General features: G+C 38.1%; 1 protein-coding gene across 1 annotated transcript; it reads left to right on the plus strand.

Moving 5' to 3' along the window:
* The first annotated feature begins 1,946 nt into the window (after window positions 1-1,946).
* Window positions 1,947-97,914, plus strand: INSC (INSC spindle orientation adaptor protein). Its single transcript, XM_026104544.2, is given in 14 exon segments — window positions 1,947-1,986; window positions 4,704-4,732; window positions 4,734-4,798; window positions 32,160-32,505; window positions 33,009-33,061; window positions 34,712-34,835; window positions 37,535-37,648; window positions 47,208-47,333; window positions 75,731-75,902; window positions 77,793-77,971; window positions 91,227-91,293; window positions 94,498-94,653; window positions 95,306-95,382; window positions 96,423-97,914. Coding segments are annotated over 14 exon segments (1,677 nt in total). The 3' UTR covers window positions 96,552-97,914.
* Window positions 97,915-144,179: the final 46,265 nt, after the last annotated feature.

Here is a 144,179-nt window from a genome sequence, read left to right on the forward strand (position 1 = left end):
TTGTTAGCTGTTAGAAATGGCAAAAGTTCAGTGATTAGCCTTCTGACTTAAGCCTTTACAAGGGTGGATATGCTAGCAGTGAGTGAGTTCAAAAATGTGAATTTAATTGTGAGAGTTTTGGAACTTAATTGTTCAGGACATCATTTTTTGATGGAGAACTTCCTTAGGCCATCAGTAACAGGAGTAAATGAGTTGCACCTATTTCACTTTGAAGAGTATGTGCTGTAGCTGTGATACTCTAGGACATGGATGCATTTCTAATAGAATTCTGTCTGCTAAAATCCTCCTAATTTCCTGTTGGTTGGATATGAGTTAACATGTTGAATGGTGGGAAAGAAATTTAAATTGGGAGGCTTGTCAAGGTGCGATTGCTTGTCCTAGCAGAAATAACATCTTTTCCAGGATGCTAAAAGCAATGTGGCACTTCAGAAGCTGCTGTCCAAAGCTAAAACAGACTTAAGCAAGAGGAGGTTTCTGTAATGCAGGTGGAATCTGCTCTTGTGGAACCAGCAGTTCGAGGGCTCCCAGCCACTCCACTGTGCTAACGAGGCATCACACAGGTTTCACAGGTGAACCTGTGTGCTATGGTGTGTAGTGTAAATTAGGATGAGAACCCTCCTTCTTTAACTTATGGAAGGGCTAGTTTGTTAGATTTTTTTCAAGCTGTTTTTAGTTTTCTATATCAGTTGCCAGCATCAGGTCCTGATGTTTGTATGTGAGAAAGTTACATATTTCTGGTATGTGTGTGTATATATGTATGTTTGTCTCTCTCCCCCTCCTCCCCCTGCCATGGTGATCATGTCCTCTGCTGACATCATTGTTTCTGTGAGGAATGCTTATAGGCTACTTCAGGTGTGCTGTTTTATTTTCTTGTGTAGTGGTTCTCTCTGAAAGAAGCTTTTGGCTGACTGTCATCCCTGGAAATGAAATATAGTTTGCGGTCTGCTTATCTACATCTGTCTAGTAAACATGAGGAAATAACATCTTAAAATCTAATTCAGTTTTGACATGACAAAGAGGATGATGCAGGACACAAGGAGAGACTGCTGCCTTGAATGCATCTAGTTCTACATGCACATTACCTACCAAAAGAATTAAGCTGATTGTAAGTCATTATTTATGATTGTGATTCAGTCCATGTGTAGACATTTACTTGTGTAAAATTCTGTTTAAGGTATTAAATTGGCTTTGGAAAAGTCCAAGAATGTAGATTCTATTATTTCAGCACAGAAGTGTCACTCAGGCTTGTACCAAAATGAATGGTATTGCAAATTACAAGTAGTGTTACTGTTTTTGTGCAAAATTGTCTAGACAGCATCTGTGAGCAGCTGTGGGCCTGATCTGGTGGCCACTGAAGCCAGTGGAAAGAACATAATTAGCATCAGCTCCACAACTCTGCTAATATATTTAATAAATGTTTTGATAAAATTATGTACACATGAATTCAGAGGGGCATCTTCCAAACAGTCTTTGGGAGAAAGGCCTTTCACTTCAGGCACTGTTTCAGATCTGTAGTTCTGCTTGCTGCAATGCTGTCTGTGCCAGCTGTCAGGAAACAGCTATGGGGAGTTGCATATAACTATTGTGAAAGCTATTGAGCTTCTCAATGTCTGCCTCAGAGGCTCAGATAGCAGTGACAGCAGAGAGTACACACAGTGCCCTACATGTGTTTCAGTCCTTCAAGGGAAAAGCACTGGAGAGTTTTTCATGACAGGTTGCTAGCATATGTTTCTGCTGGTAACAGTGTGTCCGTGCCCTTCTGTGCATGTTGTCCTGCATTTACTAGAATAAAGAAGCCTTTGATGCTGAGTAGTTAACATAAAAGATGAAACATTTGATACTTTGAAGGTTTCTTGCTCTGACCTGAGATGATGCTTAGGGGTCATCTGCATGGGCAGCTATAGTATGAAGTATTATTTTAGGAAAGCTGACTAGAGCTCAACGCTATGGTGGCTTTTGACAAAAAGCAGCAACAACTGAACAGAGGTATTCCATCAGTCCTGTAATGGTCTCTACTAGGAAATACAATCTGTGTGTCTTGGCCTCACCCAGAAAGGAAAATGAGAGCACCTGAAGCTGAACGTCTCCCGCTGTGCACCATAAATAACCAGCAATGTGAAGAAACCATTCTGAGCAGGATCAGGAGACAGGGACTTGAGGCGCTGGGCAGATAACAGTATTGTGCTGTGTCATTCAGTAGGGCTTGAATCAGTCTTTTAGTCATGGGTTTAGGCAGACCGCAGTGTGAGGTGCTGTGCTGTTGGAGGTGCAGTCAGTCTTCTGGCAGATTGCTATGTGCTTGGGGCGGGCACACCTACTGTAGAGACAGAGGGTTTCCTCACTTGGTCAGCATTAATGTGGGCTTAAAGATTTGAGCTAATTGTAGTCTTGAGGCAGACTGTTTGGTTAAGGTTTTAGTGCGGTATTTTGTTATTGTTCCTGAGCAGAAGTGACTTCTAAGTAGAAGCTGATCGTGTATTTTAGAGACTCTTAGCTGTAATATAACTTTATTTTGTGGGAAGAGAGGATATAAAAAGCTGTATTTTTTGTCAGGTTTCTAATTCATAGAGAACAATGAGATGCAGTAATCTAATTTATGTCTATGTACATTATATCACTGATCACAACTAATGGAGTACATCAGATGTTCCAATTTGTGTATGTAGAGGTTTTAGTGGGCTGAGCTAATGGCGAAGCAGCTTTAGCTTGCCAGAGGGAAGTGGTTGATTTTGTGTTGGGAGCTTAGAAGGGTAAATCCTGTTCTTGATGCTGAACAGGAGCTGGCTAGTGTTCATGTTGTCTGTACTTTTATAGAGTGTTGAAATAATATTTTCTCAGTTCTTTATGTGTTAGGATTTAGGAGATGAAATGTCATCTTGGAAATTTTATGCAGATGTGTCTATCTTTGATTAAGGGTCTCATTCCCACTAGAAGATAGTGCTCATGAGCTATTTCCAGTAAATTTGATTATATGGTTACTTGTATTTGATAGTTTTAAATTTCTCTGACAAAGAGTCAACAGAAATCTAGCAAAAAGAAACGAAGAAAGCTGATTTTTTTCTTCATTATTAGTGCTGTCTGTGCAGTGTATGTTAACTGTTAAAGCAGACAAACAAACAACAACCCAAAAGCCCCCAGAAAAGCCCAGTAAGCCTCTTTTTCAAATCAGGGTGTGTCTTGGGCACTGAAGCATACATACCATATTTTAATATTTGGACATATGAGCTATTCAGGCACAGTCTGTCAAATACCAGGCACCATTACAATCTTTTTTAAATCATAGAGTTCAGCATTTTTTTAAATTCACATTCTTCTCCCATTCTCAGTATATTCGTTCATCTGTTAAATTCATTATTTCCAGGAAAATTCAGGAAAAAAAAATATCCAAGCAATTTGGTTCTGGTAGTGGGCAGAGCATGTGAATACATTACCTTGGTTGTAATACTTTTATGTATTCAGGACAAGTTTGTGGGTTCTGCTATACAGATCTTGGCCAAAAAGAAACCCAAGGAAATGCATTAGCAATGAGATAAGTTTGCTAGGAAAGATGCTGAGGGCCACTCTGTGTCAATTAAGAACAATTTGGAGAGGCAGATTTCTTAAATGCTGCCTGACTCAGCTAGCAGAATGTAGCCAATAACCAAATGGCAGAATTTCATGAGTGGTTCCATCAAAAACATTCTCCCTCAGTTGGTAACACAAGTCACTTTCATTTCCTGTGTAAAGTATTTTCTCCAAGACTGAAATCCATTGATCCCAGGTTTTTCTTCACATTTAAGAAAGCATTATTTCCCCACTGTTCCTGTCTCCTCTTCCTGCAAATTAATCCATTTCTTTCTTGTTTCTGAGTTGTGGGTCATTCTCCTCCTTCAAATATCTCACATTAATTCTTCCTCTAGCTACATGGGTGGCTGGGAATGCTTTACCTTTGCTGGTAAAATAAATCCTCTTTCTGGCTTCTGTTGACAACATGCATTGATTTGCCCTGCGTAATGCCCTGATGTAAGATGAGGCAAGTTAACAGAGGAGGGAGGGAGATAGTACCCCTTCCTTTTTTACTAAAGTGGGGAGACTGCCTCTATTTGTCCTACTCCCCTGCCTTGTCCTAGCACAATGAGTGTTCGGATGCTTCTGTTGGCCACTAGCTGAAGGGAAAAAACAGAGAAAAAGATGTGTGTGGCATTTCAAACTCATAGAAAAATGAAAAGGTTTAATTCAGAAAGATCCAATACTTCAGTACATCAGATGTCAAGGACCTTTCTCTAAATGTAGTTCTATATGGTCCTAAAATCATAGGAAAATACGCTTGCTTTCTATCTTGCAATCAGTCTTTCTGACAATAATGTGAAGAATTAGTCTTACTAAACCTGTTTCCTCTGGAGTGCAAGTTACTGCTAAATCATTTAGAAATACGGCTAAATAACAGCCCTATCTTAACCCTGTAATATGTTCAACACAGCTGTGTGACCTATGCAGTAATCCAGGAATTTCAAGAATATGTAAAACCCTATGTTGCTTATGCCATGAGGTGTACTTACTAGCCCTGAATATCTGCTAGAGGTTTGTGGTGGACTGAGGTAAAAGAAGTCTTTTCAATCTCTTTTAATGAGTTAGCCTCACAGGTTAATAGGAGATTGTCATGCCACCCTGGACTGAACAGTCCTGAGTTTCTCTAATTTTTCTAAATAACTCTTTCTCTCTAGATTCCAGCCTATGGAGAAGTGCACATAAGGAATAGGATAAATATGGCTTTTAAGGGAGAAAACCACTTAGACTGCCTTCCATTACCTGTACAGCGGTAAGTGATACACTCTATCAACAGACTCCCTTGAAGATCAAAAGATGATTTAAAAACTCATTTTAAGCTCAATTTTAAATAATGTCCATATAAAATGTTAAGAATGTGGAAGTCTGGGATGCGTTTGTGAAGGCATTTGCAAATTTGTGTATCTACAGTCTGATAAATCCTGACAATGAATATGCAGTCACCATTTAAAATTGATGAACATGTTTGCAGTAGAGATATGACTGTATTTACTGGATCAGTTATTCATAGTGATGAAAATCACTGGAATTCCTGGCACTCCATGAAGACTGCTGAAAACTATAAATTTCTTTAATCCGATTGACTTTTTCCAGGTGTAGCTGTGGTAATGATATGGAGGTTATAGCATAATCTCTCCAGTCCTTGATGCTGGAGAGCCTACTCATTAACAGATTTTTAGAATCTGGCTGCTCCTTGGCATCTAGAATATCGTCTGTAGTATAGGTTTACCTCCAGCATAATGTAGGTTCTGTGAAAAGAGACAAGTGAATACAGTTAGCTTCCACATTCTTGTTGAACTAGGGTCTTGACATGTGGCATGATTGTTTACAGGAATGAAATTGGAAACAAAAGGGATTTAAACTTCATTAAATGTCATTTTCCTATTCCTTTTTTCCTTCAGGCCAGATTGTGAATCTTTACTGTAATAATACCCTCCTGATATTCAATCTCAAAATGTGAGGCTTTTCTTCACCAGGAATTTGGTATTTTCTCTACCTTCCCTATCTGCCTCTTCAAGTAGGTATTTTGATAATGACATCAAGCTTATAGTCACAATAAAACTATTGGTGTCTATTGTCTTCTGGAAAAAAAATTACATGAGGCCTTTGGAAATTGGTACTGTTCCCTGGATTCTAGCCAAAAATTGCTGTAGTAGTCAGTGACTCCCAGAAGTCCTGGATATGATGGAAAGGACTGGTATCAACATCAGTGGTGTGTCCTGTCTCATTTGTTAGTTTAGTTTCTTTCCGGAGAATGAGTGTCACTTTAGTTCATTCTGAAACTCAGTTTCTCAACACACACAGCCATGGAATATACACAGCAATGAAGGCAGACTAATGACTTTGCTGTAGAAGTGCTCAGGCTACCTCAAAGTTCAGACAAATTGCCAGAAATCCAGGTTAATTGCTCAGTGAAAGCTAATGGCTTCCAGCAGCTGAGTCTTGGATCAAAAGTCAAAGAACTTATCAAAGCCAAGTGCTGTGCCAAGAACTGGGCTTGCAAAAAGGTCAGTGAAGTCTGTTACTGTAGTAGGAAACTAGTTGCAAACAGTGGTGTTAACTGCTTAAGGCAATAGGTCCTGTAGATGGCAAGGGCTGTTCTGGGTTGATGATAGTAAGTTTTGGTTGCAAATGCATAAATGAGGATATTAGCTGTAGACTCCATATGCTGATAACAGAAAATGCGGTGTGGGAGTAATGCATGTGACACTCAAAGGTACAGTAACACAGAACTGAAAAACAGAAGTTGCAGGCTAGGGATTTCTGAAGAAAACAACTGCCCGCAGGTTGATTCAGGCAGAGAGGACTCTGCCGTGTCATCTGAACAGAACCATACTGCCTTGCATCAACTTCACACTACCTTGCATCTTATTACAGGAAATGATCTAGACAAGTCCTGTATAGCAAGTGCTGTGTTGTAGCAAACTGCTTGGCCCAGCAGGGCATCTTTATGTAGTGCCATTAGTCCCATTAAAGTCAACAGTTATCTTGGCTGTATAGGGAATTTAGAACTGGGGCCTTAAGCTGAGCCCCTGTGCTGGCTGAATTGCTGTTTACATTGTTTTCTCCCCTCTTTGGTTTTTGTGGGAAATCACAGCTTGTATAGGAATAATCCTTAGAGTATTGAATCATTGTGCTGGTGGTTCTCAAACATACTGTCAGACCTACCTTCTCTATTTGATGTCTGAACTGTTATAGATACAGTGTTTAAACATATAAAATATCCTGAGGAAAAAAAAATTATTATTACAGAAACTTTATTTTCCACTTCACTGAGTTAGGAGCTTAAAAACGGTGATCATTATGTCTCTTAGGAGAAAAAAACATTTGGAAATTGATTTAAATTCTCTCTTTTAAAGAATTCAATTAGTCTCCAAAAGCTGTCAGTAGTCCTATGCAAAGCACTTTACATGACCATAAAAATAATCCATTTCAAGCATATGTTACCATCAGTAATGGTCAGTTCACTATAGCATATTAAGTGGGTATATATTCCTTAGAGATGCATATAGCCCCATTCTGTAGTAGTTATTTTAGTATAGCTTTTGAAAAATGCTGTGACCCTTTCCTCACATCTTTCTACTAGAATTGTTTTTCCCGTGTTTGTAGAGAGTTTTTCCAGATGGGAGAGCTAACATAAAAGAAGTTTTCTTTTTCTTCTATCCTCCCTTTGCCTCCTGTACAATAAAAACTATCAGCCTGTTTTGTTTGCTTTAAGCTAAAGTTTATGATATAGCCAGATTTTTCATGGTAGTCATGGTTTCTTGCACTTTCTGTATTGGATAATAAATGAAACTTAGTAAGGAGTACTTAATCTGAAGTCATTCAGCTAAACAAAGCGGAGTAGGCCATAACAAAGAGAGCAAAATAGGGCACTGGTTTTGTTTCTCAGATTAAACATTCAGCTTACAGTTGAAATTGTGACAAATATGATACAGACATTCTTAAAATAAGGAATAAAGGGAAAATCTTTTATGGAAATTAAGTATAAAAAAATCCTCTTGTTGAAAGATGTTGAAATTTATGCTATATTTCTTGGAGGCACTTTTGAAAATGAAGGAATGTGGGGCAGAGAGAGTTTATCTTCCTGCTCTTTGGAAATGCGATGATGCAGGACTGTTTAATACACTGTTTGAACATCCTTATGGTTTTAAAAATGAAAGGTGAAAATGGAGATTATAATTTCGACTCATGTACAAAGGGCCATGTTTATTATTTAAAGGTTTTTTTCTTTTGTTGAAAGTCAGGACTTTGAGTACTTGGAAGATAAACCCATTAGATGTCTATTTTTCTGTCTGTCTTGGTGCTAATACTATTATTATGTTGTTTGCTGGTGGAAGTTTCCATAGAATCTCAAAGCACCAAAATCATGAGTGGGTATAGATGAAAATTTTTATCACTGTGTTTCAGATGAAGAAGATGAGGCAGAGAAAGTAGACAAGCCTTTTAAATCTAAGTACTTGCAGCTAAGTCCTTTAACTGTAGCATTTCACCTCTGAAAGTTATTTCCTTGTTTTGATCCCCAAAGTTGGAAAAGTTTGCCATAAGTGACCTCTGTGGCAGAGCCAAAAATAGCATCCAGGTTTCCTGTCTCCCAATTCTGTGTCTTAAAAGACATTCCTTCCCCCTTTTGTTACTTTCTTCCTTCTTCTGTTAAACTAAAGATCTGAGCCCTATGAAAGAACAATATGGATGAGGTCACCTTGCACTGCTCTTTAGAATGTACTGTGCATCAGCAAGTTCTCTAACTTCTCTAAAGGATTTGCTTAGATGTCCTGTTATATGAATTGAGATCTGCATGCCCTCTTTTATTAGGAAAGTCAGTGTTAGGGTGGCTATCAACTTAAGAAATGTAAATTTCTTACAATGTTAGACAAATAAGCCAAAAGGAATATTTGTATGTTTGTCTGAACTGCAAGCATGCTTCTTTTGAACCTATTGTATTAGATATGGAGAACGGATGTGCAGAAGAAACTTCTTCCAGCAATTGCATGGCTGAAAACGATTGCAGAGTAAGAAACACTACAGCATGACAGAATCAACCCATATGATAACTCGATGTTTCTTGTGGCACACAAGGCAGCAAAGAGTCCAACTGTTGCACTTAAGAGTGCGAGAACTTGGAGGCCTGTGTCCCACAGAATACAAGCCTGTGGTTTGCAATCCTGTCTCGTGGTTCCTGAACAGTGCTGTGTACCTGGCAGTGATGCTGTACTTGATGATTGAGGTTGCTGTCAAACAGTTTCCTGAATGTAGGAAGCAGCGAGCTAAATGTGGTAAAGCTGGTGTTTGCAGGTTTTAAGTGCATGCTCATACCTGTCCTGTTCCACGAGTGCCTAGGTCTCTGCTCATCAACCACACCAAGAGCTTTAGTGCTGCACTGGCCATGGTTTTTGGCATGTGTCTTAGAAGTTTATTTCAGATCAGTTAGAGTTAGAAAACTTGGTCATACGCAGAAGAGTTTAAGTTTTAAAGACTCTTCAAGAAGGCAAAGTTAAGCTTAGTATCAGCCATAAACAATCTGGCCAACAAGGGAAGCAGAACCTGCATTGTGTACCCTTAGATTTGATTCCCTTCCAGGTCTTTCTAAACTTCAGCAAATTAAAGGTTGTGTCTTTGTTCTCCCATTCACTGTATGGGGCTAATGGTCATCTGCCTTGCAGGACTATTGTGAAGCCTTGACTTTCTATGCATTTTTCCAGATATCAAGCAATCTGAATTTAGTGTTCTGCTGGCAAGAAGCTTGCATTGGAATAAAGATCCATACTTTGTCTTTCATTTTAGCAGCTAAGCCATGTTATTTTTGTTAACATGTATGTAATATAAATGGGACTATTCTTGTGAGCCCTGGAAGACTACTAAGGATGAAATCCTGGCTGTTGACCTCAATATATGAGAAATACCTTTCCTCTTAATAAAAAAATAAATAATAATAATAAAAAACTATGTCAGAATGTTCCAAGGACATTCACACTCATTGAGCTAACCAGACAGGAAGAAAAGAACTGGAAAAGGACCATGTAGTCCTCCTTAAAGGACTGTGCCTCCTCACCAGACTCCAAAACAGAGATTAGACTAATGAAGGGATTTTCAAGACAGCCAATTCATTTAACCCTTTACAGTGTTATCGTGAGGAAAAAATGTCTGTCTGTTTCCAGGTGGGCAACATGATTTGGAGATGTTTTAATTTTGAATTGAGTGTTATATGTCATTCCTTCTGATTCTACCTTAATTATACTACTAATTAATCTTCTTGGCCTTAGGCAAGCCACTTTACCCTACTGTGTCTTTCCTTCCTCCACTTCACCTGGGGAGATATGATGGAAGCCCTTATTAACCTATCTCCACAAGTTGCTATTTTAATACCGTTTATGTAGCAGTCGATGTATTATGACCTCATATGTCTTGTTATGCCTGACATTATGCATGTAGCATCCTGTTGCACTGTTGCAGGTTGATAATGTTGAATGCTAACAGCTGCTTTCCATAGGTGTGAAAAGCGTTTTTGTTCACAAAAACTGACTTGTTCCTTTCACATGCCATATTTTGCCATCATTTTTACAATGTTGTTGCCTAGCGAGCTAGTTCACCGAACTTTTTTTTGACACTGGTTATAACAGAGCATGATGAATAATCACCCGTACCTTGACATTTCTAAGGTGTTTCTCACCCAGTCTGATTTTTAAAAATAACTCTCTTCACTTCAGGATATTTTAATGATCTTACTATGACTTGTCATACTTATCTTCTCAGCTATTTGTTAGAAATACTTGTACCATATTGTGTTAGATACAATATTTGTCACTTCAGTTCACATTTCCTGGGAATGTCTTCCTTACTTAATTGCCTCGTCTCTATTAATTTGGTTCATTGCTGCCTAGGGATGGTGGGAGGATCTTGTAATCAGTTGTTCACTAACCTGTAACGAGCAAATTTAAGAAAGCTGGCAGAACAATGATACAACCTCATAAATGGGTTTTTTGCTTTTTTTCCCCTTTTTGACAAATAGTATAGCAGTCTTAAGAAATATGATAGTCTGACCCCATTTCTAGTCTCATTAAATTTGCTAGTGTCTGTTAGTGGTTCAATTTCTGAGCTCATATTAACCCTGAGGGATTTGGACTGATGGGGAGAAATATATACAGGAGTTTAATATTAAGCTGAAATGTAACTGTTGGCAGTGCCAGTTGATTTTGTTTGTTCCTTATAGTATTTAGGATAGAATGTAATTATGGTATGTATGTTTTGTGTGAGGCAGTAGACCTAAAGGATTACAGATAATCTGTGATGGGTTATTTATTTATTTATTTTTTTAGAAAACCAGCTTATATTATTGGAAGTGTGGACTTTGCTTCAGCTACTTCATTACTTCATTTTCTTTCTCTCCTCTGTGGATGATTGCAGTGGAAATACAGAAAATATGTAGACTAAATACTTAATAGTCTGCACAAATTAAAGTTGATGGATTTTTTTTTTTTTTTTTTCCTTTCTCACTAGCTTAAATGGCTGCAGGACCAAGCTCGAATGGAGATTAGGCAGGTAGGAACAACCAGGTGAAAGCTGAGAAAATGTAAAGGGAAAGCCAGGAAGACTAGGAAAAAGTACCAAAGTAGATCAAGGTTATTCAATGGATGGCAAGATTGTTGAAAGACTTCTGGGAAGTGCAGGATAGCAAATTTTTTTTAGTGTCTGCTGTGCACATGCACAATATAAATGTTCGATTTTGGAGTTGGCATGCTTATACCTACTTTGCATTTTGAAATTAATTATGTAGGTTTAATTAGAAACATGTGATGCAGGTAGTAAGCTATTTTGCTACAGTGATGAAGACTGTTAGTTTTGAGATTCATTTCCTGTCTTAGAAAGATGAACTCGTTTGTTTTATTTGCAGTATAAAAATAGATAAATGAAAGGTAAAGGACTTCCCATGATTATGAACAGTTACTGGTTTCTAACTAGTCAGGAAGCAAACATTCACAGTGTGGTATTTCATCAAATTTTTGTTCTGTTTTTAATATTCTGCTGAGTTCAGATCACAAAGTGTATTGTGGCTGGGAGAACTGAAGGTAACTTTTAACCATGTCTGTTCCCGACTAACACTCAGGCCAGGAAGGGGAGTCTCTACACTGGCAATGAATGGAGTAGTCCCTGACCACCCTTTTCTTAGAGTGCTATCAGCTTAGGGCCAGCTGTTCTCATCACAATAAATTTTTATCTTGTCCTTGTAGCATAGCTGAAAAGGTTTGGAAAAGCAGACAGGATGTTACCCTTATGGTATTTTTTTTTAGTCATGTGAATATCATTGGAGCTAGATTTGTGCCATCTTCACTGAGGGGGAAAAGTTTTTTTTGTGAAGAGGAGGATCATTATTCATGGAGTACAAAATGGCTATTTCAATTACTCTGTTTAGTAAGTTGCCTTTGATATCAGAGATTTGAATAAATCATAGTATCAAGGAATAATTCAGTTTGGAAGGAATCTCATGAAATATAGTCTGATCTGCTTGCAGCAGGCCATCTTTTTTTTTTTTTTATGTTGACACCTTTCATATAATTTAGAGGATGTTTTTCCTACTTTGGTCAGTCTTGATTTTTGACATACTATATGTTAGCCAATTCTCTTCTGGGTTAAGTGTGGAAAGAAAAAGCAAAGCACAGAAAAATTAAATAGCTGGTTTTACTGCTTCCTGATTCCAGTAATGTTATCTATTCACAGATTGGTTTTTCTGATTTGTAAGGCTTCCAAAGTAACGGAGCCATATTTTTCTGCAGGCTGGTGGATGCAGCAGGCATGAATTCTGGCCCAGTTGCTTCAGTGAGAGATATAAAGAATAGAGATATCCCTAACGGTGTCTTGTGCCAGTGATGGAAAATGAAACTTTTTTCCAGTATATTATGATTAAAAAAAAAAAATACTGCTTGCAAAACAAATTCACCTAAATCCAATTACTGAGGCTAAAATTTTCAGTTAACTATAAAATCTGAAATGCCTGCCTGCCTTCAAGGTTTAAGTGATGAGACCTTGCCAGTGACTTAGTGAATATTCCAAGTATTTAGCCTGCAGAGTCAGAAGTCCCAATCTTATTCCCAATCTTGAGAATATTATTGGAGCCCTCAGACTCGCAGATTTCAAGTAAGAATACTTAACTTCTACCGTTCTGTAACGTTTTCTTATAGTCCAGTGTCCCCAGGGGGAGGTCAGAAAGGAGAAATGCAGCAAAGCAATATGCCTTAATAAACCCTGTTTTAACATTCTTATGACAGAAACTTCTTCTCATAATGGTTGAGGCACAAAGGTGATTTCCCCCCCCTCACTTAAACTTTCCTCACATCTGTCAGAAGTGCCAGTGGCACAGTCCTGATGTGGAGCTGTACCGGCTGTGCTTATGCTGTGAATCCAGAAATGATTAGAACCAGCACACTCCTGGTTTTGCTGTTCAGAGTCTAACCCTATATTGCTCTTGGCTAAAGTACCAGAAACAACCTGGAAAGAAACCAATGTGCTGCTGCCAGGGAAAATAAGAGATTTGGTCCCCAACCGTTTGTTCTGCTCCAAAGGGCTGGAATTGCACTGAATGTTCTCTGTGGTTCATTTGGCAGGTGAGAGGTTGACCTCAATAATTTTGAAAAAGTAGCTTTTTCTTGGTTTTTATGCTGTGAAGACAGAGTCCACCTGAGTGAACTGCTGCACAGCTGCGCTGCCATAAAAGAGGGGGGTGAGAAAGACTGGTATTTGTGCATTGTGTGCAGCATTGCTTTACTATACTTCAGGTTGCTACAAATAGAAGTCCCTCAGGAAAGGCTCATTCTGAGCATTTTTGAGTACTTGAACTGACATCTGGTTGTCAATTTACATACCTCTCCTATTGATCCTGCAACCCAGAAATCTGAATTTGGACTTTTAACTTAAATGACTGCTGAGACATGAGAGACAGGGATGTAATGGGCCTCATTTGTGATTTGCTCCAGCTCTCCGGTTTGGCTGGCATGAATCAGGCACCATGCCCCACTGAACACCCTCTGCACAGAGGGCCTTTGAGCCAGCAGGATGCCAGCCTGGTAGGACTGTAAGTGCAGTGCAGCAATCTCAGAGTAGATGTGCCATGAGGCTGCAAGTGGGGGAAGTTTGCAGGCATGAAGGGCCACTATTATGTATGCTATAAGGACTATAGTAATAAAGGCATAAGCTAAAGCAGACTTGCTGTTGCTCTGTCTGCAATAGGGTCAGAGCTACACTGCATTTTCATCCACTCTTAGCCTTTGCCAGTGCCAGATAGGATGAATCAGGGCCCATGTCTTCATGGGTGAGAAACTGGAGTCATAAAGCTTTATTACTGTCTTTATGGTAGACAAGAGTTCAAGCCATTTCTCCTATTATCTTTGTGAACTTTCCAGCATCTACAAATGATACTGCTCCCTGCTTACAAATGAAATTTGAGGGTGTAGGGGTGTGTGTGTGTGTGTGAAAGGCGGGGGGCGGGGGGGGGAGATCTTTGGACAGTTCTGACGTTCTTTTTAATTAAATAAAATTTAAGAGAGCGTTTTGCTCTCTACTTTTTAATTTGACACAATGTAAGGTTATATCAAGATATACGTTCGTTGCAGACTCAGTTCATAGTACTGTAGCACAGAAAACTTGTTCAGTCCATCCTTCTAGCAAATCTGTGCAGGAGTTTGTTTCCACTACTAGCTAGTCTGCGTATGCAGGAAATAAAAGGGCTCTGTGTTGTTCAGAAACTTAATTGCCAATCTGTGTCTTTTCTGCTTTTATCTTTTATGGGCTTTTTTTTCAATATAATCTTATTTTGAGTAATTCATTCTCTTAAAGAGTATCCTTTCTTTTGTGTATAACTATCTCTTCGGCTATCCCCCCCAGTCTCTCGAGGAATGTTTCTTTCCTCACTGCTCTTTCCACTTCATAGACCTGATGCTTTTGCCACTGACACCTGAACTGAGAATTTTCTCAGAAGTGCTTATAAAGACAGTCTACACAGTAAAACCAAAACTACGGGGGATGGTTATCTCTTCATTCGTATTGCCTTTGTCTGCACTTGGTGTCATGACAGAACTTCTTTTTCCTCTTACTCAGTATTTCCGCTGGACCCACTTCAATGTATGTTTGTAAATAGATGCATGCCCATGTTGTGGTAAAAGTATGCTTTGCATGGAGGTCTGTAAGAACAGGTGGAGCCACCCTTTACATTTTTCATATGCTTCTTGACTGATTACCTGTTTCACACTCTGAGGAAGTGTCTTTGGCAAAAAATGAATGCCTAGACATTAAATAAATCATGAAAGATTAAACTGATAAACTAAATCACGCATGTGACCTCTGCATTATGTTTATAAAATCCTATGTGTTTTCTACAGATATATCAAGTTTGCCTTTATTTGAACCTATATATAGCCTCCAATCATACTTTTGCTGGAGTGCAGGAGCACTCAAATTAGGTCCTGAAGTCATCTATAACCAGGAGAGGCGAGATAGTTATGCTTTATATCTCAAAGAGCTTTAACAGTGAAAACAGCCCATTATCATCAGAAGTCTGTATACATCCCTGCAGCTTGTTAGAACAAGTTTTCCTGCTTCAAGCAGATAAATGTGGTACAGATTAGCTAATTTATTATGGGTGCATCAGAGAAGATGTGTTAGGATTTCGGGCATTCTTTTATGTCAGAAATGGGCTAATTTCTTGCTAATAGGCAGCAAAGTGCTGCTGGTATTCACCATAACACTGCTGTCCAAACTCTTGCTTTTTCTGGGTGTCTGTGAAGCAGTGGTATTCAGATTGCAGTCACCATTAGGCATCTGTGCAAGGGGTAGGCAGGTGGTACACTAAGTCACATACTGGTGAATAGGCTGTCAGAGAGTATGCTGGCAATAATGGTGTGACCCAGAGATTATTTAGCGTGGCCTAGAGAATTCCTCTGGGAACCGCTGTTCTGTAGTGTTCTCAAGAAATACGATGGTAGAACAGTTGAATGAATCTTCTATGCAGGAATAAGATGATTATTTCACAACAGCTGGGCAAGAGATTTGAACAAATATTTATCCTTAGGACTGTGAATAAAATGAAGTCAAGTAACAAAGTATTGTGAGAGTGTTTACCAAATCTCTGCATTTGTTTTTCTCAAAGTTATGCAGAAAATTAACAAGACTTCTGAGTCAGTTGGCTGAGAAATGATTCTCTTGTTTGGTGAATACTTGATATTTTAAATGTATTTCTGTTTTACTTCTGTGTAAAGTTAATGCTTTTCTTGTTTTTCCACTTAAATATTTGAAAAAGGACAGGAAGATCTTCCTTTCTCCTGGAGAGTTAGTATTTCCAGCAAATATTCATTGAAGCAGGGACTTGAAGTGCAAGGTAATTGCCCTAATATCTTTTTGGATCAATAACTATATATCCATTGAGAGGCAAACATCTCCAGCAGAATCTGCTGCATGAGACTGATGTTAGAATAGCAAATAGCTAGCACTTGGAACATGGAGTTAAAATGTGTGAAACAAGGAGTCAACCTCATGGTCTGAATCAGGTATTTGGCCTGGTAACCCACAGGTGATGTTCCAGTTGCTGGATTTTTTGACTAATGTAGGTTGTATATATGTACGTTCTTCATTGAGACTGCAAATTGTGGTACACACAACCTGATCTGACCAAAAAAAACCCCAAAAGCAGCAAAAACTCAGAAAATGCCCAGCCACCACTAGGTCTGATGTGTTAAACAGCATTTTGATAGTTGGTCTCTAGCTTCATGGATCTAGCAATTGCCTTTCTTTTTTTATGAATTATCATGACATTTAACAGTTGCGTGTGTGTTTTTACAAGTGAACACCTACATGAAATATGGACAGAAGTAAAATAAAAACTTCATTGGAATGTGCCATATTTCTAAACTTTACATATACCATACCGTGCTATCTTGTAATTTCACTCATGTAATCACCAGCCTTCTTTCCAAGCAGCTTTAAATACAGGAAAGACTAGTTTCAGCTAGGTTATGCCTGATGGAAAATCCAAGCACATATTTAATGAATGGGTGGTGGAGTGAGATAAAGGTGATATTCCCTGAATACAGGAAAAGAATACTTTTCTCTCCTCATTCTTAGTAGGGCCAATGACACTCCTATCAATATTGCTCTCCAAAGCCTCACATTATCATAGTTTGGTCTGAATAGAGCAGCCTGGAGTGTCTCAAGTCTTCAGAACTTCTGAGTTCAGGCCAGATGTCTGAAGGGTCAAGGTGATGGGAAATGGTGGGGAGGCAAGAGAAAGCAAAGACAGGTGCACTACTTTTGTCAATACATGTCTGGCAAAATACAGACAGAATATATTTGATGTTGTTTTCACTGATTGAGTTAAAGCAGTAAGTTTGCAGCATGTGACATTGATTTATTGACTACTTCTCTATAAAGAATCTAGTGCAATTTAAAGGTGTGAAACCATGGTGAGCTATTACTGTCTGTCTTGCTGCTTCTATCACACTGTTTCTGATTGTTCTTTTGTGACCAGCCTTACAAATGTTCATTGACACTTCTGTCCTGTTATGCATAGCGGCAGTGAGATGCAGGAAAGCAAAGGTCTTTTTTAATCCTGTTTTATCAGTGCTAGAGAACAGAGATACTGAAATTGATATCAGTGCCTTTTGAAGAATACATCTATTCAAAAGACTGATTAATTTCTAGAGTATTTCCAAGAGAAATGTGGTGTTCTTCACACAGTGTGAATTGCATAACTGGTTCTTGTCTCCTGATTTCAGTAGGAAGGTTTAGTTGCTTTGCTTTTTAGGAATAGTCTGTCTTTATAGCGCAGTCTAGTGATGAATTTAATTAAATGAAACTTTTTTGGGGAAAGGAGGTGTTCGAAAGATTAAAAAGTCCATCTCCCTTCAAAGTTAGAGATGGGCCCCAAATGCACAGCTTTGATCCTGTTTCAAATGCTCTCAAATTCAGGATTTGGATTTGGGAGCATTGTTTGAGTCATTCCAGAAATAGGTGTCAGGATGAAAGCCGGAATCTGAATTGCTCAGCCTTTTGCTTTCAGTCAGTGATTTGCTGAATTAGCTTTGAGATGTCAGCCTGATTTTTTTATGGGTGTCAGTTATAGATAAACACATCCTACTTGAGAACTGATGGACTTTTTTGAGAAACCATTGAGCAAGTTTTGTGAGGAAAACTTCATGAAGTGATGAAAATCACTTAATAAATGATGAATTTATTCATGTGCTCAGGAAAACAGTGGAACATAGGTAATCACTCAGAAAGCTGGGTCTACTTGCATTTATTTCTCTATAAAGTCAAGTCATTTTAATTTCTGGTTATATGGTGGCAACATGAAAGGACATGTTAATCAGGCACTTCACAAATACATAGTTTTTTCCTTCTTCTGAAGACTTTACTCTCATAATAAGGAGAGATTGATAAATCGAGAGTAAAAAAGAGTATCCATTAATAAGTCATTTATATTTTTGTGCATCAGATGTTTCATTCACACTTCACGTTTATAAAGAAGTTGTGTTATCGTTTTCATAGTAGTTTAAATGAAACAAATTTCTTTAGCTGAAACCAGTTAATGGAACTTTTCCTTGCTTTCAGTTCTGATACTTTTTCGCATCTAATTTGCTTGCTGCACTGTGAGGTATCATAAAGCCTTATAGTAGGACAAAAACCTAGTTCCACTTATCCTTTTAATTGTTTTTCAATGCAAAATACTGTACTCACACAAAATACTCATTTATTTGTTTTTGGTGCCAGAGGCTAATTCACTGAACCTGGGATATATTATTGCAAAACAATGGTATTCACTACATTTTTTTGCTCCTGTTAGCTGTTTTCCATGTCCTTTCATGGTCAATAAGTTTATTAATGCTAAATAAATAATTAAGAGATAATTGACTTATTTTTGTGCAATAATACCAGAATGATTTCTTTTTTTTTCTGGAAAACATGATTGTTCTGTTTTTAATGCACTGCAGATTGTGGAGCCTGCAAATGCTTATGATTCATAGATAACTCATTTGTGCCAGAAATTCACTGAGAGTGACCCAAACCCTGCTCTCTCTAAACGAAGAGAAATAAATAGATATGCTATTTCATCCTACTCACTAAGGGGAGAAGAGGGGAAGAGATCTTTTTCTGTCTGTTGTCTTTTCTTGTCATCATTTGTACCATTCTCTGACTCTTCGTAAAAGCCACCTTGCTCCATCCTCTGTGGTACGCAATGCTTTTCACCCACTCCCTTCTGTGAAGATGGAGATTGACACCTGTGCTGTGGTGCTCTCGTCAGCAAGGTTTGCTCTCTGCTTACTCCTCTTCTACATCAGAGATTACCAGAGCTGCTGTGAACAGCAGTAAGGCGAAAAGTCTTCACTAATGAATTATATCCAAGCAATGAGCAATCGGTGGGACTCCTAACCTGTTCATCTTTAATTTCACCAGGAAACCAGACTGTAGTTGTTTCCTCACCTCAGTGGTGTCTTGTTTAGCATCCTGAAGAACTCTCCTGAACTCTCGTCTTTTTCAGGTCTTAGATTCCGATTGCTTTGGATTTTATATTTTAATGAGGCTGTTCTAGCTCAGGCATTCTTCACATATCGGCTGTTGTCCCATGTTCAATACTCACCTTCTGCAGTAAAAATAACTGCTCATTTCCTCTCTCCTATTGCCATTTAGCTTCAGAACTCCTGTCAGGATTGCTTTGAAAAACTTGCAGATTTTGCCTGTCTCCTTCGTGTGTGTTATGATACCATCCAGAAGCTGCAACCAGGATCAGAACTCTGAGCACAACACTCAGTGCAAAAGTGAGGAAATACCTTTTCCTTCATAGGCTAAACAGACAATAGAGAGTCAATCTGGCAGGAGAAAATGATGGCAGGAGGTGAAAAAGCTTGCCAGAAGATCAGCAGGAGAGCAAGGAGTAGAGCCCAGCTTTTCCAGTTCTTCCTCAAGTAGTCTAGCTACTTAATCTCTCTGCTGATCTGTGTAAAGTTATTGTGGCTGGAGAGCCACACAAGTGTTAAGTAATTCAGAAAATACAAGTGTGGCTGTGTATAGCAAATAGAATGCAAATGTGCCTGATTCGGCTTCCCTTTTTTTTTGGGGGGGGGGGGGGGGGAGGAGAGTCTCTCTTTGGCACCCGCGCAGTGGGTACATGAGGGGAAAGAAAAAAGTAGTAGTATCAGCAGAAGGAGGGAAAGGGAAGAGAAATCAGAATTTTGAAGTGCATTCAAAAGGCAGGAGTGAAACGGGCTCTTTCCAAATAAATCAGAGCTTAAAACTTATTCTGTTGTTCGGGAGGGAGGTAGGGTGTGCAGAAGGGGAAGTGACACACACAGACACACAGCTATTGGCATTATTGTACCCTCATCTGGAGCATAAGGCAGAGCCCAGGTGGGGAAATTAACACAGCAGGTTTGTGTTTATTAAATAGTCATTTAAGAGGTGATTTGACTATGTGGGAGTCTGCCAGTTATACTGTTTCCAATGAGACCTTTGTTCAGGAAAGCAATTTATTTGTTAACACTATCTGAATTCAGTAACCATACAGATTGAAAGAGAAGAAGGTAAGGAATGCTTATTTTATGTAATCAGTAAAGGGTTGATCCTAAACACAGCATAGAAATAGTGCCCCAACTGAAGAAAGACTTAATTTTCAGTAAAGACAGGAACATTAACCATCTAGCCTTGACTCCATGTCAAAACACATGGAAGTAGAATTAAACATGTCTGAGGAGGAAGCAAAACACAAAGAACTCAATCCACTAAAGGCAGAATAGTGACTATTGTAGGGTGTGAAACTTGCTAACAAAAGTTTGTAGTGACTCCAAGTGAAGATAGCAAAACCTAACACTTACATACAGGGAGGGTGGAATAAGAGCTAGCTGGAAGTAAAAAGGAAGAGAGAGAAATTCAAGAAAGAAAATTCTAGGAGAGAATAGCTAAGGATTTGGAATCAATTTGTAAAGGGTATGCCAAAACTTGAACTTGTCAAAGGTAGATTGTACCAGACTAACCTGTTATCTGATAGTGTAACTTTGGTTTTGTATTTTTCCTTTTAGCGAAGGAAATTGTGGCGATTATACGCATGGTGATTATTGGTAAAGACAGATAAAATAGTAACTGTTAGGGAAAGGGTGAAATGGGAAAGGGAGATGGCAAGGGTTATTTTTGAAAGGAGAGGGTTAGAAGTGGACTTCAAATATCAATCTAGAGACCTGTCTTGTTTAAATGTTTTATTTTATGATTGACACAGTTTGCTGTAGCTTGAATTTTGGAGCACTGCTAATGCAGAAGATGAGCCTAGATCAACCTATCATGTCAAAAAAGTAAGATGCTCTTGATGTCAAGAATAATTGAAAAAGAATGGTTAGTAGAAATCTCAAGGTTTTGTATTAGGGGCTGAGAACAAGCAAGTCTGCAACAATTTGGAACTCATTGGATGGAGGAGAAAAAAACAAAAGACCTATTTATACTGGTTGTCAATGACATGACTGTTAAACTTGATTTGCCAATAAGATATGATGAAGGCAGCTGAACTGGTCTTAGACTATATGAAGTGCAATATTTCTGGTGGAGATAGGGAGGCCTTAATAACATTGTGTAAGATACTGTGAGATTTCATTTGATATAAAACATGATATCAAGTCTTCCAGTAAAAAAAATAACTTTGTAATAGGTACAGGTAAAGCCTATCAGGATGTTCAGGGGGAAAAAAGAAGAGAGACATTGTCTTATAAACAGAGACTAAAGGATTTTACTTGTTAAGTCTCACAAAACAGAAGCTGAAAGGATGTTTGCTTTCTAGAAGTACATTGGAAGATAAATTCCTGTTTAAGAAGTAAGAGAAAAGTGGAAATGAACCCCCTATTAAAAAACTTGGATCTGAAATAAGAAATTTCTAACCACCAGAACAATGAGATTCTAGAATAGCCACTTAATAGCATACTTTTGAGCCCTCAATAATTAATTTTTAGAGGTGATTTTTAAATCATTTATGAAAGAACCTTTTGACATGGTTGCTTCTGCTATCTGAAGAGTGTATTTAATGACGGGGGGGGGGCAGGCTCATTTTTCAGTCCTCTGTTCCTACAGAAGCGTATAAGCATGTGCTTAAAATATGGGGTTTTATTGATAAGAAACTGCTTGCTTCTTCTAATGAGAAACCTTAATTAAGGTATTTCTACCAACCCAATCCAACATTTGTAACGCTTTGTGTTGCTAACTTTAATCTTTTAAACTTGTTTTTTTGAGGATTAGTGTTCTAATGTGACTCTTAGAAAAGCCAAAACAAGGCTATCCTTTTCTTACTCTTTTTTTAAAATTTTTTATTAGACAGTTTTAGTAAGAGCTGCTATGCAACAGATGTGAATGAGGCTCCCCAAATTTCTGCAGTCTCCTGGGTGATACTGATCTCATAATTCCCTGTGAAATGGTTGTTGCTTCTCTCATTAAGTAATCCAGGCTTTACTTAATCAGTAGGGTTAGGACCTTTAATGAGTAAATAGTAAAAGGTGAAAAGTTAATGGTGTTGCTCATAATGCATGTCATAACTCCTTTGAAAAAGGCACAGAGGGCTATACTGTTTGTTATTAAACCACAAATTAAGGCAGATTTAAAAAAAAAAGAAGAAAAAAAAGAAAATTGTTCAGTGAGGCACAGGCACTATTTTCATGGACCCTCATGTTCATCTCCAAACTGGTACTTGCTTGTGATTATGTCTAAGCATTCCTATGGTTTATGGCCCCAAATTATTTCCAGCATTGTTTCCCTCCCTCTCTCTCCCTCTCAATTCTATTTCTCTCTCTCTGCTAGGTGTATACAAGGATTTATCTCTTAAAGCACATTGTTCTTATTGGGCTCTGAGCAACAGTGTCCTCTGCAATTACAAGCGTAGCCTGAGTTTCCGGAAGCAGTGGACCAGGATGGACTCTTTGGTTAATATCCTGAGGATGTTCTCTTCTGCTGAGAGTCCTGTTAACGTTTCTCTCCTGTCACGCAATGTAGGACCCCCCTCCCCAGCTATTGGAGCGAGAACTCTGTGTATTCAGATAGTAAGCAGCAATTTAAATGTACACAGACAACAACATCCATCCAAGATTATCAATATTCTTCAGTCACCAAGTCCACCTCAAAGGTCTGAAAGAAGCTGTAGAAATGTTCCGAGTAGAGCTGTCTTTTGACATTCCCTCAGGCTATGCACTTCTGCTTATGTTGGGCCAAGTACAGTCCAAAGTCATGGCTTTTGTCTTTGTCTACAAGGCTAAGATGCCTCAGCTCTGCTGTCTCACGTTTTAGGAAAACTGGTTTTAGGAGGTAACTCTGGCTTTCATGTTTTTGCAAGACCCAGACTGCCATTTGCAAAGTGAACAAGAGTGATAGGATCTTGCCACTTCAGCACTGGCTTATTTGTGCAGTGGAGAAGTTCTTATTTAAGGACCTAACCTCGGGGGAAAGGCTACCTCATACGGCCCATCAAAGAGCAATTTGCCAGAGGAATGAAGGGAAGCTACTTGCTCACTGTAGAACAAATGGTTAAGCAGCAGCATTTTGAACAGAGCAGCTAATATCCTTCAAAAATCTCAGTCAGCAGGTGTTTTTATACTATGTATTAACCCTTCTGTCTGCTTCACACTGACATTCTGTAAATATCATCAGAAATGAACATGAGCTAGACTTACGATCCAAATGTGAATTTGTTGGATGGTCTTATCCTAACTTTTTATGCATGGCATATAACTACCATATGATTTGGCAGTATTTAGCTACGTGAGAAATCTTAGCCCAGAGAAAATTAGGCGAATGCATCTAGTGTACATATTGCTGCTGAAATGAACTTGCAGAGCAAAGCAGGGTTTAGATAATGTTCCCAGTGCCTTGCTGTAAATGGGTTAATTTATCCTTGACCTTCAATGATTAAGACATACTCTCTCACAAACAAGAACAAACAAGGCCAATATTTGAATAAGAAGTGCTCCATCATGGAGTTCCCTATGCAGGTTGCTTTCTTAGAGGCAAGGCACTCACCTTAATGGGTATAACCTGAGCTATTATAAAAAATTTGGTACACACCAGTAGAATTTAAGTCCACCATCACTTCCAGTCTCAGCAGTGGTCAAATGCAAATAAAAATTACAAGCATGTCTTTGGTAAACCACAGCCTCAATAACTCATGCTGACACATTTGGGTGATGGGATCCAGCAGCAATGGATCTATATGGGCAGTCCCCCCTACTTCTGCAGGAATGGATTCTCAGGCAGCAGAGCTGGTGGCAGAGCTTTTTTTTCCTGTCTATGCTGTTGTCTGTTGTCAAAATTGTAGAGTGGCTAAAACTGCCCAGTTGTAAGTCTGCTGTCTTCCTCAAGTCAGATCAAACGTGTCTGACCTGAGTCTGTAACAGCTCACTGTCTGAATATGCGAGTATGACAGAGTTCACCAAACTCCTTTGCTTTGGAAATTTGAGCTAGTTTACTAGTTTATAGTGGTCAGACATCACAAAAGCAATACTAATCATTGCAAATATAAATTAATAATGTTATACAAATTCTATTCAACAGACGTCTCTTTAGCTGGTCATCACTCTGACAATATTAGCGTGCCGATTGTTCAGCTTTGCCTGCAAGCAGGCCAATAGTAGCCTTATGCTGTCATAACTTGCTGATAGCCGGGCATATTTAGCATTTTCCCCCCATTCTGTCAGGAAATAATATCCTTTCTAATTCCTGTCTTCTTTCTGTGAACTCAGTGGCTTCTGCTCTGGTCTAGACAACTACTGCTTTAGCAATTTAATGCGCAAATAAAAATTCACAAAAAGAGGTTGAACTAGTTTGCTTGCCTTCTGACTAGACCATCAGTTGACAAACATTGAAAGATCTGGTCCTACTTAATTTTTCTTACATGGGTAGAGTTTAATAGATGATAAAATTTAACTTAAATTTTACAGAATTTAATCAGCAAGTTGAATTGGTCTGTGATTTTATATCATGCCTCCCTTATGTTCTCTACCGTGCCAGTAATTCTGAGATGTTGTAATGCTTCCAGACATTTTTAGAGGGACAACTTACAGTGAGGATTTCTCAGAAAAACATAAAGATCCGAGAAGGACATTGGTGTAGCACTTAACACTGAATGATTTATGTGGCCTTTTGGATAGGTGTGATGAAGCTGTAGTAAATTTACACACCATACCATATATATTAAAAATGTTTATAGTGTTTTTACTTTCCTTACAGATATTTCTTTTATATTTGTGAATGCAAAGGATTTCACAGCATGCAGGAGCCTGACCACAGATGTTAAGCACTAAGTTTCACAGGCTGGTCTCCCTGCAGAAGTTGGACGGATGCCTAACCGGACACATGCATGCAAACTGTTTGTGGTTTTAACATGTTTTGTCTGTAGTAGCACTGACTCTGAGGATGCTGGTGGTTTGAATAATCTCATCGTTCCAGAGTGCAGATGCCAAACTGAATCTGGGGCCTGTGAAGTCCCAGTGAATAGCAAGGGGACCGTCTCTGGTTTCAGGTCAGGTGAAGAGAGGATTGTGGGTACTGGTCTTGAGAAAAATGACGGTATTCGGGTGTTCTCAAGAAACTCACAAAACAATTTATGACCACTGTTGTAATAAATTTGTCTTTTATCTGTCACTTTTAAGTAACTCTGGTTTTGCTGCCAGTGTTTAATTATGCTTGCTCTACGGCATCCTGCTTCCTGAACTAGTGGTAAAACTTTTATTACTTCCTCTGCATTTCTTTGTGGTCTAAGCTGACTCTCAAAGTAAACATAAATGTTAAAGGGTGTAAGATACCGTTGTTGACTATCAGAGTCCCATCTTCCAGAATATACTTAATCAGAATACTTGGCTGACTGCAATGCACCAATACCTTTCATTAAGTTTTGTTGTTCTGAGAAATGTTCAATGGCTTTAGCCTGCGTTATCTTTTATAGGCTTCATTCAGGGAAATTGGTTGACTTTACTCACTCCTTACAGGTATTAATCATTGAGCAAATTAAAATACCATTTTAAGTTGCCTTCTAACTTCTCTGAAAACAAGGAGCTACCTTGTTTTTATTGGTATTTTCTAAAGGTTTAAAAAATTCATACTAAACTCATCTTTTGTCCTAGTGAAGTTGGGCTGCTGATGTTTTATTGGAGAAGGAAGTCAAATCAAAGAATACTGTGTGAATCTTTTATCTAATTTTTCCACTTGCCACATCAATTACAAACAGCAAATATTTATAGACCTCTTTGTTGCTTTGTGAGAACCTGCAAAGTGATTGTGTTCACTTAAAAATCAGTGACCTGATTCTCAGCTACCCTACTGCTATTCTGTACTTCTCTAGCTATGTAAAATTTTGCTAAAATCAGTGCAAATACAGTATCATGCATCTACAAGGCACTTTCATGCAATTAATATTGCCTAAAGCAACCTTAAGATAAATAAGAGCCCTCTCTAAGACTCTTCACTGAATCCTTCCACTGAGAGTTGAATTCTGCTGTCCATTTTACTGATGTAGAAACTGATCCTGGGTACATTGGGTGCCTATGAATAATTTTGAACAGATGAATTAGGAAAAAATTGCAGATGATTTATGTACAAAGAAGGGGCTAAATCCATTCAAGAAGTTGTTTGTTGCCAATTAATTAGCTACTGTTGATTAGAATAATAAATTTGAATGTAGTTGTAAGACCTGACTTTCACCCTAGGCTTATCTGGAAGTTGTACTAAATGTTTTCATGAGAACTGGTTATAAATCTGTCATAATGGGTGAAAATGGATAAAAAGACTAAGAAGCCTTGCAAACATAATTCTACTGAGCAGAACTCTTTACACTTTATAAATATAATGGCCACTGGAATTATTCACATGGATTGATCAGTTCAGACTTCCACACAATGTTATAAAATGTGAAATTTTTGCACTTAGTGAAATCCATTGTTAAAATGGAGGCATAACTCTTTTTCATTGTTTAACATTTGGTATTAAAAAAAAATTTGTACGAGCTGCTAGTTAAATTGAAGTGGAGAGCTCCAAGCTGGATAAGTTTTTAAAAATGATCTGCTTATCGTTATTTATTCATTTTTGTATGCGTATAGCACCAACATGAGATAGGCAAGATTGGCATCTACAGGATTACATGGTCCTATCCTAAAAAGCTTAGTGTTTCATTAGTTAACAAAATACAAAATAAGTGGAAGAAGATAGCAAGAAAAAGAGAAAAGCTTGTCACAGAGCTATGAAAACAATATGGCTCTTTAGAAAGCTAAAATGGGAATTTTTTTTTTTTTTTTAATCAGTCTTTCTCCAGGATGAAGTTTGCCTGTGATGTGTTGTATACTGCAGAAACGTCTGTATGGAACAGGATCTCAGGCATCTGTTTCTGTTGAGGCTATATACTTTTAACATGCTGTTGGTTTCAGCCAATGACAGCAAATGATTTTGTCAATATGTAACAATTTAGAAAAGACTCTGTTTTGGCAGGCAGACTAGGCAGTATTCAAATTGCTAGTTACTCAAGTTCAGTAGAATGCTGTTGAAAACTTCATTAAATATTTTACAACCTCATTTAAAATAGAATGACTTTGAAGAAATGTTGGAGACTCTCTTTTGAATTTTTATTTTGCACTGAATTATTTTTACTGCAATTTTTACATGAAATGCTGCTTTTATATTGTAAAGTCTAGATAAATTGCTTTTTTGTCAATATGCCATGAAATACTAAATTCAGAAATTCTAACTGGTGAGGAATTATTATGTATATACCTAAGGATCTTGGCCAGTTACCCTGCTACTGTTACTCCATCAAACAGAACTAAGCCAAATTGCACAATAAGGTCCCATATGGTAGTATCGGTGTTGCTCAACATACTTGTTAACTGCGTGGAAAATAATTATAATAGTAGGATAACAACACACTTACAGCTAATGCAAAATTATTCAAAATAATTCAAAATAAAACAACCACAAAAAGTCACTGAAGTGTCTCACAATACTGGGTCTCTGAAAGATAAAATACTGGGTGAAACTGATTGTCAATGAACATAAAGTAGTGCATGTGAGGAAGAGATGTGAGCTGAAGAATAGAATCTCTTTAATCATACCTATAGAATGATGGACTCTAAATTATGTATTATCACTCATAATATATTATTTGACATCTGGAAAGCAAGTAAGTAAAAGAGAAATGTAATTTGCGGAATTCTTTGAAAATAGGGACAGTACTGAAAACAAGGCAATTGCATAAATCCATAACGTGCCTGAATGTTGGATATTGTGTGCTGTTCTTGCCATCTCCTCTTAGAAGGACGCAGGGAAACTAGAAAAGGTAAAAAGAAGGGCACAGGTATGATCTGAGGTGTGAAATTGCTGCTGCATGAGGACAGACTAATGGACTTGAGTTTCTCTAACTTGAAAATGAGATAACTGAGAAGATATGATAGAGCAAATAAAATAATGAATTACACAAAAAGGGTGAACGTGTAACCATCATTTCAGTATGTCTTGGTGTACTAAGAGCCCATGTTAATATGTTCAAGCAGCAAGTTTAAAGCAAACAAATGAAACACTTTTTCATACAAAATATAATCAAACAATATGAGACAATGCCACTAGTTGTTTTAAAGGCCAAAGACATAACTGAGTTCAAAAAGGGATTAATGGCTACTTCTGTTCCATGAATTGTATAAACATCCTGCTCAGACACAACTTCTGGCTTAGGAAGTCCCTAAAGCACTAATTGCCAGAAGATGGGAAGGAGGGGTTGCTCAGCCCTTGCCATGTCTCTTATAATCTTCCCTTATGCATCTGCTAATGGCCATGTTGGGAGAAGGATAATGGGCTAGACAGATTTTTGGTTTGACCCATTATGGCTGTTTTTATTTTATATCTGTAGTATCTTTTCAGTAATGGGAGGTAAGATGGAAATTTTCAGCTTGTTTTCTGAGGTCAGTAAATGCTGTCTGGAATATAATTTTAAAAGCTAATTATGAATGCTCACATTTTTTACTTTGCTTATTTTAATATATAAGAAACTAATTTGCAGATTCATCTGCTGAATGTTCAGGAAGATTTTCCTCTTTTGAGTACAGGGAGATGTGGATGAAGGGGAATCATTTATGTATTTCTCTTGACTAATAATGATTTTTTTTTTCTGGAAAGAACAATGTCACAGAAACACTGACATAGTGAACAGGGAGAGTTTTCTGCAATTCTTTTGTCTGAAAGAGGGAGAATGATGCTATTTCTGCCACTGTTGTGAGTTACCAGTACAAAGTTTCACATAACTGAACATTCCAAATTCGCCAGTTGGACTTCTGTCAATGACTTTACTGGGAACACGGGCTAATAAGGAGAGTTTCTTTAAAATCTGTACCTTTTTTGTACAACTTGGTTATTCTTTTTTCTCATCAGAGTGAAAACTGGCTTTTTTAGATTGAAAGCAACATCGGCAGTTCTTTGTTTTATCTGACTGATCTTCAAATCTGCGTTTTTCCATGCAAATGTGTAATGTAGGAGTTTATTTGTACCTACTAAATAGAGATTTAATCAATTATCATAGAGCACTTTAGAAATGAAGAGTACATTATTCTATGTCAGATGAGTTTATCCTGTACAGCATGCAAACTGTGCATGTCATTATAAATCATGATCTCAAACTTTTAAAGTTGTTATTTTTGTCTGTTAGGGAACCTTGCTTCAGATCCAAAAAAGCTATAAAGAGACTATGCATAGCAAAAATAGAGCCACAATCGATCATGAAATGCAATTACACAGTATTCAAAGCTGAGTGGAATAAAGACCTTAAATAGCAGTAGCTTGTAAAGTTTAAAATTAAAAGTAGCTTCATCCAATGTGGTGAAAAGGGGGATTGGATCAATGAAAGTGATATCTTGTATCTTATTCACTACTGGCTTATATTAAATGGCTTTTGAGGTGAGCATCCTCTTTGTATGTACATAATAAATTTTGGTCATTTATGCAACGTTACTTCAGGAGAGGATTTCTTGAATTCAGCTGGTGCTCAGTGTATAAATGGAAGCACAAGAATTAACAAGGCCTTCTGCCTAGTAATCTTTAGCTTGGCTAGTGCAATTGCAGAGTCTGTTCTTACAGTAAGGCTTTATATAACAGCACAGAGCATTATTACTGTGGGGCTGAATGCAATAAATCAGTACCTGAATTGAAAGAAAGGGGGATATAATACAAACTTTCTGGTATAGCATCTTGAAAAACTGAATACAAACTGCTGTACCGCATAGCCAGAAGGTATATAGCAATCAACTACACTGTCAGAGTAGCTGTATGACACTGATGGAAGCTTGAATAAAGCCATAACTAAGTTCAGCTGGGTTTGCTCTCACTGAATTTCTTCTTTCCTTCTGTCTTCATTTCTTTGGACTCCTTTGGTACTAATCCATCTCTTACTAGAGAAAGAGGTACTAAAAATTTGAGGGATTCCATACTGAGAAGACTCACCAAAATATTGAAGGCTAAATCTTCAGCTGATTAAAATTGATGGAATGTTTCTTGCATTTGTTGCATCTGAGCGATCTGAAATTCCTACTAAGTTTTGCTTTTGAAAATATGTTGTGTGGGTGAACATTGTGTCAGTTAGTTACACTTGTTATAAATTCTGTGGAAACTGTTTTAGACATGCAAATCAAGAATAGCTGCAATACATTATTGACAGTGATAGGTTAAATGCTACCTGAAAATCGTGTCCTTTAGAATGTATCAGACTGCACACTGAAGATCTGTGCCATGGACACTGGCCAGCGACTCTTCAAACTCTTGACATCTTACTTTGTCTTTTTTTTAGCAGGGAGTGATCTTGTGTTGAGAGGGATATAACAGGGCTGGGGGGGGGTGGGGAACAGGTGTTGATGAAATCTCTCTTTACCATTACAAGATCAAAAATTTCCTTGTAGGCTTGGGTTATGCTATGTAATGATTCACTAATTCTAATTTCAGCAGCCATCATTAAGAATCTTTTAAGCTTTTGGAAAAAGATAAGAGAAGGAAAATTTAAACAAATCGAAAATAAGTTAAGACTTTCTTAACTCCTGTGTCTTTTTCCTTTAGCTGTTTATAACTGTCCTTAGATTTATATAAAGATCATAATAACTGATCTCTTGTGAGAGTCGGGGAGGGGGAAATGGTAGCTGAAATAATCTGGACCTACTGGTAAACCTGAACAATTTTTTTTTTTTTTTTTTTTTTTGAAGTCTGATGATTTCTGGAGAGAGACTGTGCCTGTTTGGTCCTGGGTTTGAAAGCAAGGGTCAGATGGGATCCCTTGGCAGAGATGATGCTTTTTCCTTGGGGAGTTGGGGAGCCTGCAATGGGAAGCAGAGTTTTAGTCTTGGATGTGGGAGGTGAGAGTCAAAGTATACAGCTGGGAATCTGCAGCTTTGTGCAGGGGGACAGAGTCTGCAGAAGGCAGTGATGGCCAGACAGGCTTCAGAGAGAGGGAAGAAACTTCTGCGAATCAAAGGTGTCAGTGTTGCTGCCATGGAGGAAGGCCCTGAGTTAAGTGAAGCAAAAGTGGAAGCCAGAGCCTGCCTGCAGAGACCAAGTGGGTAAGGAGGAATGCTGTTCTGCAACCTCTACTCCATGTGACTTTTAGTCATATAAAATTAGTAACACTAGTTCTGTCTGGCTGCCTGCCTGGCTCTGTAGGTGTGTATCGTGGGGGGCAAGGAATAAGAGGTTTTTGAGTCAGATCTGGGCAGCTTGCTGTAAGTGGAAGTTCTAGGTAACTCTGCCTTGAGTCTCTGGGGGACTCGGGATCCCTCACGAAGACAAGCTCAGAACAGCCTAGAGAGGATGTACGACTGCTGTCTTGGGTGCCACGTTTATTAGCTGTGTCACTGCTGGAGGGTGCAAGGGTGCAGAATGCAGGCTTATTACCCACCAACCTTGTGTTAGGGTATACTCAGTGAAGAATTTCTTTCAGCCTGACCAGTTCATAGGACCTCTGCAGTAGCGCAAAAAATGCACTTTGAAAACTGGATGTTAAAATCATACAGAGAGTGGTATGAAAAAAGGGGGAAGGTAAAGAACTTTGTCAGGAAGAGAACCCAGCTGAGGTTATGGCATTATGATATGGCAGAAATTGATATTGCTGACAGTATCATTAGCTGCCTTGGTTTGGCTGTATCAGTGTGGATGTAAGGGCTCTGAGAGGTGCTGCAAGGTGAAACTTTTTCTGTTCAGTGACTAACAGGCAAAGAGTGCTTAGGAAAAGCTGACGTTACAGTCCCACAAACAACAAGCAAACACTCCTTTGCTGTCATATTAACACTGAATTTGCAAGGAACTTTGGGGCCTGTTGCACCAGAACCTTTGTCTAAACTGTTCCAGTACTTAGCTCTAGTCCCTACTGATTTTACACAAACAATTTCATAGCAAGCTACCTGGTGTAAAGGTGACTGGAAAAATAAAACCCATCTTTGGAATAGGAAACACACTGCTGCATTACTACAGGTAAGTTATTTGTTCGATCAGTTGCCACATAGTAGGTGGATGTAGCTTAAATATTGTGTTTCTGAAGGCTAGTCTAAATTACTTAAGATTGTTTTGCTTCACCTTATTCTTCCTTCTCTTTTTCTGTCTTCTAGCATGCACTTAATTCAGGTGGACTCTGTTCAGCGATGGATGGAAGATTTGAAGTTGATGACAGATTGTGAATGTATGTGTATTCTCCAGTCCAAACCAATCAGCATTGAGAAGGATGAACAAAATGAGCTTATCCTTTCCTCACAATATAGTACATGTGATAACTTGCAATTGCTGTTAAAAAGAGCCTGGATCATAAGCACAGAGTTGACCAGGATTGCTCAAAAACTAGAGAAGAATAGATGGCAAAGAGTCCACAGCATGACAGTACGAGTCAACTGCCATGTGCGTTCAATGATAAATGAATACAATATGTTCACCAGGAATTCTTCAGAGGAAATGCACCAGGTAGGGGTGCCTTACCAGATGTCTTACTTGCCTTGTTTAACTTTTTTATTGTAATAATTGCTATTTATTTTAAGCAATTTGTAAGAAATACTTGCATACCAGTACTAATGCTCGCTTAACACTTTCTAGTCCCTTTCTTGCTGTTGAAACATTCTTATCTTTGTTTGGATCCTTTTTTATCATATAATTCTGAATGTTGAAAATGGTGACAAATTATGTTGAAAAAAACTTAGTTTTTGAGGACCACTGGACTGAGGTAATTAGACCTCCCCATCTGTGAGTTCTCTTTTCTATTAAGAAGTAGAAAATGTCACTTTTTTTGTTATCTTCAGTTTTATTTCTACTCATATTGCTTAGAAAAGAAAGTGGGAAAAGGGTGTTCATATAAAATATTAGGTTTCTGAAGGGTTTTCATCTAGTTATTATAAACAAGCATTATTTATTTTTAAGAGCAGTCATGTATATGGTATATTGCTTTAAAGCCTCTTTCTTTCTCTCTGCAGTTTGAAAAACTTTTAATAGACAAATGTTCAGAATTTACAGCATTCACAGAAAGGTAATTTAAATCTTCTGGCCAAAATATTCATTTTGCTCTTTCATTACGTTGTAGAATTTCTAATGAGAAGTACAAATCCACTAATGCTCTCAAATGTTTGAACTGGGCCCCTGCAGCTCTGAAGGACTTTCTAAATGTTAGCCCCCTGTGGGTGAAGCAAGTTGTTTTTATCTGAAGTACATCCTAATGAAAGATGGGGATCTGTTGTGGCACAGGGAGCCTCACATAGACACAAAGCTGTGTGCAAGTAGATTTTTCAGGGCTTTTGGACATCAAGGGAGAAAGTCTAGCACTAATGATATCAGTGACAAAATTCCCATTGAGTTCTTCAGAGACAAGAGTTCAGTCTGTGTGTGAAAACTTATGTTGTGAAATTGGGGTACTATGTGTTCCTGCATGTACATATCCATGTATTGGTAAATCAAACATGAATAAATATATGTTCCTTTAAATTGTGGTTGTAGGTTTGCTTAGCTCCATGTGCCCTAGAATGCTGTCTATATAAGAGACCAGAAAATAAGAATTTCCTTTACCATTCCTATCATGATGTTTTCCCCTGACTGACAGAAGTTATTCTCCAGCATAGTTCAATCAACAGTCTTTTTCTGTTTGCTTTAAACACTGTGCAAGTCATTCTGCTCCGGAGATCATCAGGGAAAAAGATACCAGCTAATTATCAGGAAAGAACATTTCTTGAGCACTGCTGGTTTTTGCCAAACCCACAGAGCTTAAAAACTTGTATATGCTCCTTTGGGACATACTGACTTTAATGAGAGCTCTGATGTGGTAGTGTCTGCCCCAGATCATCCCTCGCACTCCTTGGGTATATGACAAAAAGAAGATACAGGTCATGGGTGAGAGACGGGTACAGCTGAAAAAGGGAACTACTGTGTAGATGGAGATACTGCTCAACCAAACTAGGCGTATCTTCCAGTATGATGGCTTGCACTGGTGGAATATGTTTTGACAATTGATGAATGCATTTCTGAGATAAGTATTAGTTATTTCACTTGAATTGTATAATGTTTTCCATTTTCATCTTGCATGTTCAGTTGTAGCCAAGTATCACTGGTTACAGAACAATTATACTAACTCTGTAAAGCTATGTAATTTTTTTGCATAGAAGACTGAATTTTGCTTTGGGGTACACTGTGTAAGTTTAAAACAAATTTACTGATCTGGGAGGACACTCATTTTAGGCTCTTATCTTCCTGTCATTAAAATATGGCAAAGCAAATAAAGAAGTGAAGATTATTGAAAGATACACAGTTGAAATGCAGGAACACCAGAATGGACTGTAACTATGAGCATAGGTCAAAAATAGAAGAGTTACACTAGTATAAGTGCAGAGCATCTGCAGCAAAAATTGGCCTGCAGTCTGTGAAGTAATCCTGAGATTACAATTAATGTCCACAGTTACCATTTGCTATTATACTTACTATGTGTAGATAATGCTTTAATAAAATCTACTGTGATATTAATGACACACAGATGGTGTCCTGGTGTGAACAATTGAATCCTCATTGTATCCCTGTTATTAACATACTGATGCAACGTCAAGAGCTCATGTGTGACGATCAACTTGATAAAACAGTTGTTGCCCATTGCATCTTTTTCTCTTTGATCTTTTCCCTTTCTCCTTCTTTCCAGGTGCATACAAACTGAGGATGAACAGATACTGAAATCCATGAAATCTTGTATTAATGAAACACTCACTACTGTTGCTCAGTATTTTGGCCAGTTGATAGAGCTGGTTTTAACGCATGAGGCACAGGTCAGTTAAAAAAAAAAAAAAAAAAAAATTAAAGTATGTAGTCCTGAAGGAAATATCCATTTGGGGAGGAATATAATTACAGCTCTCAATTTTCAACAAACCTGTGGTCAGTGATTCAAATACCTTCACAGAGATATAGATGTGGGGTTTTTTTTGAGACAGCATAGTGTCAGATTCTCCAATAACTTTATTTTTGATCATGGCTTTACTGTTATTCCATATGCATTAATACAGTGTTTCCAGAACACAAGCTTTCTTCATTTTTAACACTCGTTGACCTGATTCTGGTATCCCCAACAAAATGATCCTGTGGCTCACTGTGTTAATCACTTTTCCTGTTAGGTCTCTTTCACTGCAAGGAAGCTAATCTCTGGACGGTGTCTTATTAACAAAACCTCTGGACCCATTTACTCTCACCTTATGTAGACAATGCCTTTCTTTAGAAACCTTGAAAAAAGTCCTTCCTGCTCTCAATGAGTCTCATTAAAAACTAAACCTTTTGTAACATGTATGTATAACATGTATATTATTACAGTGCACTTATTTTTTAACCAGTGCATGTTATAGACTCTGAGAAGTAGTGATAAAATATAAGTGTGCAAGCTATATGTGACTGTCAGCATTCCTTTTGCATCAAAAGAGAAAATAACCCCTTACATGGCAAACAAAAAGGATCAACTAAACCAATAACCAACCAAGAGTGTGAGGATTTGAGAGCAAAGTCCTTCATATATTTATAACCTTTCTGAAGTAATGATGCATCTTTGCAGAGATGATGTGTAAATTCCAGTGGTGATTAAAAGGTAGGTAAATACACTGAGTAGTTAGAGTAAGACTATAAATGTATTAATTTTTTTCCATTAGAGCATTTTTGAGATAATAACTTGTAAGTCTTAACCAATCTATCTTGACTTCAGTTGGTTTCTTTCTTGACATCTCATTATTAATCCCTTTGCACCCTCTCATCTTCCACAAAAAACCAAATGTAGTTATGCTCAATTCGTTTGTATATCTTTCAGAACTGATGTTATACTGAAATTTTATGCTGTACCTGTGTGGAAAAAAAAGAAAATGAGAGGCTAAGTGAAGAAGAAATTTACTACTTTGTAAAACAAAATTACTGCATGGTACTGCTTAAATTCTAATGTACCTTGGTACTTTAAGATAGCAAACCCTGTTGTTGTGTCTCTTTCATAATCATCCTTTTTAGTTTTAAGAGATTACTGCTAGGAAGTGAGAATCCCCGGAATATATTCTCAGAGTTACGGTCAAACTGCAAGCTTCTTGCTAACGCACTTTGGTTAGGATTTATGAGAACCACATGAAATGCCATATATGAGTCCAAGTATGTAAATAATCGCACATCACTGGCAGGTCCTAAATGTCAAATTCAGTGAGTAGGTTGTGATTGTTTTGATGCCTAGTCTTTTTAACCTGAAAAGTAATAGTTCTTCATTGTTAATAGCTCTGTCTTGGACACTTTGACTCTTAATGACATGTATTAAATCCTACTCTCTTTTTCTTTTAAGGAAGCAGAATTTATTGCTTTGCACTGCACTGTGTGTATTTGCATGGCTGAAGCCTTAGAGGAGAAATCATTATTAGAAACAGTTTTAGGAGCAGTTTTCTGAGCTTTTCAGTCAGCTTGTGCGCTGACTTCTGCCATACAACCATGCTGTCTGGTGTAGTCTGCTAGTCTGAAGCACTCTGTGTGTCTGTCTTAGAGGGCTCGCAGCTTAAATTGTCTACATAAGAGTTTCTTTTCCAACTAGTATATCAAGATTTTATTCAGGATAGGATTAATTTCAAAATGTAAACCATTAAGCTACGCCTTTTTCAGAACATTTTTCTAAGGAGAAATGCTAAAAGTGGGAGGAAGGAAAACACAGCCTTTTAAAGGCAAGATAACTGAATTTTGTATCAGTAACAGTGTAAAGTGTGGCCTGTTTCTTTGCACTTCTTACAAAGTTGTACTGAAAATGAAAATGTTTACCTTCTGCCTTCTGAGGATTATCATTCGTTCTTCCTGTAGTGATTGTATGCACTTACAGAGAGTAAAAATCAGTAAACTTCATATTCTTCTAACAGCTCTGGTAATCTGTGCAGCTGCAATGGCATACATGCAAAAGCTATTTAAAACTCTTCAGAAAGATAGAAGTATTTAATCTATTTCATATATTGGAGGATTAAACTATATTTTTGTGAGAATTGCCTTTATTGATTAATGAAATTTGCTGTATAGCTTGAGAATAGTGATGATCCAGCACCTTAGAATATAGTGTTAGGTTATAGCAATAACAAGGTGGAAGTTTTGTATCACCTTGTGATACAGCCTCTGCACTAGGAATTTCTGAAAATTTTAGTTTAATTCTAGGCCAAAACAAATAATTACTAAATAACTGTAGAGCTCTTTATGAGTACTTTCAAACTCATACCTGTTTTCTTACTCCATTCATATTTATTTTAAAGATCACTATTTATTCTTGGTTACATTATTCAAATATAAATAAACGTGGTAAAGTGTTATCAGAGTCAGACTCCTGCCCATATCATGTCCTTTTCCCTTTTCTTTCTCTGGGTGAGATGTAACGTGACGTTGATTTAATGGGCTAGATTTTCCACTCCATCTCAACTTTAAATACAACATGGTAATGTTTTTCACTGGAAATAACTGATGTTTATTATCTTATGTCACACAGAACCTGCTGAGACAAATAGAATTGTCAGACAATGTGTACATCACTGAGTCAGCTATTAGTAGTTTATTCAGCCTTACCCAGGAAGGTGCTCATCTGTGCCGCATCATAGCTAAGGTAAGGGTGTATATGGATTAATTCAAAGTAAAACTAGTGATACTAGTGAATTAATTATTTTACTTAGCACAGTAGTGGTTGTGAGCTTTTAAATGTACAGTATGAGCTGAAATTCTGTGTTGCAGGAGGTAGATAATCTAGGTCAAAGAAAAAGTTTAAGAAACTATTCTTTCTTTTGTGGTTTTAAAAATAAATTGAGCATGCAACAGTGAGGAGATAGACAGCAGACAATAAGGCTAGTTTCAGTTAATGATTCTTCATGATGTAGATATTTCATAGAGTAATTCAGGTTTGAAGGGACATCAGGAGTCATCTAGTCCAATGTCTGGGTCCTGATGGTGAATTTTTTTCTTTTTTTCCCCCCCCTATATCTAGTTAGAATCTTTCTTGTTTAAATTTATGTCTGTTTTTTCTTGTCCTTGTGCTGGGTGCTGCTCTAAAGGGCATGGCTCTGTCTTATTGATAACCTCCTCTTAGGCATTGGAAGGCTGTTATTTTGTTTTCCCCACCTTTGCCCCTCCTATGCGCTCCAAAATTCCTGCTTCCTGGAGATGAATTGCTTTATCTTGTATTATACAACCCAGAAGGCATCATTTATTCAGTCACCAAAACATGAGCAAAATGGGAAGAACCTCTGAATAGGTTCAGCTGGCCCACTTAATATGGATAATTCAGTATCTTGTAGATGAGAGATTTAGACTAAAGTTGCATGGGCAAGCAGAGGAACAGGAAGCTTCTGAGTCCTTGTAATTTACAGCTGTCTTAAGTCTTTCAAACATGATCAATTGCTAAGCTTAAAATCAAGTTGCGTTCCAGATTAAGATTTTCAGATGTCAGTTTGCTAACACATACAGCACATTCCTCCCAAAATGAATTTAATCTGTTGAATCTGAACTTAAAACCTATATGTTGGGGGAACACATGTTGGACCGGAAAAAGCAATGAGCCAGGAGGACTAACTTTTTAGTGGCCTTGTGCTTTATAACACAAAATTTTTTTCTATTAATATGTCAGTTCCTTGTTCGGGCTATTGCTTTGCACATAGCAGGGATAAGTAGGTGGTGATAGTAACGAAGAGACATGAAGCAAAAGATCTGGATGTAATTCCTTGGCTTGCAGCTCATCTGAGTTTAGTCCTAAAATACATCACTAGTAAAGGGTGTCTGTCTTTGGCAGTCTTTTGCTGTTTCTCTCCAAAGACTGTTCAGCAAGAATTAGGGGAATAAGTGTAAACTGACTATATTAGGTATTTTTCTAGGTCAGACTGGTTCAGAATGCTGAGATAACATTATCATATGCCTCAATAGTTCAAAATGTTATTCAGGCTGAAATAAGTATCCAAGTATTTTGTTGCTGCTGTCACCAGAGGAGCTAAATAATTATGGTTTCATCGTGAAGTAAAACACATTCCAGGCTGCTGGGCAGACCCCAAACCCAGCGGATTTGTCCAAGGAGTATTTATTTTATAATACTGTACTGCACTATGCACTGTAATGGAGAGATGACAGCTTGGTAGAATCAACAGCACAGTGACTTTCGTATTCCCATAAGAGAAAAACTTCAGCTACTTTTTGCACTATGTTTGCAGCTTGAGAATACCATCTGTCTCTTTTTTCTTCCTGATGAGTTTCAAAAATGCACAGTGCTTCTTTATGACATATTAACTGGATTTCTAGAATATTGTGAATTTCCTTGATTGTTTTTCCTACCATTTTCCACTGAAAAAGGGCAATAGACAGATAAATTATTTTAATCAATCACTCATTTTATCAGGTTTTTTAGAAATACTAGCTGCCAATGAAAAATAGACTGCAGGGCTTTTAACTTTAAAACTGAAGATGTATTGAAACTATGCCCATTAGGACACTATTTAAACCTGTGAAGAACATCAAGAGAAATCATTATTTAATGATCACAGCAGGAATGGAATCAACTTATTGTTAATTCTTCTGAGAGAGACTAAAATAGTGGCAAGGATGGATTAAGAAGCATTTTTAAAAGAATTTGTGGTTAACTGGTTAACAGTTCATACACCAGAATTTAACTGATTTCAGTATGTTATAACTCAAAGTCACTCAAACTTTAATACTGAAAGCAGTTAAAAGAGTTTGTTAATGGTGAACCTGAAAAAATGTACTGTGTGTGTGTTCCTGATGTACCCTGGATATAACTTAACTGATGTTAGTTCCCTTTATTTATGTTTTCAAGACCAATGTACAGTCTGAATGGTCTGGCAAATGATGAACAAGTAGTAAGGGGCATGATCCAAAATCCACTGGTATAAATAAGAATGTTTCTGGCGCAATGGCTGTTAATAGTTTGAACAGTTGAACAGTGTTTCCGTCTCTTATTCGCTCCCTCTCCATTCATTCCATCCCTACTCCAGTTTTGTTTCTTTAGCTTTGCTGCAATTGATTTTCCCTTTTAACTTAATATAGAGTATACTAATACTGTTGTACAGTTAAGGTCCTGAAAATGCTCAATTTCAATGCTAATGAGCCAGGTTCATAATATAAAAGGAACAAATCAACTAGTATGTTTCATGCCACATAGCAGCATCTCTACCAAAAGTGCCATGGTAGTGTTCAGAAATCAGCCAGGTAGTAGCTATGTGCAACCTAATTGAGGGCAGAAATACCTGCTTCACACAAAATGGAGCAAAAACATTTTTGTGAAGACAGGGACATTGAAATCACAGAATCAAAATAAAATCCACAACAAGCTCTGTAAAGTTGCACTGCAGAAGCAGCTGAGGATTTGCTCAGTACCAAATCTTCACCTATTTGCAGAGGCAGAATAGTTCTGAATAGATGCAGCCAGATAATTGCCATTTTGCATCCACCATTGGTGAAAATGTTTTATGTGCTGGGCAAAAGTTAGGCCTTGTTGCATTCATTTAAAAATGTAGTGAATAGCCTTCACTTTCGTTGTGGCTTTAGTACTCCCAGTTTTATCAGTTATTAATACTTTTACCAGAGTTATATGAATGACAGACAAACATTCACTTAAAAAGGAACACCATAACAAACAATTTGAGACCCATGTAAAAAAAAAAAAATGCAGTTTTCTGAAAGAGTGGGTGATCCAGTTTCCTGAAAGAATGTGGGAATTGAGTGCATAGTATTTTTACAAATACTTATATGAATTGATGGACTGAGAGGAGATGGAGAGAGATGAAGTTTCCATCATTTGATTTTGGCTTTTTTGCAGTTTGCCAGGATGCAGAGATGTTTTCACAGGAATGCCTTTCTTCCAGGCTTTCAGGCTGACACTGAAAAGGAATTTTATGAGATCTAGTATACTGCTCCACAGTGGCTACTGGCAGACCTTCCTTTTTGCAAAACTCCAAGAGACAGCTACAGTGTCTGCTGGAACTTGAAAGTCTGTTTATTTGCAGAGGCTCATGTCTGCAAGCATGTCATATGTAAGAGAACCAACCATCTTGCAGCTCTATCTAGGCCAAAAAGTAGAAAGGGTTTCATAATACACTACCAGAACCTCTACATAAAAAGGAAATGGAAAGCTTATTGCCACAGTCATCTTATTAGAATGCGGGGGGGGGGGAAGCCCCAAACCCCAAACCCCAAATCCCAAACCTTAAATTTAAATAAAGCTCAGGGGTTCTGCAAGGAACCCCAGTAGCATGATAGGCTCCAACAGGCTTCTGGACATTGCTTTGAATACAATTTTCTTTGTGCCACCTGATGTGTTACCATTTCCTTCATGTTGTTTTAGTGTCTTTCCTGACAGTACTTCTTAAGTACAAACCACTTCAAGTAGGGAGAAACTTTACAGTCAGCCATGCATATAGGCAATGAGTACACGGAGAAATAGCAACACATCTTAAGCTGTGTGTACAGAGGAGTTAGATATTAAAGATGTAATTTTAGAGATACCTTGCAACCATCATTTGCCTTTTACAGGAATTGTCAAAATGTAAGAAAAAGAGATGTGAACTATGCTTTGGAGTTTATAAGGGCAAATGATGGAGTCATGTGCTGACCCTCATGCTTCCATAAAACATAGACAAATAGCTACTGCAGATGCAGCCTCAGGTGCATAACAGACCCTTATTCTTTCAAAGAAACAACTTTTTCTTATAATAAAAAATCATCTCTTGCACTCACCCAGTCAACGTAATAATGATGTCTTTATTCATTATGATCCTAATCTTGTGTCAGCTGAAGCAAAGCTCTTATTGATTGCAGGAGGTCAGGATCAGGCCATAGGTGAAGAGGGGTATTATCACAGTATAGGTTACCTCTGACAGAGTGTGTTCTCATTCACTGAGTATCTGATGCTAATGGTGAGTGTAAACCAGTTGCTCTGCCAAGGTGAGTGATACTGGTCACCCCTTCAGAGTTTGGACCATTGAGGATACTTGAATCCTGAAAAAGTGAGAATGTTATGGCATTATGTGAGGTCAAGGGTAGGATAATCTCATCCCCAGTGTATATAGACAGAAAGAAACTTTGTTTCTTAAGCTTCTGCTTGTGGAGTGATGCTCCAATCCTGTGCCCTGCTCAAAGATGAGGTTAAGTAGCACCATTTAATCATTTTATTTCTGATCTGTACTTAGATGGATGTTTGCACCATAAAAAGTACTGTTCTGTTCCCAAGGCTGTGAATGAGGTTGACTCAGAAACGTGTAGTGGATCCTGGCAACGGCTTGAGAGGTTTAATTTTTTCTAAATTGGTATTTGAGCTCCACTCAGTGGTATCCAAAAACAATGCTAAAATGTTGAGTATTAAGGAAGTGCAGAACTAACAAATTGAGGAAAATTGGTCTTGTGCTTTTTATCATTGTGAGAGTTCCACAATAGTTTAATTTACACAAGTCTCTTAATTTATGGCTAATACTACATTGATGCGCACAGGATGCGCTAAGTGGTTTCCAAGTGAGGAAATGGATCCCCTTACAAAAAGAACCCAAAGTGCTGTTTGGTTGCCAAATTATGATGGTGTTTCCATCACCTGACTTGTGTGTCTGTTTCCTCTGCGCACTGAAGTGCTTTTGTCCTGACTCACCATCATGTTTTACCTTCTGTATTGCCTCTGTTACTTGCATCAGTGAGCAATGGGGCAGAGGAATTGTAGCAGATCAGAATTTTGAAATCAATTACTTGGGTAGTTACTTACGGCAGTGAAAAAGTGCAAGGTGATAAAAATTTGGAACTGCGTGCGGTTACTAAGAGGGTGAGAATGGATTCAATTTTTGCAAAGTTCTCAAAACCTCCCGCAGATGCTGAAGTTTCCTTGAGAGTATTCTTGTTACTACTTGTAAAAACTAGCCAGAGAAGTGAGATGATTTGTTTACAGTGAAAGGAAAACTCAACAAATTTGTCATGCAAGCTTGAAGTCTTCCTCCTCTTAAGAATGTGGGATCTTGTGGGACTCTGTTTTAGTTTTTCCTTTCTGTCTCAAGCTGTAAATAACGCATCTAAAGCACTTCAAAACCTTGGACATGAAAACCAGGAACCATGATAACATAAGGCTAGCTGGAACTGGTTTCTTGCATTACGTTTTGGTGAGGGTTTCTGCCTCTCTTCCCCCCCACAATGTTACAAAAATTTAAAAAGGCTTTGAAATGTTAAACTCCCTGCTGAAAAAATGTCTGTAATTTTATTCCAGGTGGAGGCACCCTTCAACTTACTAGAAACCATTTTGAGCTTAGCAGTGAAAATTGAAATGCAGGTGTTCATTGTTTTAGCATGTAACTTCATAATCTGCTGGGAAAGGGTCACGTTGCTGACTCATCCTGGCAGCCACCTAGTTGTTCTCACTAACTGTCAGAACTATAAAGACTAAGAAGATCTGTAACAGAAATGAGTAGCAGCACGGACAAGGTAAGAAATGAGGAAGGGAGAAATCCTAAAAGAAATCTTTAAACTCTCTGCTAAGGAAAAAAAAAAAAAAAGAAAGAAAAACAATATTGTGCTGTGAGTTTCGGACCATAATACGTACTGCTCATCTGCAGGCAGCTATGCTGGTGGCAGCATGGTGGAATCTCTACCAGTTCAGGCCTTTTAAAAGCAAAAAGAGAAAATGAGGAAAGCAAGAGTCAGGTGGAGAATTCATTCCAACAACCAGAGAGATGTGTAGGAAGTTTTTCTCCAGTTTCTGCCTGCAGATCAGTTTCCCATGTTTTGAACCAAATGTTGATAAAATACACTTCTGTCATGTTTTATGACACATACTTAACAAACACTAGGCAGGATGACTAATTTGCTGTGTCATTGTCTGGGGTTTCATCCACTGCAGGGATGTGTTCATAAAAGTCTTTTCTATTACATTATTTCTGTTGGATTTTGATCCTGGGATCTTTCATGTTAAAACCTATAGATCATAGTCTTGATTGCTAAAACTCTATCTTCATGTTTTGAGATCATAAGGAGACCTCAAACACCAGAAATTACAAACTCTGAGTGGAGGGGAGCGCTTGTAAAAAATTGACATTACTTGAAGTAGACTGTTTCTAAATCAATTCAGCTTTGTGATAACCAGAAAAATCAACAAAAGTCAGTTCCAGAGTAAAAATAAATATTTGGAGATAGAGCAATACAGGAAAAAGTCTTTGATATAAAGAAATCCATTTAACTGATGATCAATTAAAGTGTAATACTAACTGTATTGGACTAGGTGCTATAATAATAAGGTCCGAAAAAGAGAGAGAGGGAGGGAAAAGTGAAGAAAGATGTGATGAGCAGGTACAGCACATCTGTTTCAGCTTTCTTTGGATGAGCTGAGCCTGAATGCTTGACAAAAGTTTGAGTCCCATATGTGTGTACAGCAGATCACTTGCTCTCAGAAAAGCTTATATATCTTGCCCTTAACTTCCTTGTACCTCAGTTGCCTTTCTAGTAAATATTTACTATGAAGACTTCTTCAGATACCTTTTGGGCTAGTTAGAAATGTTATTGTCCTTCCTGAGGAGAGGCTTGAAGAGAATTTGCTGCACATTGCTGAGTCATTTGAGGTTGAATCTGCAAAATATTACTCCTTAGAGCTGGATGACCTTCTTCTTCCCTCTTTACTTCCTCACCTCACTGCTCAGTGGGCCTTTTTATGCTCATGACCTCCTTCACACACTTCCTGTGATTATCTTTTGAGCAATTCTGCTATCTCTTGCTAAACCTTCAGAACAGCATCTTGGGGATATCTCCAGGAAATTGAATTCATATTAATCCAATAAAGGAGAGAAGTAGGTCATCAAGCAGTAAAGCAAGTTCTCATCTCCTGTGACTGCAGAGAGTATGTGAAGCCCCTCCTGGATGCAACTTGAATTACAGCAAGAGCAGCGTATTATTTTGGCATTTCCAGTTTTGGACCGAAAGTCTACAAGGGATAAACAAAAGCATGCTTAGACCTATCAGGAGATTTTGGAAGGGTATTCTTTAAATTAATCTCCAAAGCAAGCAAAGCTCAATACTGTTAGGCTTCTTTGTCTGAATGGTACTGTTCACCCACTTAACCAACTTACGTTTATCCCTGTCAGATGGAATAGTTCTATCATCATTGATACAGGTACAGGGGACAAATTTTGGAAAAGGTGAGTAAATTCTGGGGAATACTGAAATCCCAGTAAATCTCAGGGCAGCTGAATGCTTTTGGCGTGCTGTAAAATCAAGCTCGATATTTGTTGTGTATCCCATATTTCACTACAGCTCTCTAGATTCATTACTTGTGATCAACCTCTTACAGCTTGGTAATGGCACACAGGGCACAAAATAAACAGTTTGGATCGCCTTCTGAAAAATGCAATAATAAATCACCCCCTGTCCATCAGAGGCAAAAGCAGGGCATCTATTTGTCATACAGAAAGCTTGTGGAAAATGTACCAGCATCACTGGAGATTTAGTAGTGTCATCCACAAGCTTGTACTTATGATCAAAGTAGAGAATCAGATCATCTCTGATTCTGCTAAATTATGGAGACTTTCAAACTGATAATAAAAAAAAAGCCAAAAGCAATTATGTTAAGTTTGGGGACAACTCTGTACTATACTAGCTAATTCTGTATTTTCCGTAGATGATTTAATTACTAATTGGGTGAAATACTAGTATCCTTTTGTGGAAGAAAACCATGACTGAAACACTTTTCTGTTACTCTTCCACCTTCATGTATTTTAAAGGCTCAAAAATGTCTTTCTGCAGTAGGCTATATATAGCAGTACTAGATATAAAATAATCTTGCACTGCTTAAGATTCCAGAACCAAATTTTTCTCTTAGATGTAAACCTACTGTTTCCATTAACATCATAGAAACAACACATACTTATGTGAAGACATAATATAAAACTTACATCTTGAAAATATTAAGGTGTTCTTTTTGTCCACTTCTGGCCTTTTTTTTAAGATTATCTTCTTTTAAACTGGGACTTAGACTGAAGAGATAACTTTGCTTGCAGTATTATATTTCAGTAGAACTAATACAAAAATGTAAAAGGATTCTGAAAACAAGTAAAGTCTGAATCACGTTTGCTTACAGTCCTGTGTCAGAACAACCTGTTGAGCTAAAGGTTTTCAAATAACACAAATACTTCAGGAAAAGAAAAATGATTTCTGTGAATGTGAAAAATATTTTTATGTAGAGGCCATTTAAACAGGCTTAAGATGATTTAAGGTTATATGTTACTCTTGGTTATATCTTGGTCCCTGATTCCTGTTATTTTCAATTTACCACTGTAATCTGCATTTTTTAATCTAAGCTCTTTCATCTGTAGTATTTCAAATACTTGCCTCTTTATTATGTGTCTGCTCTTATATAATATAAAGCATCTGTATTCGACCTGGTGCCATAGCATTTTGAAATGTAAGACATTTCAATAAAAAACATGAAGTGCATATATTGTCTGTATTTATTTATATCTTTCTATTTATTATGTGAACTTTGCTAACAGTTAATGTTTACAAACTATGTTGGAAATGATTAAGGCTAGTTATTGTAGGGATGTGTGTATACTCAAATCTTTACGTGATTAATTACCACATCTATAGAAAAATGTGTAGCAATACAAATTCCATGTGCTAGAGGACAAAGATGCTATGGATTTTATCTGTATAGATTTTGACACTTATTTCCATGTTATTTTCTGTTGCTCTTCAACCATATGACTTTCTCCTTCATATTTTAGCATGAAGCAAATACCTTATGGAGCTCAGAAATGTAGAGAAAAATGGGAAATATTTGCAAACAGAAATCTATTTTAAACTAATAGGTTATGGTTGAACTGTCACTCCAACTGCAGCCCATTGATAATTCTTGGTAATTTTCACATGAATGTCAAGTTTAATTTAATTTGTGCTTGTAAACGGTAAAAGTCAATAGCTTAAGCACACCTCCCACTGAGGCTATATTACTTTTTCATCACTTAGTGTATAAGCATTAATCAGCTTGACTTCTCCGTGTGAGCTTAACACTTCTTTGTTGGTGTTGTGATGATAGCTAATTGGGATTAATTACTAAGGGAGTGTTCCTTCTCCCCCCTGGCCCCAAAATCCAAATCAAGTACAAGAGAAACACTCAGTGCTGCTTTCTCGATTTTGCTTTTCCCCTGCAGGAAGGAGGTGTAGTCGCTCTCTTTAAGATCTGCCGCCAGGATTGTTTCAGGTGCCTTTACCCCCAGACGCTGAGAACCTTGGCATCCATTTGCTGTGTAGAGGAAGGGATGCACCAGCTGGAGAAGGTAGGCACTTCAGCGTTCTCTACTGACTGGATCATAAAACAGAGGAGTCCTGTCTTTAATCTTTTCTCAAATTTGGTAACTTGGTGACATTTGTACGATGCTGCATACTGTGCTTTTCGTGCTGGACAGATCTTCAGTCTTCACAGAATTAGTTGCAGCAATAACAGTATCTATTCAGTTGTTTGGAAAAAAAAAAACCCCTCTAAATGAGGATAATTTTCATAAAGCAGGTAAATATGTTAGTTGCTACATCAAGAAGCTAGTGAAATAATTTCTGAAGTCTTTAAAGTCTTTGTTTAGAAGCTCCAATATTTCAAATATCCAAACCCCTTAAAACACAGAAAGCTTTGTACCTGTTTAGATCCTTCTCCTGACACTCAGACAGGGCACCTGCTTGTGGTACTGAAGTGACCTGTTGGAGCTGTAATTGCACAAAAAGAACTGGAACAGATGTAGCCAACTGATAGCAAAATGCATCTGCTAATCAGCAACAAGTTTCATAAAAGCTGATTTTAACTGGGAAGAATAATATTAAAACATTATCCTGATAAAATTGTATCAACTGCTTAGGCTTTGTTCCTCTCTCTTGCTATATGCTGCTGTGTTTTGGAAAGTGAACGCTTTTCCTGGTCACTAAATCATGATCTCATCTTTTGAATTTCATAAAACAGTCATCTTTCACAGCTGAATAATGGCCCCTTCAAGTTAATGATAAATGATTTCACTGCTACTTTACATTGACGTACCTTGTAATTTACTGCCCAGAATTGAAGCAAACCGTGACAAAACATCTGCAGCAAAAAGCAAGTCTCTGAGCTTACAGTAAATGAAGATGACTTAAATTTTTTTTGACATAAAGCTAGTTCAGACTGACACCAGAATCAGTCTAAAAGGATCTTTCATTATGTCCATAATAATAGTGGAATTAATAGAGTTAGAGATGGACAAGATTGATTTAACTCACCTGGTCCCATTCCTGGCAGTGTCACCATACATTTAGTATGGCCCATATCAAAGCTGATGAAACGAGTCCTAGAAAAAGCGGTAACTCTCAAGCCCATATGTCTTTGATCTGCTCTAATGTTGGTCACAAGTAGAGTTGCTCAGGGTAAATTTTGTCAAAATCAGGGTTGGAGTAGGTTTTAAAGGATTTTTAACTGAAATCATTACTACTGCACTCAGTAGTTCATTTTTACCTGGACCTTCGATTCTTAAATCCATATCTTGGCAACACCTACATCTGGAACATGAGAGGCTGGAAGTTAATCCTACTCACCTGACAGAACAGGCAAAGATTTATAGGAGTATTTGGGTATCACTTTGGCAACTATTTTGCCTAAAATTGTGTTACTGAGGATCCATATGTTATGTGGTTCCATTACATTGGGGATTTTTTTGGAGGAGAGGTAAGGGAAGAGGGGAAGGAATATTTCGTACATCAAAAGAAGCAAAGAAATTTTCCCTTCTAGGAGGTTAATGTCCTTTCATGTACTAGCAGAGGTTGAACAACAGAGGCCATTACAGTGCTGTGTCATCCTGTAAATATCTTTCAGCCAGGTTTTCCAGTCTATATAGCTGACGGAAGGAGGTTAGTTCAGTGAAAGCAATACTTGCTGTGACTTTCTTCTGGAGCTATTATTGGGGGATAGTAAACAAGAAATTTTTGCTACCCTTCATACCCTCTTTTCACCCTTTCTGGTACACCTATTTAGAAGCAAAGAGATTTTCTCATGCTAGGGAATCAATGGAAAGTGCATCAGATCAGATGACCAGGATTTTGATCTGGGCACCACACCACTTTTTGATACTGTCTTCTTTAAATGAGCCCGATTTTTTTTTTTTTTTTTTTTTTTTTTTAAATTTGAAGTACTCTTGCAAAGAGCAAAACAGAGGGTTAACGATATTAGCATTCCTGTTATTGCAGAAATTATCATAGGACCTCTTGTCTGGCAGAAAGGGCTGCTTCTATTGTCCAATTAAATACTAGGGTAGTGGTGAAGCATTTAATTTGCTCTAATGTGAATATGATTATGCCACCTAGTGCATTAAAACAACAGTGCAATTTATACTGTGTTTTTAGTACAGTATTTTTACTTTATTCAAACAGATGAAGCTTGGGCCCTAAACAGTTCAGATCAGGTAATTCAAGACAAAAAAGCTCCTCTGTATTTCAATTAGATTTTGCAGCCATTAAAGTGTATAAAAGACCACTTAAAAGAGAGCAGCAAGAGATATCATTTCTAATGGAACATTTATTTGGGAAGTGAGCTAAAAGAGGGTGGTATACTTTCTGCAATGATTGCAGTGCTTAATTACTGAAGATGTTAGGAATTTTGTTAATTTATCCAATGCTTTTCAGTCTTGCTAATTCAGTAGTAAATCAAGAGCATCTGTGTTGATGCAGATGGTTTTATATAAAGCAAGCAAGTGAGTCAGTAGGATATCCATAGGAGGCAATGCAAGTAGAGAGCAGTCTAACATTTTTACTGGATTTTAAGATGCCTGGTTGTTAGGCTTTCATTATAGTTAGTGCAGATTTAACGTGAATGATGCTATACTGGGTTTAAACCATTTGTCTTGACTAAGTTTTTGGATTGTAATGTGGAAATACTCTCCTGGTTATTAGTGAGGGAAGTAGCAATTGAGATCTGATTTCTAAAGATGTAGAAAATCTCTTATTTTAAGCAGAAATATTTTCCTCAATTTTTTAAAAGAATAATTCCTGTTCTTTCTTGTCTTGTGCTTTCCCGCACACTTGGAAAAGCTCTCTTCTGTGAGCCATTATTACTTTTTCATTATCTTGATAAGCAGATTTGTCTGTGCTATAATTGCAATAAAAATGTAGTTATTACAATGATTAGTTTCTACTGTTTTAGGTGAATCTAGTTGGCTATATTTACCATAAATGCAAAATCAGATGGTTGAAATGCTGAAATAGTTATTACTTCATTTGCTGGTACTTTAAGGACTTTTGAAAAAAGTGTTGCCTCATTGTGCATTGAACTACACAGCTCCAGGAACTTAACATGAACAAATTAGTCAGACTTTTAATATACAGAGATGGAGAAGAAGTTACCTCAATTTGTGACTGAGGGCTGTGTGTAAATGAATGTTGTTCTATGTAACCTGTGCTCCGCAAGTGGTAACTGGTGCTTCGAGTTGTTCAGGATACTTTAACTTCATAATCCACATCCACACCAGCAGGCAGGGGCTTTAGATCATTTTGGTGCCTCAGCTGTCTGAGCAATCCCATTTCAGAGTGGCGTGGTGAGATCCTAGAAAAGTAATCAGAATTTTTCCCCTGTGCATTACTCCTGTAGTTGCCTGTTTCCTGTAGGTAAGCGAGAGCTATGTTGTCTATGACGTCTTGTGGCCCCTGAGCGCACACAGTTTCGGGGAGAAAGCCTGTAGAATCAGAAAGGATGGTTATTCATGTTCTCTGCATTCTGGACTATGAGCAAAGAAGTAATAAAGTAAATCCCTAAGAAGGGAAGAACTGAAAGGAGTCTGAGGGAGACGAGCCTGAGTAGAAACTGAAGAACAGTACATAGAACAATACTGTATGTAGAGATCTGTTTGTGTATCCAGCCTCTGGGATTTCTGTGTCTCTGGGATGCTTAGAACAGAAATATAATGGTGTAGTGGGAGATTAGCTCTTGACACAGACACGTGATGAGGGTTGTAGAGGGAAGAATATCTGGACCATTCCCAATGTGCTTTGAAAATTCAATTCAATTTACTTCAAGGGTTTTCATGTAGGAAGGATTGTTGAAGGCAAAGAGTTGGGCTAGACTTAACATGTGCATTTCATGAAACTTAAGGCAAAAAACCTGCAATCTATGATTGTCTGAAAATGTATATCCTCAAGTTTACATTGGGAAAAACCGTACTTAAAATATCATGTTCATCGTGAAGGCATGTAGAATCTAAACAGATTTTGTCTTCAACATGCAGTAGCCTTGCTGGAAAAGGGGTTTGCATTTCAATACACTTGTACACCTCAGCACACCGTTTGCCCATGACAGTTCTTTAGTCCCTTCACTTCCAAAGACAGCATTATGTCCTTGTTTTGCAGAGCTCTCTGCACAGTTTCCTATACATATGCTGATGTGCAGCCTTATTAAAACCTGAAGTCTGTGGCAGTTTCTCTGTTTCGGATATGTCCATATAATGCTAGTTGTCCATCAGTGCCAGAAGGCACGGCTTTCCAATTTTCTTGCCATGCTGGAGCTCACTTGTGAGATTTTTACTGAGGCAAAATTCCTGCTGCAATAAAAGAACTGCAGAGTTAGTTCAGAAATAAATAACAGATGCAATGTTGCAGTTTTTACCTGTGTCATGTAAAACGTTACTACATTAAAAAACTGCAACTCAGCTGGGACATAGAATCAAGACTCAACTGCCACAAAATAAAATGGTTTATACAGGTGTTCATTCAAGCAGCTGCCTAAATATTAACACTATGCAGTGTATATTTACTTACTATATTTAAAGTAGTCCCGAGAGCCAGGCACCTGGAATTAACTCATTTAAGAGAGTTATTCCACAGAGAGATTGGTGACGATAGTTTTTACTTTAATTAATAAAAGCTGTGCCATTTTTGAAAAAAAGGTTCTATTACTGTGCTTTAAGCAAAATTGCCTAGATAAGGATTGTAAATTGCTTTGAATCCTTCCTTTAAAGCACATTATATCGAATGACTTAAGTCCAGAAAAAGAATCTGGGGACAGGGAAAGCAGGTATGAACTGCACGATTTTTTGTTTGGGAAACAGCAAAAATTTCACAAAGACTCCTAAAACACCAGAGTGACCTAAAATCTGTTGATTATTGTGAAACCAGTCTGATTTTTAAACACAATCATGATTTTATACACAATAATAATTTCTGCCTGATTGGGATGCAGTCTGTCAAGCACAGACAAAATACAAGAGATTTCTGCAGTAACCTCTTTTTATTGGAATTAAGTAAAATATTTCTTTCAGAACCTGAAACTACAATCTGTTCATCGGTTTTGGGTGAATGTGAGCTGATACCTTGAGTTTGAAACAAGGTAATGCTCTGGTTTTAGTTGAGGTTAACACCTGAAACCAGAAGTTCAAGGCAGAGCCGACTGAAGTAATGCGTTGCATTAATTCTTGGTGGCTAAAACCAGTGAGTTTCCTGTAGCCGTAGGCTGAGATAGAAGTGAGAATCCTTGTGAGGGCTTTGGTTTCGAGGACTTGGATGACCAGGTATGAGGGTACAATCACCCATTTTTTAAATTTAAACACAAAAGTTAGCTAGTGGCCCACATATTGTAGCTTTTGCGGGATTTTATTGTTGTAGCACATGAATGCTCCACAATCTTGAATGTTTTTATTCTCACACTACCTGTTATGGTACGTAAATAATCTCATACCATGTAAGAGATCCCAGCTTCAGCTGATCTGCATGAACTGTGTAACTGTCTTTGAATACTCCAAATGTAAAATATCAAGAAAAGTCATACTTTAGAAATGATCTCTTAGAAGAGGTTAATGAGATATTCCTGGTGATTAGAAAGGACAGGCCCATAGGTCAGTACATTTTGAAGTGTGTCTGCAGGTGGTTTGCTCTTTCAAGAAGAGTGGAGTAGTGTGCAGCCCTCTCAGAAGCAGTGAAATGTTGATTTTTATCATGTCAAATAGTGACTTCCTAGTGGACTTCCAGCAAGGAGAAAATCTCAGAAAGTTCAGAGATTTGTCTCAGCCTGTTAGCCTCTCTAAGAAAAGAGCTTTCTGTTAAAATTTCTTTTCTTTTTTTTTTCTGGTTAATGTATGAAAAATTGTTATGGCCTATTTCAGCATTTTTGTACCTGGTTTGTTTCAGAACAAGAAATTAGGCATGTCTAAAAGATAACTAAAATTACGTGGATACTTGCTTTATTCTAAAATGAGTTGAATTCAAGAGCTTAAAAAATTAAGTTTTTTAAGAAAGGATTTTTAAGAAAACTATTTTAAAGAAAATTTTTGAGCTTTAAAATTTGTTCATAGAAATATAATTTCTTTCATAGAAAGTCTCTCGTGTCATGTTATCCTGTCTCCTGAGTAAGACAAGGCAAGGAAAGGGCTGTGCATTAATAGAAAAATAAAAGAATTTCAGAAATCATTTGATGGGAATAAGTTGCTGGAGATACTTCTCTTGTCTGTTTCCTGCAAAAACATGGTAACATGGAAAGTTTTAATCCTTTCCAGTTTTTCATGGCTCACTTTGACAAATGTGTTCCCAATACTGTTTTGTGAAGGGAGTATCATTCTTATTTATTCCATAAGGTAGTGCTTGTTTACAGGAAAAACTTGTAAAACTTCATGGATGGGCATAAACTTTAAACTTTCTCTGTGTGCCCATAAAACCACAGGGCAATGGCTTGTATACTAAGGGCATGTGAGATGATCTAGGTGGAAAGCCATGCATTCTTTTTAAAACCCTTTGGCTGAAAAGTTACCCCTTCTGGTTTGTACAATGCCCTTTTCTGCATCCAGCAACATTGCTTTGGCTCCCCTCCGTTGGACTGGCTAGTTGTAGTCAGGCTTTGAAGTAGTGCTTGTGAAGTTACGAATAATGAGGAACGGATGAAGAGATTCCTATTCTGAATCTTGAAAGAGGGAACTTTCAACACCCAGCTCTGAACACAGTGACACTTTGTACCATTGACACCCAGAGCTGGGAACTATGTATCGTGGTTGTCACTGAGCAATTGTGTAGATCACAGGAGGAGAATGAAGAGTTACACTGAGATGAGAAAAACAGTGAACAGTAAGGAACAGCATGGGGAACGACATATTCAGAAGCTGCTTTCTACATCGCCTTTTCAATAACCAGGCAAATCTATTTCAGTAGCTGAGATTGTGGCACAATTAGATAATGTAAAGTTCTAGGCTTGCAGCTCTTTAATTTACTCGACACTTCTTCTCAGCAAGGCTGTTTAATTAATTGGCAGTGAAAAATGTGCTGGGTTTGGCAAATTACATTTCTGTCAAAGTCCCCACAAGATTCACTAAATCATATCTGAGTGTGCGGGAACTGCCCTTCCTCAACTGCTGGCTTTATATATATTAGCTGGTGCTTCCAGTTTTACCTCCTGATTACACGGCTATATATACATAATTAGTAAATGCAGCTCCTTTCATCATGACCCCAGGCAAGTATAGCAAGACTTTGTAGGTAGTCACAGTCTGACAATTCCTGATGAACCCAGAGGGAAATCTTCAGACATTACAGGCTGCGGTTCTAGGGCAAATCACTTTGGAAGTTGTGGAAGGAACATAATTCTGAATGCTGAAAGCCAGTGTGAAAACATGATGTCTAAAATACTGGCATCTAATTTGTGCAATATCATTTGGTATGTTCAAAACCTACTGCCAGTCACACACAGCAGATTAAAATTAGCTTGCTTTATGCTAGTACCATTTTTTTCATGCAAAGAGAAAAACAAAGTTTTTTCGACAGTCTTATTCAAGAGACATGGAATCAAATAAAGGCAGACATGTTAGTGCAGGGTTATGGGGCACTGCCAGATCTCTGTAGGAAAAAGTATACACTAAACGCTTTGACTGAGGTCACTGCCGTTATTCCAATTCTGTTAAAATGACTAATTGAATTCAAGTGGTTGTGTTGTTGTAGCCCTGTTGGTCTAAGGAGATATCTGTCGGTTGCTCTAATAAAAGATATTACCTCTCCCTACAAACTTTGCTTCACTTTAATCATATTACTGATTTTAGAAGACAGAGAAAGCTAGCAAGCGTACCACTGAAGATAAACATTTTGATAATACTAGTAAAGTAGGACAATGTGAGACTTATCTAAGGAGTTTGCGAATAGCTGCCATTTAGAGAATTCAAATTCTGTTGTTTATCAGTAGATCGTCATCTAGATAACAGGCCTGGCCCAGATTCTGAAAGCATATGCATATGCACTTAGCCTAAGCCCATCAGTAATTTCATTGAAAGCAACTGAACCCCTACCTGTTATAAAGTCAACAGGGATGCACATCTGTTGGTCTGTTCTGCATTGAGGCTTTCATAGAGTAAATATTCCTTTGGCTATCACTGAGCATATCTTAGTGTGAGTCCTTTCACTCACAGAATTAGGTCTTGTTTCCCTTTGTCCTGTGCTTCAAGTGGCAGATTGCTTAAGCACAGATGTGTAATAACATGCCTACTGCAGTAAGTTGTGTGCAAAAATTTTGTAACAGTCAGATGAACTCTGCTTTATTTGGGTTTTGTCACGTTTCAGTAACACCTAATCAGAAGTCATTGCAGTGGTACTCAGGTATTATCAATGATGCACTCGGAGTAAATCTTACCCCTTCCCTGTTGTGTGTTGACACAGCCCCAGTGCAGTGTTCATGCAGGCTGTGAGCTGATAAAATAGGTGCACTCTGGCATTTGGTTCCCCCGTAGGATGCAGCTATTCCAGGAGGAGCAGCATCTACTTTCCTATCTACTGCACAGCTCTACCATTTTATACACCTACATTTTTTAACCTGAAGTGCAGAGGAGACAGTCTTAAGTGTTTTTTCTTCTTGTTTTAAAAAGTACACTTCACTGAAATAGGTTTTGAAAATAGAAAAGGAAAATCCTCATACTGCGCCAGCTTACTGAGGCGTTCACTTTACTGTGCAAGATCAAATTGGAGCAGTGCCAGTAGATTGCCATTCCCTCCAACTTCATTTTGAAGATTTGAGCTGGTGCCAGGCTCCCACTCTACACTTGTTTGGCTCCCGTATAATTTACACATGGTTTTTGCAGTCAGCTATGTTAGTATTTTATGCTATCTATTGATTTTATATTGCACTAAGTATTATATTTAAAGCACTCCAAATAGCTCTAGATTTATGTTTCAAAAGTCAGGATGTTAAGAGAATTTTATAAATGAAAAATAGTGTGGAAATCACTAGATGATGATTTTCTTGTAAGGATTTAATATAATCCTTAAAGCAGTGACAATGTTCAGGGTAACAAATGATCCATGAATGACATTTGAGGAAACAGAAGCCAACACATCTAATGACGGGTGGGTTTTTCCTACCTAATAATAATAATAATCTATCAAGCAAGTTTAATTTTAAGGTGAAAGGAAAAGCTTAGTCAGCTCCTAAACTGAAGGCAGAGATTAATGAGAATCAATGGAAGCATTTAAAAAGAGTGCAGGGAGAGAGCTATTTTGGACCTTCAAATATTCTTCCTGTCCCTGATAGAGGCAGAGAAGAAACCAGAAAGAAACGGCCTGAAGACCAGACCTATCAGAACAACATCTTTCTTAATTCTTCTTTTCTTCTCACTCAACAAGAAGTAGTTGCATCTCATATCTTCATTTGTGATAACACACCTGTAAACACACATAGTGGATATGCTTACGTTGTACACATTAAATAGCTTAGCTGTAGCCAGAATGAAGTGTGAGCAGAGATAGGAGTGAAAATACTTAGTCATGCAGACAGACACATTAGATAGCCTCTAACAGAATCTGTGCTGAAATTAGATGTACTAATCTAACTGACCCGTCCTGCTACAGACTTCATGACTCACTGTTGCTGATGTTTTTGGTGACTCATTAGAAAGGTCCAGGGAGAGTTTACTGCCCAGAGCCTCCATTTCATGTAAGGGCTGACCCTTCAGCTTGCCTAACCCCCCTACTAGACTCTGTGCAGGAAAAAAGGTTCACCTACACAATTTGGTTACAGAATGGAGGTTTAAGGATCGCTGGAGCCTGAGAATTCAGTATTGGCATTACTCTGCCTTCCAAGGCTTCTGCCACGCTTATTTTCCTGCCTGACCTTAACTATGACTTGGAGTTTTCTAGTGCTGTGTATAGTTTCTTGGTCATCTATTCTTGCTTGCATAAATGACCTTCAAAGTTTTTATACACATTTAATTTTGAAAAAACAGTTTTCACAGTTGCATACTACTGAAAAACAAAAGGAGAAATCCTTTGCTCATTCATTTAACTTCAGCTTCACTAAATGCAGCAGATTTCCTCATTAGGATAAAACTAGACTTACAGATGTACTGAGTGACCAAAATCCCTCCTTCCATCTCCTCCCCCCCATTTGAGAAGAATTTCCCCTGTTTCCAGCTGTTTTATATTTCTTTTCTATAGGGCATGCCAGCTATCTGTTTCTATCTGCTGGAGTTAACTCATCTGTAAATGAGCTAGTCCCAGTCATACATGAGGATAACATGATGGAGGCTGCCAGACAAAGCAACTGGCTTACCTTGATCTGGTAGTGAGTGTCAGGCAACAATTGGGGTGAGAGTCAGGACCTCACAAGAGCATCCAAATTCTGAGTGAGCTTCTCAACTTGACCACTTCCTGCGGCTTGTTTTTCGGTAGGAGCCCAAACCAGCAAAATGCATAAACCTCAACTTAGGTGGTTTCTTAGACCTTGGCTGTCTTCCAGAAGGACTTTTGTAATTCTTGTACTTCCAGAAGCCACTATCCCCTTTCTCAGGTTCAGGATGGGGTTAGCAAGCCTTTTACACCACAGCCCTTATCAGTGTTCACACTTGCTGGCACAGGGAGGTGGTAGGAATGCTACAAAGCAGGGTCCAGGGCAGGTGTAAACTATGGAGATTTTCCCTAATCCCTGAATTGTAGCTGCATGTAGGGAGGAACTTTTGCAAATCAGGTCCTAGAGATGGTCCCAAGAGGGAGGCCCTAGATCTTGTTACCAAGAGGGAAATTTGCAAATTTATATTTTGTGAAACCTCTTTTTTTTTTTTTTTTTCTTTTACATGTGTGTAATTGTTTGGGGTTTTTTTTGGTTGTTTGTTTTCATCCAATATTTGCCAAAATTATCATCAAAATATGTGGTTAAAAAACCTTCTCTCTTTCTCTTTCCTCCTCTCCAGTATTTATTACTAGAAAAAAGTGAATGCTTTACAAGATAGGGGAAAAGTACATGCCAGAAACTGTTACAATAACAGCTTTAACCAGTTCTACTACTGGGGGCTATTAAACTTTCTACCAGAAGATTTGCTCAGTTTACGTGATGAGTGCTTAGTAGTTTAACATTCTTATGCAAACAGAAATACATAAATGCAAAGTTATCTCAAGGTTTTCTTTTCCTGTCAGCGTCAGTATATTCTGGCTCTCTACTGTGGGCCGACTGCTAATGCTTACTACGAGATGAGTTTTCCCAGAGCTTGTTGTAAAAGTGAAACAGAAGAAATCACACCCAGTCCCAGCTAACTGACCAATTTGTTCAAACTCTATATCCTTTCTTTGTGACATGCATTTTAAGTCAGGGCTGAAAGTATTGAATTACTGCAGTAATGTATCCTGCATGTACTCTTAGCAAAACAGAAGTTAGTTGTTTAAGTTGCTTTTTTACCTCACACTTTGCAATGAGCTTAGAGTTACCATGTGGCTCAGCTGAAGCTCACCTATGATATGTATGAGTCACCTTGTGTTTCTTAAAACAGTGAAGGTTAATTAATAAATAATGGCAGGTGCTATAGAGGCCTGTTTTGTGCTTCAGTATAATGTTTTTTTGCTTAGGCTTGTTTGCAGGAAACCACTTAGATCTGGCATTCTGCCTGATTTATACTAAAACTTTCGTGTTTCATAAGGCTTTTCAAAAACCTTTAAAGAGTTATTGGAAAAACAATCCCATCTCTTTAAGATAATAATCTTGTTTTTGAAAAGCTGAATGTCTAACAGCATTGCTCGTTTATCAACTGTATCGTACTTCTCTTGCCTATCATTAAGATCCCAGTAATTGCTCTACCACTGACTGTTCCTTCTCTTGCCAGTATTGTCTATAAGTTTTCTTTTCCAGAAAGTGTGTAGGTGCTTTTGTTTAACTCTACCAGCTTTTAGCCTTCCAATAAAATTTGACCTGAGAAGGATATTCAGCTGAGATGAGGTCTTGGGGGGAAGGAATCCCCATGGGACCAGCAGGTGGAAGTAGGAAGGCAGAAGTCTTTCCAGTTTGTAAGAGCTCATCTTCTCACTTTGTTGTTACAAAGAGGATGTGGGAAAGGTTCCCCCCTCCTTACTCTTTCTTTAATATTGCTGAAGAAGGAAACAACTTTCTGCAGTAGCTGAGCTCCCCAAAGGCAGGATAAGGTACTTCTAAAAGGCAGAGTGGGAACGTTACCTACTTGTTAACCTTAGAGACTGTGAACACTGATACCTTTGTAGAGCAGAAGGTGTCTTACTAGTTTTACTAGTCCCTGGCCTGCCGTACTTGCAGCTGAGTGGTTGAGATACTACCTAAAAGCTTTGTCTATGTCCCTTAGGACTTTATAGCCTTTCCTCCCACCTCTTTATACATATGTTTTTTTATGCATCTTTTGTGTAAAATTTCACTCTCAAAGGAGCTGTTTTCTGAGACGGGTGGGTGGCTTAGGGACAGTCTTGATCTGACTGAGGGTAATGGGGAGCTGGGTGCTTAAGAGGTTGAAGTGATGTCCTGTGTCACCGGAGCACTTGTCACGTGAACAGGTGCAACTACGGCCACGAAAGTTCTGCACGTGGTGGGCCCTTTAGGTAAGTGTGATCATCCCCTGGTCAGTCTGTTGCCTACAGATCTTCATCTGTGCTGGGTGATACTGCAGTCTGTAATGTCTAGTTGAAAAAAACACTTCTAGTGTCCTTTCGTTTCTCGCCAGAGTCCCTAACTATCCCTAATTAATTATGAAAAAGTTTATGAAATAAGGTGAGGGAATGAAACAGAAAAAATTGAAAAGGATTCCCTAACAAGTAAAACGGGAGATAGCAGTGCTGCAGCTGAAGTTCTCTGGTAGCCTGACCACTGCTCTTAAGAACTCTGAAGGCAGAACAGGACCTCTTTGGAAAGTATTTTGGATGGCTGTGAATGGGCAGTTGCTCTAGCCCTTGGTGAGACAGAAGAGAATATGTATGTTCCAGACTGCTGAAGGCAGTGCTGGGTCTTTCTCCTGCTCCATTAAAAGAAGGCATTTCAGCTGTTAATGGAAAGGCAGGGATTTTCCAGTTTTATGACAATGCAAATTGATTTATAAACCCTATCTTCTTTCCATCTGTGACGTTCCCTTTACGTCCACACACATGTCTAACAGCCACGTATCAATTTAAGTAGCAAGTAAATAGTCGTTTTATCTTGTTGCTGTTTTTAATATGATTTAATGAACAGGCATAAAGGAAGTAACTACGTGGGTGATAGTCATTCCTGCACAGTTTGCCATTTCTGAAGAACAACAACCTGCATGCCGAGAAGAGAGCCTTAGTAGAGCTGTTGCAGTAATGTAACTTGGTAGTTCTGTCTCAGTTTTTTTTTGAAAATACTTTTATTTCCTACCATGGAAATCTCTTGGACTGAGCCATTTACCCTAACAAATTATTTGATGTTCCTCCTTAGCCACAAACAGCCACAGAGATGCAGGAAGATCAATTCAGATGCAAGATGAAGATCAGGTTAAGATTCAGTATATTTTTCCTTGCTGGTTGCCTCTGTTGATTTCCCTGATCTGCTGCATAGTTTCTGTCTTTCTCTCTTCCTGTTATAGCTTCTTTGCCCCAGAGTAGCCTGTATCTGCCAGACAAATCCTTATATATTCTCCTTTTCTTGCCCATCTCTGAGATCCAACAGACAGTGTTGGCAGAGTCATACATGCTTCTGTTTACAGGAAAATCTGTGTCAGAATATGGCAGAATTTCAAGTATTTTGGAGTTCTGCTAGAAGAAAGCTGAGATCCTTTCAAAGATCAATGGCTATAGGAATTTGAGTACTTACCAATGCCAAAATCTGGTTACCAGACAAGGGTGAATCATTTTGTTGAGAAGAGTGAGAGAAAAGACAAGAAATTACAAAAATAGACTTCATAACCACTTAAGACTTTGCTTCCCTTGTTTTCAGAAACTTGAAACAATTGTGGTTATATCAGTTCAATTTAATGAATAGTTTGACAAATGATTCCAGTAGGGAAGGATAGCATGAAATCACTTCATAACAGTGTTTTGCTACCTGTAAGAATTTTTCATATGCTTAAGGTAAGCTCTCAAAATCTTCCATTAGGTAAGACAGAAAACTTAATCTTGCTGTTTATTTGTCAAAGGCCTGGGAAAAGGAAATACAGTAAAAACGAAGATAATACCATGAAGAATGGACCCTCTGAAGTAGACATGACATTGTTTTGCTAAAGGTGACTACATCTTTTGCCCAGGATTTTCAAAAGTGACTCAGAACATTAAAGTCTTCAATGTTTTTGGATTCCAGCTTGACTCACCTGAGCCTTGGTAGCTAGCAAGTCATGGGTATCTACCAACCATCAAATGGAAATCACATGAATTCCATAAAACTAATACTTAATTGCCATTAAATTCAAAGGTAGGCTGTTTCTGTATTTTCAGCATTACAGCCATCTTTTATATGTGCACAATTTGAGAACGCTAACTAAGTGAGTGTTGATAGGGTCACCTGTGGGTTTGTGGCGAGGTTGTACTATTGTGATATTTAAGCTTGCATTAAAGCTCAATAGAAGAGGAGATGTAATTATCTCTTCAGAGGTTAGAGGAGATAGCTCAAAAGAAGTAGTAAGTTGATCATCAGTCAGCATGAAGGAGCAGTTCCACTCAAGGGGCTAGAAGGCCTATCCAGTACCAAACTGGGGGAGAATCTGAGTGCTTCTGGGCCTGCAGTGCTCTAGGAGAAATTAAATCCCCCTTATATTTCTGTCTCTTAAAGAATTATCCTGTGGCATTTTAAGGGCACAGGAAGTGAGTGATAACTCTCTGAGTACAGTTTGAAAACTCCAGGAGTACAAAATGCAAGCTAAAAGTCGTTTTTACCAATTTGTTGACTCATGCACATAATGTTATACAACAGTGGCACCCAGTGGAGCCTGGAATTACAGCAAGGCTTCCACTGCCAGCTGCTTGTTAAGGCTTGTCCAAATCTACTCTGACTTTAGCCCTGCAGTTGCTGAGCACAGTGTTCTCCTAAATCAGGCACTCTTATCTTACTTGTCAACCTGGCTTTTCGTCTGAGAAGTCTAGGCTATCTGGGCATTTATCTGTTTATTCAGAACAGACTCTGAAGAGCTTTACTGAATGGAAGATTACGTTCGTTGTAAACAAGTTCCTCTTGTCTCCCAAAAGCAAAGCATTAACTTACTCGAAGTATTGTAGGTAAAGTGTATTTTGACAGGAGAAGAATCTGATTTTGTTGGTCTGTTTTCTCAGTAAAAAAATCTTTGTCTCCTTTAAAGAAGGCTATAGACTGCTAAAGTAGCTTGGCTATTGCTCCCTGATAGTTCAGTTTGCTAGAAACTGCATCCTGCTGAAACTCCAGGGCCCTGTTTACTCCTTTAAGTTGTATGAGGGAGAAGGGGAAAGGAGAGGAAGAAGGGGGGCCAGACATGTGTCACCAAAGTGGGAAGAAAGTCTCTAGGGACCAATTTTTAATGCTCTAAGTTCAGGCAATGCTAACAGTAGCACCGCCAAAAATAAATGGACAGTAATAGTAGACTGTAAGCATGTTAAGCCCCCAGTAACATGGAGTCCCACATGCATTACAGTGTGCATGGAATTTCAGATTTCCCGGGTGGGCCAGTAAATTGGCCCACGGCAAAATGAGGCTGTATGGGTATTAGATTATTGTCTTTTCAAAGTCATGTATTTTGAATAGTGGTGGTGAACAGGGATTTATCAGTAACTGACTTGTAGCTCCAAAGAGAACTGAAAATTGGAATAATGTCTCTGTGTACTTAATGCTGTTGAGCTCAGATTTCGTTTCCAGATTGCATGCTTTCACAGTATCTAATATCAGGAAAACATGATTGAGGAGGATGATGGTGCTCTGAGTTTGAAAACTCCAGGAGCACGATTTCCCTCTAGTAGAAAATTTCCATCTTTTAGTGGTACGCACACACCTTTTATTTTTCCATTTATTTTTCACATTTCATTCCAAATACTAGATGTCATGGCATTTTGGGCATACTGACGTTATTTTAGGTGTACAAGGAGAGGGTGGATGCAGGGAAGCATGTACAAATAGGTGCTGTTTTGCAGTCAAAAATGAGTTTAGGAAAGAAAGGATGACAAGTCGGACCAACTTATGGATGACACTTTGGAAATACAGTGGGTAATATGGAGCAAAAGGCATTAGAGGCTGCTTACTAAGTAGATGTTCTCCCATTGTTACTGTACTTTATTTTGCAAGTGATCCGATTAAGTCACTGGGACTTTCTGTAGCTTAAGTTACTCTTCAGTGTAAGAGAGACACTCGTGACTGCTTATTTTAATGATAATAGGTAGCATCATTACAGTGGCATTTATCCAAGCATTATGTGGAGGTAGGTAAGTAGATTTTATCTTTATCTTAGAGCGCAGGATGTGAGAGCAAGTTAAATCACTCAAGAATAAAAAGTTCCCTCAAAAGTATGACAGGAACCTCACGGCTGATCCAGCCTTTATGTTGTACTACCCTCTAGGTTGGGAAAAGTATTATAATGAAAGGGAAGGCAAGTCAGAGACTTTCAAATAGGTTTAAGATTTATTTTTGGAGCTAGACATTTGATTTGTTCTGTGCAGGATCATTTTAAGGTGTAACACAACATAAAATCTCCTTTTTTGTGGCTGTCTTAAGACTGCTCCCATCTCATCCTGTATCCTGGAAGGAGAACTGGGTTGCAAGTCAGATGATCCCACCTAGGAAGTACTCACGGATGAAGCCATATGTCTCCTCACTTCCTGCTCTTGTTAGAGGAATTTGTTACATATATTTAAAGGCTGTGACAAATTGTTTTTCTCCTTGCTCAGAAGAGGATTTTTGAAGAATTGTGCCCCTGGGAACTGGCAGTGTTTGAATTCCCCATCCTCATGTGCTGCTGCTGCAGATTAAGTTGAGAAGCACACACTACACCTTTACTCTATTGGCTTTGCCATCTAAATTGTATTGCAAGTGATGTTGAAGTTACTCTGAGTAAAATTCTGAGTGCTGTTCCCCTTCAGTACCTCTACCTTCACTGCAATGAAGTGTCAAGCTCCTTTAAATGTGAAATAACCCATTTCCATCTCATTTTGGCATAGTTTTACCACTTCTTTTTTAGAAGGATTTCTCTCTAGTGCAAGCTAGTCAAACTAAAGGAGTTAGCACAAAATGTTGTGTGGAAAAGGTAAGACACCCAGGGCATTGGAGAGGACATTAAGATGGAAAAGTCCAATTAGTTAGATGAAGATTTCATCCCGAAAAAGATCAGATAATTGAGACATATAATGACAATTGATTTTTATCACAGGAAAAAAAAAAGACAACAGACTATGGCAGTTCCTGAAGCTGCTAATAGAAAAAGAAGTAATTTTACATAGAGATGACACTGCTTTTTTTCCTCCATTTTCCCTCTTTTTAAAGAAAATTTTGAGTGGCGACTTCTAATCCTGAAAAAAAGCCAGTCAGGATAAGCGTATACCAGTAAGGGTTATGTCAGAAATGCAGGAAAGAAGATGGAAAGGGAGACAGGGAAAGGTGTAACAATCAAAGACCTTTTCAGTAAAATGGATTAAGATTTAAAATTAAATTAAGAAAGATTAGTTGTTCAAGCTCATTAAAAGATGACTGATTAGGCTTCCCCCCCCCCCCCCCCCCCCGAATGGTTTGTGGCCATCCATTCTGAACAGGAGCATGATTGCACTTTTATGTGTGATTAAGATAATGTCTTTCCCTCTTTTTCACTTTCTCTTTCCATTAAAATCCCTCAGGCTTTGGAGTAGATAGTGCCTTATGTTTGTGTGGGCCATTCAGCTTGCCTTGTAATCACTTCTGTATTTTACCTCTGATGAATGTTTTCCAGCAAGACAGCCAGGGGTCTGGGCCATAGCTGTCAATAAAACGTCAGTCAGTATCTCCTCTGTTGCATCTGGGCAACTAGCCCATAATGGCCAGCAATGGAGATGAGAAAAAGACACCTTGCAGGTTTTGTGCATAAGGAGTGGGAAGCCTTAGGTTTTTGCAGTGGCAAGAACCATCTAGTACAAGTTAGTGTGGATCTACTTTGCTGAAATAGTACCATTGCTGAGTGATGTGTGTGACTGATGAGTCACCAGAGTTCATGGTGAATGGATTTTGGTCCTGAGTAGATCTGAATGGAAATCAACAGTTAATTGGAAGCAAATGTGTTGCTTCTGTGACTCCCTGAATGCATGGTAAAAGGTGCATTCCAAAGGAGTTTAAAAGGTGTTTTAAAACAAGATTGCAAAACACCCCTCTCCGTTGCTCTGTTGAAATCTGAATGCTGCTGTAAAAATACTCATTCTCTTTGGGGCCTGAATGTTAAATGTAAAAGCTTTACTCTCTAAAATTGTCAACTATCTGAGGCTTCCAAGAATTACATAACAGTGCCAGGGAGGAAGAGCAGGGTGTAAACCCATTTAAACCTTGTATATATTCAAGGGCAATATCTTGCATGTATGAATGGGAACGTAACTGTGTTGGGGCTGTGAAGACATCTCTAGCAAACTTACTGACACTTAATAGATCTCACTTGCAGTTAGCAAAATTCCACATTATTGTGGCAGGAACTTTTGTTCATCGTTTTTTTGGAAGAACTGCTAGAATGCAATGAGCGACAGTATTTAATTAGAGTACTTCAACTGCCAGTGCTGCTGCTATCTTTGCTCTTTGTGATATGGGAATTATTTTGATATGGAACAGTGTGGAAATTATGCTATTGGTGCTTTGTTTTGGTATTATGGGAAGCCCTGTCACACACCAAGAAAACGTGTTAAACTACCTGTGCAGAGTTATCACCCACATGTGTGCGTGTGCACACATGCACATGTGGATGCAAAGAACTGACAATTCTATAAATATATTTTGAAGACAACATAATTGTTACTGATAGGTTAGTTAACAGAACTTTATAGCAGGCACTGTGAGCAGAACAACTCCAGATGTACAGCTGGTCTGGCATTACTCATGATTGTTAAGACCTGGACTGAAATTTTGGACAATACGATGTGTGGAATAATTTTTAGCTCAACTAGGTCTTGATCTCGTGGAAGAAGTTTTATTGTTGACTTCTAACTTCACTGGGGGAAGATTAGACTTCTGTTCATTATATGATTAATGTGCCTGAAATGCATGCTATTTTGCATGAGATGAAGCCTGTAGTGTTCTTTTTGGTCATGGAAAATGAGAGAGCCGGTGATTCTTAACACACCAGAGATGTGGAGCAGCAGAAAGTTTTGAATGACATACAACCATAACATCTTTTGTTCTGAAGTAAATTATATGTAGAGATTGAAAGAAAATGTGCAGGAGACATTGGCCTTGACTTTAATTTGTTTGGAGGCTCCTAATCTAATGATAAAACATAATAAAATGTGCAAGTTTAAATTTTTTCTATGAGATTTAAAAAAAAAATATTTGCACTGAAATTTTTTTCCCAGGATCCTTGTTGGCTTTGGGTTTGGCCTAATACGTTTATGTAGGTCTTGTTTTGTGTAGCTTACTGTCTTCCTCAGACATCAATTGAAGAGCATATGCTGAATTAATCTCTGCTAAAAGTGGAATCGATATAACAAATACTGCTGGGTTTCCCTTAGTCCCGATTGCCCTTCACAGTGCTAGCTCAGCCTTGTTGCAGCATTTTTTCCAGGAGTGAGAGGGATGTGACCAGGGTCCTGCCTCTACCTGCTGCCTGATGAAGAACAGAGCTGTATTGTGAGAGGTGGCTAAAGGTCTGCCAACCCCAATGGAAATAGAAGCATTTTCACAGTTACTTCTTCCTTTTGTCCTTCACCAGCTCTATAGCTGAATTGTAAAAAATAATCTTTTAAAACATTTATTTATTATCTGAAATATTCATAGGTAGATTCCTAAGAAAAGGAGGTTTATACTGTTTTTTAGCCCTACTGGAGAGGGAGTCTGCACTGCCAGTAAGTCTCAGCAGAGAATCCAGTGAGCCACCATTTCACTCCTGTACCAGTTGTTCTGGTGTCTAACAAGGCACCATCCTTCAAAATAGCATCTTCTTCCTCCCAGACTCTTTGATCTTTAATAGGATTTGAACTTGTGCTGGAATTTTAGTGTACTTTGATCAAAAAAATTTTTTTTTTTGGACTCAAGGATTCAGTAATTCTGATTAGTGTTGCATGTTTATATCCCTGTTTTTCAGTTGTTACACTTTTCTAGTATCTCCCCTACACGCCTCTTGATGTTATCTGTGCTTGCCTCTGAAACAGAAGTGAAATGTCCTGATCCTGACAGCTTATCCTGGAACCAGGGAAGACAGCTGCAGTAGCTGTTCTTGTTTTACTTAGAGCCTTGCAGATGGCTGAAGTGCAGGATGCTTACAATCTGATCCTGTGAACTTTCTAGCGCAGATCTGGGCTTTACAGATTTGGAGGATGAGGCTGGTTTGGGTATGGAACTAGAGTTTTTGCTGCCTATTTCAACTGAAGCTTGGCTGTTACCAGTGAACTGTACTGTATAGTACGTGCTAGTTATTAGATTTGTTCTATCATAACACCTTTGTGAGCATTATCTAAGAATGAGCAAACTGGCTTATAACTTAGGGACGTTCAGGCAGTGAGTGGACAACAGAATCAGAGTACCTGCAGCTTTCCTCAACAATGTGCTTAGTTACCTAGATCTGTGCAGTGTCTTAGCTAAAACATGACAAGCTAAGGTTTTGGCATTGCCATGAACGTAATGCTTACACATTTTTCCATCTGAAATAACCAGAGAAGACCCTGGGCTGTCCGCTCACTAGGGAAATTCAATTTGTGTGACTTCTGGTGTGGTGTTCTGATGTGGGATCAGCTTACCAAAATAAGCTCAACTTGTAAATATGATTTTGAATGTTGATTGTAACTGTACCAAGTGCTATGATGTAGTTTTCTTTGCTTCCTGAAATAATAACCTCTATTGGAAGTGCAGCTGTATTTGTGCTTTTGTTCCTCCTTCAATGCAACATTCAAACACTTGCTTAACTTTAAATATCTGTATTTAACTGTTATCCTCAATAAGGATGCTTATTTGTGTTGGGATCTGGTAAGGCAACAAACAATATTAAGAACAACAACAACTGACATTGAGCTGGTAAACATTCCATTTTGTCAGCCTCTTAGCATTGTCCTTATTTCTTCTGATACAGAATCTGTAGAGCTGCTATATTCCACCAAAGAGCAGTACTGGGAGGTGTTGAAGTAAGAGAAAAATCTCTAAAATATTTTTTTCTGATGGCTCATATTAGATCTCTGACTGCTTATAAAGATTGCATGCAAACAGCTGAGTTTAAACTTGAATTTCTTATGCATAAAGCAATTACAAAACTATTTTACTGCCACTGCAGTCATATAACCCAAGGAATTATTCCTAACTATGAGGAGAAGAATCTTAAGACCAAATAGTTTGTTTCTGATAAAGCCTATCAAGTTGCATCAATTTTCACAAGATGAAAACTGCTACTATTTTACTTTTTGAAATTGTTGTTGGAATAGGGCTAGCCATTTCCTTTCTTGTTATTACAGCATGGAGACTCTTATTAAGCAAATTAATAATAGTACTGTAAGTATTTCCATTATAAACTGTTGTCTTAAAGCTTTATAACTTAGCTGCAAGATTTCCCTGCCAATGGAAGTCTGGCACATACAAGGTTTGTTCTGGAGCTAACTTAATTAAATTAATTTACTAAAATAATTGCACAGCTGTTGTGAAGTAATGAATGTAGCAAACAATTTTATTAATACTTGGTGCCTCCTAGTGCTTTTTTCTTAACAAAAACAACAAAATTCTGAAAAGAGGAGCACTGGTGAAGCACCGAGTGCTTTTTGTCAATTATGTGTATTTCAGACATTAAAACTTTTAATTTTGAACAAGCTGCTCTATATATTTAGTTCTGTTACTTAAGTTTTCTATTGTTTTGGTGCATTTACGTAAGTGTGCATGTGATTCAAAAACTGTAGAGGCCTTGCATTTTGTAGAATGTAGAATCTTTTAGGCTAAACTGAACGAAACCCTTGAAATGTGAAATATTTGCAAGAAACATTTAGGAAATACAGTTACTGAGTTTACTGCCAAAAATCAGTAAAAAAACAGTTTTTAAAAAAAAAAAAAAAGAAAGCATGCATCCTATGCTATTTCCATTGCCCACTGTCCCTCTCTACCTATTCTAATGTATCACTGTACCTTCTGCCGTGGTATTTTCTTTGTCATACTCTGAGCAAAGGGTGGATTTATGTTTATTTCTAACTTCATGGTGTAATGTTCTACTGACCTGTGCAAGAACCTTGATCTGATGTGAGGAGAAGTTGTATATGAAGTTACGGTAATTATAATAAGCACTTTTATTAACTCTCCAGTGTAGCATCTTAAAATTTTATAATATTAACTTAAACATGTCTGGATTTCTGGCAAGAACATTGTAAGATACTTTTGTTGAGGGAAGACAGACACTATGGAGAGTTAGATTAGCTGATAATGACTGCTTCTCTGGCTGTGACCTACATGCTGCTCATTTTGGATAGAGGCACTTTCTCATTATTCTAACAGATGAAGAGGGTTCTCTACAAATGTGGCCTGCATGCGATTTTTTTTTTTTCCTCATGAAGAGGTGCACTAACAGACACTTCTTGAAAATAAAATCCATGGTGTCACACCAAAAAAAACAAATGATACAAAGTAATCAAGCATGTTGAAAGACAGCACCAGACACCAGGTGTTTGAAAATATGCCCCCATGCAGTGAAGTGTCTGTGACATTATTTATTTAAAACTAGATGTTCGGAACATGTTTTTTCAGTGAGCACATCTCATTTTCAGTAGTGCCCTGCTATGCATAACCCTGGAGCCCCTGTTTGTTTATAGGAGTAGGGCTTTATTTTATTTTTTTTTTCCTCAGACTATGATGCCCCAGGGCAAATAAAAATGAGGGCTGTGTGAAAACCACTAATGTATGGTCCTTCCCTAATTCAGGCTTCAAGTCCCAGTATCTTGTTCAGCATTATTATATAACACATGACAGTTCCTCTCATCTTGTTGCTCAATCCTTTTTGTATCTGTGTGGCTTCATTCTAATGGAATTCAGACCCCAAAGTATAATATATAAATCCTTATGCATTATTTAGAAGAAACAAGCCTATACTTTCTGGAATTTGTAATGCAGATATCAAGAGATTCTTACAAATAGGAATAGACTCCTGCAACTTAAAAACGAGCCAGTATGTCCAGCCCTCTTAAATGTAGGGCAAAAGAATCAGCAAAACTTTTGCCTTCTGTCATGTGTCACATAACTTTAAAAATTTAATTTCCAACTTGATCATATGTAAACATAAATAGTTCTCTGGTATTCTTACAGGTTCCTGAGATTTCAGCTAACACGCAGTATTGCAATTGTCATTGTTGTCTTTCAGCTGTCGGGGTGAATAGGAGAAAGAGAGTGTAACAAATGTTGACTGCAAAGAGCATTAAAAATGTCTCTCTTTTTTTCTCAAGCCACTGTACTCAGTCATTCTCTGTAGATTTCCTTCTGTTTTATAGATGCACCCCACTTCTACAAACAATTAATACCAGCAGTGGTTGAGCAGAAGGAGCTGTACTACAGATTAATTTTGCATAACTGCAAGTGAGATGCATTGCATTCTCTTCTCCTTCTGCCTTTCTGGCCACTCGGTGACTCCTGTAAAACTGGAGGCATGGGAGCAGTAGACCAAGACAGACAGATGTATCCTTGGGTGGCTTGTGTATGTTTGTGGAGGGTAGTTCTAAGCAGTGTAAGGTATGAGGTAGGGGATTGGGCAGATGTGAGCTGCTTGGCTAATAGCAGCGCAGTCCTGGTTTCTTTTATCATCTACTACAGAAATACTACTTCAAAAGACTGTCTTCCCCTTCACATCAGTCCTCAGGATCAGGGGAGTTCAAAGCCAGCTATTCCCTTATCCTTGAAGGGAAGAAAAGAAAGAAGTTTGCATGTCAGTCTTATAACGGTTTATAAATTAGGGCCCATGGCCCCTGTTATATAGCAGTAGGTATAAAAATCATTGCAGTTTTGTTCACTGGTCAGTGCTGCTGCCATAGAATTGCTGCAGGGCTTTGATTACTTGGAATAGTATTTTTGGATATTTTAATGGCATCACTCTATTAATATATCATCTCACTTTAAAAATAGCTGATCAAATCTTCAGCCGGTGTAAATCAGCACAGTTCTTAGTCAGTGGCACTGAGAGAGTTTTTATCTGTGGAGCACTTGGCAGGGTAACTATTGAAACATGACAAAGCATTGTGGGCGAGGTGGAATCCTTTTTGTGCTTTTCCCTTCCTTAGTTTCAGTGTAGAAATTGGACAAAAATTGTAGGCCTTTTTCTTCAGAATAAGTCTAAAAGTTGATATGGGATATAGTTGAGCCTTGATGATGAAGAATTCATTTCATGATTAACAAGTCATCAAAAATAAAGGTATATGTATGCCGCTGGATGCCATTTTAAATGGAGTTGCAGAAGAGTGAAGTGCATTTTGTTCAAAGAATGTAGAGCCAGGGATTCAAGCATTTTCTGAATATGATCCTTTTTTTCTCCCTCCTTCCCTCCTTCCCATTTTAGTGTGTTTGTGTTTGGATTGTTATCCAGCTATGCAGTTTCCATCTATTCTGCTTTGATACTGAATTCATTGCTCTTTAGTTGCTCAAGTATCATTAATGTTCCTTTCATCACCCACAGCCCCTAGCTACCCTGTTCTGGCTTCAATTTGGAGGTATTAATACATAGCCTGTTAGAAAAGATAAAAACAAACCTGCTTTGTAACCTGCTGGTGCTAGCTGTAGGCTGACAGTGTTATCCATGGATTCGGTAGTGGGAAAGCAGCTGATAGCTAGCAAGGCTTTCCAATCTCAGGAAGATGACTTGGGAGGTCAAATCAGAGAATGTGAAGAAACCATTGAGAAAGCTTACCTGTTTCTGGAGATCATTTGAGGGTTAAGAGAGCACAAATAGGAATGTGGGAGGAGACCATCCTATGAGGAAAGGCCTTCAGCAGCATTTTGTATGGGTGAAGACATAAATTATTTAAAAAAATAAAAATGAAGTCTTGGTTCCAAGAGTGGGCTGGAAAGCCTGCGTTAAACTGCTTGGTGGAAAGGAAGGAGTTAAAATTTTCATTGCATGTGATATTTCAAACCAGGAAGTCATTAACACAGTTCATCACAAATTCTGTATTGGTTGCTTTATTAACTGCCAGGATTTGACTCCAGCAGGCTGAACTGCTTTAACAGAAGCCTAGTTTTATTTAATGTTTTTAGGAAAAGGACAGGTTTACTGAAGAAAGAAGAGGGCCTCCCTAGAACTGATCCATTTCTGTCAAAAAAAAAAAAAAAAAAAACCTTCCAGAAGACTTGATCTGTACAGCAGTCTTGTCGCATTTCTATTTTGTCGCTTGAAGTTTATATAACAGGGCTATGCTCATAAGGAGGTAAGCTCCTGGCATTCTTCCAGTTATCAATATTGAAATATTGGTGATCAAGCATTTACTGAATGCCATTCCTCAAATGCAGGGTCTCCACGGCATCTCGTTGCATTCATGAAATTCGTTTGTTTGCATTATCCTGCTCACTGGTTCTTTTGTATTGCCAAGGTGATGAACAGATTTGACATTTAGCTGATTACTTCACCAAAATTAAACAGAAAACAGGGCAGCCATCCAAAGTTCCTTTCAGTGTGAAAGCTAATTATAAAAATGCTTTGAGAAGCAATTTCTTTTTGGATGTTAAAGTGCTTTTATTAGATTGTTCCCCTGTCATTTTAAAATTTATTGCTGGGCGCTTATAAATGGGGTGGCCTGCTGGAGCAGAATTATTTTATTTTCTATATTTAAGATGGGAGTCAAAAGAGTATAGAGCAAATTTTAGGCTGAATTTGTTTGTATTTTAAAGGATCCTGAATAGAAAGGAGGAAAAGAAACTAGTACTGATTTTCATGGCATTCAGAAATATGAATTTTTCCTTTATGATGAACAGAAATAGATATCTACTGTTTACAATTCAGTGACTCCCCATTTCCAAAACCAATTACTTAGCAAATAAAAAAAATCAGATATGTCATTTAAAAGTTGGGGACAGCCCTTATATTGTTACTAGCTTGCATTTTTTTAGTGTAGACTTGCACAATCTGGACACATCACAATCTGGTGATGGAAAAATCTAACCATGTGCAAGTACTTGTCTTTCATAGGCTGTTACTTGTTCTGACATAGCATGAAACACTACTCTGAAGTTATTCTGCGTAGGTCACTGAATAAGAGTTGGCCAAGTGAATTTATAGCAGTAACTTTAGAGCTGCTGAGCTGAAGAGTGGTATATCCTGTTACCAGATCTTTGAATGAGTTTCTCTTGAAATATTTTTCTAATGCCTTGGAAAACATTGAAGTTGCTGTGCTGACTGTTGTTATTAGCATCCTTTGGGCCCCAGACAAGGTGTGATCTAGCAACATTTCAAGGTGACAAACTGGGGATTTTTGCATATGATAGTGTCTAGCACACACTGGCTACTAAATCAGCTTGTGAGGACATATATTAATTCTTGACACTGAGATCTATTAATATACCTTGAAGCCAAATGAATTATGTGAATCTGCTGTTTCAAACTGTAGAATTCTGCCATAACTAGGAGGAAATATTTTTCTATAGGTAGATTAATGTTGAAAGCTAGTCAAAAAAAAGTTTAATGTTGAAGATTTATTCTTCCTCTTCTTGTCAGCGCTTGAGCTTCTATACTAAATCCCATTTGTAATCTGCAAGAAAAACAGAGAAATAATTCCTTTTGTATTTCTTTGCGTTATTAGAGTTCCAGTGGTTTAGTCTACTACCTATTAAAATGTGCATCCCAGTGAATGATCTTCCTGAGGGTGATTTTTGCTCTCATCAATCTGAGAGCTTTTCTTGTAAAAAAAAGAGTAACTGCCAGTGCTTATCAAACAATTTATTTCATGCCCTTTGCCGAATAACTAATTAAGATAACTTAGCATTTTGTGTTAATAAATAACAAAAATGTGAATAAGAGAACTGCTAAATAAACTTTTTGGAGAAAATTGGCAGGACTTAAGCATGCATCTTCTAAGGAGGCTTTAAATAGACAGAGAATGCAGTTTAAACAGGCTTAAGAAAGACTCTAGATAAGTTTATAAGACAAATATGGGTTGGCTTCTTACTTGACTATGAAAATGTATTTCAGTGGTAAGCATTCATAACTCCTCTTTGTACCTATAAAATGTCCACCCACCATATAGGGTAATTGATCCCATGTTATTTCAGGACTTCAAATTAAAAAAAAACATGAAAAAGGATCAGTTTTTAAAACAGCTACTCAGTGCAGTTTGTAAAAGCTCTTTATCACTTGTAAATTGGTGGGTCAAGGTCTGTCCCTGCAGTTATATTAGCTTCATCCATATGAAGATGCTGATGAATTTATGTGGATTTGACATAAACACATTGTTAATTTATTACGTACGTTTTCATGCTGTACCTGCCCCTTCTAAGCACACCTACCTACCTTCTTGACAATATGATGAATTGTTCAGGAATATGTAAACAGTGGGAGAAATACAGTTAACTTGAAAGTTGATAGGTTTATGTCCTTGTGCACAGAGGACCTTCATTTGCTGGTTTTGGTTGTTAACAGATGTCACTTTCCCGCAGTTTAAGCTATCACATTGACTAAAGCCCATTGCAGCCTTTCGTTGTGTCAGTGGGTCTACCGCAGTCCAGAGCAAGGTGTGTACATATGTGATGTGCCTGCCTAAGTTGTGTAAGGATGAGTTTAGAAGACTTCAGTTGCTCTAAAAGCAGACCTATGTAAATTTCACTTATTTTTCTGTTCATTTTTCAAATAAGCAAGGGATATACAGACATAGCCCGAATTTGAATGGGAGTGTGTTGTGCAAGCTCATCAGGAGCAGTTTGGCCAGGATCTCTCCTTGATGGTACTTCTTGATCTTGTGTTGGCTTTATGACAAGTTTGGAGTGGGAAAAAAAAATCTCTGCCTGTGAAGATGTTAGCATGTACTGAGACCCGAGTCTAGCAATGGGACACCTTCAGACAAGAGTTTGAATGAGGCTGCGACATAGCAGTGTTAGCATTTGATTGTTAGAGCTTGTTTACATGGGAAATCTGTACCTGGGACTTCTGTCAGAAAAGACTTTTGGTTTTTTTGAACAAAATCAATTCAGCAGAAGCATTAAGGGAGAAGAAAATGCAAGGCTTTTTGCTGATCAACAACCTTTTATATTGAACTCATTTTTACTCACTAAATTGAAGCTTTTACGTTAGAAATGCCACCAGGTTTAACCCAATTTTGAAAATAAACGACTCAGTTTAGCCCCACCCAAGCAGAGAGAACAGTGAACCTTACTTTGGTTGCAAAAGTATTTCCTGGAGCTTAACCTGTACCTGTTGGTTTTCCATAGGTTGATGGAATACTGTGCTTGGCTGACATCCTTACTGATAGTACCCATTCTGAAGCCACTCATGCAGAAGCAGCGGCAGTAATTGCACAGATCACATCTCCACATCTCACGTTCACTCAGCATCTCAGCAGCTTTCTGGAAAATATGGAGGAAATCGTAACAGCACTTGTCAGTAAGTTCTTTATGGGATTTCTAAATGTTTCTATTAGGCTGATAGTTTGGGGCAGGGCTTTCATTAGCAATATTCCCTAAAGAACATTTGCCGTATCTGTACCAGATGAAAAGACTCAGTTATTTAAGACCCTGAATCGACCCTGCAATTACATATTTTTTACTGTAGTCCAAATTTGAATAGAGTTTATGCACATTTGTCAAAATAATATCCACGTGAAATTCTAACCTCAGAGCCAGAGAAAGCACTCAACAAAATACCCTCCTGTCCCTGAAGAAAAGTATAGCATAATCTATGGGCATTAATGCAAGGAAATAAAGTCTGGCTTTCTCGCCTAGGCCTCTGACCCATGGTGAAATGAGGCAGAGGTAACAGCAGGCTTTTCCTTAACCTGGCTCAGTGAGAATATTTAAGAAAAAATAAGACGATACTTCTCATGACTTGCTACAGAGATGAATATCATATTTCTAGCACTGTAATCTACCCCTTTCAGAGATCAGAAGCTTTCATAAAAATATTCTTTCTGAGCAGGACTTTCCCTGAGCTTCATGTCAGAAAGTAGTTTGGGTCATCTAGTTTGATTTCTTGTGTGCAGTAGATCAATACATTTTACCTGGATATCTCTACTGAGCCCAGTGCCTACAGTTAAACTAGAGCAGTTCAATTTTCATGCATGTTTGTGTTCTTGTAAATAGAACGAGTGTGCTACTGCCAGTGTTTGAGGATTCTGCAGTGACCGTAGAATTAATTATCTGAGATGTGCTCAGGCAGTCTTAGATATGCCCAACATAACTCGTGCTGCAGTCAGGGAAACAGTTTGATTTCCAGTGGCCAGCAGCAAATATTAATGGTCCTGTTCTGATTCCAGTGGGTAGAATTATAACCCATGCTGAGATTGGTTCTGCTGCAGGTAAACTGCTAGAGGCATTTGACCTGACCTGTTCGGGCTGTTGTTGTGTACTGGTCGTTACAGCGCACCACAGTCTGCTTCAAGGGACAATCTGAACAGTTCCCCCAGGGAAGATTAGCAAACGGAGCATTTTGCCAACTGTCACTGCCTGAGTTCCACATGAATTTTAGTAACACATACTCTGCCCAAGAAATGTGCACATTAAAAAAAGAATGTGTATAACTTTGGGAAAGCCCTTTCAGTAGTGACACACTGGTTTCCTTATAATATTTATAACTCAGTAATTGAATTACTGTAATATGTTTAATTTTTAAAACATGCTGAAATCCAACTCTTAGGTAATTTGGATCTTAGTTAAAATACATGTGTGCAAGGAATTAAAAGGTAGCTGTGTCTTCAGCACTTCTTACGGAACCTGGGAAACATGCAGAACAGTCTTTGACTTTAGAGAAATAGATTGAGACATGCAATGTATATATGTCTTGCTCTAAAGAGCAAGGTGCATAGCAGAATTACTGTCTTATGGATCAGTTACTGTTAGCCATCTGCCTCCTGTATCTCATTTTATTTAGATGTATAAAGTTTTATGTTGAGCAACGTTCAGTGGCACATTCACTGTAGAATGGTATACTGAGACAATTATCTCATTAATTAGATGAACACTTAGAAGGATTTGGTGTTCTAGGTTCGTATTTACTGTCTTGCCTGCTTGTGGTACGAACTTCAGAAGCACAAATGAAAGTGCCTAATATTAATAATGCTTATGAAGCCCCCTAAAATGTCAAGTATTATATAACTGCCAAGAATTAAAGTGATTTTGCTTTGTTTTTTTTTTTGTCTTGAGTATTACAAACTTGGTCATAGATACTAAGATTAATAATCAAAGTTGCAGATGGATAAATATTGCTTTGAAACACACAACCTTGTTTTTTGCAGAGAAGAAATGACCATTTTACTCAACTTACTTTCTGCATTCCTAGAACTGTGCCAAGAAGCCTCATCTGGTGAAGTTTTCCTGCTAGCTTCAGCAGCTCTTGCCAATATTACTTTCTTTGATACTGTGGCTTGTGAAATGTTGCTCCAATTAAATGCAATGAAGATTCTTCTAGCAGCATGTTCGGACAAACAGATAGTGGATACTCCATATTCCCGAGATCAGGTGAGTGATTTCCCAGCAAGATGCTATGTCTGAGCACAGTTTTGTCAACCAGTTGATGTCGCTGTCAAAGTACATGGGTTTCAGTTCTGTGTCTGTTACGATATAGTCAAACCTGATTTGTTTTCATGCCTTCTGTTCTTAGTTCTTTCCAATATGTGACTCTGTCTGTTAGCATTCCTTTTTATTGCGAGCATTAGGAAATATGGCAGCCTTGAACGTGAGTTTGCAAGAAAAAAAATAGTCAAGTCCTATATTTCCAAGATACTAGGAATTTATTTTTTCACTGTGAGGATGATCAAACACTGGCACAGGGACCCAGAGTGGCTGGGGATTCTTCGTCTTTGGAGATACTCAAAACTCAACAGACAAGGCTCCGAGACAAACAAGATAAACGTGTATGTGTTTGGAGATTGGTGCCTATATATACAATTGTCAGTTCCAGGGTGAATTAGCTCCAAAAGTTGAACAGGGATCTGATCCTCAGCCCCTTGACGTCGGTGGACTTTGGATCATGTCCTAAGTGACAGCTGGTTTGCAAGTTCTGCTGGCAAATACTGCTGATGTAGTTTTGCATTTCCCTTTTACTCTTTCCAACTGTTTCAGTAAAGAGCTGCAGAAAATCTAATGTATGTGTTAATGCACAGATGAAGTCAGAATTACTTTTTCCTGTCAGGCACCGTCATGGAGTGGGGTTTTGCAGAAAAGCACTGCATTTATCGCTTCTCTGGCTTCTCAGTGATGTACTCAGCAGAATAACATCCCTCTCTGAGGCTCAAGGATTTCAGTAACTACCACGCTTGCTAACAGGTGGAGTTTGCTAGTCAGTGCTGTTAACCTAGTCTGGTTTATGAGAGACTGCGAATATAACTAAAAGCCCAGAGTTCAGTCCTGATAAGCCTATCCCCTCCCCACTTCAGAATTAGCCCAGGGATGTTTTATAGTAGGCTGGAGATGTGTACTACCATAGAAAACTCTGTGTACCCTTCAACAAGAGCCAGGCCATGGAAATCAAGGCACAAGAGACCTTAGAGACTGATTATTGGAGTGGTTGCGCAGTTACTAGGGCTGTTTTAGCTTGTATTAAGAGCATGCAGTATGTTTCCAGCTCAGGAATGTTGATGAAAAGATGGCACAAGCCATAATCACCATATTGCACTTTGAGTGCTACCAGGAACCTCAGCCGCGGTGTCCAACATGGCTGTATATTACTATTTCATATGTACAATTCTTCATGTTCTTCTATTCCTCCTATACCCTCTCATAATTTTGATTTCCAGATATATTTATGCCCTGGATGTAGTTCTGCTGCCTTTGAAATCAGTTTTGAGTTTGCAGTTGGGTCTGTGATGAGCATAGCAAACTCCTTCATATGAGGAAGGCAGTCATTTGGAGAAATATATATCACTTATTAAGTAATAGACTGCTTCCTCGTCTGCTGCAGCTTTGCAGCGTGCAGGACATCTCATTAGCTAGAGTAACAGGAAACTTCTAAATGGCATCCATCCAAGAAGTATGGCATTTTAATCCCCAGCACCCTTTTATATCCCTTCCTTTAAAAGAAGAACTAGATCTGAACGGAGTGATGGTTTCCATCGTGTGCAGGAGGGAAGCAGTAAGTTTCTGAGTTGACTCCTTGTTATTTTTGCAACGGGGCGGGGGGGAGGAACTGCAAAACTTTACCTGTCTCTTGCTCTGTTGTTGAGCACGTGGTACTCAGTAAGTGAATGCTGTTCATCTTGCCTTTGAGAGCTGTTAGGGTTGCTAGTCAAGCAGTTTGGGGAATGTGACAGTCTTCTTAATGTTAATAACTCTTGGAGTGAGACTTGCTGCTGCAGTTCCTTTATACTGCTGTGCAGATATTCAGTATTTGCTAGCAGAACATCATTAGTGTGGCACAGCTCACAAGTTTAGGACTAGTTCACACTTCCTTTATGGAAAACTTGGGTGAGTGGGATAGAGTAGAGGATATCTTGGTAATACTCTCATTGGAAAACTCTCACGTCAGTTGTTTTGTGTGGTGGGAATGGAGCTAATCTCTTCCTTCTACCTCCTGCTAGCAACAATCCCTTTCCCTGAGACCATGCTAATCTCCGGAGGGTAATGACTTGGGTCTCAAGGGAAGACCAAGGTCTTGTACACGATTACTGTTTGCTGCTGAATTGGATTTTTCTCCACAGCAAGCCCTTTCTGTATACAGCTCTGAAGTGTTCCTTTGAAGCCCTAAAAAAGTATGTGTTTGCGTAAATTGTTTCACACAAGGGTATTTGTTTTAGTGTTATATTAAGTGGGGGATAGGAGGTGTTTTCCAGTTATGGCAGCTGTATGGAATATTCTGCTTTTTAATTCACTGTGTGTCTAGCTGTTGTGCTGAGGAAAACCTAGATTCGTCTAGTGAGAAAAACAGCACTCCAATATTATATCTTCTGGGATATTCTAAATTACTATTTTGGCTTTTGCTATATATACTTTAATTCCTTTTATGTACGCAGTAGAGTTAGTAACTTTTCCCATTTATTTATGTTATTATGTCCCAGCATGCGGACACTCCCCTAAGGACAAGTTCATTAGAGTTAAGTAGGTTTGGAAATCTTTTGATTCAAAATTTTATTTTGCAATATGCAGCCACTATGCAATATGTTTTTATTGACTAATGTCCATTTTGAATGATCAAATAATCCTCGCCAATAAAATAGATGGATTAGAAATGAGCTATACTAAATGTTGAAATAATTAAATAAAGAACAAAGTAAGAATGCCATTCATATCAAGCGCTGCAAAATAGAGTCTAATTATGGTAAAATGTTGTAAAAGAGCCCCTCAAACTTAAACTCCCCAGTTTTCAGTAAAAAGTTTTAAGTGGCACAATTATCCTGCAGAAATCTACCCACTATTTCTAAATGCATCACTACTTTGGCATTACTGTTGATTTAAAAAAAAAAAATTGTAATTTGCTAAAATAGCCTCGAGCACAGTCACCTCTAAGCCAAAAATAGGAGAAAGATGGCTGAAATAAAGAACAGTGAGTTTTGTTTTCAACTGTGTCATTTTACCTCATCTTAAACAAGTCACACTATGCCCACCCATACAGCCTTTCTAAGGAAGCTAGAGCTCATTAGTTGTCACCTTCCATGATGGTCTAAATAGGTAACATTCTGCTCAGGAGGTGGATGTTGAATGAATTATTTGCTGCCTGGAAAAAATGTTTTCCTGCTCAAGTATCTCTGACAGTGTTGTGTCTTTTAACTTCTGAAAAGCTTTTGAGTGCAAATGATGATAAACTTTTCTGCCTTCACTATTTGAAATAGAACTTCCTTCCTCCTTCACTTTTCATGCAGTGTTAGATTAGGTCAAGTAAGAAACCAGGAGCTGAGTGCTGGTCTTAATGATAAACAAAATAATAATCTGTTTATGGCAGAATGCATTCCGTCTATGACCAGCAGTATTACTTTAGGATCACTTAGTTTTATAACAAAAATTTTTGTATAAAAGTTGTCAGGGAAAGCCGTAATTTCCAGAATGCTTAGCGTCTAATTTTAGGTCAAAATGGGTATGAACGTGCCATTTGTTCTTTTTCTTACTGCACATACTTTTTTTCTGGATAGCAGGTTTTTCACCTTAAAGGTAATGTATACAGTCAGATGCCTCAATGGAGTTTAAGCGCTGTCAGAGGAAGGGTTTAACCAAAACCTTTATCATTCAGGGACTCCTTTACCTAGACCATACCTAGAAAAACATGAAATATATATGTTTATGTGCAATATATTTATGAATAATGAAATTTTCCCCTCTGCATTCCCACTTGTCTTGTCTCCTCAGTGCTGCAAGTATTCTCACCTTACCTGTGAAATTGTGGAGGTACAGTCTAACAGCTTCTGGTCTGCTGTTATTCAGGCAGACAAAGAATTAACGTGCAGTGAACACATCAGTTATGAAGTAGCTATTCCTATTTCTAGGTTCAAAATCAGTGAATTATGTTCCAAAAAGTCTGAGATGGAGGTGGACTTTTAAAATGTAAAGAAAGAATGGAAATGGATCCATTTTCTTCTGGTAAATACTCCCCTGGTTTTTGGTATTTGGGAGATGTGCAGGCTTTGAAGCTAAGACCTACTCTCTCAATTAAGATGTGAAGCCATTAATATTGTTCTTCCTCTAGGTTTCACATCTTTTTCTTCGTTCCTCCATTTGTTCAAGACATTTATGTCTTCATGCCCCCCCCCCACACACTTTTTTCTATTACATCGGAGATTGGAGGGTCAAAAAGAGAGCAGAAACCTATGTTACTTTAGGATCAAGAGGTCTTGATTTTTAAATGTTGCCTAACTCCCAGTGAAAGATAGAGAGCAATGATTTTTTTTAGAGAGACAAGAGTATTGACAGGTTCTTTAGATTTCTCTTTGAAAATTCCAGCCTGAATTACAGGAAGTAACAGTACCGCTTCTCAGGCTGAGTTTCTTGAATACTGGGCCATTTATTCCTCCTTGCTAAGTATGCTTTGTTTCTGCTTGTGGTCATGAAGACTGTGGAATTCCTGACTCCATTTTGTTAAAGTGCCATCCAGATTTTCCCATATGTATGGAAGCTGGTATAGGCTGAGGATATTTCAGGGTATATCAAGAATATGGGATTTGTAGTAGAGTTCGAGCAGTGTGGTCCATGTTAGGTACCCTTCCTCTTTACATCTGACAAGAAGTATGAGACAAAATCACTGCTGGTCAGAGGGAAGGGAGTCTTTGAAGAGTCCTTGCTTCTGCCTTTATAGCTCTCTTCTTGGAGCCAAGAAGAGGGGGGAGAGCTTCCTTTTCCAGTTGAATCAGGAGAGAAATACCCCTTCCACTGCAGCACCATCAGCTGGTCTTTCCCAGAAAAGAAAAGCATGTGATACCCTGGGACAGAAGGATGGTGGTTCTGGCTCTGTTAGGTATCAGTAGGCCTAAGCTTCCTGTCTAATTTTTTAAAATTACTTTGAAGATCATCTGCAAGGAGGTGGGGTGTCCTTTCAAGCAATATTTAGTAATCCCAGAGGGTTCAACTGCATACTTGCACATCCTCTGTGCAGTTCAACACCCTTTTGTATATTTACATACTGTGGATAGTAATGCAACACACAGTCTTTACATATGAACATAGTCAATGTTAGGGGTTGTTACATGTCAGGGGTCCAACACTAAATCTCTTACTCACTAAATCTTATTGATTGAGACAAAATGCCTGTTTAGTTAAAGTTCTGCGCTTTGGATTAGATATGATGCAGTATAAGGCAAAGTGCTCCAACATGCAAAGCAAGAGACTCAGTTCGAAGAGTAAAATTTCGGGTCAGTTGAAGAACTCTTTGATATTCTTTCCTAGTTCTGTGTGGCTAGGATTTCATTCCTGGGATCAATTCCTAATATTGCTGCTGCCCTGATTTTGAAGTAATAATTTAACTTCTCTACATTTCTGTTTAATCATCTGTAAAGTTGGGCAGACAGTGTGCTTTCTCAGTGTAAAGTCTCTCTGGAGGAAACACGCTATGTCAGCACGATTCATTGCAGTTTTTATTTTCTATCCTGCCTGCCAGATTCACGGTACAAGCAGGCTGTGCTTAAGAAGGGCTGTTAACTGCAAAAACTAGAAACGAGAATTTGCTGCAGGCTGTAGCAATCATAAAGCAGTAGGTCAGAGACGGTTGTGTATGCATTTTGGTGCTTTTTTCTTCTTTTTGTCTTCAGTCCATCGGGAAATGAAATAGCAGGATTTGAACATTCTGAGCTTTGTCACTGTAACATTTTTTCCAGAACAGAATCACTACCTGGGAGAAGGTTGTGATTTCAGTCTCAGTTATCAGCAGGTGAGCTTATATAAACAGCATTTCTACAGATTCCACTTTCTTTCCTGATTCTTTTTCCTTCTCCAGTAAGTAACTCGAGGACAGGCAGCAGAAATTACTTCCTGACCACTCTGCTTTAGGTGGTGGCAGTTGAAGTAGATCCTTGCACTCTGCTTCCTCCAAAATGAGAGTAGTTAAGCTTACTCCTGCATACTCAGACCATGAGTCCAAGTAGTCTAGATAAACAAGCAAAGTTGTTTTCTACAACTGCATGTTGGCTTAGGCTGAATTATGCCCTGCTCTAGGGAGGCCAGGTGTCTTGGGTGAACTGAGTCAGTTCCAAAGCAAGGATGCAAGAAGGAAGTCTGATAGATAATCTTTTTTTCCTGGGTTTTCATCTGAAACATGGAAAACTGTGGCCCCAGAACTTACCAGAGCTGAGAGAGACTAGCTCTGGCTCCATCACAGGTTTTGAGTCATGTAACCTGGTTTAGGGGACATGTCCATTGACCATGTGACCCACACAGGACACATTTCCTTGTGTTTCTTTAAAAGAAAAAAATTCTGACAATCTGGTTACTCTACCTACTCCTTAACTAGATTAGTCAGTAATATCAAGTAAAGTAAATTAAAATGTAGTAAAGATTTCCTTCACACCAAAGATAAGATTCATTTAGTTTTAGTCTCTGTTGCTCCACCTCGGGGTTCCAAGACTGTAGCTCCCTGGCACAGTCTCAGAGCAGACCTAGATAGCTAGACCCAGACTTTCATCAACATGAATACACCAGCAGATCCTGTCTGTAACTGTTATTACTATTTTATGGGGATGTTTGCCTCTTACCAGTCAGGTACCAGAAAGACTGATCTGCTTATCTAGGTATGTTTTCTTCCCTATTTTTAGGAAGGAAACTGAATTCCTAGTCAAAAAGATGGCCTGCAGATCCATAGGGGTTTGAGTTTTCTTTTTTTAAGTAATATCATATATCAGAGAAAATTTCTAAAGTAGCCTAAAAGGACTTTCTACATAGAGTTGAAGAAATGCCTGTTCTTGACCATTGCTGTGAATACTCTTTTGCTGTCTCTAGGTGGGCTGATCTTGAATCACAAAGTTTAGGTATTTTTAATATTCATTCAGAAAGAAAGACCCCATCTTGCTTCTGATTAGTTGGCAGATGCCCCTTTCTCCCTGAAGGTGGGTATCTGGAACTTTGCAGACACACTCTGACTTAACCTTATGTCATTAATTTGAGTGAATTACCACATAGACTTATAATACATAGCAAAAATTAATTTTACTTAGTGATGAATCAGCCTTAAAGGAGTAATTAACTAAGAAGATTAGCAATTCTATATTGATCTGCTTTGCCACTCAATTAAATTACTTGGTAATTCTCATTTTGAGCTTGCGTCTATTTATGTTGGGACTATCAATAAGGGCTTACCAAACAGTGTGCCTTTATTATCAGTAAAAATACATTGCCGTCACACCTTTCACCTCTGTAGATCTCTCCAAGTGAGGTAAGTGACCCTTCACAGGGGTTGAGAAGTGGAAGATACTGTCTCTTTTACAGCCCAAAATGTGTACTTTCATCTTCCAAATCCTGCTGCACCTTTCTCCCTGAGTAGCTGGTTTCACACTAATCAGATGTACTTTTAGGTCATCTTAAATCTCTGCTGTTACGGATGAGTTATCTCAAGCAGTAAAGCAGCCTTTTGTTTCTTACATGTCCTTTAGGTTTAAACCTCTCTGTTACCTAAAACATTTGAGATTTACACTCTCAGTTTATATATCTTCTTAGCTTATAACAAAGCATTTTCATCTAGTTTTCACTTTTGCAACAGGCATTTGGTATCTTTGTGCGCTGGTTAATGAACATTAGCATTAATTGTTTTAAAGGAAAAATGCTATTGTGTTATTTATGATTACATTCTTTTAGCATGAGAACTTCCTTAGGCTGACTGTTCTCTTTCAAGAGGTTTTGAACAAAACTATTTTAAAGGTTCTTATTTAACCATACAGTTTCTCAAATTTGAATCAGTCTTGATACTGTAATTCCTTAGGGTTCAGTGAAAATCCAACCACAGAAATCAAAAGGAAGGTTCATCTTTCCTAGAGTCAATACATGTGAAAGACTGGGTGGATGGAGGGAAATTGTGTGGGACTAAAAATTCTTTTCAAATGATAAAAAGTAGATTGTTTATTACAGTTACCAACAGCGCCAACACTGCCAGTTATTGTAGTGGTGGGAGATGATGTCACTGTAGAGGGGTATCTGTGTTTACTGTCTGTACTTACTTTGATTATAGAAGTAGGGATCTTTAGTAGGGTTTTTAATTAATTTCCAAAGCAGCTGTGAGGCTAGCAACGTGATGCTATGCCAACATTTGAAAAAGTATGAAATATGTCTATAGAAATTTGCCATAGACTTAAAGGGGGGAAAAAAAACCCACAAAAATTCTGCATACCTAATTCACCAATGAGTGGTTAAAAGGTGAATTTTCAAAGCCTTTTGATTTGGGGAGTTTTTAAGCTCTGAAAATTAACTCCTTGGTCTCAGTTTAATCTTGTGAAAAATCAAATTAGTCCTAGTGGGGCTATCTGCATGTTAAATGTTTTGATAAGTCGGTGCCTATAGAGGAGATGCTTAACTATGAGCTAGTCTGAAAATTCTCTCTAGGCCATGTTGTATTTTACTGTGTGTCACTATTAGACAGTTTAGGTGAGTAGTGCATAGCACATATTAACAGCTAGGTGGTGACTGCACAGATAAACCCCAGAGGCCTGTTACACTGGTGGTTTTTTGTAGTGTATATCATGTGACACTGACTTGAATAATTCAGCTTTCATCTGGTGTCAAGCAAATCTATTAGGCAGTTCATTATTTGTTGATCAAGTCTATTTATCTCTGTTGTTCATTACTACAGTGTTTGAGTGCTGTAACTCCCTTGTGAGTAAGGACTGGTATTGCAAATTCTTTTGAATGCATACTCCCTTAAAATAGATATTCACTAACTAGAAAACTAGCAGTAATAAGTCTCAGAAATAACTGTGCTGGTCTGGAAAAAATGCCTGGATTTTACAGAGCTAAAGAACTCAGTTTAATTTACCAAAAAGAAGATTGAGAGGTAACTCACTAGACACCAAACTCTAGTAAATAAGCTAAGCTCTTAACTGACCAGAGAAAGAAAGAAAAAAAGCCATGAAATAAATGCCAAGACATCCCCCAATCAATGTGGGAATTAGGCACTTAAAATAAAACCAACACTGAAGGAAAATTATGAAGAGAAATACTGGATTCTGCGTTTCTCTGTCATCATATCAAGACAGAGCCTTACTGAAGGATAGTACTGAGTTAAATACAGGTTAGGGAGGTCAGCAGTTGCATAAATGAATGAAATTAAAGATCCCATGAGTATAGGAAGTCATGAAGATTATTAAATCATAAATGATTTAATGGTCCTTTCTGGGAACATTTGATTTTTGGTTGTATCCTGAGTACTGTTTTGTTTCCTAAACATTTTTTTTTTTGCTGAGCAACAAGTGTTTCAGTCCAAATCAGCAAGAGATGTAAAAAGTTTCATAAATTTAGACATTCAGAAATCTGGGAGCAGACTACTACTTATTTTGCCCTTTCCCACTGGTATCTTCATCTCTGAATTCTCTTTCTCAACATACAACATTATATTATTACTTTTCTGTTACCCCCAAATTGTAATAGATGTTTTCTTTACCTTGATGTGCGGCATATTTTTCCCTTCTGAGAGTGTGAGAATGCGAGTCAGGCCTATGATTTGAATCATAATATGGCAGACATGGTTTTAAACTAGAGACTGAAACTGAAAGGATCTGAATTCTGTGGTCAGTCATTTTAGCTTCTCTGAACAGGATCAAAATAATATGGCTGTCTATCCATATGAGAATATTTTTAAATAGTTTAGCAAAAAGCGCGTTTTCCAGCCAGGGTCCCTTCTCCTTTTTCTGTACTTGGTGTTGTCATGTTGATGGCATGTTTAACTATACAACTGAGTTTATGGATTTCTATTCCATTTATTTATAATAGTTATTCTTTATAATTCTTTTGCAGCCCACCCCCCAGCCCCCAATGAATTGGAAATCTTCCAGACTCTGCAGTGTTCCCTACCATATCCTAACTCTGCAGCTAACCCCTGCCAGTGGTTTTAGGGCATCCAGTTCCTGTAGACAAAGCTGGAGCTGCCCTAATTAACAGAATTTGCCACTGTAGGGGAGCACCTGAAGGTTTTGATGAGCCTGGGTAACAGAGACTAGAGTGTAGACTAGACTGGGTTAGACTATTGTAGACTGCTACAGTCAGAGATACTGGATATACAGGAGTGAAGATCTAGCTCCAGAACAGCTCTGCATAGTAGACGTGCAGGCACCAAGGTGGGGAATTAGTGCTGGACGGGTGTTCAAGCCATCAATTCTTGCAGCACATCGTTTCAAAGGCAGTCCACTAAGAATCCTCCCATAGATTTGGCAAATGATTGAGAGAGATTTCATTAAAAAAAATTCCAGGTATGATGAATCAACAGGTTTTTGCTGGAAAATCTCTGACATTCATTGTTTAATAGCACCTCTGCCTGTTCCATATTTCAAGATGGCACTAGGGTGCTGGAATTTGTGGATGGCTTGAGCACAGACTTTCTCCATGGTGTCATAGGACTTGGCAGGTGATCCGAGGTCGTGTGTTCTGTGTTCATGGATATCCTTTTGTGTGTATGTATGTAATTTCAGCTGACTCAAAGTTCATTGTATGGCATAGGAATCCAGAAGGATTACAAGAATTATAAATTGTCACAGGTGCCAATCCTTTATAATCTTGGAATGTAATATTGTTCAAGAAATTTCTTGTAAGAATAATTAAATTGATATTAAATATTGCAGTTGAATGCTAGAGATTGTATTTTGACTATTATGTTTACTCTAATGACTGTAAAATTCTAATTTATTTGAATTCTGAAAGAGGTTTCCCTACCTATTTTTTTTCCCCCAGTAATTTTCATCTGTTTTCTTGGTGCAAATGAGGCTTAGGCAGTCACCTTTATATTTGTGCTCCATGTCTCGTAATAATATCTATCTGTTTGTCCACTTGATAGGGCAGGTAATGGAAAGAGAGAGGTTGAGGTAAAGATTGCAGCATGAGCCTATGCATCATTAGACAAAAAGAAACTACAGTAGGAGAGATACCATTAGAAAAGTTCTGTTTATGGTTTGTGATCAAATCTATATCCAAAAGAAATCAGGCTTCATTAATACTAGTCCTCCCAGAAGTGTTGATTTTCAAAGCAAATTGAGTCTACATATAAGTTTGTGCTCTTCCCTGGAGAGTTCATCTGTAGTAATAAACTTCCTTGAACTTTGGTCTGTGTTACAGAGAGAAATTTTCATGTAAGCTGCATATATACTCAACTATAAAGTAGGCAAGTATAGGGGAAATACAATACTTAAAGTAAACTCTTGATCCAGGTTGTCTGTCATGTGTTTACATTATGCTATTTCATGTTTACGTTAGTCACATCACAGGAAAATGTGAGTTGTTTTGGGGAATAAAAATCTGTCTATATGGAGCAAGTTAATCTGTAGTTGAACTTGACAGTTATTGATAGAAAGGGCCATATATAAACCTCTCTGAACAAGGTTAAATATAAATCCTTTATGCTAGTTCATAGATACCTGACAAAGTATAGGTGGCTGCATAGTCAAAGAAAGCAAAGGTGTCTGAAGTGTAGATATAACCATCACTCAAGTAATTTTTGGTGTCAAAAGATGTACACAAAATATTTTTACATATGAAAATACTTATTAGACAAAATAACTTGAAGCAGTGGAATAATTGGCACATATTCAAATTGCGGTTAATTGCATTCTTCATCTGTGGCTTAGAGCGCCACATGGGGTACAGATTCTTCATAGAGGAAGTAATTTTCATTAGCAGGATATAATTTAGAATGAGAAACATATACACTCTCCCTGATACACTGTTAATAATTAATATGGAATAAATACATAGACATATACTGAGTTACCAGATTTCTACCTGTCACTCTTTAGTTTCAGCAACTCATTTGCATCGTAAGTAAGTATATTTATTCAGAGAGATGACACTGTAACACTGTGTCCAAAAGTGGAAGACCTTTATGTCACAGCATCAGAGATGAGTCATCCTTGTTATTAAAATGGCAAAGTGAGATCAGAATGGTGATTTGATCTCATGCCTGCTTACATCTATGTAAGAAGTTTGCTTGTTTGTGGACTAATGCTGTACAGTTAAAAAGCTAATAGGCAGTTCTCAAACTGATCATTATTTTTGAGGCAGATCAGCATTGCTCAACTAGAATAGAAAGAAAATAAAAAACATTTAAGAAAGAATATTATTTCTGTTTTGTGTTCTAATTATACATAACATTTTTTTATTTGGTCTCGCATTTACTGTTAACATTGACATGTATTGGCATGCAGGAAGAAAGTTATTTGAAGACTAAAAAATAAAAGAATATCCTGTAGGATGCCTGAGAGAAAACATATGATATCACTGAATGGAGTAGGTGATTGAAAGCCAACAGTTCCACATGATTTAGTCTCTGTCAAAGGCTTGCTGCATCACCTTAAGCAAGTTGCTTTGTGCCTGATCTTGAAAACAGTGCTATTTTGGATGGACAGATACTCTGTAGATCAGGATTTCAAAAAGTGCTTCTGTTGGTACAAAACCTAACTTTGGCCTTAGCTCAGGAAAAACATAAACAGATGCCTAAGTCCAGCTCAGTTTGGGACAGCGCTTTGACATGCACATAATACATGACTTCAGAAGAACTGAAAAGTATTCTTTAAATCCTTCCTTGAATCAGGGCTCAAAACTCAAATCTTTTGTGAGGGTTCCTCAACATTTCAGCTGAAGCAAAAGCATAGCAATAAATTACTTTTACTGGATATATGCTATGTACCAGTTCTTAGCCTTCACTATGAGCTCTGCCTGAGTTGGAATGTGACTACAGGATTTGCTCCTGAGGGAGGGCAGCTCTTGGCTGAACTTTTCGTAGGTCTCCAGCTTCGTTTGCTTGGTTGGTTGTGTTTTTTTTTTTTTTTTTTTACATGTTTACCTTCTTTCTGCTGATTTGACTGCTGAACAAATCTGCTGCATGGATATCTATATGGCAAGTCTTTATGTAAGGGTGTAGGAGTGTAAGGAAGAAGGAAGCTTTACCTTTTCTGGCTGTCTGGATTTCAGTTAGCAGCCCTATGTAAGATAAAGACCCCTGAGAAATCACAGAGGTAGAAGTAGACTGTCCACCTACAAGAATGCTTTTTAATTTTACTGTGTTTGCCATAGTTCTGCCATGCTGGTTTTGGAAACCACAGTGGTATTTAGCATTTCTGAATTACAAGGCTAGACTTCATATCTTCATATTTCCTTCTCTTTTTAATAACAGGTGGTAACAATATTGGCAAACATGTCTGTGTTGGACCAATGTGCTTCAGAAATCATTCAAGGAAATGGTATGTATTTTAGCTGAATTGCGTTCTGTATTTGTTGGCGGAGAATGTGGGTAAAGGAGAAAGGAGGAGCAATACAAATCAAAGGAGAAGGGTTGCAAAATTAAGTGTTGTTAGTGAAGCCTGTGTCAGCTGGATAATACATGTTGATGCAGGATACAAAATGAGTCCATGGGGTGGTTCTGTGCACTTTAAATAAATTATCACTGCTTTAGATAACTTTGCATGTTTGACCATATTGCTAATTTTTTTGTTTGTTTTTTTGTGTCATGTATCCACAGATACAACACAGGGTAGTATGAAGTGTTTCAGAAGCCTTTGTTCTTATAAATTACATTGTGTAAGGTGGCAGTTCTTACACATTGAAAGATATCATCTGATACTGACCTATGCATACCTGCATTTTATGTCACTTTGTTCACAAGTATTCAAAAGTACTGTAAATTTTGAGGCATTATGTTTTTATTACTATAAAGTGGTTGCTACATTTTTTTCCACACTCCTTTAAATATTATATTGTAAGAAATTCATTGTTTAGAAAAGAACTAGGCATTATAGGGCCACCAGAAGTCTGAGAAGTTAGGTTTACAATTCTGTGGGTGATAATATAGGAGGATGTAAGTGACTTAATATCACACCTTCCAGCAAATTCATGGCCAGGTGATCTACTAAGACAGCTTTTTTCTAGTAGAAGATATTCAGTAAGTGTGAAGCATCACATCTATTGCTTCTTCTGTCCTAGGAATACTCCTTCTCCCCACCTCCCTTTTTAAAATTAATGTTTGGGTAGGAATGGTTTGAATTTAGTTCCATTTGAATCTCAGAGATTGCTGATTGTAGGTGGGAGAAGGGGTCTCAAAAAGTCCCTTTGTAGAGGTAGTTCTTGAAATAGAACTGGCCAGTTCCTATATAATATTGGATTTAGCTGTTTCTTGCATTTCAGTGGAAAATGTGAGCTCTGTGTGCACAAATATGACTGGCAAGAACCATACACAACTAATTTGCTTGATGAAATCCATGTGTGCACATAGGTAGTGTGCATTGGATATTCTCACTAGGGCAGGTGGGTGTTGCGGTTTGAGACCAAATGAGTGTAGAGGCTGAACGGATTTGGATGCTAAAGCACTTTAATCACAGATTTATGCAATTTTATGAATTACACGGGTTTCCTTTCCTGTGTGGGACATGGTGCAGTGAGGAGGAGAAGCTGGTCAGGTTAGCGTTGTGGTTTCTTACATGACCTCCTTGTTCTGTGAGAGAGGTGGGGCAGTCCTGGAGAGAGGTCTGTCAGGTTGGTGGTGGCTCCCGCTGTGCGATGTGTGCTTCTGGCGCAGGATGTGGGGTGCCCTTGGGTCTCTTCTGCCTGTGTTTCCGGCAGTTGGAGAGATTGTCCCAGATCCTGGTGCAGGGTCATGGGGCATCTCTTCCCAGAGTCTTTTCAGAAACTCTTGGCAAGACCCCAGCATTCCTAGATGTCCTTAATTATAGGACAGGGTAGAGACTACATGGTTCGTGACTTGACTGTTTGATTTGAGCTGTTGTCTTCTGATTTGCTGTTGCCATTGTTGGCACTTGAAATTTGTTTGTTCTGGACATGTCCTGGACTCTTTTGTACTCCTTGATACTTAACAGGTTGTGTGTGTAATTTAGCTCTGTATTCCCTTGAGCACACCAAAAACTATTCTGTTCTTTGGGACAGGTGGTTAACTGTATTTTGTTTAGTTCTGCTGCAGCAGAAAGTCAGTTAAAGTTCATGGGCTTATGCTAACAGCTATGCTAACTAGGCATAACTGCTGCAGTAGGTGGAGATGTACATGTGGATTAGGAAGCGCAATCCAAGTCGGCCAACCAGTAAGTAATACAGTAGATAGACCAGCCTGGGTCCTTTGTCATCCAACTCAAGAGAGTGCCAAGCCCTGAAAACCCTGTTGCACATTTGCACCATTTGTGAGTTGTAAGCATGACCTGGACCCAAAGTGATTAAAAAAAACCCAAATATACAGTGCCAAATAGCCCATTCTGTTTCCCAAGAGAAAACAGAAGGTAGTGTTTGCTCTAGTCCTCCCTCAGTGAAACACATGATTAACCAAAGTGTGTACATGGCAAAGTAAACTTGTGTATATACTTCTTAAGTGCACACAGAAGCATTTGCCCTCAGGCTTATGAGGAGGGTTGACACTCATCTTGTGTATAAAAGCTGCTTGTGTCTGGCTAATACTATAATAATTAGCTGCTGATCAGAAGCTGGATTCACAAACATGCTACTGAGAAAGGTGTTTGGATGGGTTTTCTTCTCAACTTTGACTTAACATTTTTTGTGTCAATTGATTATTATTTAGTTGTATGATTCTGATGTTAGTTCCGTTAATTATTTATGCAAATGTTCTAATAGTCATGATCCTCTGATGCTAGCTAAAGTAATCTGAATGCCTGATGGCATACAGAGTCTAATAGCACATAATTGTCCTTACATTTAAAACAATTTAGAAAATATAAATCAGTACAGTCTCATCTGTTTTTGTCCTGCTGCAATAAGAATATCAGCTTCTACAGGCAACAATAAGTTAATAAAACCATTTCACCCTGAGTGAAATTATCTATCCTGAAGTCAAGAGCAGCAGCACAATAAACTTCGAGAGGCCAGAACTTCCGCTTTTCCGTCATGAAGGGTATTTAAAATGGTGAATGCTTTGTGTATTTAAACAGTTTGAGGGGGAGCTTTTAAAGGCTTGCTTAAAAATACATAAACTGAAAAAAAAAAGTTTAATTTTCCTCTAATTCAGAACAAAACTTCATATAGAGACCTGAAATTTATTACTACCAGTTTTTAAGTTAGTGGTACCTTTAGGTTGGTTTAGAATCAATGAAAGAATTGCTTTTAGGTTTCAAAAATTTGCTGAGTCAATCTAAAATGCCAACCCCTAGATTCCAGTCAGTGTGTTTCAAAGCAGGTTGAATGGAAGAGGGAAGAGAACTAGTGCATTTTCTAGTTCCAGAAGCTCTGTAGCTTCCTAGTGAAAACAAAGGTTTGCACAGGTCAAATGTACCTAAATCCTGATGGCAAAATTGCAAGCCACTGTTAGGCATTCTTCATGCATTACCTGGGTGATGATTGGTCTGTATTTACCTAGCTTTCTTTTCCCTTTTACTTTTTTGAACTGAAGTTTAGTAGGAGAGAGGCTGACAATGGCTTTCACGTCCTTGTAGGTGTTCAGCTTTTATTGGAAATGCTCTTTGAGAGATCATCTTCGGGAAATTCAGCAGAAGTTGCCGCTTGTGAGCGAGTCCAACAGAAATCTGCAGTTACGCTGGCACGACTCAGCCGAGATCCTGAGGTGGCAGATGCAGCCGTAAAACTCAGCTGTAAGGATGTATCACTTGCTTAATGGAAAAGAGGGAGGAACTGTACCTCTCTTGGTACAGTTTGTGGAAGAGGTTCCTTAAGCAGTCCATCCAGAGAGTGGGTTAGGAGGTTATGCTAAATGAAGCTCTAAGTTCCCAAAGGAACATGAGGTGCAGCTTCCTCCCAACACATAGCTGGAGCAGACTCTGACAACTGACAGTGCTGCATCCCCCATTCCTTTCCTTAAACCCTCATGGCAGGATGCATCAGCAGAAAGAAAACTTGGGCCCCTGCAATTTAAAATATAACAAATCTGGTAGGAAGCAACATGTTTTTTGGCTAGAGCTTTTCACAGGTGTGTAGAATGATTGATAGGGAAGGAATGGAGGTCATTATTTACTTTGTCAAAGAGCAGTAGAGGGTAAAAACAATGCATTTGTTTGTTTATGCTTTGCAACTATTAATCAGGACTGTTCTGAACTGCATAGCTCCTTGGACAGTCCCATAAGTATTTGCATACAATCTTTGCCTTAGAAACCATATCAAATAAGGAAGATAAATATAAAATATTGTAAAAAATAAAAAAGAAACTGGCTTCTTATCTCAAAATAAGGAGTTTGTTTTTCTAAATTTTCTAAATTATTTCTCCCCAAACTCTTTCTGTGCACTCAGGTATTCCTCGCCTAATTAAACTTTGCAGATCACCAACTGAAAGAAATAACAGCGATTCTGTTTTAGTGGCATGTCTGGTAGGTACATTTTTTATCATCCTTCCTTGCTTATCCTGCAAAATGCTGAAACCCCATCCCAAACGATTTCAAAATGTATAAGTATTGCAAGAATGTTTTAAATTTAGGCTAGAGTCTCCTGCAGCCCTTAAGCATAATTCTGCCAATTACTTCTCTTCTAATTGGAGATTTAGGCACTTATGCAGAAATGACTTCATCTTCACAGTACAGAGGAATCAAAAATTCACTGGAGTGTTTCAGAATTTAAGGTTTCCGTAATTCTTAAATTCCATTCTCTGATGATGCTGTCTTTGCTGAAATAAGCCTTGAGGCACAGAATTACCAGCCGTTTATCTGTACACATGCGAACATGCCTGCACACACACAGAGGAATGCATGGAAATATTTACGTAGAATGGCTGAAAAGAGGAAAAGAGATTTCTCTTTCATTACAATCCATTTTTCTGTCTGAAAGTCTAAGACATTATAGAGCCCAGCCAAAGAGTGGTTAACAGAAGGCTAACATATCATCAACACATTTTCTATTGTGCAGTCTCATAGTCTGAATATTTGTTCCCAGATGGTTTGAAACGTATGGTTTCTTTCTGCTACACTAGTGCCTAAAAGGACTGTTATGGGCATTACATAAAACTTCAGTAGGAGGTGTTTTTTGAGTCAGACAGCTCACAGTCTCCATAAATAAGATAAAAGCTGAGCGGGTAATTGAGGTACAAAGAGGCAGTGTGAGATGTGCAGCAGAGATGGGTTTACAACCTAAGCTCTTTGACTGTCACCTGTGTTCTTTTTTTTAAGATGCCAGTGTCCCTGCTGCTCATATCTAAGAGTAATGTGCCCAAAAAGAATTGTCCTTTAATAGCTGCATTTGAGAGAAGATTTATCTGATAAATAAACACAGTAATGAGAGAGCAGCCAGGTGAAAGAGTCCATGGACCTGCACAGGTCAATTTCAAGTCCTGGCTATTATTTAGAGATTGTTATAATGGATTCCTTCAATGAAGAGTTTGTCAGTCTGTAACTCTATTACTGTTCTGTTTTTGTAGGCAGCCTTACGAAGACTAGCAGTTATGAGCCCTGATGGACTTGAAGATTCAGATTTTCAGCAGCTAGTAAAGCCCAGACTTGTGGATTCCTTTCTGCTATGCACAAATATGGAAGAGAGCTTTGTATAAATGTGAGCCAAAAACCTCAAGCTAGCCTCTGAAAAACAATCAAGATAATATGTATACAATTTTATGTCATTTTAGGCCTATTATTTATAACTTATTTATTTTAAAACCACAGATATGTGGTTTGTAGTAGCAAAGGAACAGAATAAGCAAACCTGTTTCAGTGGTTTACAAAGGTAACTGTTTATGTTGTTTTCCTGCTATACCTGAAGACATGTCAACAGACCACATCCGTGCAATCTAACAAAAAGTTGTCGTCTTGTTTAACAGAGTTGAATCAAGGTAACGAAGCCAAGAATTTGGTGCTCTGATTTTGAACGTTTATAGTAATGTTTTGTTGCTGATATTTTACAATGATTAGAGCATTTTGCATTCTTTAGAAGAAATGTTTTAGTCTTATGCATTCATTTCATTAGAGAAAAAGAAAGGATCCTTAAAGCTTTAAGAATATACTTTAAAATGAAAGAGATGTTACAATCTGTTACTGCCACTTCTTAACTGTTGCTGTTATATTTTAATAGAATTATGAAAATGCCTACCTGTGATTAGCTAAGGTAATTTTTTAGGAAATTTTCAAATACTGGCTTTTAATTATGTTAGAGGACATTCTTAAACTGTATACACTGATCCATTAGAAGGTACATAATTGCAGACAACTCTTTTATATGCATGTAACTCAAATTTTCTCAACAAATTAAGAGACTTCTAGAAAAATCTTCATGAAAACAAACATACATCATCAGTGTGAAGGTATCGACATAAGACTTAAAATTCTCATGCATTGATAATTCCTCCCTCCTTTCCAAGCCTTAAAATAACTGGAAATGATTGTGTCCAGACATGTTTTTAATATTCAAAGTACTAATTCTGTGAAAAATTGTGCATGCATACATTAAATAATCAGAACAGATAAATTGATTATGACTTAAATTTCCAATTTTCTGTTTTTCTAACTAGTCTTGTATTTCTAAAAATGTGGAATGAGATTTTCAAGAGCTCTTGCAGTTAGTAAAAGATTTTATGTAAAAATAGGTCTATTTTTTCATAAATATTTCTCTTAAAATTTGGATTTTTCTTTTCATCAAGAAACCATATACATTTGAAATTAGTCAACCAGCAATATCTGGAGAGTGTTTTTCTGCCTCTTTTCTCAGAAAAGACACTGTAGAGTACAAAAGGGTCTGTAATTTGTTTCTTGATGGTTTGCAACTATTTCTCTGGATCACTTTATGATCAGGCATCTTTAGGGTACTAGGACATCTGCCAAAAAAGTAAGTAGGATTCTTCTTGACTTTGGTTACTATGTAGATATATTAAACAGCTTAATCAATTAATGTTTATTTAGTATTCTTTGGGGTTTAGATGAAAGGCACCAGATAATTGCTAAGGTTCTGTTGCCTTCCACATTTTGTTCTGTCTGAGAAATTTGGCCTGCATCAAGCAGTGATAAAGAGTGGCCACTTTTTTCTTGAGTATATGGATTAAGAAGTTTTTGCTTTAACATCTCTTCCTTGTAATCTCTTCATTTAACTATGAATTGTATCTTGAATGAAGTTTTAAAAACATTAGAAAACATACAACTTCTGTCATAAGCAACTGCTCAAAGATAAGCATAGACTCAGATATTTTACAGATGTGATTTTCTCATAAAAGCAGAGATGAATTCTGCTTTGTTTGCATACTTTGAGGCAGTTCCTTAAAAGTACGAGATTAAGATGTATTGCACTGTACAGGTTTCAAAATATTATACGAATGTGACTGACTTGACACTTTCCTCACTAAATAGAAATGCATGAACTCTGCATGCCTTAAGTGGGGAAGTAAACATTCTTGTTCTAAAATATTTCATCTAGAAATAAATTATAATAAGCTCAACAAGGTCCTGTTGTAGTCATCCTGATAATATGATTATCCCAAATAATATACAACACATCAAATTCTGTTGCTGAATATGCTGTACTGAACCTTGTTCTGTTAGCCGTGACTAACACCAGAAGCTAGTCAATTGTAGACAGGGATAGAATTTATCCCATAAAAACAGAAATACTACAAATTATGTGCAATTGGTCTGCTAAAAGAAAAAAAATATGTGAGAGTTGTATGTACATGCAGAAAAGAGCAGAGATCATCTCCTGATCAAGGCAATGGAGTATTTACACATACACTGAAAGTAGTTGCATATAAAAAGTAGGGGTTCCCAATATTGATTTACACTGACATTACTAGATAAAATGTCACTGGACTACAAATGTGTTATTTTGGCACAAGTGGAATCGCCTTAGTTGTGGAAGGGGAGCATGGAGTGAATCAGACTATTGTTGCATAACTGTTGCTCACAGATCAGAATGATAAGTAAATCCAGGGGAATTACAGGCCTCCCAAGGCAGAAAGATTAATTTCTGGGTCCTCAGAAGTGCAGCTCAATTGTGAGATAATAGCAGGATTAAAAAAAAAAAAAAAAAAATATATATATATATATATATATATATATATATATATATATATATATATATATATATATATATATATATATATATATATATATATATATATATATATATATATATATATATATATATATAATTTCAGAGCATAACCAAATGAAGCAGAAAAATATAATTTGGGTTCAGTGGGGAATCAGAATACTGTGCTTTTCAGTAGATTTTTCTCTCAGTGCTGTCAAACAGTCTTTAAAAACAGAAAACCAAAGATGAATGTATTTGGCATAAGCATGATACTGATTCTAATGCCAATCCATCTTGCAGTCCAACAGCCCAGATGTATGAACTCTGCAACAGGCTGGTTATGGCTTCTGTGAGACCCATATCACTATTTGCAATGGTGTCCTTACCTAGGCAGCAAATCCTTGCTCCCCTAAAAGTACAATTAGAAATCAATGAAAAGAAATAATCATATGTTTTAGAACAGTGTATTTTGTAAAATTCTTACCAAGATAAATTGCTACAAGAAAAAAATGACTTGTCTTTTTCAGTATTATAAGGCATCATGCAAGGCAGTGGTCACATGTGAAGTGAATTAAAGCAGCTGATAAAAAAAAATTATGACCCATAATATTTTTAAGCCATTTCTAACAGATCAAACAGTGAGCAGACCAGTGCAATGAATTGAGTATAATTTTCTCTCCAATACAGTTATATGAATCCAGATTAATTGATTTTACTAGATACTCTCAATCTGTATATATGTAGCCATAAGTCTGGGCCCAAACAGTCCGTTTACATGTGTTCATATTATAAATATGGTTGTTCACACTATAGAAACAAAATAAATTTAGATGGAACTCATGTTTGTAGTAGAAAAAATACATATCGAAAGAGCCAGTTCAGATTGCTATCACTTAAGTGTCACTGAAACCATTTATGCTAAGTCTGAATTTTTCACCCAAAGTTACGTACTTTATTTTTGCGTATGTTAATGCTTACAAGAAAATAAATACTCCTCTTTCCTCTTGACTCATTTACGATTAAAGAGTTGTTAGTATTGAATTGTTATTTTCTCATGACTTCTGAGTCAGTTTTGGATCAACAATGTTTGGTTTGAAACTGACTGGTTTTTAAACCAAAAAAGCAGCAGATTAAGACAGAACGAAAATGTATAATTTCAATCTGATATGAAACAAAATGTTTTATGTCCAAATATTTTCACTAAAATGGGTAATTTGGTGGATCAAAATTAGAACTCTAGTGTACATAGTAGAGTAAGGTAGAGCATGTGTGTAACATATATACGTATGAGTCCATATGTGTTGACTTACTGGTCTGTAGAGACTGCATGTAACCTAGGCAGGTACTAGCTTAGTCATTTTGGAAACTGAGTATTATGTTTGCCAGAAATGTAATAATTTCTTTTAAATTGTTCTAAAAATCCTGGATTGGGGAGTTTGGGGTTTTTTGGGGGATAGGGGGAAATGTTAGACAAACATGCAGTGACCTGCAGGATCCTTTGTAACTTTGATTTAACTCTAATGACTTTGGACAACGTGTTCAGGTTTAAGCTTTGGTTTGAACTGTTTACAAATATTTTGGCCCAGACGTTTTATTCATAGAATAAAATTTTTTGTCTCAGTTTGTTGTGTGTTTAGTACGTGAATAATTTATGCAGAGTGTTGTTTGTCTGATCTGTTCTGTTTAAAATAATAGTTTTCTCTACAAAGATGTCTGGGTAAATTGACTGCCTTACCTATTTTGAAGGTTCCCTTTTAGTGTCTGAAAGATATGATTTGATTGCCTTAGTATGATGAGACTGATTCTGGTATTTGATGTGACTTGTTCCAAATATGCATTTTGAATATCACGCTTTTAAACTATGTCCTTTTAAATATCAGTAACAAGCAGTCCAAGTAACATTGCCTTTGGTATTGTGAATAATCTTTTGTTTTCAGTCTTAATTTATGCTAAATATAATGTATTTAAAGTGACACTGTAGCCAATGTAAACTATGCGCTAGTATTCTCATTTTTAAAGGAGGCAGGGAAGATGGCATTGAGCACAAAACTACAGTATCTCTTTTTAGAGATACTAGTTTTAGAGTGATTTTGTTCATCTGAGTTGGATGTGCTTAACTGGTGGTGGGGTGGGTGAATAGTTTTAGTCCTTGACAGGCTAAAGATCCAGGAACGAGGAAAACGCAAGGTCGTGTATTTTTGAAACTCGTATGTTTTGCAGAAATCCTTATCTCTACTTTCTAGCTTGCCGTTTGGTCTGAGTTTCTCTTTCATACAGCTGGTGCTAAGTGTGACAAACTTCTGCTGCTTGGAATTCTGTTTAGAGGTTTTATTTCTTATATTGCATTATTTTTATATTTGCTCATTATCAGAGAGGAGAGTTAAGTTTTAAGGCCTCGTCCTGCTAATTATAACATTGATAAGATTTTTCTGAGAGACTAAGTAACAAGAATAGCTTGTTAAATAAGCATACTCTGGATCACTTAGAACAAAAGCAATGTGTTTATTGTTCCCACAACAGGAGGAAGAACCAGCATATTCTCCAGAAAGTTTACAAGAGAAAACAAATGTATAATAGTCTACCTCCAGGTATTGGTACTTTTATAAGCAGACTTGGTAACTAAGCATTAATGAATTGATCAGTCCTCTGCCAAGTAATCACTGAATCAAATTAATGAGGGAAAACCACTAGAAGAAATACAGACAAAGCACTGGCAAATCAAAGATTTCTTTTTCTTTTTTTTTTCCCCAAGTGTCAGTGAGTGACTTTGTTTTAATGATTCAAATGAGCTTAGAGGCCAAGGGAACCCTTGGGAATACAGTGCAAAAACAAATGTGGAGTGGGTAATACTCCTAATTTGCTTTAGAGAGAAAGTAAAATGGATCAAATGACTTGAGTGAAGAAGAAGGTGTGTCTAATGCAGTACCTTTTCTTACTCTTGCAATCACCTGTGTCACAGATGTCTAACTGAAAGATAAACCACTTGTACTCTTTTCTTTAAGCTTTTTGTATATTGCCAGTGTCTTTTAACTACATTTATCAGTGTCTTCCATAACCTTTAGACTGTATCTGGTTCTGACCTAACAATATACATATGTTTTACTCAATTTTCCATCCAAGTAACTTACTAGTTTTAGTGAACAGAACAGCTGACTCAAAGTCTGATTTTATTTATTTTTTATTTTAACCCCATCATGTAAAAATCTTCATTTTGAGTAGTTCTGTAAGGATGTATCTAACAAGATATATCCATTATGTACGCTCATTAGGTAAGGCAAAGTTTATGATAAATCAAGAAGATGCATCTAAAAGGATCCGGGAACAGCCATGTGCATTTTCACCTGCATCAAAAGAATAATTATGGAATGGACTGAATCACCTAGGGAAGCCTTCTTTGAAGCTATGGTAAGTCAATGTGCCTGCACTGCAGTAAAGAAGAACAGAGCTAAACCCCAGGTTTCAAGATTCTTGCTAGAATTAGAACTGTAGAGGTAATATACATGAATAAAACCTCACAATACTGAACTAAGAATTGATGATTTGTAGAATTCCATGATAAACATGAACATTTAAGGAGTGTGCTTTGTACACTCACCAATGTTCACACATGTTTATTTCCACTTCCAGAACAAAATGCAATGTTCTTTGGCATGGCTCTTTACTTTTGTACTGTTTAATTATTGAAAAGGGCTATGCTATTATTGAGAGTAATAATTACTACAAATTAGAGATTTCAGAAGTTCAACCTATCTTTAGAGAGGGATACAGCGGGAAGTGACTAGATACTTTGAAGCATAGCTGATCATTTACATGAATGTCTTATCCTTAAAAGGACACTGACTTTGTGGAATGAGGTAGATTAGTAAGTGTTTCCGAGTTTGGGGTAGAAGAAATCTATCACATGTGCTTTTACTCTAGGGGGATTCAGGTCTCTTTTGAAGTTGAATTCTGTAAGTATAGTTTAGACCAGTCCCTTAGGTACTTCTGTAGACCACAGAGGGAAGCTGGAAATTCTTTCTCTTTGAGCATGACTGCCCCAGATAGACAGTACGCATAATGCCGTGGAGTTGCCTGGTTTTTTGCAATGGCTATGGAAAAGGTTCTGAGGATTTGTTTAGAGGAGATGTCTGAACATCTCAACATCTAACTCTGCTCTTGTGAGGTGAATCCCAGACTTTTGTCTGGAGACAAAAGAAAGGCACTTGTTCAACTAGGATTTGACATGCTGTTTATGTATCAAATACAGTTGGCATTAAAAGAGAAAATTCTGCAACATCAGTCTCACTCTGAAATTACTGAGATACTATTTTCTTTTGTATGCACTCATCCTATTTGCTAGGGTTGTAGAAGGAGGAAAACCTGGACCAACTCTTAGAATACTGTAACAGTTTATACATTCTTAGAGAAAAGTCTCTTGTATTTAAAGAGAGGGAGAAACAAGGCAAGTCACAGGACACTAGTTCAGGAAAGTCTCCAAAGTGAGCTACCTCTGGTGAAATACCATTAAGCTAATAAAAAAACATTGCTCATGTCAAGATAGCTACTGCTCACAGGGAAAAGAAAAAAAGGAAAAACAAACGCAGTACCTGTCTTCCCAAAAAGTAAAAGTCTGAGCTTTCACAGGAAAAAAAATTCCTCTTACATTTTCTCCTTTGTTTTAGATTTATCTTGTATTTTTGTTATCCTGTCTCCATCTGCAAAGGTGTTTGCTTTGCCTTCAGTTGTGTTAAAGGTCTCATGATAATTACTGTTATCTCAATAAATATTTCTCTCTCCAACTCAGAATGTTTAGCCCTGAAGACAGTATAAGATGAGTAAAAGATGAAAAAATGAAAAAACCAGGATGCTAAACAGCTACAAAACTGAAACTATAAAGGCTTGAGGAAGGAGCTTTTCTTTGGAAATGTATTCCTGCATAAAGAAATATTCAAACACAGGTCTGATTAAACAGCTTACTGAAGGAGAAAACTGAAAAATTGTGAGATGATGATCCTCCTCAAAGTCATAAAAAGCTGTGTTATGGTTGTAGAAAAATCCTCTATTTTCAGCTTTCAGAGGTCAAGAGAACTTTGGAAATGGTGTGATTGGGAGTTTGGTACTTAGCTGTTTGAGATGATCTAGCGAGGCTTTTATAACTGAATACAAGAGCAATATAGGTGGATTTTAAAACCAGTATCCATTAATGTGCTGTTTCACAGATGTCATCACTTGAAAATAGGCCAAAGACGCAAAATTTCTTGGATGTACTTTTGCAGGACTGGAATAATCATTTCTTCACTCCATTTTTTCCATGTCTATGACTATAAGGAAAAACAGGCTGGGTAGAGCCAACAGCATTTCAATAGCTGCAGAAGGACTTTGTCAGTGTTTGTATTTTGCTTTTTTTTAACTTGGCCAGAATGCTGCCAGCTTTGGATGACAGGATAATAGTAGAAAGGGACCCTTCATTGCAAGGCAGAGTCTGAGACATAGCAGTGTCTTGGGTAATACACTGATTAGTGAGGAGTATTTCTAAGTGGTTCAGGCCATCCTATGTGAAGCCATCCTGAAATATTATAAGCATGAATGAAAGTTGCATACTATTAAGGCCATTGCTAAGTCCTTGCATGCAAATGTCTGCTACTGCATTTGCTCTGGTTTAAGCACAGAGCTAGCAAACTCTAGTAAACCATTATTGAATCAAGAACATGCTTTCCCTCAGTGTTGCAGATGTTGACATGTGTCAAAAGTTTGTTTCTAGTTTTCTATTCACCTTTCCACCTGATGTCAACAAACTGATTAATTTTGCCTTTAGAGTGAATCAGGACTGAAGGATCTGCATGGCCCAACATGAGGAAAAGCATTCTTTTCTTCCAGGACCTCAGTTCCATCATCTGTGACCTCCAAGATGATGGCATGTTGTACAGTGTATTTGCTGATACTGTCTGATCACTCTGTTACATCTGCATCTAGGCGTCTTCTTGGTCTGGCACCTTGACTAAGAAGTTTTCTGATTTCTCCTTTACACAGTTGTCACCATCTGACAAATAGTCCTCTTCAGATACTCAAGTCTTATTTTTCTCTTTTGACAGCACTTAGTTTCCATAAGGCAGGGCAGGGCACTCAAGCAGCATCCCTCGGTTCTGCTGCCAAAGGTCAGGTGAATGTGGGTGAATTCTTTCTACTCTCATTTTTTCCCATATAGAATAAAAACTGCAAGGTTCAAGTGTACCTTTCCTTGCTTTGGTATGATACTATGTCCAGAAGACCCCTCATTTCATTTGAGGCCCCGTAAAGCTAAAGTATTAAAAATAAATATTTATACAAAGACCACCTCTTTGGAGGGACCAGTATGTTATTTGTCTTTGTGACCCTGTGATATTCCATGTGTGAAAATGTCTTCATAGCTTGTTAAGCAGTTACTAATTTGACAAGGCTTTAGCTAAGATGGGTGCCTTTTATGTCCAGTACATTTTCAGCTGCAGCATTCATTCAGAAAGAATAACTGAATTCAAACATTGTTCCATGGAGAAGTCTATTAAGTGCCACTTTCATGTGACAACGCTTCTGTTGCCTCTCATATACTCTGTTCAAGTCTTATTTCCGTTGGTCAACTTGTATTATTTGTTGACTTTTCTCATATATCGTACAGATAAGAGAATGTCCCAGATTTGAGATATTTTTCTGATGACACATAGTTCTGATTTTTATTCATCGTAAAGGATATGTGTAAGGACTGACTCATTGCTAAGCATCTAGAAGATGTTATTTGCATGCTGAAATCCTATGAACTTCAGGTCTAGCTTCCACATATGTCCCACTTAAGCCTTCACAGTGAAGCTCATATGCTGGCAGTGCAGCTGTAGCCTTGTTATTTGCTGGCTTATCTCAAATAATTAATGTAAATGGGAAATGTAGGATTTTCTGTGTAATGCCCTTTAAATGTCTAATGTGTTTCTAATTGGATTAGTTCTCTTTTATTTCACCACTACTGTCTAGAGGAGATAAATTCATCTGGTTTTAGTTGAAGAGGCTCATGTACTGAACTATCTTTTTTTCCCCTTCATTAGTTTAGAACTTTAGCTTACCTGTTTGTTCTCGCAGTTGCCCATGATTAATTGTGAATGATCTGTGAAGCATTAAACTGGCTGTATACTAATGAGACATTAACTAGGCATTATACTATTAACTGGGAAACCAGAACATATGAACTGCAGTCCTGGTGAGCAGAAGAAGGGTGTTAATACACCATGAATTTCTTAATAATTGAGAAGGGAAAAATAAGGTTACTTTGTCAGACAGGTAAAATGTATCTGATGAATGATGAGTAAGTCCATTTTCCAGGATCATCTTGAAGGGAGGAATAAGAGAAGAATAATCGATCCAAACTATTCTGCGTGGAATTGCCTAGATCTCCCAAAATCTAATTTTCTTCAGAGAAGGGCACCAATTGCTTAATGCCCCACCACCAACTACTTTCACAAAAAAGGGGAAAAAGAAATGCTGTAGCTGTTTTAATTCTTAAATGGTTTAAATGGTCCTGCTGTTAGGAAAATCTTGGAGGATTTTTTTTTCAAGGTTGTAAGCTGTGGGATCAGAGGAAGAAAAATAATTGAAATGGCTTCTGAAAAATTAAGTCGTTAAAACGTTTTTGGTACAGAGATGTTACTGACATCAAGATGTCTAGCATTAAGTATTTTCAGAAATTTTTTAGATACTTTTGGGGTAGAAACCTTTCACTGGAGTATGGGGTTTTTTAATGAAAATTTTTTTTAAACAGGTTTTAATAAAGGAGAGTTGTAAAAATTTAAGCAGCTCTAATTATTACAGAAAATCCATTTTTGTTTTAGCTGTATATTCCAAATTAAAAGTTATTAAATTTCTATTAAAATAAACACCTTTAGACCCTAACTGCTATTTTAAAAAGCCAGCTAAGAAAGAAAAACTCTTTTGCTTATGGAAAAGCAACATTGCAAATTAGTTAAAAATTCTTTAATCACTATTTTGCTTTCTAGGGTCATGCTGCATATGAGTAAATATACCAGATCATTCTCTGATGAGTGTGAATAGAAAAACTATATATTATATTAAGATTCTGTGGCTACATATTCTAATGTAAGTCTGTTTTTCATGTCTCAACTGTAGCCAGTAGAATAAAATAGGGATGCTGGTAAATAAAAATTTTGGAAGGGTGAAGTTTTCCTTCGAATAAATTTCACTCTAGCAGTCGTTTTAGGGCCTAGTGATTCCCCTAGAGGAATGAACTGCTTGATAACAAATTGTCTCTAGGTCCTGAAAAGACTCTTCTCTGTCCAGTGACTCTCAGTAGTTTTAGATACTCTGTCTGCCTTCCAGAGGGAAAATGATCTTTCCTTTGTGTAGGGTTTTACCAAACGGGGCCTTGTATTTTGTTTTTTTCCAGGACACTTCACAGAGCTTACCTGTGCTTGCTTTTTTTGAGTCCAGACACCGCAGTGTCAGTGGACAAAACAAAACCTCATGTCAGTCACACAGGTGGACTTCGTCAGTCAAAGGGGCAAGTGAACGAAGTCACGTGGTTTCATTTGCAGCAATTTCTTAGTCCTACTCTGCATCCTGAAGGTCTGTTTCCTGTGGTGGCTGCCAGGAAATTCATCAAGTGCAAGCAAGAGGCTAGGTCTTGCTCACAGCACTTCGTGTTGAAGATTCAACCATGTCTGCTGCACTTAGGTTGCTCCCTGGCCCCTAGTAAGTTCAGGTGGTTCTCGCCTTCATTCCGTATCCTGTGGACTTGTTTACTGTTGCCAGAAACCTCTGGAGAGGTGCCTTCTCTCTGTTTACTTTAGAACAGCTGAGAGCTGCAGTGCTGTGGATAATTCTGATTTTGTCTGCATAGCTCTTTTATTCCGCTTTATTCTGCTTTATTCCTGCCCACTGAAGAGCCATCTTTACTGTTCGTACGCTTATGACAAGCTCTTCTGAAATCTAGAAAAGAGCAATCAAACTCACTGAAGAACTAAGATATTTATTCTTCTACATACGGAGAGCATTTTTTTAGTAACACTGAAGCATCTTCCTGGAAGTTGTAATATTAACAATCGAGAACTTTTGTCAGGGCCAGTTGCTCTGTTGTCACATACTTTTAGCCAAGTTGATAAACTGCTAGACAGTTCCAGTAACAAATCTTTTAATTTTAACTTAGTTTAAAGCAAGGGAACAATGTTAAAAACTCAGCATGTTGGTTTGATTTTTTATATATATATATATATATATATATATATATATATATATGTGTGTGTGTGTGTGTGTGTGTGTGTGTGTATATGTATACACACACACACTTTTTTTTTTTTAATAGAAAGCATTCAGAGGAATCTTGTAAAAGAGACTGTGGTTTTAACATAGGCTGCAGGGTTTTTTTATTTGTTTTGTTTTGAGGAGGAGTACAATGTTGCTATTGTTCAGTCTCATGTTAGTTCTGGCTGCTATTCTACAAATCCATTGACAATGCAGTAATCTAGAGGCTCCCTTACAGCTTGGTGGGAGATGAACTGAAATGATAATGTGTTAAATGTTTAAAAAGTGCTTGATAGTTTTTAACCCTTTCAAGTGATCCAAGCATATGAATAAAGGCATTTGTCTTAGTAGTGCACTTCAGTCCTCTTTAACTACCTGAAATATTTAAGAGACAATTTTCATTACATATGTATTGTCTTTAGTCAGGGCTTGACTGTTTTAGTCTGGATGAAATCTGAATATCTTGAAGTCTTCTGTAGACCCAAGTGAACATTTCTGAGGTCTTGAAAACATTGTTGAACTCATCAGAAATATATGAGCTTTACACAGTATTGTGCATGCAAACTCTGCTCAGAGTGTTAAAGGATGAATGAAGTCAGGAAGGCAAATTCTCTTGGGGCCACCTGGTCATATGGAAAAAAATCACACAAAACATATTCTTGCCCTGGGAATTATTGAGGATTAATTTTGTCTTCCAGTATTCTTAGCAATACATGTAAACTTTGTCTCTATAGAAAGAAACAATCTTTTAAAATTCTCCAGAAATTAAGATTTAGACTACAGAATTCTTCTGTACCAGGATAAGTTTTCCATAGGGTGTTTTTACATATTCTCATGTTCTGTGTATCTGAGCTTCTTTTTAAAGAGCAGAGAAAATCATTTTTGTCTTATTCCATGACGTGGGTAAATATAAAGTGATGAAAAATAATTCATTTTATAGAAAACAATGAAAGATACTACAGCTGTCATACGCAAGGGGTCAAAGTCAGTATATGGAAGTAAAAATATATTGATGTTATGTATCCTTAACCTAAGATCCAGATTCTGGCTGGCCTTTGAGTTTAATCTTATATTTATTTAAAAATATATGCTCCCATGAAGACTCAGTGTGCAAATGGGAGGGAAGTACAAAGAACTGCAGTGTCAATGTAGCTGGCCAGAAGGGGTATAATACTGAAAACCAGGTGAACTTAAACATGAAGGGGGTGGTTAACAATAAGTGAAAGTTGAAAGGAAACCAAAAGCTGAGGAAGGCGACACTGCTGGGACTTGCCTAAACTTGAGCAACTAAAGTAAACAAATGTTGCAGGGATTGGATATGAACACTACAATGGGAAAGTCAGTCATGTTCACGGTCAGGGCTGTAGTTGTAATCAATATATTGTTGAAAACTAAGATATTTGTGAAGTATCAACTTGGGAAAAAACTAGTACAACACTGGAAACTGATTTGTATTTGTGACTATATCACTTGCTTTGAAGATGACAGCTAATCTGCATAAGGTTTGGTTTACAATAGTGGCATGAATTATATAAACTCATTAATTCATTGACGCAGATTAGAAAAATGGTTGTTTTCTTTTCCTGTCAAAACACATAGGTGTAACCCAAAGCAAAATTATTCATAACTTTCTCATTTCATGATGTAGTGCAAACTAAGTTTTTAAAGGCTTCTTTTAGATGTACAGACTTGCTGGGGGAGAAGTGGTGACATCTACTGGAATTTTAAAACACTTCATCATATGTTAGCAAGGCTGCTAGCAAGAGGTATTTGGTTTAGGACTAGAGTTGGATGAATAATGTAGAAATAATTTCTACTGATATTTCTGCAAATTTTGAAGCAAATCTTCAGCCATCTTGGTGGGTTTTTTTGGTGTTATTTCCTGCACACACTCATAAATTAATTTTAATAGTTTGACTGTTGGCAGAAAATAAATGTTAAGCTCACACAGTGGAATACTGTGAAAAGTGAATTTCAAATGTGCTTTCTGTGAGCCTGTGTACCACAAAGCTGAATCTGTGAGTTATGTTCATTAAACTGAAGGATGGAAACAATATTAAGTGATTTATGGGACCAATTGCAACTGAACTGTGAGTTTGTGCTTTGAGTGGCAACCTCTTACTTTAAAAGAAAAAAAAGTCAATGACTAATTTTAAAAGAAGAAGAAATGTGGAGCAAATTGCAAGCCGTTCACCACATTCTGTGGAAAAAAGGAAGGAAACTCATCCATCATTAAATGCATTCATTAAAAATTATTCACTCAGATCCATTTAAACCATGTTCTAACTTTAATCTCTTGATTTCTTGGGGCTAGATCGTGATGTGTACTGCATGTCCAATAAGAGAGTAAAAGCTCTTCTTGCATCCTGATGTAGATTACTTGGGCCTTGGGACAGGGCCTGCAGGAGCAGCAGGGTTGTACATCTGCTTCCTCCCTCCCCACAGAAGGGAGTGTGTAGAGAGAAGGGAAAAAGGGGTGGAATTGCAGAAGCTGCAGCAATCCCTTTTGGTACAGCAAATGCTGGCAATTTACTAGTTTGGGCTGGGGGTCAGGGCCTCCCAAAACTTCACTACTGTAAACCAGGAACAAATAATTCCCTCTGGGACAAGGAAGACACAGGTAATGAATTGGCTTTTGAAATATATCCTCAAAGCATGTTTTCTAATGTTATCAGTGGACTGTTGCAACTTACCTACCTCCTCCCTTGAGTCTGTGCCTAATGGTATTGCTTAATCCTTAAAATCCAAACAGCTTCTGATTTTTTGAAGTTCATGACCTGGTCATATGATAGGATTGTGTCACACAATTAAAAATCGTAGAAAGTGGAGGTAGGTGGTTTACTTCTCACCTTAGACTAAAAGCCAAATTACCTGTGTCTAAAGTCATTCTGTTGGCTCTCAGTGTCTGTCTTTTGCTTGGCAGACAGCACACTTTACATTTTCAGCCTTTGTGTACAACGCATAACTGCATGGTTACCAGTGGATAATGTTGTTAAATGATTGTTCAGTGCCTGATTTACAATTGCTTAGTTCAAACTCATCTCCATCCTAGAACTTACATATTCATTGGAAAACCCTACAGCGCTGGAAGATGTTCTCAAATGACATCTTTGTGCAATATTTAGACTAAGAGGCATAGGAAATACCTGGGGGAAAATAGAAAACGATGCTCCTTGAAGTCTCACCACCATTTTTCATTCTTACTAAGAACTCTTTCAAATGTTATGTGTTGGTGGCTCACATTATGGTGCCTGCTTTTTTCCCCATTATACCTTTTTTGTTGAAAGTCATTTAATCTGAGAGAAACTTTCTGTAATACTTTCCACAAAGTTGTCCATAAGGATTCCCTGCTGTTAAGGAGATTCTGCTATTAGGGTATGACAAAAGGAAACCATCTGCTGTCATTCATCAAAGTGCAAATCTGTCACCAGTCTTACCTCCGAGTCTGAAAGTCGCAGATGTGTGGAGATTTAATGTTGATTTTTGCACCTGTGAACATATGACCTGTTTTAATACCCTATTCTTGCAGCCTTCAGTTGAGTCCTGAGAAGAAAAGTAGATCCCTACCACAACAGCTTTTCCAATATTGTGAGTTATTTTCCTTAAACTGTATGCTCTGGTTATGAGACTGTCTGGCTAAAGAGACTATAAATGTGATAGGTTAACCTATCTACAGAATTGAACTGTTTGAATGTCAGTCAGCATTATGGTGAGAAACTCTGACATGATAGTTTTCTGACTTATTAATAAGTTTCAATCCTGCAGACTAATTTTGTTAGCACATCTTGACTTTCCTGCATTGTCTCTGATTTGCTGAGCTGACAAGTTTCTGTCAAGCCATCAATCTTATTTAGCTGACCTGCTGCTCACAATCTGCTCTGGATTTATCATGACATAAATAGTGCATTTTTATTTAGCAAAGATTCCATAAGTCTTTTATGCATATCCATGTCCATTTCCTGAACATTTTCATGGCTAACACCTGCTCTTGCTGCACATCTTTGAATATCCATGATCTGTACACAAAGACTTTGTGTATTTTCAGTTAGTACTTTTCATAATTACACTCTGCTGAATCAGGTAGGGGTGCTCATCTGGTGGGGAATCATATCTGTAAGTAGCAAATGCAAGGAGGTGTCTGTACAAGGGAGCTGGCATACCACCTAGGTAAGTTCATAGTATTTTAATGATATATCAACTTACAGAAACTGAAAACCTGGCTGAAGACATTATAGCTACAATATTGTATATTTAATAATACAATAAATGATTAGGGTGCAAGTACTAAATCTTCCCCAGACAATAGCACATGATAGCCAATTAATTGTTACCATAAATCTGTCTTTCCAGATATGTATTCCATAATGTTTGTGGCAAGACTTACTTTCAATCAGAAATTACAGTGAACATTTAAATTAGCAATGAGAATTAGCCTGAATAACCAGTTAATTATTTACTGTATTTGCATTTTGTTAAGCTTATTAGTATCGCTGTCTGGTTCTATTGGTGAATTCTTTTCTGTCCTTTCTGCATGAAAGCCCAACTGTGAAACGTTTCTGAAAGTAACAATTGTGATTTTATAATGAACCACAAGAGGGGGGAGAATGAACATAAATGAAAGGCCTTGATTTCAATGAACAATTGTTACATTTAGGATAATGCAGTATTAATGCCAAAGTTAAGTATCTTGACCAGGTGTTGTCTGTGGAATACAGTGTTTGAGTTAATGAGTTGCTGTTCCTAAGATTAATTTTTTCAGGTCTGTTCGTTTATTGCTGAACTTCACTTAACTCAGAGGACAAACCACACTTCTAAAGTTGCAATATACCATTCTGAGTGTATTCATCCCTTTCCTTATTGCCGTGATCAAACAAATGCTAATGAAATGACAAAAACAGAGATCTTTGTGACCTGAATAATCAGTTTAAAAACCTCCAACTCTGCTTTTTAATCCCTCTCCCCTCAATTATATAAAAGGAGCATTCTGATTCAAATAATTAAGGAACTTCTCCTTGGTGCATAGATGAATTTTTAGTGTCAATATGAAAAATAAATCACTTCACTGTTGTTAGCATGGAGTTACATAGGACTGGTGAAACTCCAAGAGTGTTTTCAAGCTACTTTTTAAAGAAACCTTGTAGTGCCTGACTCCTCATGCCCCACAGAAGCTATATTTCATGAGGATGATGGGGACTCCTAAAGATGGTCCCCTGGTGAACTCAGAGCACAGGCCCCACAGCTGGATTGACTTGTGGGACAGCAGTCATAGGCAGGTTTGGCAAGCAATCTGCTTAAACCCAGGACTCTGCGTGCTTGGTGGCATCCTTATAGCCAGCTGAAGGGTGAGGAAGGAAAACACATTTCTAGAAGCCACCTACTCCACTCTCTACTTTCTTCTATTTCAAAGTGAATACAAGGGGTAGGCAACATTCACATTTTTGCTTCTCTGTGCCTTATGTTCTCTGTCTCTCCTGGATTAGGTTGTCAGTCTCTTTGGAGAAGGATAGGAGAAAGAATTCCTGTTACTTTCCCCCAGATTAAGGAGGAAGCAAAGCAACAATTACAACAATAATTTTAGGGTGGTATTGCAGCAGGTGGTTGCAGCGTGGCAAAAAATGGTAGCATAGGCAACATACCTACTCAGTTTATCCCTACAAGTAATTGCAAGTAGCCCAGTAGAATATGCCTCTGAGAGAATACCATGTAATGTTATTAGGCAAAATTATAATGTTCTTAATTTCATGCTCAGAAACTGAATGGTGCTGAAGGGGGCTCACAGAAAGAAATTAAGATAGTTATGCTAGAAGAAGACAGAATGTTGATTACCAGCAGTGAGGTATCCACATTTGACTAATGGCACAGTTATTGTATGCATAAGCCCTAATGGTGTTTAAGTGGTTGCTAGAATGAATGCAATTAATGTAATTTATTTGTCAGCATCCAAACACTATTATACTCAGAATAGGATGGGAGGTCCCTTGCCTAGGATGCAGCCTTAGCAATTTTTCTCGGTGTCTCTTTACGCAAGTAGTCATTAATCTTCAAACAGCCAAAACCAGTGGATCTAATCTTGTTTTCCCCTCATTTTTGTACAGGATGTCATCCACAGCAGCTCCACTGATATGAACTGATTTTTTCTTGCTTTGCATCATGTGTTTTGGAGAGATGCTTTGGGATGACCTAGCCTGGCTTGCCACTTGAAGACAATAAGTGACTTTGCATCTATCCTGTATGTCCTGAGTGAGTATATATTTGAGAGAGAGATCTTGCACTTGAATGCAAATCCCAAACTGCCATAAGTTAACAGTAAATTGATTGCTTTCTTATATTGCTGCAGTGGTTAATGACCACCCATGCTTAAAAATTTCTAATGTGAGTTTCTTTAACTTGAGCTTTCAGCTGAAATTAATCTTCAGCTATGGAATCTTGTCACGCTACATCAAAGAACCTTGTATTAACATAGACCTTTCTTTCACCTATGTAAGTACGAATGAGTTGTGATCAAGACGTTCAAATTAAGCAGGTAGAATTTGTGATACTTCTCATTGTGTGGTGTTCCTCTTGATCTCGCATCTTTATAACTTACTTTCTGACCCTTTCTTCATTTCGGGTTTTTGGGGTTTTGTGTTTTTGTTTTTTCCCTTTTTGAGGTGTAAAGACCTCCTTAATGCTGTATATACAGATAAGACCAACTTAAATGTTTTCTGTCTGGTATTTCCTTGCTTACACAGGTAATCATGGGCTTCAGAATCCTGTTTGTGGCTATGCATGATTATATCGTGGTATACATGATATAACTCCTCCAAATATGTAAGAGGAACTGTTCCGAAACGTGTGATTAGGCATGGTCCAAAAACCTTGCCCCATTAAAATCAATTGAACACAGCACATACCTTTTTTGAGATTAGGATTAACTGTTGGTGTGGTTCACTTGAACTTGGTTTACCAGGTGCTCCAGACTGTTCTGTGTAAATAACCTTGTTTATCTCTACTTAGCATCCCCCCTAAGTGCACTAATGTGCAAACACTACTAGCTTTGGTGTTATGTTCCTAGCCAAATCAGAGGGAAAGCATATCTGTTATTCTTGAACAAAAGAAAACTGAGGAATATGTTAGGGTTAATAGCAAAGCTTTATCAACATGCATTTTGTTTTCAAGTACCCTAAATGTTAACAGTCTGTTTAAGTTACTGCTCCTCTCTGCATTGAGGACCGACTTTGCAAGTACTGTGCTGAGACATGGTTGCTTTTCAGTCTGGATCCAGATCGATTACCTTATTGTGAAGCCACCAACAAAGGAGACTGTGATTGGGCTATATATCAAAGTTCAACAAAAATAACAGCTGTCAAAACCATCAAATTAATTATTGTTCATTAATCATTTCTTGTTCAAGCTGGAGAACCCTTCCAAATCAAAGCACCAAAAACTTGAAATTGCTGTGTGCAGTAGGAGACATGTATTTTGATGAGGGGTTATGGATTTCTCAAATGTTTATTACCTACATGCAAAATCATTTTTTACTGGAAGTCTCTCCCTCGATACCCAACAACACAGTTAAATTTTAAAGAGCTCGGAAGAGAGAAATCAATGCAGGTCTATTGTAAACAGTGAAGCTATACAAATTTATATGACTACTTCTTATTTATTCCCCCAAATTTCCTGCCTTACCTGACTGTCTTGGAGGCAGTGTTGTATTTATATTTAGGGTATCTTAAAATAACATAGAAATATTTCTCTTAAGACATACAACTACTAATGGAAGGCTTTCATTTTCTTCTGTCTTTCTTTGTCAGAGTTTGGTTAGCAACATGTACACAACAGAGAGCATAGTTTATAGTGAAGATCCTTGTAATGTAACAAACAGTTAAAAATAGAAGTCTTGTGAAGCAATAAAAGACTGGAATTTAGTTCTAGTTCACAAAGGAGTAAATTACTAATGATTTTTATCTGTCAGCTGCATTTGCCAGAATGGATCGTAGTGTCTACGTTGCTTCTGAGTTCCTCACTGCATCTCAGGATCCTTCAATTGTTTCTTGTTGCCATCTTGATCTTAAGAAAACCTGTAGGTGAGAGGCTTGACCTAACACAGTGGTAGAGTTCTACTGTGCATATCCCAGTTATCTATAAAATGATAAACATGTGGTGCTTGAGCTGTTACTCTAAGAATCACAACTAGAAACCACAAATAGCTTTTTCATTTTTCCCTTGCAAGAGCTATAAAACCTAAGGTAAACCCTCCTGCCAAATTGCTTTAATGGGAACCTCACTTTCCTGTTCACTAGTTTTACTCCAATTAATTAAAAGCAGCACTCCTGTCCTTAGCTGTGGTTTCCAAGGTATTCACAGGAGGGCATATGCCCAGTCCAGAGTCTTAAGTGAGACTGAATTGGAGATCCTCGGTGGATTTGTACCCCAGGGCTCCTATGGGAATTTGAGCTACAGTGTCCATAAAGTCCCCTCCTCCAGAAGATGGAAGCCTTACGATGCTGAACTGAGCAGGCCATATAGGATTTAGAATTTGGATAGAGATGAGTATTCTGTCCTGATTAGTTTGTTTATTTGTTTCAGGGGGGCACGATCATTTTGATACCTCTGGAAGGACAAGGTGAGTTGAATATTTAAATCTGTGGGATTTTTTTTTGGAAAATATTCCTGTCTGAAAAAGGTCTTTAGGCATTTTGCATTCTCCTTGCTTTCCAATTAAGTTTTCTGGGCTTTCTAATGTGGTCCTCTGAGTGCTGGAAAGTAACAGAAACAAGAATGCATTTAATACCTGGCCTGGTGTCTTGGCAGCAAAGCTTAGCACTCCAGTGTGGGGAGTAGCAGGTTCAAGACCAACCCCAGGAGTCTTACTACTTGGACTGGCAGAGGACTAGCGTAATGCATAGACAGTGAGCTCATTCTGCAGGTGGAGTGTTCAGCTGCATTGATCTTGTGGCAAACCCAGCCTGCTAAGGTTTTGGAGAAACATTGGCTCTGATCTAAAAGGAAATTGTGCTGCCTTTCCCTGTCTTTCCACTAGTTTAGCTTGCAAGCTCTAATAACATTAAAACATACTTTAAATGAGAAGGCTGACACAGCTACACAGACACAAAGTAATTTCCTAGAAGTGGTAAATACAATAAGCAAAACTCTCTAATCTCTCATTAGGTAATTGTATTTTCATGGGGTCAGCCAGCCTCTCTGGCTGGGTTGAGGTCAATTCTAAAATATGTGTATTATATACATTAGGCATCTGTTAATGAAGCATAAATTTCATCAGCAATTTGGGTGCCAAAATCAACTCATTTGGGTACATGGTTTTCATCCATGGTGGTGTCTTATGGATCTGTTCCATAGCTGAAACAGCAAGTTTGTATAGATGCAATGAACAGCATATAATAAGCAACAACACAAGCATCTTAAAGGAGTGTAAATCCTCTGAATTCTAGCTTAGTGAAATTGAAAATTCAGAGGGTTGTAATATGACAGAAAATAAAGGGTTAGGAAAAGATCATGTCACCAGAGCCAAGAATATCTGGTCAGAGCCAATAATGAATTCCCTTGACAAAAGATGAAATAGAAGCTGATAAATATGAAGTAAAACCTCCACTGTAGAGCATCTCTTTCTTGGCTAAGGAATACTGAGTGGGCTTCACTTTGAAAATCCATCACTACTTGGCTGAGATCCATCACCGGGCCCCTTGCAGAGCAGCAGCAAGGTGCCACCTCCCTTCACAACTAAACAACAAGTCCTTGTGCTTCTTACTTCTCCTGTCAGCCCAGGGTGTTATGTGTATGAATTTTTCCCAATAATGGCAAGTCTAGAAATGAGAACAGGTTTAGCAACACTAGTGCAAAACCTTATGACGTGATAGTATGACAACCCTCTTCCTTTGCATGAACATAAACAAAATGCCAGTCTGCTTTGGAAATGAAGAGGAGCTATGTGTTCCTTCTCAATATGTGTGCTGGAATATTGCTTTGTTGTATTTAACCACTGCAGGGTCTGAGGGCAGCAATGATTTTGGCCATTTTTCCTTGCCCGTTAAAGTGGCAGAAGTGTTTCAGAGAAGTAACCAATATAAAAAAGAATAGGAAATAAATTCTTAAGAGTTCAGAAACAGCCCCCTTTCACTCATGTTTCCATAGCCAAGCACAGGATTTTTGTGTGCTTTGGCAGTGAAAAATAACATAACATTTTGGAAAGAGCAAACTTTACCAGTAGCACATGTTGGAGCAACACTAGAGGCTCCAAGTTGTGTTAAACCAACTGTAAGTTTGACAGCGAAAATATATCTGTCTTTTTGAACAAATAATCTGAGGAATATATGTAGATCTGTGTGTGCTGTTCTTTTAGTTTCAATTCAGTAATTTTCATGCTAAGTAAAGGTGAGACTTTAGTGGGAACTAGCATGAGCAAATTATTGGAGAAAAGAATAGATCATGCCAAGAACTGTCCTGCAAGAGACTGAATCCCAATGAGAAGGAATGACAAGCAAGTATGTGAGGGGAAGACTGAATTTCCCAATTCTTCATACTTCTTCCTTTGAGGAGAAGATGGGTAAGTAAAGGCAAGTTAGTCCTTCTTTCTGCTGTCTATCCAAACTTTAGGGGGCAAGGAACTAAATAAATAAGACTGTATTTGTATGGGTAGAAGAAAAGGAAGAACCTGACCACTATCTAATTCAAACCACAGAGTAACCTGGGATACCTGTAAATGCACTTCAAACCAGAGTTTTATTCTGCTTAATGAATAAACCTTTCAGTTGGGAAAAAAAAAAAAAAAAAAAAAAGAAAAGGAGTCAGGATGCAGGATGTGCCTGTTAGTAAGAGGTTACTTTTTATGCTCCCTCTTCTTCACAGAAAAATGACTTGCTTTTTGCAAATAAAGCCTTTTCCTAGCCTAGGAATAGAAAATCTGACTTGAAGGAGTAGACTTCAATGATCCTGTTAATTGAAATAATGAGCTATATCTTGGAGTTGATTTTTAAAGTTTTATGTAGGTATCTAGTAAGAGAACTCTGTGTAGACTTTGTTCCCCACTTGAAAAAGACATCCTTTTCTTGCTCTCTTAGAAAATATTTATCATTTTAATAAAGAGCCTGACAAGCTCATTCCTTGGTGAAATCCACCTCTCCCATGGGCAGGGATCACTAAATATCCATTTCCTTCAGATTTTCTTTACTTGTGCCATCTGCTGCCACTAATCATGCCATTTTGTTCACATAATTTGGTGGCAAAGATTAGAAGGTACTATGATGATCAGTGCTGTGCAGTAATTAATGTACACATGGATATTGAAGAGTTTGGCATGCATTCGGTTGCTCTTACATGTATACTGTATAGCACTAAGTGTCCAGTGGCTGGGTTCTCAATTGTGCTGTTGTATGTGATGAGCTATTGTTAATTCTGTAAGTACTTCTGAGTTTCTTGTGTAGTTCAAGTCCAGGTAGTCTGAGTTTAGCTTGGGGTAGAGTCTGTGCTGTGCAGCTAAGAGGTGGTTGACTGCAGGACAAAATAGCTTAGTAAGAGATGATAACTGATAATGGAGAACAAAGTTTTGGTGATGAAGAAACAGTGGATTAATAGATTACATACTTTGAGTATAGAACAGGACATTTTTGAGATGGAAAGCTATATATCAAAAAATTCATATGAAGGCATGGTTCCTAAAAGCAGTTAACTTTCATATAAAAATGATAGCCCATCATGAGTGAAAACCAAGAATTCAAAGCGTCTTCTATGTGCGTCTATACGCTGTTGTAAAACCTACTGAGACCCACAGCAGCCTTTCTGCTGACTTCAGTAGTTTCTGGAACAGACTAGTAATTGCCCCATTGGAATGGCTTGACAATGTACCTTCAGAGAGGCTGATTGTTTCCATTCTGCTGCAGGTAATAGTGTTACAGTCTAATGGTTAACAGGCTTTTTACATGCAGTAGTTGAAAAGAAGCGGATCCTGATTGCCTCTGCAAAAGAAAGCAGTGGGGCAGCTTAGGTTTTAAATACTGTTAGGTTACAGGTTAAGCAGGACTGATTCATGTTTTGAAAATATATCTGTGCTGTTGAAATTAGTGCAAACACTATCATGAATTTCTTGGGGAAAGACATCAGTGACATTTTTGCCCCCTTATCCGTCTAGCTGTGGGGAAATGTAATGCAGCTGAATGTGTTGGCTTTTGTAGGAGATGTAAAACAGAGTCTCTGATCATTTGTGGTCATTATGGATCACTTTTTTTTTTTTTTTTTTTCTTTTTTCATGAATAGAGGTGTTAGTGAAGGTGTTCTGGCCTAATTCCAGCTCTGGTAATTGGATTCTCTTTAACCTACACACATTCCTTCAGCAGTTTCATTTGGCTATGTATGTTGGGCCCAGTTCAGCATTGCCCCATTGTGCCTTTCTGTTAGTTAGATTGATGCCAACAGTCCCTAAGACAACTGCAAGCCCTGCTTTCCTGTCCCTGCAAGCTCTTTGTCCCAAGAACATCATTAATGCTTGATACAGCTATGTCTGATGTTGTATTTTCAGGGATACCTCTGTACCACCTCTACAACAGCAGATGTCAGGGGGACATTTCTAGATGGGAGTATTTAATAAGTACCCAAAAGCGGATGGATTGGGTATTAGAGAGAAAAGATTGGAAGTTGGGGGCTGAGTCATTCTTATGACGCAGTGGTTTTGAGCCCAGTAGTGGCACACAGGCACGTTGTCAAGTCTGCATGTGGCAGGAGGTGTAACCGGCTGTGTGCTACACAGTTCAGTTTGTACTGATGGCTGGTTTCAGCAATACATAAAGTTAATTCTGTCTTTGTGTGTAACGTGGTAAAGCACTTCTAAGATTTGTCAGAAAGAGAGGTGATGAGTATGTTGAAGACACAAGCACAGTTAGAGTTGTGAGAAAAGAAGAAACGTGAGGCTGGGGCAAGGAGTAGAATCAAAATAATGTGTCCTTTACTCTGACAGATATGAGGACAAAATGGAAAACGAGGTTGCTGTCTTTCTGCTGTTGTGCATGACTGAAACCACAAAGGATGACAGATGAAGGTCAGATACAGTAAAAAAACTCTCATTTTTCATCTAGATTTTGAAGAGTTTCTGAAGTGCTGTCTGCTACTAGTCTTAGCCCTTCTGCCCTGTGTTATCTAGAAGCTCTTCAGCCAGAGACATGAGGCACCCGAAAGTGCCTGAACAGCCTTGGGGTGGCTGAGGTTTGATGAACTACTAGAAATCTGGTTTTTTGATCTCTCCAGAGATCAGCAGGAGCTAATACAGGGCCAAGCAATCAAGATCAGAGATTTCCTCACAGACGTTCCTTGTCTTAGGTAACTCCGGGCATGCCATAGTTTTAAATCCATGGGCAAACCCTGGCCTTTTTACACCAGAAGAAGAATAAACCAAGTCCTTTCATTCATGGAAGAGTGAATAGGGAACACCATATGTTTAACTCGTCTAGAAATCCCCCAAGTCCTCCTTGGACATTATTTTTGTATAAGGGTGACTGAGGCTCCCAAATTAGAGCACAGTCCAAAACCCAGGGTTAATAGTCTACAATGGAAACTGTCATGTCAGGCTCTCTTTCACACCTCAGCTGAGAGACGGCACCTCTGTTTCCAGTTTGTGACTGTCAGCAGAAGTGCAGATCACAGATATGCAGTATGTGGGATAGAGAGGAGTACTGTATTTAAGAAAACGTGCACTTATAGTGTTAATGCATGTTACTCTGTTCAGGAATATTAGTGTGTTTGCGCCTGAAAACTTCACTGTAGAATATCAAGGGTTAAAGAAACATTTTGAAATCAGCTTCTATTGGACTATTTTGTTTGGCCAATATCTGACATGGGCTGTACTGTGCACGTTTTGCCACCTGGCCGATTTTTTTTCCTGCCAAGCTATTCATTCAGTCTTGTGGTGTGAAAAATAGATGTCTAATAGTCAATGAAGTACTATAGTAGGTAATAGTTTATAAATTTCCATGACTTATTATGTTCAGCCTAAGTGACTGTTTATTGAGTGTATTTAAAGCCCCCCTATCTCATTAACTTACAGTACTGGTGATTCCCTCCTCCCACTACTGCTGTTTTTAATGGAAAGTATTCATCCATGTTTTTTGCCTAGGGCATATGAAACAACTCAGTGGAAAAGAGACAGCCTGGACAAAACAAGGACATCATCTTTGGCTAGGTACAATGTCTGTATCATTTTCGAAAGTAAAGTGAGTCTGAAATATGTGATACATGTGTTATTGACCAAAAAACTATAAGCCACCTTTGTACAGAACACAACTGCCAATGTCCTAACCTTTCTGCTCTGGATTTATACTGAATGACATGGTCAGTTTTATCAGTAAAATATGTTTCATGTAAGAAAAAATTGAACATGCAACTTAATTATGAAATATTGTTTTTATTTTCTTAACAAAATTCCATAGTACTTCAGGGAAATATTTCATACTAAGGTTAAATAAATTCTCTGTTAACAAAAAACAGGCCCAGTCTTAACTTCAGGGAATCTACTGTTAGCTCTCCAATGGGGAAGGTGATTTTCTACAGCTGGGAAATGCCACTAATTATAAAAGAACATATTTTGTTCCCCTGTATTAACCTCTAGAATGAAAAAGGTTATTCATTGCTCTTGCTAAGTTCTGTGAAATCCATTATAAGAATCCCACTGACATCAAGGCGATAAATGTCTTTTGTCATATATGAGCTTGTAGTAATACTGTGTAACTCCAGATTAATTTCTGAGGTAATTTCACTGAAGCTACTAGAATTATATTATGGTTAAGTGTGGTCCTCTATTTGTCCTACTCCTTCAGGTCCTTTACATCCATTTCCTGAAGGTCTCTAAGAAGCTTAAGCTAAACATAAGATAATGCGATACGAAAACAGAAAAATCGGTAAGTAGTATGATAATATGAAGATAATATAAAGATAACATGATAATTATGATAATATGAAGATCCACTCTGCTAAAGAGCATCTGAAAATACAGTTTTTGCAAACTGGGATGTTAAGCTGACACAGATGTTACAGAGCAGTGTATTCCATATAATAGCAGATACCATATATGAAAACAACCACAAACATCATCTCAACCTGCAACTGTGACAAGCTGAGAAAGAGCAGGGACACCTGTATTGCACAAAGTGAGCAGTTCTCTTTTGGCCTGATCTCAGATATTTCTAAACAGCAGAAGAACCCAGCAACGAATGAACTGTAATGGGCACGTACTACTGTGAGCTCCACATTTGTCATGGCTGGAACTCCTGGTTGCAAAATCATCAACTCCAGCTCCACAGAAATTCTGACATTTAAAAATATGTATCCATGGTATTGAAGGGGTTAATGTGACATTGCAAAATGAGCTTTGCTTTTTGCTGTTTTGTTTGGCCAATAGCTGACACAAGCACATTTTGCCACCTGGCTAATTTTGTGCTGCCAAGTTATTCATTCAGGCCAGTGGTGTGAAAAAGGAGACATTTAATAGTCAACAGAGCACTATATAGGGTAATAGTTTATGATTTTCCATGACTACTTAGATGCTGTTCAAATTATTCTTGATTGAGCAAATTATTCTTTTTAAAAATCATCCCATTCATTTATTTACTAATGATTCTACCCCTTCCCTCCCATATGCTATTTTTTTTAATGGGAATGATCAGCCATTTCCATGTTTGACGGGAATTAGTCAAATAAAAACTATGAGCATATTATAGCCTAGATTACAACTTTGAAAGACTTTTCATCAAGGCATTAAAGGTAGAGTAAAATTCCTTTCTGAACTTTCCAGGGAACCCTGTACAGAGTTTGAGATGGGCTGTACAAAAACACTGACATCTTGGTTTACCAGCTCGAAATTTTAAATAATCCTCCCCCCCCAATTATTTTACGTATCACAAAAAAGAATTTCTTTAAGCTGAACAACTCCTGAAGCGTTCTTTCCGTTTTGAACATTGGTGAGAGAACAAAGCAGGGGATGTGGTGGGTTACATGTTTGAGACCTTGCTCCGCAGGGCTGAAGGGGAGCCAGTGCTTCCCCTGGGCCGCCCTCACCCACAGCGGGCACCCCCTGCCCACAAAGGCAGCCCCAGGTACCCGTCCAGGAGAGCAGGCCAGGGGCCCATGGCGCTAGCTGGGGCCAGCTGGGAGCGTGGGGCACTGGACGAGTCTGTGGGGACAAGGCAGGTGCGAGGTCCAGCGCTGAGTCAGTGTGTCCGGCTCAGCACCAGAGCGGGCAGGGGCATCCCTACAGCATAGCTCGGACAAGGGCTGGGGCTCAAAGACAGAGCCTGAGCCAGGGAAGGCTGCTTGTAGCTGTTTTCCTAGCAGTCAGAGGTGAGCTCCCCAGCAGCACCGCGTCAGAGCTGCCAAACCCCAGGGCGGGGTGGTGAAGGGGTTGGGGGGCGGGTAGGGGCAGTTGGCCACATGGGGCCAGTGGGGCCCTGTCCCTTTGCTGCCCTGCTCTGCCTGAGGCGACCCTGACCCATGAGAGGAGCCAAACTGTTGTCGTGTGGTAAAATACTACCCTGTAGTAAATTGATCTCAAGCCCCTGCACTCTTGCTTTCTCGCATTCTCTCGCTGTCTCTGTTTTTGTTTTACTTACCTGGCTGAAAAACCCTTAACTCGTCACTGACTGGGAATCCTATTCTTGGCAAATCAATCCAAGATTAATGGATGAAACGGCAAACTCTTCAGGGTAGGTTACCTGTTAGTAGATGAAATATTTATTCTGCAAGGTATTGGTACGAGCACTTACATGCATACCAGAGGTAGCATTCTTGGCAGATCTTTTTAGTAGTCGTTTGCTTTTATAAATGCTTCCTACTGTGGTGGAAGCACACAGACAGACAGAGCAACCTATTGTCTTTCATAACAAACACACTGGTGCTGCATGTAAATTGGATTTTCAGACTTTTGCTTATCCTTGTTAAGCCAAAGGGAGAAGGGCCAATCAAGCCATCTTGCTCTGTAGATGATAGTTTATTAAGTTATAATGTCAGAAGTTGTCGAAGCAAGATTATATTCACTTTTATGAGTTTGTCTGATGTCATATAGTTTAGAGAAACGCTGGTGTAAATATTCATTGTATGGCTTAATTGGTTTGATATACTGTAGCAACATGAGCATAGTAAGATGCTTGTTATGTAGGTCTTCGTGTTTTTCAAAGTCTTTATTATTATGACAGCAAAGTCTTGTTCATTAAAGTTTCACAATCCATTTTCATTAGGATGAAACTGATTCTGTAAATGAACAGTTGCTCTGAAAAATCAAACCCTTGCAGCTATCACAGGGGAGGTACAAAGTCTGTATTAATTATCAGGAATATGGTGTCGATCGAAGATGTTAATTGCCCTGATGGTTAGTTATTTGGGGAATTGCCATGCATTTCATGCAGGGATAATAAAAATGAATTTTTAAACAAAGAGATCTTAAAATAATATATAATCTGTAGAGAATACCAACATCAAAGGCTTATCTCAAAGCTTTGAATTTTATCTTTGTGGTCCAAAATGTTAAAGATGAACTGAGCAATATTTCAGCTGGTTCAAGTTTGTGAGAGGAAAACAAAACAAGAGTTAATTAACTGTTATTACAAACCTTTTCAACTTTAATTTGACTTTCAAATATTAGCATTTATCTATGAACTATGCTTCTGGGTTTGACAAATTAGCTTTCACAGAACAAGTTTAATTAGGCTTCATTGTGCTTTTATGTCACTTTGCACAGTGCTAGACAATGAATGGATTAACTTACTAAAAGTCATATGTTTAAAAGAATTTGTTGAATGCTAAGAAGGTTGACAAAGTTGCAAAGCTTTACCAGCTTAATGTGGAAAAGATGCATCCTGTTTAGCATGATAACACGCATTCTTTGCAGAGAGCAGCTGGTGCTGACATACACAACCCTGCCTGGCTGCTGTCAATACCCACAGGCTATTTCAGCTCCATACCACCCTAAGAAACTGTGGGATGTGTGTTTACTATGAAAGCCTAATACCTGTGAAACACAGGAAAGAGAGAGAGAGCTACAGGTGCACACCACGTGACGAGGAGTGATGATTCTCTTGCTGGAATAAAATTATTTCGCTGTGAACTTATGCTTCTGTTACATTTTTAAACTTTTTTTTTTTTTTTTTTTTTTTTTTTTTTTACCAGTGGCATTTGAGATGCTCCATATTTATGCCTGAGAGATCAAAAAGGGGGATAAAAGTAAATCAGAGACTGTGAGGCAATATGGCAAGCTGATTTGACTCAACATAACCCCAGGTGAGAGTGATGAATGTTGCAGGAAATGTGTGAATAGATCCTGAAGTTTAAGAAACATGTTGTTGCTCTCCCTCACAACAAGATATGTCACTTCAAGACTCATTAACGGAGCTGGAACTCTGTCTCAGTTATACCTGTGTATAGGTAAGGGTAACACATATGGCACGGGGGAGCAAAATTAGGAGAGCCTGATTTGTTGCTGAGTGTTAGACCTCTTTTGGTTCTCTGTCACTTCTGTTCCTTCCTTAGAGCGACCCGTGCGCTTCTGTACTGTGCTGGAGATATTGTAGAGTTGACCTCTTTTGTCTAGAAAAGATGTAGCTGGCTCTCAGCAGAATCAGGAGACAAAATCTTGAATAGACCTGAGAGAGAACTTTATGGGAATCATGCTTGATAACAGAAAGGCGCAACAGTTTGTGCCCTGGGGAGGAAGGGGAACAGAAAATTTAGAGGGCAGAGAAATGAAGCTGACCAGTGAACACATTCACAATAGCTGTTTGTAGGGAGACAGAATGTAGTGTCTTTAGAAACTGAAAATGCTGAAGCAATGGCAGATTTATTCATGCTTTCCCATTCCTAGACCCATAGCCATTTCCTGGTGCCCAGTGTAGTTTAGCTTAACATCAGGACTGTGCTAATTCATGGCTGACTGTCTACCTGGGGGATTGTTCCAGGAACTGGTACTGCACCAGCATCATCCAGTCAGGCCACTTATGCTCCAGATATATCCTATATTCCATGGGCAAGAGGAGCCCATGCCATATATGTTGATTTAGTGGCTGCATGCCGGTTGGGGATTTTCTCTGTGCCGATGGATTGTCTGGGGGCCTGCTGGTTTCCTGACTAAAAGCTGAGGACGTGTCCTGTTATCTGTCTTGGGTGAGAGTGCCTTTGGAGACTGGGGGTTAGCTGGGGAAGTGCACTATGTGTGATAGACAAGGAGAAAGGCTGTGTGTGAGAGAGATAAAAGAGGAGGTTAGGAGGATAAGGAAGACAAAGTAGGGAAGGAGTGGGATGGCCAGAGCCAAAGGGAACAAGGAAGCCTTTATTAAGCAGTACTGAGAAATAAAAAAAAACTAGAGAAGTTCTGGAGGGGAGAAAAAGAAGAATGACCAGGAAAATACATTGCAGGGCCATGATAGCAAGCCTGAAGGAAAACAAAGAAACACAGAACAAGCATCTGAAACAAGCATCAGGATGCCACTTAAACCCCAGAAACTGCAGATTCTCACTAGGCAAACCAGATCAAGTACCCCTTAAAGGTAGCTTTGCTGTAGTGACCATTTTGTAAAGCGCCCTTTAAATCCAGGAGAGAGAAGAAGCTTTAGTCCTGTCAAGAAACTATAAAGTTGCACCTTTTCCCCCATTCTAGCTGGCAAGTGCCAGTTACTGTGATTTTCTGTACACCCATTATTGGAAATTTCCGGTAATTTGGCACAATTTATACAAAAATATACAATAGAAGTCAAGATGAAACCAAGCAAGGAACAAATTTGAGGGAATATGCAATATGCTTTTATACTTTAAACTCCCATTTCCCTTATCAGGATTTATGAACGCTCAAGGAGGATGGGCCCACAAGTAAACGCCTTTAGCATTATCTTACATTTTGTTAAAATTCTACTCAAAAATATATATAAAATGTAAGAGCTCATGTGTATGAGAACTTGCTGGAAAATGGAAAAACAGTTTATGGAAAACTTTACAATATTTGCCCTTTTCTGTTTTATAAAGTTGAAAAAAGATCAATGTTTGGAAAACATACTCAGTATTTGAAACCAATTTTTTTCTGCTTTTCTTATTTTTCCATTTTTGTACTGAATCAGTTAAAATCCGTTATGTCTATGCATGCTTACTTACAACTTTCCTCCTGTTTTCATTCTTTTCTCTGCCTTATCTATATCAGAAAAATTACAGTTAAAAAAAGGCTGCTCTTTCCTAAGCTAAAAGATTTCAGTTCCAGAATACAAATTTACCTCAAACCAAGCACTTAATTTTGTAAAAGACCATTTCCTAATATTTTTAAGCAAAACATTCAGCCTATAAATTTTAATCAGCTTTGACATGCAAGACTCTCGTATGTAGCATCTGAGTCTGAACATGACTTTTAGTACTCTGTTTATTGCAGAGCCCGACTGATTTCAATGAGAGATTATTGAATAAGAATAGTGTAAAATATTAAGTAAGGACTTAAGCATTTGGTCTGCCTGCATTAAAGTCCCCACTGTTGGAAAGGTTTATACATTTTATACATGTGTGCACTATAAGTAGATCCTTTGAAGTCAGTGGGACAGATCTTCTGTTGGTATCAGTTACTCTCCTTCCACTGATTTCAGTGAAGTGATAACATTTATGGCGGCTCAAGACCTGTTCCATAAGGACTAAATGCTATTGCAAAATTGCATGCTTAGATACTTTTTCCTGACTTACACCAAGTCTGTTTCCTCTCTGTTCCCAGAACTTTCAAGAAGCCTTTTATAGCATTCCATTTTACTGCAGCGATGACAGGAGTTTAATTTCAATGATGGAAGAGAATCCTCTACTGCTATGGAGCATAAAATGTTATAAACAAAAGGCAAGTGATAAATCAGACCCACATACTATGCTTTACTTATTTTTCAAGGTAGATGGCTTGCTAGTTGTACTGGTGTGGAATTCTTTCAAGTACGCTTTTGCTCTGAGAAGAGATTGTATCCTTTGTGCAATTTTTCAGTTTCCTGTATTGTACTTGGATTCTGTGAAAATGTAGCTCTTGGGTACTTTTTTTCCCCTCTATTGAAAGAGGAAATCAAGTAGGGTTTTTCTTCTGTGTTGTCACGTCTAACAAAGGGCTTATAAGACAGTTTACACTGTCAGTTTTTGACTGTGCAGGCCATTCTCTTCTTTCAAGTAGTAGGCTGGATTTTAGATTATGCTGTTGAGAAACTGCTCTCTGAAACCTCACTGTGTTTTCTCTTGTAACTCCTTGTATGCTCATGCAATGCTAAGTGGAGCTTGGCAGCATGTTAGGCCACAACACACAATGGTCAAGTGCAGGATACACCTGTTCTTAGTTATTTATTCATTGTTTTTTTCCGCTATTTGTCCTCTGGGTTCAGTGCTTATGGTAGCATCAAAACTAATATCGAGGTTCATTTTCACAGAATTATAGGTAGAACTAGAAATATTGTGGGAAGGACCCTAAAAGAAAAATATGAAGCTGTTTGTCTAAGCAAACCCTTTCAGAAGATAACACAAACCACAGAAGTTGGTATTGGTGAGACCTGTTGATTTTTGAAACAGCAGGTATCTGCATTAATAAAGATTAAAAAAAAAAAGAGTAAACTTTTGCATTGAGAATCTTGACAGATGAACTCTGGGGCAACAAACTTCAGCTATATATCAGACAATTGAAAAAAGATATTATCAGACTTAGCCAAATCATTTTGACATGGCAGTCCTTCTATAAGCACAACACAAATGTAAGGCACAGGCCAAGTCTTTTACTGCTGAATCAGGGAGTATAAGTATTTTCACACTTTTCTGGAAAACAGTGAAATGATCTTGGGTAATTAGAAACAGTAACCTTACTTGTAGACTCAGCAATATATAAACTCTATAGCTACCTTCTTATTCAAAGCATGGTTCCCAGACCCCAGAAGATATGGCCCAAGGCCAAAATCCCCGACCCACCCTTGCTCAGGGGAGGAATTACAGTCTCTTGCTGAAGAAAGAATGTATGTCTCTTGCTTCTGAGGTAGCAGCAACTGTAAGTGTACTTAGCCCTTGGAGGGGGAAGAAAAAAAAATCTGATTATTTTTCTGAAACTGCTCCTGTCTGCTTCAGATGCTATGTCAAGTCATGACCAGTTATCTTCATCTAGAAAACAATTTGTTGGATGGAAATGGGGGGTAAAGGAGGTAAAATACAGATTCTCAGATCTTAGGGGGAGGAGTATGAATTATTCTCTCATCTCGTGTGAAAATTTAAAGAAAGAGGTGTATTCTTCTGAGGTTTAAATCCTTAAGAAGTACTAGATGCATCACTGCAAGAACTTTTGGATGCACTTATTCTGTGGAGGCAATCTGTCATTAGCAAACTGTGCACTTTGCTCACCAGAAGCCTATTGTTACTGCCGGGTTTGCAGGTAGATTGTCACCCATTTGCTGAATCATTTCATGCAATCTCTAAATCATTGCAGGCCATCTATTTGAAAAGCGTTAGCGGAGGAAGCATAATGTGCTTTCATGGTAATGTAAAATGCATTAGAAATGAATTGCATGATGCTTACCTCTCAAATTACAGAAAAGACAATGACGACCATATGTGCAAATGCAAATTATATATAAAAATATCACAAATGAATCCCTGAGATGTAACACTTGTTGTTCATTTCTATAAATATTAACATATCAGGATTTATTTTGACATACCAACTAAGATAAGTGCTAGAACTGACAATAATAATGTATAATTTATGTCCTTCATATTACCTTAACATCACTGTGCTTACATTATTGCATAAATTAATTTAATGTTTCTGACATGCAGCAGATTATTTAAGCATTTGTTCTTTTGTCTTTTACTGGTTTCTGTTGCTGTTTTCCAAATTATAGAATATTATTATACTCTAATGTTTATTTTATGGTACATACAATTCATAAAGTCACTTTAAAGTTCTGAAAGCTTTTATTTAGCACTCAGATAAGCATGTGTTGTTATATGATGGGGAAGAAGCATTAAAGCTTTTGTATATTAAATAACTTTATGCTTGTGATGCAAATTGACAGTAGCTTAGAAATGCAAAGCTCAGGATAAGTCAAATCTGCAGCCTGCTCTGTTAGGGTGCTTTACGAAATGTATGGTTGGCAGTTGGAGGGAAGTGAGAGTCTTTCCCAGATGTCAGCTTAAAATTTTTTGGAGTTTGTCAGTTTGAGCTACAGTCCTGTCATTACCTGGACCATATGATAAGCTGGACCTCGTCAAGTGTGCATATGAAACTGAACTGAGTAACAGGCATAGTTCCCCCAGCCTTAATGGGAATGCTGGGAATTATAATTTCACTGTACTCTGATCATTGGAACTTAGCTCACCTTAAATGACAGATTGTTTTGAGGGTTCAATTTAAAACACCAAGCAACAACAGCACTCTTAAAAAGGTAGTGTGTTTTGTGATTATTTAAAACAACAACATAACATAATGTTGAAAAGCAGTCCTTCAAGGAAAAACAGACCCCAGTTTTACATTCAGCATTTTAACACAGAGTCATTGTTGTCCCCTTGCCAAATACTTGAGATGCTGAAATTTTATCTTATCTGTATAAGACAGTTTCCCATTTTCACTGGAGTCTGCTCTTAGAAGCAATGATAGGAAATGTAATATTCCTGTTCTTTTGACCTATTTTGATATAAATGAATCCCTCACTTTTTGATTGGTCTTTCTCCCTTACCAGCAGGAATAATACTGTGCATTTTTTTTTATTCTGAGTTAAAAGGAAGAAGAGTTATTAAAAAAATCAAACACTGTTCTGCAGACACTGAGGCAGAACAGCATCTTCAGAATTGTACTGATGAAATGGAACAAGGGAGGCAATTGTATTCTGTAGTGTGTAACCACAAAAGCTGCATTCTGAGCAGAGCAGAACAGTCTCTGAAGTATGCAGTGGAAGCAGTCCTGTGTGATAGCTGTTGTGGCAGTGGAGCCTACTTCCCACAGAGAAAGGAGAGACCGTATTTGGAAAGAGAAGTAAAGGCAAGAAGGAATGATGCTTGAGAAAGAAAAACTGATGAGGGGGTGTAGGTGGAAGTAGATCAATACTGTAAGGAGCAACTTCAGCAGCATAGCATAGGTTGCATGCTGCAGAAGTCCTTCAGAAGGAGAAGTGAACAGCTGGACAAAGTTCATGACTTGGTGATGGAACCACAGCTGAAAACAATTGTTATCAGGTATCAGCTGGAAACCAGAGCTGAGCCAGCAGTAAGGCTCGGTGGATAGCAGAGGTGTAAAGGAAGTGATACATCTGAAATCACTGGAGAGGGGGGAGGTAGAAGAACAATTCAGCCTTTTTCCTGGGCTTGGCTACTTGACCTGGCTGACAGCTAGAACTGATAAATCTGCTTTTCTGGTGATGGAAATCAGCATCCTGTGAAAACTCTATAGCAAGCAGTCAAGAAAGAAGGAAAGGGAAGGTGCAAAGATGTTGAAAGTATCCTGTGGAAAAAGGCAAGAGTGAGATAGCTAGAGAGCTAGGGGAGGGAGGGAGCGAGCAAAGCAGAAAGAAATGAAGCATCCGTAGTATTCGTAATCTTTTCAGGGAGAAGCTTTGCTGTGATGTGCTCACATATGTGCCTCAGCTTTGACCAAAACAATTGCCGGTAGTGGCACTCAACAATGTTGTGTGACTTAGGCAGAGGAACATATTACGAAGAGCTCTATTACATACTGCAGGACACTAGAAGCAGTATTGGAGGAGCCAGCTAAGTTGTTGTTGTTGTTAGATAGTCCTGGCTGCCCACTAGCGCTCTCTCACACAAACACACACATGTTGGCTAACCGCAGTTATGTGGAGACTAAAACGCATGTCTATGCTTGAAAGCTGGTGATGGTAGTGCTGTAAAAGTCTATAATACCAGTGAAACATCCCTAATCTGGACACAGCTGTACTGGCAAAACTAACTCCCAAGAGAGAAATTAGCTATTCTGGCAAAAGCTCAATTTCGCTGGTAAAACCACATCTATGCTAGGGCCTTTTGCCAGCACAGCTGTGTTGGTTGCAAATCCCATGTCCTCGTACCCCTGACTTTCTGCTAGCAAAAGTTTCGTGTAAAATTTGCCTCAGAAAGAAAATAATAGAGATTCACTTGTATTTATTCAAAGCTACTTGTTCTAATATAGAAAGTAAGGGAAAATCTCCATAACGTTATAGCTCATTCAGACTCTAAATAGAGCTTTTCTCGCTTGCATTTCTTAAACGTTGATTTTTATTTTGTGTTGAGCACTTTAATACCAAATTATCAAAAATGCAATCTGGTAACCTGAGCCACATTACAACTTCAATACAGCAGTGCCTCATTTTGTGCTAAACCACAGTTCTTTGATTAAAAACCATGATAAAGAGCTACATTGTACAAAACACAGTACAGCCAGCTGCAAATATTCCAGGGCTATCCAGTAGTAAATAGCATAAAGTATAGAATGCATGGAGGCTAATGCTCTCATTCATTCCTGGATTTTTTTTTTTTTTAAGTAGAAATCAGATAAAGAGAACCATGTAAAATCTGCCCACCATCAGCCGAAAGCATCAAGAAAACTGAGTGATTTCCTCATTTATCTACCAAAAGAGAACACAGTGCAAATACAGATGTACTTTCAGAGCTCTAAACTAGATTTAAGAGTGAACTAAAGCTCTAGGTCCTTCTCCTCCTCCATGCTCTGAAAAATTGAGATTGGACCTTGCTTTTATGGGTCAAGCAACAAGCATTTTGGTTAAGCCAAAGATTTTACCACCTTGACTCAGAAAGAAATCTTGAAACGGTTTATACTCTTAATGTTGCTGTGATATGTTAGTTAAAAATAGATCCTTTTGAAAAAGCATGTATGCATAAAGGAATTGAAGATGTATGCTATTTCCAAGAGGCCTGCGTAATGGATGTTGTTGGTGTATGTCACGTCTGCCCAGCTTAAGTTTGTTGATGAATCTGGTGCAGACTCCTATTTCAAAACGTAACAGGAAAACAATGAAGTAGCTTTGAAAGTGTGCAAACACGCACAAACATCACCAGAAGAGAACATTTCTGATCGCTAAGCTCTAATGCTGCTGAACTATATGGATATTAACAGGAAAATCAGAGGTAAAAGCAAGTCATTCCAGGAGCAGAGAAACCATTGCAGATGGTTTTGTGTGGAATTGCATCTCGTGCTTGATAGTGAAATCTGACATTTTCTGTGGCTAGGGAGGACCTCCTGTCTTTCCCCTGTGGTTCTCATCCTGGCTTTTCAAAAGAGGACAAGTCTTATGATCTCTCCAGTATAAACCTTTCTGGGGTCAGTTAGCACGCAAGCCCAGCTTGCAGCTTTTCCTGTCATTGACTGCCTGTTTTCACTAAACACAGTATCTTTGATACTAGTTCCACTTGCAGGTGTAGCTGATACAGGAAGCTTTAGGGAAAAACAGATAGACAGGCTTAAAAAAACAGTTACACATCTTTAGGTAAAGGACGGAAGATTTGGGTCATCCCTTTTTTAAAACGATCACTCAGTACATAAAATGTCCTTTTCCAAAATGCTACCTGAGTCTAATATAACAGTTGTAGGAAAACTCTGTCTTGCCAGGCATATCCTGAAGTGGTGCCAGAGGCTGGCTGGCATTGCGGCATGTTAGGAGTTATTCATAACTCAGTGTGGGTACCTGCTAGCACTGGAATCTGCAAAGTGATTTTTGAAACCCACACAGAATTTCAGAAGATAGTTATATTTGATGTAGGCTTTTTCATGCTATAGAGACTATGCATAAGAAATCACGGCATGCATAAACAGTGCCAAAACTTGAGATTCCAGCCTTTTCCCAAGGAGACAGTTTCCACATCTTTTTTTTTTTTTTTTTTTTTTTTTTTTTCCCCCAGTCACGTTGCAGCCAGGAGATGAGTACCATGTTCATTGTATTTGAGATGTGGTGAAATTGCACTTGTGGTATTGTATTTCTGTGAGTGAATATCTGTGATATTTAAAGCATGGCAGTAGCATCAAAGCGTTAAAAAATTTATGCACAGTCACAATTTGTCAGGAAGAAAGCTTAAACTCAGATGGCTTTGTTTTAGTGGATGCTGGTTTTGTTTTGTTTTTCTAGAGCTGTTAATATAGCCTAGACCTAAGTATGGCTCTGCTGAAAAAGCAGCACCTCTACTGAAGCTCCATGAAAGGTATTGGTACTGTGGGTGGTGCTAGGAATTTAATGAAGATTTGTTTTTTCATTAAAAATGAGCAGGTTTATGAGTAGAACTAAAATTTGATCTCTTTTTAAATTTTTTTTATCCTTTATCATCATATAAGAAAGTTTCCGAGGCCAGCAAAAGGAGCAGCCTTAAAGAAAAATACAAAGTAATAGGGTGAATGGGTTCACTAAAATCTGTGGAATACATTGAGAAATATTGCAAGAGACTTTAGTCATTATGGGTGAAAATCTGTGCATCAGAATGCATGGATGTGGCATGATGCAGACCATCTCACTTGCCTGAGACCAGGAAAGAATTTCCCTTGTGGAGTGCAGATGGGTCAGTACTGATTACTGCAGAAGGGTGGCTGCTCTTAGGGTCAGCGTCTCTGATGTGGCATAGGCATGATATAAAAATCTTGGCAGAGAAAAGGTGAGAAAGAGTATGTCATCCAATATGCCAGTATTCCTGCCATGGGGCCCCTCGACTACTTGTTAGAGAAATATGTATTTTTTTAATTAAAGTGTATGTTTTACTGGTAAAAATGTTGGAGGAAAGTAGTATACGTGGTGTTTTCTTCAAGTATAAGTCTTGGTGAAGACTTTTTCTGGAAAACTTGAACTTCTGAATCTTTTCTAGAACTGTAAGTTCCTTTTCTCTGAATTCAAACTTCCTGAAGAGGATTGTAACCTGATACTTTTCATAAGTCTCAGGTCAACAGATTTCTAAATATATTTCTTTTGATGTTGATAAAATAATCTGTTCATGAAAGCCTGGGTCTGCAGGGGACCTTCTTACTTATAGAATACTTTCGACCTCTGATAGTATTAAATAAATTAGGAATTTGTCTGTTCTCACTACAGAGATACATCCCATATGCTTGTTGTGCTTCTTGTCAGTAAAATGAGAGGTCAAACAGTTATTCTTCCTGTACTGTTTTGTGTCATTGCACAGGAGATATGCCAAAAAACTTTGGGGTCTTGCATTCCAGCAGAAAGAACGGGACTGTTCTGTGACAGAGAAAGGGCTGGCTTGCCTGGTTTTTCTTTTACTTCTGGAAGATCCATTGAACCAACCTCTAAGTTAAAAAGTAAATAAATAGTGTTTTGACAGTATTTTCAGATTACACTGAAAATGTAAAATTTACAGGCGTTCATCAGGATAAATAACTTCCTTTCTGCAAGTGGTTTGGTCGTGGCTGTACAGATGACAGAGCAATTTGAGTTGTGTCAGTTAAAAGTCAAACATGGTTATCCTTTTGCTTGCCTTGGGGCGGATGCACTCATTTGTGTTGTCCTTCTGTGTTGCACCTTCAAAGTATACAACAAGTGATGTAAGGAATATAGCAAGCGATCTGTGAGCTTCCTTCCCTTTTTTTCCTACCTGAGGAAGTATGGTCATGGCCTATAGAAAGTCCCTAATATCAGCTCAGGCCAAGTTATAGCTTTTAGTGCTTCACAGACTCACTGCTTTGGGGCCAGTCTGCGGTTTCTGGCTGCAGAACTGAATAATTGACTGGTGGCTGGTGGGGCGGGGATGGGGGAGCTTGGGGAAAGACTGTTGCTCCCTACGGTGCAGTATGCGGTTATCCCTGGGAATGACTGATTCGTTGAGGTCAGGAAGAAGAGAAGCAGGAATATAGCTATCTGTGCTTTCTCCCCAGTTTTGCAGTAGAATACCTTTTCTGGTATACGAGGGAGCAGTTGTGCATGTGGGCATCTGGGACATCTCTGGTCTCTTTATGTTTTTTTTTAGTTTACCCAGGATAGGTCTCTAGCCGGGCCTGTGACCAGTCCTTTGCTCAAATTGGTTCATTTCTATGTGATAGAAACCTAACTCTGGCAGGTCATAACAAGAGCTGGGGCACAGACAGTTTTCAAGGCTTCTCTCTACAGTCTCCCACGCCTTTGCCTGAGCATGAGTGCAAAGAGAGCTTTCTTGCTCTAATGGCTGTGAAAAGCTAACACAAGTGGAACAGGTTGTATGGATCAGTTCTGAAATGCTGAGTGAATGCTTTCAGAAAGACGTTTTCTGTGTTTGCCCAATTCTTTCCTTTTCATTGTCTTTTTTTTAATTCTATTTATGCTGTGGCTTCCCACCTTTTCATCTTGGAAGGCAAAGATGTTATTTCAAAACCTTTAGGGTCCTGAAGTCAATAAATGGGGAAGATTCTCTGCTTTGTTCTTGAGCAGCGCAGAGAGGCCAAAAGCCACTCTGTCTGGATGCAGAGACACAGAGAGAGCATAGATGGGCCTTATTTTGTGTAATCTCTAGTTCAGCATGTATCTCTTAGAAGCGGGAGTATGAGAGGAGGCATTGTGGAATGGCAAAACAGTCATAATTATCTGCATTTGGTAAACGGTCTTTGGGGCCCTCAATCCAGGTGATGTGAGCTTAAGGCTGCTCAGGTGCAGTGGGAGCACAGTTCAGGGGTAAATGATCAGGTGTCAGTTTCTCCTTCTCCTCTTCTCTTTCTTGGGCTATCCTACATGGCAGTCTTCTAGTTTTTTGATTACACACATTCCTGAACTGATACAGAGCCAATGGGTTGGGAACCCTTCTTGGTATGGAAGCAGGCCCTGGATCAGTCCAGTGCTTTTCCTTGCTCTACACTGAGTGAGGCAGCCAGCAAGAAGCTGCCAAGGACCACAAAAATCCCAGTTAGAGAGCACGACTGGGGTTCCCCTATGGCTCCCTGCCCATGAAATCTGTGGTGGGTAAAAGCAGCAGTGACATACTTTCTCTTTCGTCCTAGCAGGGCAGGAACCGGCCTGCAGGAGCGGAGGGCTTGTCGTTTGCCTTTGTGAAAGATAGGAGCCCCCCACAGCTGTGACTACCCAGAGCCCTGATGTAGAGGGAAGCAGACTGCAGCTCAGAGGGGTGCTTGTTGCTGTGTGCAATCCATGTGTGTGATAAAAGGCGGTTGTCACGTTAGCAGCCCTCCTGCTGAAGAGCAGCCCTCCATGACATGGTAGGAATGAGAGGCTCATGGAAGGAGGACCCAGTCATGTGGGGATGACACTAAAGAGAATGGTGGAGTAGAGAAGTGCGGGAAGTGAGATGAAGCCCCGGTGAGATAACATTTGGCAAAGGGGAAGGTGGACAAACCTGGAGTATGCAGAGGGTAAAGAGAATAAAGTAAATGGGAAGCAAGGTAGGTGACAAGAAGGAAGAACACAAAAAGAAAAAGCAACTTGTTTGGTTGTAATGGGCTGTTAAGCACGAAGTGAAAGAGAAATGAAGTCAGTTTCAAAATGCAAATTGCATGTTTTAGTAGTCAGGTGGACCTGCCAGATAACTCCTTTCCCCCAACTCACCAGGATAACCTTTTCCTACTGCAGCTCACCCACTAGCCTAGCTAACATGAGCTATAGCCCTTTACAAAATGGGCATGTATTTGCAAGCAAAGTTAGCCTATAATATAAGTGAGTTCTTAGATGTGGTGCAGGGAAACAATTTGGCTCCAAAGGCAGGCTTACTGCCTCATTTAAGGAAAGTGGTGTATTAGACTTTCCAAAAGAGAGAGAGGGAGGCCTTGCAGCAATTGCATAATTTTAAATATTAAGGGTATAAATTTGATAAAGCCTCAAACCATGTATGAGGCTTAGTTTTTCCTCATTTACAAGATGGATTGCACATTGGCTTATGTTGTTCAACTTTGTTTCTAATGTTTTAAAATTTAGTTTGCTTTCCTGTACATCTTTGATTTTCCACCGTATAGCTTTCTGAAATGTACACAGGGAATGCAATAGATCGTCAAACCTTATTATAGATACTTCTTTGAAACTTTGATCCTTTACAAATGTCCTTGTTTCCTTACAATGATTTTTCAGTGTTTATTTTGACTTGAGAAAGCAGAATCTGTAATCAGTCACTGCTTATTTTAACTGAAGGTATTTCTCAAAATGAAGGATGACGTGGGACCGACAGTTAGGACAGAAATTTGTTCACAAACCTAAGAATTGGACCAGTATTGCTATTCAATTGTAAAAACCGCAGACATGCAGCATGCTGGGGCAGATGAATGGTTTGTCTAGTACAATGTATTTTCTTTGACAGTTGCCGAAAGCAGATCCATTTCAGAGAAAAGAATCCTACTTCTGTGACTTTACTGTGGTAGGATATGTCTTGTAGAACCATTCTGAAAATTAAGTTTGCTATCAACAGGAGAACTAATAGCCCCCAAAACATTTTCCTGCATTTGCATCAGTAAGAATATTTACATTTGCTAAAGTCAAGTCTCTGTTTTTGCTTATGTGCTGTTGAGCTGTTTGATAATTCAGTTACTAGTAACAATTGTGTGTTACATATACACACATTCAACAGGATACTTAATAAATTACTTGCCTAATTGTGCAAAATGGAAGGAAAAAAAAAAAAGTTTGTTCTCAACTAGGGTCTTGCAAACAGTAATTTACCCAAGAAACTATTAAGAACAAAATGGGAGTTAGGAAGGAAAGAAGAGATAGGGAGAGATGGAAAGGAGAGGAGAAAAATTGAACAACTGAGGAATTAGACTATATAGAAGTGAAGATATAAGTTAAAGAATAGCAAGTGCTCAGTAATTGGCCATGAATAGATTTAGGTTGAAAATGAGGAGCAGGCCTAACTATCAGAGCAGTGAAAGTTTAGAACCACCTTCCATGAGCAGTATGGACCAAAATTTCTGCTTCCAAGATGGAGGCTCAACTGCTTACGAAAGGCATTATATGAAGCTTGCAGCTATGAGACCAGGAACTGATAATCCACATAGTGTTCTCAAGTCTATGTTTCTGCAGCAGGCATACGCATGCACTTACCGTATCTATAGTTTTGGAAGGGAACATAAAGTAACCAATAGGGATGCTTATTTTCCCATGTTAAATCATAACTTGTATAGGGACAGTAGAAAGTTAAAGGTCAGACTGCATGTGGCACAAAAAGTCAACATAGTTTTTTATCTGCAAAAATATACTATTAATAAATGTCACAGGAAACATTATGAGGCTAGAGTTGGTCTCGCGTTCAAAGAGGGCAAATGTCCTTTACAAAGCATTTTTGTTTCATCTTCATTAGTGGATTTTATTTTAAATGCACTTAAATTATAACTCTAGACAATAAATGGCAGTAGTTAAGTAGAGTGAATTTGTTTTTTAGAAAAACTTTTCATGTGAAACTGAGTCCTCATCTCTACTGATAACAGACAAAGACACATGGAGACAATCTGTGTTAAGGTTTTATGGTATAGTCTACAAAGTTGGTGACACACCAGTTTTAGTTTTTGTGTAGATCCACCCATGAAAATTATACCGATTTTTAATAACAGAAGAGAGTTTTCACACGAGCCAGTCGATTCACTAATCCATCTGTTCCGACCAATATGTTATGCACTGTAAATGAGGGAACTCATGAAAAATGAAAAGTGGTGTTATTCTATTAGGGAAGTTTGCTCTCTTTGGCAATACATATATAATGCTAGTTCCCATAATCGACTAGACTTTTCTCTGTACTTTCAGAAGCCTGCAGGCTAAATGGAAGTGAATGCCGTGGGCATTGTGGTCTTGATTATATGGCGTATCCATTCTCGTATCCTGGTTGTCTGACCATAGCCTCTGGGCATCTGTAACAGAGGAGCAGGTCTACTAACTCATGCATTTGTTACTTGTATCTACAGCTGCATTTTATAATGGTTTGAAGCTCTTCTGCTATTAAAACTTCTGTAAGAACTGTTTTGAGTAAGTCGCCCTGAATGGCTAATTTTGTTCTGGCTATTAGGTTTCGCAGGTACAGTTCCTCATTAGATTCCTCCTGTTCATCCCCGAGATTGCCATGCTTCCCAAGTTCTGTTTTCATCCCTTTTTTTCACTCCTGTTCTCCTAATAATTACAGTCCCATGGGCACCCGAAAGCTTACATGAGCTTGAATCACTCAGAACAGTGTTCAGTATGGGATTTGTATGATGTGGGTATTTGGTGTCATGCGGGAGATGTTAAAAGTAGAAATCTGTTTTTATAGAAGACTCTTATTTGGAGGGTAAGAGACAAGGTGGGGGGATAGGGAATTTGTATTTTACTTCATCAGTCTCCTGCAAAATGATGCCCTGCTTTTCCAAACTCAACTTTTCTTGCGAAAAGTAAAAGCTTTCTATTGTTGGAATAAAGAGGGGAAGAGGAGAGGAGAAGAAAACAAAATTTTTTCAGTTAAAAGCACAGGTTTCTTTTTCTGTTCCTCCCCCCCCCCCCCCCCAGTGTTTCAGTGTACCTAAATAAATATGCATTTATTAAAGTAGAAAAGGAGGCATTTTTTCTGTGACTTTCTGAGAAGATTGTCGATAGTGCTAATAGGTGCTATCTAGAGAAGTAGCAGATAGCGAGCAAGCTGAGCAGTCTGTGTAATTTTTGTGAGGTGGCTTGCTGTCCCATTGTGAAAGTCATCTTTACTTACCATTTTCTTCTTCACCTTGTGCTTGAAATAATTCTGGTTCTCCTCAGTGAATGTTTCCTCCAGTGCCTTCTGGAGCCTAGCTATCAATGCTCTTCCCCAGTATACATACAGTACACTGCTTTTTGGGGTTGCGACTAACTGAAATCTGCATTGCGAACCCTGTTCCCAAGAGTCTGTGCCTTGAGCCCTGAAGGTGTAAAAATAAATTTAAACAACAAATATTTATGTTTTTTTTTATCATGCGATATTTTTAAAGAGACATTCACCCCCCAAAATAGTAATTCTACATAAATGTTTTTTCTGTGTGGCGGTTTTAGGCTGTTTGACCTGCCTGGCCTTCTTTAACTAGTTTGGTGTGCTTTTTTTCTGCATGGGAGCAGGACATGGTGCCTACAGTTGCGCAAACGGAAGGTCCAGTCCTTCCTCCTGGCTGGCTGTGCAGGAGAGTAGCTTTTTCCGCCTGTGCTCTGGCAGTGGTGGTAGTGCTTGGTGTGTGCATTCCCAGGTGGCAGCTGGATTCCTTTTCAAAGGCGTTGTGTCAGCCCGAACTGCATGCCCCAGAGTCCTGCTTAGTGTCCTGACTCTCGGCTAACCAGTTCAGGCGAACCAGACTGCCTCAAAGGATGATGTGTGAGACAAACTTTCCCTCGCCTTAGAGAAAAGTCCTTGCCTTGGAGCATTTATGGTTTTAAGAGGCAGCAGAAAGAAAATATTTTTATTATTCCCATTTTACAGAAAGGAGTGAGAGGGAGAGGAACCGTTTAGATCAGGATTGCCCAGGAAGCATATGACAAAGCAGGAAACAGAGCTTTTAGCTTTTGTGTCCCAGTCAGCGTTCTAAACAAGGACCAGCTTTTAAGAGGCACATGTCCTGAATACTCTGTTATTAATAGTGGTTTACATAACAGCTTGGAGCCCCATTTCAATATTACAGAATAGGACTCACTCTTCTTATGTGAAAATGACCTGGATTTATATCAGCAGTAGTAAAACACTGTTGTAGTGAAGGGCTGTGAAGAGTGGGGGGAAGGGAGTGTGAAACTAAAAATAAGAAATATGTACTGTACATAATTGTAACAATGTTATCTGAAAGACAGTAAAAATAGACTCAATTAGATATTGTCAGAGCTTTTTTCTCCATGCAGCTGCCTAACCAAATATGACAATTTTTCAACAATATAGAAGTTCTAACACAATGCACGATACGTTGTACTGAATTCATTAACACTTTGCTACCTTAAACATCATTGTAAAGAGGGAAAATAATGTAAGAGAAGCTTGTCATTTTTTGTTGTTGTTCCTTTTGTTTCAGTGACATGTTTGGAATTGCATGCCTGCGAGAGTTTTGTGATCTAAATTTAATGATCCTAACAGGGATTTAGTAAGATATTGTTCTTTTCTCTTGCAGACATCCCTAGGCTGAGTGCTACATGAAAAGTGTGACTCAATTATACAAAAAATGTAATTTATCTTTAAAAATAAAAAGCCTTTTCATGTAGTATTCCCACAGGGAAGTAGCCTTAGTGTAAAGCTTTAGCTCTGCTTTACAACAGTATAATTTCTATAGAATGAGAATTTGCATACAGTATACAGAGTATCTATGTGCACATGTGTACCCCACCCCCTGCACACATTTTCATGTATAAAGACATTATGATGATAGCTAATATATTTGGCTTTGATTTGGCATTGAGATCTGCAGGTGTCTACTCCCATTGCAGTGTCGTCAAAATCTATAGAATTAGTGTAGAGGACAGGGTGTCACAGTGCAGATATTAGAGCATTAGAATTCAGATCTTCAGCTGTATTAACCTGCATTAGGCTAAAATATTGGGCCCAGTGCTAATCTTTGTTGTACAAACCAGCTTTCTCGCTGCCATACTTTCCAGGGTACTATGTTGAAGATATACACTTAAAATATTATTGGGGGATTCTTGGATTTAAGGTAGGAATAACATGTTGATCATATAATGTAATAAATACTGCTTTGGGTACACTCTCAGGATTAAGAATATGTTTTGTGGATATAACCTACTCTTTGTCATGTAGATAACGTTTTGACTGTCTCACTTGAACTACATAGAAAAACTATAGAACTAAAGAAGAATTTGATGCATTTTTGGAAGGAAATAACAGAGTAAAAGACTGGGAAATGATTATTGGGCAATATCATAAACCCATTATAAATTTTATTTTATCTTTTGTCTTAACTTACTGCAGTGTGTAGTTATAGCAAATTATGTGAAAGTATTCTCTTCAAATGTTGACAACATTTAACCAGGGCTCTTCTGCTACACTCTTTTACCCTTAGCACTTGGAATCAGGAATC

The sequence above is a fragment of the Dromaius novaehollandiae genome, chromosome 5 (genome assembly GCF_036370855.1).
Source record: "Dromaius novaehollandiae isolate bDroNov1 chromosome 5, bDroNov1.hap1, whole genome shotgun sequence".
In the NCBI taxonomy this organism is placed as follows: domain Eukaryota; kingdom Metazoa; phylum Chordata; class Aves; order Casuariiformes; family Dromaiidae; genus Dromaius; species Dromaius novaehollandiae.